Below are 128,220 nucleotides of genomic sequence, written 5' to 3' on the forward strand. Positions count from 1 at the left end.
GATAAATGAATAAAGAGATGAATGAGTAAATAATAGGTCAGCGTCCATGGGAAGAAGGAATGTTAATGTTTTCCCCTAGACCTATGCTCCAGACTCCAGAATATGTGCCCATTTGTCCTAGGCTTTTCTGAGCACAAAAACGTAGCATATCTGCTTCCCATCCCTCTGTTCGCTTGGTCTTCTTCCTAATCTCACTCCACAGCCTTTGCCTCCTTGGGGTCTACTTTCTCCACCTTCTCCCTGCCTCCCCACATCCTTTCCAGTTTCCCACTTCAGTCCTTTCAGCTTCCGCATCCCCTCTCGCTCCCTCTCAGCCAGGGTCACTCCACCTCCCACTGTCATGTTTGTAAACTGGGGATCCTTTCAGCAGCCCAAGACACTTGTGTGAGAAGAGTCTTTGAACACAACAGTTACACAAAACAGATTTATTTGATGAACCGCAGTGACCAACGGTCAGAAAATAGCACAGACATTGCAACAAAGGGGTGGGGTAGGGGTTGAGGGAGGGGAGCGGCAGGCAGACTCCTCCACCCTCTGCCCAGAGCTGCTGCTGCTGAGTTCCAGGCAGGAGGTTGCTGCAGGTCCCCAGGAGGGCCTCAGAGGGGTACCCTCCTCCCTTGTAGAAGCTCCCTTCCCCCTTGACTGAATGCTTTGAGGACAGCCCCGGGCCAAGAGAGTGAGTCTGTGGAAGATTCTGGGTTGTGATGGGGAGACTACTAAGTTGAGTCTCTCCATTCTCCGTCTCCTCCTTCCTCTGCTCCCAGAGCTGGCTCCATCCCAACAATGGCCAAGATGTCCATTTACACCAAGCTGGGCTCTTCCTGCCTCCGTGGTTTATATCTTGTCCTCCACATCCAGAATCTTCTAAACAAAACCCGGAACATACACACCCTTCTCCCAGCTCACAAAGGCCCCACCATCTATTCCACCCCCAAGGTCTCTCTGGGCGTGTGGACATCTGCTGTCAGCCCTGTGTGGCTGTTCCAGTCATTGTTCCCAGCCCCCTGGCAGAGCGGGAGAAGCCAAGGGGTCCCATCATCAAGGTGAGGTGAGAAAAAACCCACAGAGCTCTTCATTCCATGATAAGTTGGTCCCGCCCCCCTCTTAGGAAGAGGTCACGGACCCTGGAAACAGGGAAGGTGCTGAAGGAAACCATGAACTCAAAGCAAGGGGAGAAGGCCTGGGAAAGGTGCCAAGGGCAGCTCTTCACCAGCCTCCTGTTTGCCTCATGGAACTAGGGAGAGCATGAGGGCCCAGCACATAAGACTACAGTTTATCCCCAGGCCTCAGTTGCCAGCTACTTTGGGGAAAGATGTCCCTACAGGGAGCCAGGAGCGAACACAAACACAGACTTCTCTCTGAAAGCACGGACCAGCCGTCGCAGCCCCCCAAATCCAGTGGGGGTGGGCTCATGCTTATTCAATATTGCCTCAATAAGTCCCTTCTTCCCTCAAAGGAAAATGGAGATGCATGTGTTGTGGGGAAGAGAGGTTCATCCAAGTGACAAGTGACATAAGCACGCTGCTATCATCCTATGCTCATCCAGGCTTACATATATATACATATATACATACAAGAGTCTCTGCCACAGCCAAAGTGACTCTTGACACTAAAGTAGCACCAGTGCCCAAGAAAAATGTCCTGGGGGAGAGACGGGTGGGGTGAGGTCAGCTCAGCTCTGGAGGAGGTTGGAGGGACCAGGATTTGGGGATCAAGGCCAAGCAGCACATAGACCAAATGCTGACTCCCCTTTTCCTCCACTTTCCCTTCCCAATGCCCTACTCACAGAAGGAATCCAGGGAGCCCGTTGCTTGTCAACCCCAGTGACTTCCAGTTCCTGCAGAGAATAGGGGTGGATGACAGGGTCCCAGAAAAACTAGAGGAAACACAACTAGTTGGGCACCATGGGTGGGCTGCGGGAAAGGGGCTCCCTACCCCTGCCCCAGGTGCCCGACATCACAGCACTCTGATCCAATTTGGAGGAAAGTTCTGGAGCTCCCGTCTGCAGACTGGAGCACTAACTCCGCTGACACCCAGCCCACCCCCGCCCCAGCTTGCTTCCTTGGCTTCCTCAGAGAACAGGATAAAAAGCTTGAACAGGGGCAGTGTTTACAAGCTGCAGGATTCTTAACCCTTGGGAGTCCCTCACAACAAGGAGGTTAAAAAATGAAGAAGAAGGGATGGCAGGGGGTGGGGGGTGATGAGCAATGGGAGAGGGGGTGGGAGCCAGAGGCAAGGATTCAGAGGAAAAAAATACAAAGATAGAGGGAAAAACAGCAGGAGGACAAGGGTAGAGAAAACTCAACAGAAAGGAGGGAGGAAAAAAGAGCTGGAGATGCAAGAAAGAAGGAAGGAAGCTGGGAAACCAAATTTTATTGAGACATACGCACACGTCATTTTAGTGCCGGTATGACTTCCCCCATTTCACACGAATGGAGAAAGTGAGGCTCAGAGAAGTTAAGAGACCGGCGCAAAGTCAGTCTCACAGACGCCGAGTGGCTGAGCGTGGGTCTGCAGGGCTCTGTGTCCTCCCACTGCACCAGAAACATCTGCCCGAAACTGAAGGAGAAAGGAGTACAGGAGGGAGGCAGGAGGCAGGGAGCCAGGAAAGGAGTCAAGTGCAAGAGAGAAAGTGCCCTCATGCTACCTGACTTTCGGAGAGCAAGGGCAAGGGCTGGGGCAGGACAGAGGGCACCAGGCTTCTCTGGGATCCCAGCCCTAGTCAACCACGAGGGTCTCTTGGCTGTAGGGGATGGATTTTTCCTGTGTCTGCTCTCCGCCCTTCCCAGTGTTGGAGCCCGGCCCCTGGCTGTGCCCCGAAGAGTAGCTGGCCGACTTCTCCCCACTGCTGCTGTGGGAGGCGCTCCCACACCTGCTGTGGCCCCAGCAGAGCATGGAGGTGCAGGCCTGGCGGAAGCGGGGGTCAAAGAAGGCGTAGAGGAAGGGGTTGAGGCAGCTGTTGACGTAGCTGATGCAGGTGCAGTAGGGGAAGACGTTCATGAGAAAGAGGTCGAAGCCACAGGGCCAGTGCAGGAGGCTGCCCAGCATGTAGAGCGTCTTCACCAGGTGGTAGGGCATCCAGCACAGGGCGAAGGTCACCACCAGCACCACAATGATGCTGAGCAGCCGGCGCCGCTTCCTTAGGCCCTCGATGCGCTCCTTGCGGAAGTGGCCTGCGATGGTTTGCGCGATGAAGAAGTAGCAGGTCAGCATGATGGTGAAGGGCACCACAAAGCCCAGGGCCGTGGACGAGACTCCTAGGCCCACCTCCCAGGCCCACTCGGAGCTGGAGGTGGCCACCATGGAGTAGTCCATGTAACACTGCATCTTGGTGATGTTGTCCGGGTTGGGAAGCATGGTGGGGCCTGTGGCACGGAACACCATGACCGGCATGGCCAAGAGGGCGGCCAGCACCCACAGGACCGCCGTGGCCACGGACCCACTGACCCGCAGCCTCAGGCGAGCATTGGCCACGGGTCTCACGATGGCCAGGTAGCGGTCGAAGCTGAGGCCAGTGAGGCAGAAGACGCTGGCGTACATGTTGACGAAGATGAGATAGCTGCTGAGCTTACAGGCGAAGGTACCGAAGGGCCAGTCATAGTCCCGGTAGGTGTAGGTGGCCCACAGCGGCAGGGTCACCACGAAAGTCAGATCAGCTACGGCCAGGCTGGAGATGAAGATGTCAGCAGAGCGCCTCTTCTCCCGGCTGCTTCGAAATACGGTCCAGAGCACCAGGCCGTTGCCCGTGGTGCCCAGGAGAAAGACCAGCATGTAGATGGCAGGGATGAGGGCCCCTGAGGACTTCCAGTCTGTGTACTCACACTCGGACTGGTTGTCTGCCCCGTAGTCGTCAAATTCGACACCTTCCTCCATGCTGGGGGACAAAGAGAAGACGAACAGGAGGTCCCCGGGGGAACCAGCTCCGAGGCTGTGTCACCAATTCAGCAAGCAAGCACCCAGCGCTTCTGGCTTGACTGAGCCTTGGAGAGCAGGCAAGAAGAGCTGAAGGTGTCCAGAGCCCTTCCCAGCGGCGGGAGGAGCTGCCTGCAGATTCTTGGGACCCTGGAGGATGCCTGCTCCTGCAGACTTCCCTCCACCCTCTCCTGCCTCACCCCAGCCTCAGCAGAGACACTTCCTGCGCCCTCCTGAGTCTCTGTCTCCTCCTTGGCTCGTCACTCCCTCCTCCCACCTCCAAACCAACCCCTCACTTGTGAGTCTTAAGATCTTTAAGTTACAGCCCACTTTTTTTTTTTCCTTCTTGTCACTGGGCAAGTAGACCAAATTGACCCCTGCTGTGCTGGGCAGAATGTTATCTGTGGCTTGCAGCCAGCTCTGCTCCTGGTCCCGCCTCTATCCTTCTGGTTTCCTCTGGCCCTTGGAGCAGCCCCCTTCTCGGTCTTCACCTCCCTCCTGTTCTCACCCCCTCCCATCTTCTCAAAATGGGGCAGATTATGCACATTGCAATTTAGCCTGAGCTGGAGCCAGGGCAGGCTGGGGACTAGGAGGGTGAGATTTCTAAGGATGGTCTGAGCATCTGGCAAGCCCTCCTGGCAGGCAGTCTTGCCCTTTGAGTCTGCCCCACCCTCCCTCCACGCCTGTCCTCCTAGCCCCCACCCAGCCAAGACTTCATTCTCTTTTGCTCTTCAGCTCCAACCCTCTTTCTGGGAACTTTTATATTTTACAGATACAGTAATAGGGGGGTTTCTCTAGAGTTCGTAGGCTGATGGCAGATAGCAGTTTGCATATGGTATAATGAGTTTCAGAGAGTCAGGACAGAGTCACAGGATGAAAACAAACCCAGAGAAAAGAATCTCTAATCACGTCACTAAATCTGTGGAGAAATTGAGACCTAACGAGGTAAATGTCCTGCCCAACGTCACAGGATGAATTTTGGTCCGGTGTTACTGTTTGCTTGTCTTCTTCTGTAAGCACTTAACAGTGCCCGGCATGCAGTTGGTGATCACTAAGTGGTTGTTGAGTGACTAAGTGGATGGATGAATTAGGCAGAGAATAAAAGGAGGATGAAGTACTGTGCAATGAGAATAAAGATGCATTTCAGCCTCAGGTTTGTATGCCCTGCACGGAGCAGGGGGTTCCTATAAGGCCATGTGAGGACAGGAAGTTACAATTAGAGGAGGAAGCAGAGAATCGGGTAGCCGCTGAGTAGATGCCGTGCAGTAGTCCTCTGGAAACTCATTCTGCCCTGTCTGCCCACTTCTCTGGGACCTCTGGCAGGCAGGAGGGAGGGACGCAAAAGGTAAAGTAAAAAATACCCACCCCACCCCAAGAGCAGAGGAGGCCAGTTAAATGTGGGCAAAGAGGAGATGACACAAAATCAGGAGGTGAGTCTTGCCCACAACCGAAGCGAAAGTCTTAGAAAACTAGAATCTTGTCTCCAGGAACATTTGGTCAGCAGCGCTTCTGCAGGTGCCTTAAAGCTGGAACACCCAAACTTAAATACCCGCAAGGCCAAGACTGAGACTGTATACAGGTAAAACGGCCAGTTGGAGACAATAGGGAGTGGTGGAGCCTGCAGCAAACCAGAGCAAGCACACTCCACCCAAAAGGAGGCCTCCTCAGCTCAGTCTCTGGTTGCCAGCATCTTCCTGCCTTCCGGTTTTTCACCATAACTTCAAATTCTGGATTTTTATGAGAAATTTCCTGATTTTTAAATTTGAGAGATTAAATTCCTTTTTAAAAAGATAGGACGGGACCAGGAAAACATGTCCTCGGGCCCCCAGTTGGTGCTGTTTGGACAGGAGCTTGCCAAGAATAGAAGGTGGGAGAAAACCAGGGAGCACAGACCAGGAGGAAGAAACATAAAATGCAAAGACAGTAAAATGAAAATAAACATGGCCAAAGCCTTCGGGTGCAATGGGAGATGCAGGAAGAGGCTGCAGAGAAAGATAAGGAAGATCCTGAGGGTCTTGGGTGACATTTACCTAAAGGCAATGTGCAAAACAGACCACCTTGATGTTTGTCCTGAGGATTACCTATTGAGCCCCTACTATGTGCCAGGCATTCTTCTAGCATGTTTTCTGTTTTATATGTCCTTATCTCCTTTAATTGGCAAGGCAACTTTAGGAAGTAGGCACTCTCATTTTCCAAACGAGGAAATTCAGATACAGGAAGGAAGAATAACCTGGTCAAGGTCACCCAACTAGTAATTGCCAGAATCAGAACTTGAACCAAGGCTGTCTTGAGTTCACGGACTAAACCACTATGTTCCCAAAGGAAACACTCCAACCCTTTTTAAATGGAAGTATTTGTCATCTGTTGAGCATTATAGACATGTACAACGGCGCTAGGATGCATGGAATTTACTTTGAAATAAGTTCTCTTGGGGAAAATTAAAAATAGATTGACTAAAGTATTTTAGAGAGACTCCCCACTCTTGATTGAGCAGGGCATACGAACCCTGCCAGGGAACAGTCTGTACTAAACCCTCAGGGTTAGTTAGCAACGTAGCTTGATCCAGAAACAGCCCCGGTGCCCAGCCATTCCCAAAGAGGGCTCCTGGCTGCCCGCTGCCAGCTGTGCAGTTAACAGGACCCTAGAACTTTAGCAGTCTGAAAAATGATGGTTGGGACACCCAGTAGGACCCAAGCCAGGGCTTCCTGACTTTCACAGTACCAAGGGTCCAAACGGCCTGGGACCGGCTTGCTTCTGCATGTTTGTCTCATAGCAGCCTGTGTGCACAGCAGAATGATTGATGGTCATAATCTGACAGCAAACTTGGGTGGCAATAGTTAACCTTTAACCACGTCAGACGTCTTCAAACTTGACCTATCAAAAGGGAAACTAGCGTAGTACAGGAATGTGTCTGGCTCAAGTCAGCTCACAGATGATGCTCTTGTTATAAATAAAATGACTTCTCAGGACATTCCAGAATAAAAGCCAAGTTCAAGACCTCCGGTGAATCCAAACGTCTCTGCTCTCCCAGAAAGCTGCAGGTACCCCTGTCCTTGGCAGCTGGGAACATAGAGGGAGGGGTGCAAGCGAGCTGGGAGTGCCCTGAAATCAGGTCCCTCTCCCTAGTCGTTCCCACTTAGATCCTGAGCCAGATAGAGATCCTGTGGGAGAAGAAGTGCATCCATCACTTTAATCCTCTGGCCTCAGGCTTTCTGCCTCACAGGGGGTTAGAGGCAGTTAATCTCACCAGAGGAATCAGACTGGTGGAAATGAGGGCCCGAGGCTGGGAGGATGCCACTGGCTGGGGCCAGGGGAGGTGGAATGCTGATAAGACCTGGCCTCCAGCAAAGAGCCAGCTGGAACCAGATGGGCTGAGGGCCACCAGCAATGGCCAAAAGGACCAGAATCAGCCCTCCTCAGGGCTTACCCAGCCTGACACCCAACACAGAAGATGAAGGCTTAAGGACCACTGGCTGGAGGCAGACCTCACATGCCGCCAAGGCTCAGAAGGCAGCCCTCACCAGAGAGAGCGTACCTAGGCAGAACCTGCTTTCCATTCCTGTCCTGCATCCACTTGGTGCCTGGTAAACTATAGCCATGAAAATGCTATCAGCAAAAAGATTGAAAGGGCTGGTCTGCACCCCAGGGCTTCTCTCCTTCATTAACGAGGGCAACTTTTTGCCACATTGATCCAGAATAATCTACCCTGAGCCATCTGGCAAACCAGCAGCTAAGGCAGGGCTATTGGCCAGTGTTCCCCAGGCTGGCTCTGGCCCTGGAGAGGCCAAGCGGGTTTCCTGGGGGACTGCTTAGGGTATTGTGGTGAGCCAGAGATGCACAGCTCCAGGGGAACAGGGCCTCACACTGGGGGACCCCTGGAATTAATAGCTCTCACCACCCCATCCCCAGGTTGGTTCCTGGCATAGAGAGTAGAAGCTAGCCTGGCCCTCTGTGCCCATGGTTGTGTGGCTGTGATACATGTGTGCAGGGCTGGCGTGTGCCATGGGGTCACCTGTGAGCATACAGGACATGCATGTGCATGGGGCTTTGGGTGCAGTATTTACGCAGCGAGTGTGTGGTGGGGTCAGGGATCTGGATAAACACCCCCCTGGGAAGACAGGAAAGCGTGGCTAATTGGATCTCTCTAAGGGCTCGGGATGAGGGGGAAACACAGGAACCTTGCCAGGCCTTGCTGCTAGCTCTGGGTGGAGGACATCAAAGTGGAAGCTGCCTTTCTCTGCCCCTTGCTGACTTCTCACCTCCTCCCTCCCGGCTCCCGGCTCCAGCCCCCTCACTTCACAGGTCTACTTTGAACTCTGCAACTTCAGAACTCACCCAGGACAACAGGGCCCTTTTCTCCCTTCCCAAGAGGCAGCAGCAGCTGCATCCCTAACAGCTGGTGGTGTTATCACAGGGAAAGGGGAGGGGAGGGCCCAGGAGCAGGGGGAACAGGAGGGCTGCCCAGCCCACTCTGGGATTCCGCTCCCCTCTCCAGCACCCTAACCCTGCCCCATCCCAGACTCACACACTCACAAGTACTGCTTTTGCAGCTTATCTGACCAAAAACAAATGGCCAGCTGCTTTCTGGCAATTAAAGCAGGCCCCCCCTTCCCCAGGCCATTTGGTGCTGCTCTGAACTCCCAGCCATCCTCCCACCGCCTGGACCTCCCCCGGCTCTGGAGACGGCAAACGCAGGAGAACGCGCTGGCCTGGGAGTCAGGAAACACATACACACATCCCAGTTCCATCTTGGCTACTAACTCATTCACTGAGCAAATGTTTATTCAGCAGCTACTACGGGGCAGACCCCACTGGAGGCAGTGGGTGCACATGGAACTGAGGGAAAGTGTAGACCCTGTCCCTGATCTGCACCTCTGACCTAGGGCGGGGAAGAGACAAAAGGGTAAAGGCAGGGAAGTCAGTGACAGAGAGTTAAACTGGATAAGGACGCAGACCATCGATGGAGAGGGGGCGCTTGCAGAGAGAATGAGTCGCTGGCGTTCTAAGCGCTGCCGCGTCACCCTAGACAGGCCCATCTCCGAGCCTCAGCGTCCCTGTCTGTGCGTGTGGACATGGGCAGCAGCGAGGCTAGCTTTGTGTGACTGGGGGAATCGCGGCAGTGGCTCCGCGGGGGAGTTGGAGAAGTGGATTTCTTACTGAAAAGGTCAAAAGAGGGAGGTAAACTGACTCGCTCAGGGGAGCAGGTCAGTGATGGGCAGGATCGGGTCGGGTCTGCTCTCCCTGCACAACTTCAAGCTGCATCTAATGGGCTGTTGGTTAGACTGTGAACAAGAGTCTGGAATCCACCCCTCCCACCCCCTCACCCACCATACCTCCCCCCACCTTACTTAGCACAGCATCTTATGCATAACAGATCTTTAGTAAGTCTGTTATGCAGATTTACTATCTACTATCTACATGGGGACCATTTGGCCACAGGCAGCCGGACCAGCATTTCTGAAATCTCGGAAGCCGTCAGCGCTTTCTTTAGAACCTCCTGAACGGGGGCTAGTTTCCTATAACCTAAAATAGGCAGGGTTCCTAAAATTCACTGAGGCCACTGACTCCCAAGCTGAGGTCAGTATTAAGGGGGGACAGGAGATAGCCTGGGCCAGCACCGCACCTCCTAAAACCTTTCGGAAAAGGCACGTCCCCCCTGCCCTTTAATGAGCTCTCTAAATGTCAAGCGCCCGCCTGGATTTGCAGCTTTATCTTCCAGCTTGGATTTTCACACCTGGATATGGTGACTGGTTGGTTGGTCCATGCTGCTCAGGATGCCTTTGATAAATCAAAACTGAGATGAGTTCATTATTATTTAATAAATGGAGTGGGCCAGATAAAGAGAGTCATTGCAAAGTGACAACTCATTGGTGAGGGGAGGACAGGAAAGCAAGCAAGTTTATTCCATAAACTTGACTTTACTGGAAAGTGAGGCCCAAGGAGGAAAAGGAAATTCACCCAGGTGTCCCCATCCCGTCAAGCGCCCTGTCCCCTGCACCATTCTGTCTCCCTGTCCCATCCCTAGAGATCGGTCCAGTGGAAGCCTTTCTCCTTGGAGCTCGCTGGCCTTTGTTAGGATGGGAGGAGCAGCCTGGGCAGGAGACAGCCAGGACAGGAAACCCAGCAGAGGCCGGAAGGAGGTCAGGAAGAAGAGGACGGGACCCTGGCCCCGCTCACACCCAGCCCTACCCGGCATCAAGAGAGCAACGTGGTGTTTCCAAAAATATTTACAGTGAGTCTTTGCAGTGAGTCTAAATTAATGAGGTACTCCATCAGTGCTGACAATGGGAGGATGTGGGGCCGGGCCCTCCAGGGGAGAGGACCAACGCAACTGGCCCTGAGGCCGCGCCAGGGCCGCAGGAGCTGGGGAAGGCCAGTGTGCACCACTAAGGAAGGAAGCCAAGCCCCTCACCTGGGGCCAAAGCAGGCAGTGGAGGCACACTGCCCCGTCCAGGCTGCCCGGAGCACACCCTCTCCTGGAATGGGAACGCATCCTAGACCCTCATAACTGTAAAGAGCATTGTCAAGCTGCCTCCCTACCTCAACCCAGCACAGTAATCTCCTCTATTATTCCCCAGTCTGAGGGCTACCCAGGGGCCTCTGTGGACCAGACACTCACTTCTGAGCCTGGCAGCCCACTTCCCTTCCAACTGGGGGCATCACTGCTCATTCAACAGTGTGACTGTCAACAGAGCAGCATGTTCAGCGCACACAGCTGCCACTCACAAGCCATGCTACCTTGGTGAGGAGCCTGATCATTTCAAGTCTCAGTTCTCTCATCTGTAAAATGGGAGCTACTATAGTATCTATCATATGGGACTGGTAGGAGGATTCAACAAGAGAGTAGAGGTGAAGCTCCCAACATGGAAGGGATGTCACACAGGCAGAAAGACAGGGGCAAAGGTGAAGAGATGTGAGAGAAAGAGCTTGAACTATCTGGGGGCTGATGGGGGATGAGGCTGGAAAAGCCAACCACTATTTTGTTGCCATTGGAGTGACCCTGGACTCAGCCGTAAGAAAAGATGAAACACTGCCATTTGAGGCAGCATGGATGGATCTTGAGAATCTGATGCTGAGTGAAGTCAGACAGAAAAGTCAAGAACCATATGATTTCACTCCTCTGCAGGCTATAAAACTAAAAGCAGCAAATGAACAAAAAGACAAACAAAAACTCATAGACAACAGTATGGTGGTTACCAGAGGGAAGGAAGGTGAGGGGATGGTAAAGGGTAAAGGGAGTCAAACATATGGCGATGGAAGCAGATTTGACTTTGGGTGGTGGGCACGCAATGCAGTATACAGATGGCGTTTCATAGAATTGTACATCTGAAACCTACGTGATCTTATTAACCAATGTCACCCCAATAAATTTAATAAAATAAATAAATACATTTTATTTATATTTTTTATTGTATTTTTTCTCATTATCAGATAATCTGCACAAGAGAAAATTGTTATTAATGAGTGTGGTGTGGGCTTCAGGTGGAAAAAAAATCTCACATTTAGAAGAATCTACACAGAAAAGAAATCCTATAGAACCCATGTGATAATAAGGACATCAAAGCTGTAAGTTGCAGACATGCAAAAAAGATACCTACGATAAATGTGACGAATGTGGGGTGGGGGGAGACCTCCAGTCAAGATGGCAGCATAGGAAAACATGGCTTACCTCCTTGCACAACCACATCAAGATTACAACCAAATTATAGAACAACCACACACAAAACCATCAGAAATCGAGTTGATGGAAGTCTAACAACTACAGAATTAAAGAATTCACATCCATTCAGACTGGTAGGAGGGGTGGGGACATGGAACAGGTTGGTCCCACATGGACAGGTTGGTGCATAAAAATTTGGGAAGGATATCTCTGGACCAAGGAGTCCCAGCCCTGCTCCACATCCCCCAGCCTAGAGTATAAGTGCCAGGAAGGTAAGTACCCATAACTTCTGGCTGCAAAAACCAGTGGGAATTAAGTCAGTGGAAGAAAGTTCTGGAGTCCCAAGCAGTTCCTCCTAAAGAACCTACACACAGGCTTACACATACTCACTCCCTCTGAGCTCCAGCACCCAGGTAGCAGCTTGAAAGGCACCAGTGGCACACGGAGAGTTGTAGCAGTGGCTGGCATCAAGGCGAGAGCTGGGGGACAGCTTTCTTCCAGACAGAAAGGCAAGAAGAGCCACAGAACCCAGAGGCAGGTGCCATATCTGAGACTCCTGAGCCTGGCTAACACTGTTGGATCCACCCTGGAGGTCCCCTGAGGCTCCATCCCACCCAACTTACAGCTGTTAACAGTAGCTTTTCCATATGAATGACTAGTCTTGGCTCAAGCTTCACAACTTCTTAAATCCTTTCAAACAAGCAACTGCTGGCCTCATTGAGCCACCAGAACCTCACCACTGCCTCTTGCTAAGTGTCTCCAGGCATGGCACTAGCAGCAACCAGCCTAGATTCACAGCTTGGCTTCACCTGGGAATCTCCAAGCCCAGCACAAGCAGCAATCTCAGATTGCTTTATAGCTTAGACAAGGTAGCCCAGATAAAACACAGGTGGGGGTTGATCTTGGCCTGCACCCCCAGGAAACCCCCGGGCCAAAGTACCCAGTGAACAGCTGCAGACCACACTGGAGCACCACCACCCTGCCCCTTGCACAGCTGATCCTCCACAGAGGGCAGAGGTGGGTAGTCAGTGGTCATAGCCAAATGATACAGCTGACTGGCCTGGGTAAATCCTATCCATTGACCTGCCAACAGAATCAAGACTCATCTACAAGAGGAGGGTGTACTCAGCCCACATGAAGGGTGCACTGCAAGTACCCAACTTGGGTAATAGCAGAAGCTGTGCCACAGGACACCTACTACATTGGGCTATAATACCAAGACCCAGAGTCATAGCAGTTCTACCTAATACATAGACACAAACACAGGGAGGCTGCCAAAATGAGAAGACAAAGAAATGTGCCCTAAATGAAAGAACAGACCAAAACTCCAGGAAAAAAAAAACTAAACAAAACAATGATAAGCAATCTATCAGATGCAGAGTTCAAAACAGTGGTTATAAGGATGCTCAAGGAACTTAGTGAGGACCTCAGCAGCAAAAAAAGATCCAGCCAGAAACAAAGGATACGCTAATTGAAATAAAGAACAATTTATAGTGAAACAACAGTAGAGTGGATGAAGCCAAGAATCAAATCAATGATTTGAAATATAAGGAAGCAAAGAACAACCAATAAGAACAAGAAGAAGAAAAAAGAATTTTAAAAAATGAGAGTAGTATAAGCAGCCTCTGGGGCAACTTTAAGAGGTCCAACATTTGCATCATAGGTGTGCCAGAAGGAGAAAAGAAAGAACAAGAAATTGGAAATCTATTTGAAAAAATAATGAAAGAGAATTTCCCTAATTTGGTGAAAGAAATAGACGTGCAAGTCCAGGAAGCACAGGGAGTCCCAAACAAAATGGATGTACAGAGGTCCACTCCAAGACACATCATAATTAAAATTCTAGACTTTAAAGATAAAGAGAGAACTTTAAAAACAGCAAGAGAAAAGAAGTTAGTTTCTTACAGGGGAGTTCTCATAAGACTGTCAGCTGATTTCTCAAAAGAAACTTTGCAGGCTAGAAGGGACTGGCAAGAAACATTGAAAGTTATGTAAAGCAAGAACCTATAGCCAAGATTACTCTACCAAGTAAAGCTAGCATTTAGAATCAAAGAGAAGATAAAGAGCTTCCCAGACAAGAAAAAACTAAAGGAGTTCATCATCACCAAACCATTACTATATGAAATGTTAAAGGCATTTATTTAACAAAAAGAAGATGAAAACTATCAACAATAAAATGGCAAAAATGCATACCTATCAATAACTGAATCTAAAAAACAAACTCAGCAAACAAGAACAGAGACAGAATCATGGACACAGAGAGTGTTTTGATGGTTGCCAGATGGGAGGGGGGTATAGGGGAATGGGTGAAGAGGTGAGGGGATTAAGAAGTACAAATAGGTAGTTACAGAACAGCCATGGGGACGTAAAGTGCAGTACAGGAAATGGAGTAGCCGAAGAACTTACATGCATGACCCATGGACATGAACAATGGTGTGGGGATGGCCTGAGGGATTGAGGGGTGCTGGGTGAAGGGGGGACAAAAAGGAGGAAATCAGGACAATTGTAATAGCATAATCAATAAAGTGTAAAAAATTAATAAAATAAGTGTGGGGGGAAGAGTTTACCCAGAACCTGAAAACCCATAACAAAAGTTTACATACTAAATAAACATACCAACAGAGTTAGTAAAATTTGAATGATTGCTGTTTTAAAAAGCGACCCTGGAGAGCTGGACCCGCCTCACCCAGTGTGCTACCCTTGGCACCCATGGTTGCCACGCACCGGAAACGTGGCCGGGGTGTAAGGAGTGAGCTGCACGTGCAACGCACGCTGGGTTTCAGGGCCTGAGCATGAGGAGAAGGACGAAGACATCTTTGTGCGCAGATGCCACATGGGAATATATTTCGGGTATATTGATTATATTAACATTTATTCCTTTTGGATTTACTAATTACATTCACAGTGATGACACATCAAAATATATTTTGGATCTATGGAGTAAATATAATGTAGTGTTAAAATTACTTTTGCCTCTTGTCTTCGCTTTTTCAGTGCGGCTACTGGAAGAAAGTACGTGTGTAGTTCCGGTTGTACTCCTACTGGGCGGTGCGGAGCGGAAGGTGCAGATCTAAGTGGTGAGACCCTGCTCCTGGAGGCGCCTTTGAGGGAGGGCTGGAATGGCAAGGCTCACTAGGAAACAGACTCCCTTGTCTAGAGCTGGATGAAGGCGAGGACTCAGATTCTTTTGTCACAAGGTAGAATCCGGGAGGCCTATGATTTCTCATCTCCCTCAGCGAGACCACCAGATAAACACAACGCCTGGTCATCGGTAACACTGAGTCGCATCCTGATCCTCCCCACACAGGTAAAGCTTACCAGGCACTGCATAGCACACCTCAGTGTTTTTCCCCAATGTATTCTCATTTAAAAAAAAATTTTAACTCTCATAAAAATTTCATCAGATAATTTGTTGCAATTCCCATCATACAGATGAATAAACTGAGGTTTAGATAGAGTTCCATCACTGGCTCAGGAGCATGTGACTTACAAGTAACACGTTTGAACCCCTATCTTGGATTTTAGAAGCCGGAGAGCCAGGATATGCTCTCTCTGGCCCCTGCTTCTGCAGCCAATTAGGGCCTGTTAGCCCTTCACAGAACGGGGAGTCAGAGGGACTTCCCACAGGGAGCCTGCTGTCTCCTGCACTACAGCATCAGCCCAGCCCAACAGCCTGCCTGCACCAGGAGCTTGAATGAAGAACAGTTCACCCTAGGGCTGCCCTCGGGGCTCACAGGAATCACAGGGCTGCATAGCTCAAGGGTCTTTTGCAAGACCAACATGCTTTGCAACGATTGAAAGAGGCACCTCTGAGGACAAAACGTCTTGTTTCAAACCCCGGTTCTGCTACTGTGCCTCCTCTCCAGGCCTCGGGTTCATTCACTAGGGCGTGGGGGCGATAGCAACCAGCAGCTGACAGAACTCTGAAGCACTAGACGAAAAGGCAGGGCTGTGCCTGGCGCGGAGCAGTTGCTCAGAAAGCACTGCCTGTTATTCTATCTCGCTTAGCCCTCACAATACCTCTATGGCCCGGGGATGGAGGACGTCGAGTACGATAAATGGGAATGATAATATTCCCAGTTTTCAGATGCAGAAACTGAGGCACATGCAGATACTGAGAACATCCCCTTGATTTCGAAACGTTCCAAGTGGGGTGTGGCTGGCTAGTTGCAGGGTCTGCGGTCTTCTGCCCCATGGCACATATGATCCTGAACAATCTGCAAAGCAGTATTTTTTTCCTTGTTTTTTAATGGCACATTTTGCCTTAGTTTCTTGAGGGATGAAAGGGGTCTGTTCTACCTGCCCAAGGCCTCCATAGCAGCCCTGGGATCCTCAGCACCTGGGTGTGAGCACAGAGGTAGCTGCCTCAGGAGGAGCACCTGCCCTTGCGCAGGAAGTGCAAGGCAGGTGAGTGCTGTGACTGCCCAGGGCCCAGGGGTGGTTGGGGAGATGAAAATAAGCCCTGAGTACCCACATCCCTGGCAGACAGGAGCCCAGAGCTGCTTCCTGGGCACTCTGCTATGCTTCGGACCGCTGGGCAATGCTGACCTCTGCTGGAGACAAACTGGTACTCAGCCTTGACCTTCAGAAGCCAGATTCCCGGGCGCCCACCTGGCTTTGCCTTAAGGACAGACACCTCACAAGCAGACTCTCCAAGAGGGCTCAGGGAAGCCAAACCTCTCTGACCTCTAGGCTCCCACGACATCTGGAATTGCCCACCCAGAAGCTTGCAGCTGTGGGGCTGCGCTAAGAATCCTCAGGGAAGGCAGCTCACCCTCAGTCCCATCAGCTGATGATTCCAGGTAGAAGGACCCAGCTCAGGTCCCCAGTCTCCTAGACAATCCAGCACCAGGCCCCTGCACCCGGCTCAGCATTTCGAGCTGCGTATTCTTTCCTGAAACGTGGTTGCATTGCACTGCAATTATCCAATATCATATTCTGACACTGAGATAGGAAATATCATTCCTGTCATATTCTCAAGGTGGTGCAGGAGAAAAACCAAGAGACTTTGAATCATCCTCAATATTATTCATGACTCTTCCTCAAGCATGTCACTCTGCGAAGACACACATAAAGGGGGAAAGTGGAACTCTGTTTTAGTAAAGGAAATTGTGGACTAGAAAGAGACTAAAGAATCTTTTTTAAATGAACTGACAATTGGTAGGGAAAAAGTTGACAAGTCAGTCCCTGGAGGCAAGACTCTCACTACTGAGCACCCAGCGCCACCTTGTGGTTACTCTCATAACAGCAACCCCAGCCTCCACTCTACTCACTTCCATTTAAGACTGAGGATGTATCTGAACCTTTTATCTCAATGACCTTTGTACTAAAATCTCTCCCACTACACCCATTAATTTTAGCATGAAAAAGAGGTGGGCACACAGTTGACTGTGTCCAAGCAAGAAATGTGAATACAGAAATATTCTTCATACATAAGCCCTCCGAGATCTTCCAATCTCAGCCCTGAAGATGTGCATGCTTTTTTTCTCTTTTCCTCCTTGTTTCTCTGGTCATAGTCGTTCTATTTCTCAGGCACCAGCTGCTCTGATTAGACGGGTAAACTTCAGCACAGAGAGGTAGGGGCGGGGAACAAAGCTACTTAGAGGCCCCGCCAGGGCTGGAGCTCCAGGCTCCTTCCACTCACTCACTTAACGAATGTTTACTGCGTTTCTCCTCTGGGGGAGCCCCTGAGCTAAGTTCAAGGGTGACTCAAAACACTCCCTAGACCTCGGCCTTTGAAAGACGTAAGCCTGGTGGGGCCATCACTAATGACGTAGCAATGACGTGTCCTAACCAGTGACATCAAAAGTAAAGCTGCCACTGTGGGGAGTGTTACCAGGAGAGTGGCAGCCACAGCCAGAGTTTTGGAGTCTGACTTTTAGAGGCCTGAAGTGCTGAAAAGATGATGATCCCCTCCATAATCCATTTATAAGAAAAACAGAACAAAAAAATAAGTAATAAAATTCCCCCAAAGTCTTCTCTTTCTCAGAGTGACTTCTTTGAAATTATTTTATACCTCCCAAAAAATCAAATAACATATTATGAGAAATTAGGAGTGGCTGTTTTAATAACGCTTCACACACAAAATGCATACTCCATCTGCCCGTTGTTGAACCCAGCTCCAGATACATACGCGATAAGGGTTTGACATCGTCAGGAAAATCAAGAAACACTCCTGAGGAAAGGGTAACTGCTCTGAAGGAAGGTGGGGGAAAGGATGACCACTAAGTACAGGGAGCACTGGGCAGAGCACGTGCAAAGATCCTGAGGCAGCCTGAGGTTTGGGAGAGCCAAGGTGGAAAGGAGGGGAGAAGGCTGGAACTGAGGACAATAGGAATGTGTTACAAGCGGAGGGTGGGGGGGAGGGCCAGGCCACACAGCACTTTGTGGGCCACCTTGAGGAGTTTCGCCTTTGTCCTCCAAGCGATGGAAAGCTGTCCAAGGGTTTTAATTAACAGGGCCTGGGGACAAGATCCCGCTGGTGCTACAGAAAAGCCACGCTGGCTGGATGTGTGTGGAGGGCGGCGACGAAGGAGGACAGGAGTTCAATTAGGAGACATTAGTCCCCATGAGAAATGATAGGAGCTTTGATTGAGAGCGGGGTGGTCAAAACAGAGCAAAGTGAGTCGATTTCAGAGATATTTCAGGTTGGGGAAAGGCGCCAGGGAAAAGGAGGTGTCGGGGTGTCTCTTAGTGTCTCGCCTGCTGGAACTGAATAAATAGGGACGGCATTCATGGGGACAGGGCGTGGCAGAACGTGCTAAGTGAGCCCCAGGATCTATTTTCGCCTTCTGCCTGGTGTGATTGCATCAGAGCCCGCCCCTGGGCCACTCGAGATCCTTGCAGGCTCGTTCGCCTCCCGTTGCAGCCCTGCCCCGGCTCTGACGGACCTGAGCAGGCAAGGTCTGAGCTCTGGTCCAGGCCATGCCTACTGGCCTCCCACTCGGGGCTTCCCGTTGATGCCATTGGGTGCCCTAGTCCTTGCATAAAAAGGGAGAAAAAAACAAAAGAGTTAGCACCCCAGGGGACAAACATTTGACCAAAGCCAGGGAAGAAATTCTTTCTGCATTCTCTCCCACAGGGCTGGTCCGCAGGGGAAGTTCACACAACTGGAAGTCGAAATTCTACAGATTGGGCGATTCACATCCTCGGTTATCTCCCCCTCCTCCTTGCATCGCTCCTCTCATTGGTTACTCCTGTCCCTGGGATTTTGATCCCCTAATAAAGTCAGACTTTTCTCAGAGGGGAACCCAGTCTATCAGTACCCTAACCCCCCACATTTTATCAGTACCGTAACCCCCACATTTTAACTGGGGCCATGGATACATGACAAGAGGTGGGGATGTCCTCACCCTGGCTTTTTCCTTCACTGCAGCCTTCTTATCGGTCCACAGGATGGAAGTAGAAGTGATATGTGCTTTTTTTCTAGGTCACACCCCTTAAAAAGGAAATAGCTTCCTCTTTACTTTCTTTCTTTCTCTCTTCCTTTGGGCTGGAGCATGAACACGGGCCAGCGTTAACCACGCAGTGGAAGACAACCTCTGGCGAAGGAGATGCTGCCACCCATCTGTCCCTCATCTTAGCCTGTGCCATCACTAACACGCAGGGAACAGTGGGACAAGACCAGGTTCGGAAAACCCATGAGTTCCATTTTAGACATTTCCTATTTGAGCAGCCTTTGGGAAATCCAAGTGAAATGGCCGTTGACTAGTTAGATGTGAGCCTGCACATCCGAGGAGAGCTCTGGACTGAAATGTAAGTTTGTGAATCTTCTCCCTCTCGTGTGTGGCTCATAATTAAAGTCTAAATGTGCCGACAGTGGTCCAAGAAGAGGGAGGATAGCGAGAGGAGAGGGGTCCTGTGGTCAGCAGTTTCTAAGATGGTCCTGTGATCCACCCCCTCCTGTATTTGTGTCCTGGCACAACTTCCCTTGAATGTGGGTTGGACCTAGTGACTCGCTTCTAAAAAAATAGGCCATGGTTCTTTGATTGGTGTGGCTCAGCGAGCTGAGCATCATCCTGAAAACAGGGGTCAGTGGTTCAATTCCAGGTTAGGGCACATGCCTGGGCTGTGGGGTCAGCTCCTCCACTGAGGGTGTGCAGGTGGGAGCCGATCAATGCTTCTCTTGCAAATTGATGTTTCTCTCCCTCTTTCTTCCTCCTTTCACCTGTCTCCAAAAGTAAATAAATAAATAATTAAATAGACCTTTAACTGAAAAATAGACTAAGGTAAAGCGATGGCATGTCCCTTGCAAGATTAGGTTGCAAAAAGACCAATTTCCACCTTGGGTGCCCTCTCTCTCAATCACTTGCCCTCACGGAAGTCAGCCACCGGGTTTTAAGCTGCCCTGTGGATAGGCTAGTGCGGCAAAGAGCTGAAGAAGACATCTGGCCAGTAGCCAGTGAGAGACTAGGGCCTTTTGTCCCACATGCAGTGAAAAAATCAATCCTGCTGTAATCCACATGAGGGTGGTGGAAAGCACCTTCTACGGCCCTGGTCGAGCTTTCAGATGACGACTCGGCCCCAGCCAACGTCTAAACTGCAGTCTATGAGGCACTAATCCAGAGATGCCTCGCTGAGCTGCAGCCTAGTGCCTGACCCAGAGAAACTGGGATAATAAATGCTTGTTTTTCCAAGTTGCTGAGTTTAGGGATAATTTGTTTGTCAGCCATCCATAACTAAGACACAGCCCATGCCAGATCCTTGCCATTTAATAGCTGGTTGAAACCAAACCTACAACGGAAGCAAAGGAAGAGCAGCCGTAGGTACGGGAGGCGAGCCAGTAGGTGCCAAGTCACAGAACCCGGGAGACGAGGACAGTGCAGTAAGGAGGGGAGAGTCACCAAGGCTGGGATGCTGCTGACAGGTCCCCACATAACAAGGGAAAAATACTACATGGGCTTTGAGATGTGGGTGTCACTGCTGAGCTGAGGGAACCAGCTGCTCTTTCAGAACTGATGGACCCAGAAACCCTGTTTGGAGTGATTGAAGAGAGAGTCGGAGAAAATATAGAACTTTTGCTAGAACTTGGACAACGAAAGCAAAAGGAAATACAGCGGTAAATGAAGCAAGATAGGAGACGCTATCGTGGCAAAGGCCAGAGAAGTGAGTGGGGACTTCTGGGACAGCAGGATGAATTCCACAGACCTGCACCCCAAGAAACAACCGGGACTGCTGAAAAGTGTAAAATCCACCATTTCAAGTCTCTGGAAATTTCCTAAGGGAGGACAGCAAATGGAGAAACACTTGTTCAAGAAGAACTAAGTCTCAAAAAGGACAGCAAGTGTTGGGGAAACGTGAGCCCCGGTGTGTCCCCTTCCACCCTCCCCATCTCGACAAGACTGTGGAGGCCCCAGTCCCACGGAGCAAGTGCGGTTAAGGAAATGGGCTTCCCTCTCCCCTAGGCTCCCAGTCAAGGGACAGAGTGTTTGACTGGGAGCAGCAGATCGCTAGCATTTCTCGTTTCCCCAAACTTCAACTTGCAGAGGCTAGACTCCTGGCAAAGGGGGCCAGGATACCAGGCACTCACTTCCTCCACGTGGTGCTCACTCACAGATCAGAGGCTCACCTGGGTGGAGCCCCACCTGCGCTGCAGCCTGCCAGTCTCTCCCAGGGAGCCCGGGCAGCCCCTCGCCAGCCCCTCCTAGCGCCCCAAGGCACAGCAGGCCGAGAACATGGGGGCTGAGCCTGTAGGGTGCAGGTTTCATGCCAGGAGAGGCGAGCTGAGGAGACTCGAGGCTGCCATCTTCACTCAGTGGCCTGCTCACCCGCCGGGGGTGTCTGGCTCTGAGAGAAGTGGGCCGCTGTCCCCGCCCCCAGCTCTGGAGAAAGGGTTCAGAGGTTAGACCCAGGGGGACAGGCAGTAAATGAGAATGGGAAGCTCTGAGAAGACAGACGGGACTGACATGCACACCAGCGGACTGGAATAGAGACTCCAAAAATAATCCCTCACATGTGTCACTGCTTTTCAACAAGAGCTCCAAGACAATTCAATGGGGGAAGAAAAAATGTTTTTGATACATGGTGTCAGGACAAGTGGATATCCACATTTTTTCAAATAAATTACTTTATTGTTGTTCAACCACAGTGGTCTGCATTTTCTCCCCACCTCTCCCCCTCCCCCCATTTTTTTTTAAAGATGTTGAATCCCTATCTCGTACCATATGGAAAACTTAACTCTCAATGGACCAAAACCCTAATGTACAAACTAAAACTGTCACGCTTTCTAGAGAAAACATAAGCATAAATCTTCACGACCTTGGGTTCGCCAACAGCTTCTCAACACGACACCGAAGGCACAGACAGCCACGGCAGCAAAACCGGACAAACCAGATTTTGCCAAAGTTACATCCTCCCGTGCCACAGAGAACACCGCCGTGAAAGCCAAAGAGAACCCCCAGAACAGGAGAGAATGTTCGCAATCATACACCTGATAAGGGGCCTGGATCTAGAATATATGCAGGACTGTTACAACTCAACAATAAAATGATAAGCAACCCAATTAACAATTGGTAAAGGACATTTTTCCAAAGGAGATATAGGAATGGGCGATACACATATGAAAAGATGATCAGCACCATCCATTAGCCAACGAGGACATGCCAAGCAAAACCAGAGTGAGATACCACTTCCCACTCTGTGGAGGCTCTGAGAAAAAGACAGACAAAGCGAGTGTTGGCAAGAATGTGGAGAAAATGGAACCTCGTACACTGCTGGCAGGGATAGAAAATAGTGCAACCAGTTTGGAAGACAATCTGGCAGTTTCTCAAAAGGTGAAGCAGAATCACCACATCGCCCAGCAATTCCACTCCTAAGTACATACTCAACGGAAAGGAAAATGCACGCCCACACTAAAACATGTACACAAATGTCCATATAAGCACTATTCACAATAGCCATAAAGTGTGAACAGCCCAAATGCCCATCATGAAAAGATGGTGTATCCATACAGCAGAATATTACTTGGCACTAAAAAATAATGAAGTGCTGATAGTGGTACAGGATAGATGATTCCTGAAAGCATTATGGTAAGTGAAATGACTCATTAACAAAGAACCACGCACTGTATGATTCTATTTATTTTAAATGTCCTGAAAGGCAGGTCTGTAGACAGAAAGTACATTAGTGATCACCCAGGGCTGGGGGAGGGGAATGACTGCTCATGGGTTTCCAGAGTGGCGGAAAAGTTCTGAAATGGATTGTAGGGATGGTTGCATAACTCTGAATATACAAAAGGGGACCCAAAGAAACAATTTATTTATAAAAAATTGTATATTTATTTTCACATGCTTAAACTTTAGTCACCTTCAAAATACTCTCCATTTCATGTAATACACTAATTGAGACATTTTTTCCACTGCTCAACATGGGTTTTGATGCCATTTAGTGCTTCTGCTGTTTTTTGTTGCACCTCTCCCACATGGGCAAAATGTTTCTTTTTTTATTGTTGTGCAATTATAGTTGTCCCATTTTCTACCCACTACTGTCTCCTATCCTACCACCCCCCACCTAAAATGTTTCTCTTTGAGAACTTTTTTCATCTGGGGAAACAAAAAAAAGTCACTGGAGGTGAAATCAGGTGAATAGAGAGGGTGGGGCACGGGGTCATGCTGTTCTTGGTCAAAAACTGGTGAACATTCAGTGCAGTGTGGGCAAGTATACTCTTAAGTCACCCATTGTGAAGTGAATGGGCAAACTCGCTGAAAGAGTATTCCAAAAATTTCACTGAAACCAAACACAGCCTCTCACAACAACACCAGCTGGTACGCTGATAGAGATGGGTTCCTAGAACACTCACCTAGTACAAGAAGCCTGTGCTACAAGGGGCCCACCCTCCAGAAGATAGTTCCTGGGGTTTTTTGGGCCTCCCTTCCACTAAGAACTGTTAAATTGTACAGCTTATTTGTTTTATTTACTTATTTACTTACTTACTTGCTTACTTATTTATTTTTATTGTTGTTCAAGTACAGTTGTCTCCATTTTCCTGCCACTGCTTTCCCCTGCCCCACCCACCCCCTAAACTGTACACTTTATTAGGTAAATTACGTAGTACAAGCATTACATCTCAATAAAGTTGTTATTTTAAAAATAAAAGCCAACAGAAAGGATCCCGTTAAAAGACAGAGTCAAACAGATAAGGCATAAGCAGGAAGGGGGTAACTGATCATCCCAGCAAGGGAGGGATCCCCAGCAGAGGTGGAAGGAGTCACCTGGGGCAGAAGGGCAGAAACTGTGCCCTTGGAGGGTGGGGGATCCGAAGATTCGGGCTGGAGAAAACGGCCGCTCACATCCGCCGGATGAGCGGGAAGACAGGGCAGCCACCCGAGGTCTGAAAAGAATGCAGAGGGTAGGAGGAAGTTGTGGGGAGGGAGCTGTCTGCTGGCATGAAAGCTGCAGCCCAGACGTGCCTCCACGTGCCCTCTGGAGTCCCATTTCCTGCCTCTCCCTTGGGTCCATGCCACTCACGAAGGGCGAAGGAGGGCGAAGGGGAGCAAAAGATGTGGAGGAAGTCAGAGGGGAAGGGTGGAGGAGAGGGACGCTGTCGCCAGGCTGCACTTCTGGAACCAGAGGTTACCTATGAGCAGGGCCTGCCTCATGCACCTGCAACCTGGACTCTCACACAGCGCCCCACCCTTTCAATGGCTCCACGCTTGGGTTAATGCTTTGCTGTCACTGTCTGGAAATTCTTAGTAGCTTTTGAAGAGGGGGCTCCTGCTTTCACTTGGCACTGGACCCACAAATTATGTAGCCTGTCCCATCCTCTAAGGAGCGCTCACCTGTCCAGAACATGGCCGAGAGTGACTGCTCAAGCAGAAATGGCTTTTATACAGCTGGAGGAAGAGTACCCCCAAAATCAGTCTTAGATGAACCCAAGAGTGCATCCCCCGATCACCTCTCTCCCTATGATCTACCTGTTTCCGTAACCTAGTTACTCTTCCTTTGCAGAAAATTGCCCTGAGGAGCAGTGGTAGTTTTGTTCAAAAATATTTACTGCCACTCCCTGGGGAGGCAGGTGGGGGGACTATGCTTCCCCACCCCGCTGACCTCTGCCTTGGCCACGTGATGTGCTTTAGCCAAGGAAATGGGTCCCTTCTCAGCGGAAGCTGTAGGCCCGGCACCATGTGGACCACATTTAGCTTTACCTGTTACAGGAGCAGAAATGTCCCGGATATCAGCTGCTCCATCAGTTTATCTGGAGTGCAGATACCGTGAGGTAACCGCTACCACGGATCTGGGTGGAGCAGTGGAGTCAGCAAGAGAGATAACTCTTTGTTGCTGGAAGCCACAGGAATTCTGGGGAGATCTGTGCTTGCAACACACTCTAACTTCATCCTGACTGACCCAGAACGGCCTCGGTGTTCTAGGACCACACTAACTCAAAATCAGCCAGTTAGGAGATCTTGAGTTTCTTTCTCTAGCCTCTAGAACCTGGCTCAACATGGGATGTACTCGTGTGTTTGTCTAATTCATCATAGGAAACTCCCGTTCCCTCTGAGTAATATCCAAACTCCTTCATCTGTATCCAGAACTCTCCAGTCAACCCTTATAGCTTTATCTCCCACTGCCCACCCCAATAACTGGTGTTCACACATGTTACACGAGTTCATTCATTCATTCGTTCATTCATTCATTTATCCAATATACACTGGTGCCTACTCTGATATGGGGATCGTGTGAGCTGCAGACGTGTGTAGCAGACATGGTCTCCCTGCCCTGGTGACCTTCAGAGTCCCCAGCCCTTGATCACGCCACTTCTCTCTGCCAGGAGCAGCATTCTGACCCCTCTCTGCCTATGTACCATATTTTGCCATGTATGAGGGGCACCCATGTTCTTGTGCACATTATACACGGGATTATTATACCCACATACTATGTGCATCCTTATTTGTCCCTCAAAAATTTGAGCAAAAGATGCACATTATACACAGCAAAATACGTAAGCTGCTGACCATCCTCACAGACACTACTTAACCCACCTCCTTCCGCTGACCTGCCCTGCACCCTGCGCTCCCTGGAATGCCCACCCCTCCTCCCAGCACCTACGCCAATCACGCCTTACAGATCACTTGGCAATTGGTTATAACCTGCCTGACAGTCTCTCTCTTGTGTTTTGAAAGGCTATTTACATCTCATTATGAAAACATTTTTAGTTTCTATTCTCGTGTCCTTAGATTCATAGAAGCAGTGCATAGCTTACCTCAGACTTAATTAATTAAAATCAAGTGAAGTGGCCTTTTTTTATCTTATAAGGCCTGTGCACATTCACCCAACTTTTGACTTAAAAAATGGCAGTTTCCACCCCAGCTGGTGTGGCTCAGTGGGTTGGGAACCAGCCTGTGAACCTCAGGGTCCCCAGTTCAGTTCTGTCGGGGCACATGCCTGGGTTGCTGGCCAGGCATGTGCCCCCCAGTTGGGGGCACACAAGAGAGCCAATTGATGTTTCTCTCCCTCTCTTTCTCCCCCTCTTCTCCTCTCTCTGAAAATAAATAAATAAAATCTTTTTTTTTAAATGGCAAGTTTCCTATGGTTCACCTATGAAAGGTGACCGCTTGGCTTTGGAGACCTCTCCCTTGCTTGGGATTTTAGAGGAGAACACAAAAGACCTGTCCTTGCAAGGGTGCCACTCACTGCCTTTTCTGTTGTCCTGCTAAACCTCACAAGTCCCACATCCCTTCATTCCACATCCCCCAGAGAAAGGCTTGGTAGGTATTAAGGTAGAGAAGTGTTTCTTAGAACATCTACCCATTCCAACCTCCTAACCAGTTCAACCCTCTCATCCTTCACTGGGAACACTTTCACAGATCCGGCAGAAAAACAAGAGAAAGCCAAGAGACAGGAAGTAGTGTTTGCTGAGCATCCGCGAGGAGCCGGTCTTGGGCCAAGAGAGGCGCATGCGCGTGTGCTCGTTTTGTCCTCCCAGACAACCTATGAAGGTGCGTGCTCTCGTTTTCCCCAGGAGGAAACAGGATTAGACGCATGAAGTTTCATGCTCAAGATCAAGTGGTAGCCATCGCCAGTGTCCCCCAGTTTGTGACAGCCACACAGCCTGTCTTCAAAGAACAGGGGTTCTTTGAGAGCCTTTGACGGTTTGCAAAGCCTCTGGGTTGGCTCCTCAGAACCCCCTTGCTCCTTGGGTCTGGTCACCATCCCGCGGATGCAAAGCAGGGCCACAAAGATGCTGAGCCTCGCCCCTCCTGTCACCCGAGAGGGAGAAAGGCAGCAGGGGGCTTCCACGGGGCACACTCCAGTCCTCCCGCGCAGGCTGGCCGGCTTGGCAGAGCCGGCGAAGGCATGCTCATGCCAACCGTCTGCATAATCAGAAACGGCGCAGCCTGAGCTTTAACCACTATCATTTTAAATATTATTATTCACAGTTATTTCAGCTAATTAAGCCTTGAGCACTGGCCAGCTCTGGCTTCCAGCTCGGAGACGGAATGCAGAAGCTTCGCCTTACCAGGGAAGCGGGAAGCGGAGCTCAGAGCTGACAGCTTGTAAAGACTGGAGGTGGGGGCTGGGTTGAAACGTGGGCGGGGGGGGGGGGGGGGGGGGGGCAGGAGAACCAGGGAGGTGCGTTCATGGCCGCAACCACCTCCCACGGGCCATGGGAGATCTGGTCCCTTCCTGGGGAGAATCCCTGACCTTCGTCACCTCTCAGGGTTAGACTGCCTTCCTGCATAGGGCCCGCGGGGAACAGTCAGGACTGGCCTGAAGCCTGGGGTTCCAGCCGGGGGCAGTGAGTGGGAGTCCCAGCGGCCTGGGGAGTTAGTGGCTGTGAGGCTTGGAGAAAGCCCCGCTTTCTTGTCTGTGCTGTCTGGAGGGGAGGCTCAGCGCTAGCCCAGGAGGCTGTAGCCGAACGCTCTGCCATCCCATATGGTAGCCGTGAGCCAAACGAAGCTACTTAAATTCACATTTTAATTAACTAAAATTAAACTAGATTAAAAATTCAGTGCCTCTGTCACGCCAGCCACACTTCGAGGGCTCCACCACTGGACAGGGCAGCTCTAGAACATTACCAGCATCACGGAACGGTCTACTGAACAGCGCTGACCTGTGATGAAGAGCGGGAGCGCCCTCGACTGATGCGCAGGTGCAAGTCCCAGCACCGCAGTTTACTGGGAATCTCGGGCAGGTTGCTTAACGCCCTTGTCCTTGGTTTTCTCATCTATAACGTGGAGAGGTGTAGGGCCCAACTCCTAAAGCTGTCCTAACGACTGAATGAGAAATACATGTAAGACGCTTCGAAGAATGCCACACAGTGGTAAGCACTCACGCATCAGCTCGGATGATGTCTGTGGGGGTGTACATTCACAAGGACGCGAGGCTTGCGTGGTACTCAGCGTTGTCACCATCGCTATCTCATTAGCATTTCACGATGACTCCATGAGGCAGGGAGTCACTGGAAAGGTCAGCTGAGCCATTTCACAGGAAGTCCAGTTGAAACCCAGAGGTCATGTGATTTCTCAAACAAGTGGCAAAACTAGGATTTGAACTAAGTAAATAATTCAGCCAACATTTCTGGATGTTTTCATGTCCGATGTCTTACAACACCCATGAAATATCCCACATCAGCCTTAGCCTAACCTCAGGAGGCCAGGAACCTTCCTTTCACGTTAAGAGTGAGGTTCTAAGAGGAAAGGAGCCCTAACTCTCGCTAGCACTTGCACAGCATTTATACTCTACGCCAGGCACTGTTCTGAACGTTCACTTGATCTCCATGACAACCCAGCAGAGTAGGTACGCTTATAATTTCCATGTTAGTGGTGAAGGAGGTGAAGCACAGAGAGGGTAAGTAACTTTCCCAAAGTCACACAGTTGGGAAGTGGTCGAGTCAGAACACGAGAACTCAGGATGTCTGACTCTGACCTCGTTTGCAAGATCTCAGACTTCACTCACCCACATCCCAGCACAAGGGAAGGAAGCAGGAGGAAGACAGAGACTCTTTGCTCCCAACACCTCTGTTCCCCCTCCTTTTCTCACCTGTGTGCAAGGAGAGAAGAGTGTAGGCTCCTCTCCCAGCCTCCCAGGTCTGCAGGAGGGAGGTGGGAGGTGACGCATCTAGGAGCCTTTCTGCTTCTCCCTTGCCCTGTATTATTTTGCTGGGGCAGCCATAACAAATGCCACAGACTGGGCACCTTAAACAACAGAACTTTATTTCCTAACAGTTCTGGAGGCTGGAAGTCCAAGATCAAGGTGTCCACAGGGCTGGTTCCTTTGGAGGCCTCTCTCCTTGGCTTGTGGAAAGCCACCTTCACCCTGTGTCATCGCATGGTCTTCCCTCTGACATGTCTGTATGCAAATCTCCTCTTCTTATTAGGACGCCGGTCATATGGATTAAGGCCCTAATAACCTCACTGAAATTCATTACCTCTTTAGAGAACCTACCTCCAAAGGCCACATGTTAAGACCCAGCATGTGCATTTGGTGGTAAGGGGACACCATTCAGCCTGTAACATGCGCTGCCTCTCTCCTTGCTGCCTGACTCATTTCTTGGCCACCTGGAGGAGCCAATGGGAACAGGGTTCTGGGGGGCAGGGCTTTGGGGGAGCTGGCGAATGGGGAGGAGGGTTCACAGAAAGAAAGTGAACACTCTGGGAACCAAGTGACAGCCTAAATCACTCTCCACCAGGGACAATTGGGCCCTGAGGTAGAGGAAAATGTTATTAATTTTTGCTGTTTTTGCTGTTTACTAACTACCTTTTCTCTCTGTCAGGCCCTTTAAAACATCTCATTTAACTCAACAAGCCTGCAAAGTGGATACTGTTGCCCCATTCTGTAAGTAAGAAAAATGACACCTGGGGTGATTTAAAAACCACCTGCGGTGCGGAAGCCACGGAGTTAAGGATCATGGGTCCTAACTTCACAGTTAAGCAGCCAAATAATTCGTTCTGTTTGTTTGGTTGCCTTGCTCCTTCCCAGCACAGAGCCTTTGCAGGTGCTGTTCCCTTCCGCCGAGGGTGCTTCCCCCTCTCCACACTCCGTTTGTCCCAGTAAATTTCTGCCCTGCCTGCAACTGTCAGCTCAAGCACTTCAACTTCAGAGAGAGCTCCCCTAGATCCCAAAGCCAAGTCTAGTTCTTTGGTTATTTGTTTTCATAGCAGCATGGTCCTGTCCAGCCCCTGCACGTGGTTCTGAGAAATTTGGTGGCCCCACACCCAGTAGACTATCAGCTCCTTGAAGTCAGGCATCATATCTATTTGTAGGCACCACTACCTCCCCAGTGCCTAGCACAGGATATGGCACATAGTAGATGCTCAATAAATACCTACTGGAAAGAATCTTTCTTCCTCTCAGCAGCCTTACTTAACACTCTCGCTCCTCTGAGATTCTGACTTCCTTTCTCCAGTTAGTTCCCAGGGCAGCTTTTATTCTATCTCAGTACATCTTACACTGAGCTGTTCTAGTATGTTTGTCAGCCTCTCTAGACCATGACTCTGAAGATAAGGCCCAAGTCCTACTCATTTTTCCAACTCAGGAGCCCAGCTCATGAGCTGGCACAGAGTAAGCTGTCCATTGTGGACTGGGAGCAATGGTAGAGCATGGAAATGCATCCTGGTGATAGTGGTTCCCCATCGGATGGTGTTCTCAGTGCCAAAGATGCATTTTGGAGAACCAGAACTCCCATATTAACTAGAAAGTTTAGACAGCCTTCAGGTGTGGCTGTATCCAGGGGCTCACACACAATGGCATCAGGATGTGGCCTCTGTCCTTCACTATGTTTTTCTGTGTTCGCTTCACTCTTAGGAAGACTTTCTCTCTGTCCTTACTAACTTCCAAAAGCTCCAGGCCCATATCCTCCCAGCTGGTGGCCCAGTGAAAAGAGGAATTCTATTCCCCAATAGTTCAAACAAAAGTTTACAGGTCAGATCCCACTGGACCAATTTAATCACAAACTCTCTCTTAAACCAGTCACAGAGCTTTAACTTCAGTGACGCAGAGCATGGCTTTCCACCACCCCGCTCCAGCCCAGACTTGGGAGGCTGCAAGCGGACTGCAAGCCACAGAGCACTGAGCCATGGTGCTCTGGGATGGAGGTCCCCCTACCCTTCCCAGCAAGCTGCTCACACCGGAGGACCAGCCCCAAGGAGAGGCACTTAACTTTGATGCTGGTTTCCTGTCGCTGCCTTTCCTACCAAGACGTCATTGGCCTTGACTCCCTTCCGGACTTTTCTGGTTTTTTTCTAGCTCCTATTTAAGGAGGCTACAGGTCCATAAAAGGACATCTCCAATAACCCCAGTGTTTCAGGTTCTATCTCCCTATTGGTTAGAGACTCTCTCACAGCTTTAGGGAATATTCATTTTTTAAAGTGTGTTAGTCTTTTGGATGCATGGATGGATGGATGGATGGAAGGAAGGAAGGAAGGAAGGAAGGAAGGAAGGAAGGAAGGAAAGAAGGAAAGAAGGAAGGAATGCAGGGTGAATGAATTAGTTCCAGGTTCCCTCAGAACACCTCATCTCCCTGTCTTCTCCTGTTGACCATCTGAGACTCCAGATTTACTGCAAGAATAGAAAGCACTTTTCTGTGTCCGGAAATCAGCTCCCTAGTCCTCTCTTATCATAACAATGACTGATGTTTAACATGGCTAATTTTTATCTGGCACTTGCCCTGCTTTTAGGCACTGAGCTAAGTCAGCCTTTGCTCACTTCACAGCCACTCCAAGGTCTGGGTGCTGTTGTTGTCCGCAGTTTACAGTCAAGGAAACCAAGGCTCAGAGAGAGTAATTTGTCCGAGGCACACCGCCAACGGCAGAGCCAAGACTCCGCGCCTGTGACCTTTGCCGCTATGTTCCAGCGCCCTGTGAGCAAGGATCCTCAGATCCATCCACACCGAGTTTCTCATTCTGCCTTTCTTTGCTCATGCTGCTCTGCCTAGAGCCGGGTCCTTCTTCTTCTCCTCTACGTAGACTGAGAGCAGGAAATACATTTGTCTGGGCTACACTGCTTACCAAATGAACTCCCGAATCTCAGCGGCTTACCACAACAGAGACTTCTTTCTTGTTCATGGTCACGCACAGACTGAATCAGGTGGCCCTTTATGTAAGCGGGGAAAGGAGAGGTGCAGTGGGGAAAGTTGGCTCTTGACCTGCCTCGGCTTAGAACAAACACATGCCATGGCTGCTTACATTTCATCGACCCAACCAATGAGTTGCTGTGTGGACATTCGGTGAACACATTCTGTCTCAGCCACAAGGAACCACACAACTGCGAAGGCGGCAGCAACAGGCCAATGCACAGCCAGCTTAGCCAGCCAGTGCAGAAGGGAGGGGTGGGGGTGGGGGGGTGAAGACAAAAAGACCAAGATTCAGGCTGGTGGTTGGGCAGTGGGAGGGCTGGCTAGGACGCTGCGATGAACCAAGCACCAGAAGCTCCAAAATCCAGCGCTGGAGGCAGTGCCCCATTTCTATTGTCTTAAATACTGCTCAGAAGAAGTGAGCCAACACTGAACTTCTTGGCTAAGGCTCAGGACTCTCGTTATCTAAGTCGGGGGCTGCTAATTACAGGATTTGACCTGAATTAAGAGAACAATGTAATAAGAATAACAGTCCTGACTTTTCAAACTTGAGACTTTATAAATCATTCCCACTGCCATAATCTCATGTGACCCTCACAATAACCTTGTGACGTGGGTATTTTATCTCCATTGTATGGTAAGGAAATGTAGAGAAAGATGATGTAATGGACCAAAGCCACACAAAACCTGTGCGTGCTGGAGTGCTTCCCGGTGCCGGTTTTCTGAATCCCTGCTCGGAGCTCTTGCCTCCACCGCTCAGCCGCCTCCCATGCAAATTTCTATGGAAACTGATGGTATGAAAATGAACATCAACCCGATTTGGATTCAAAGGCTCTGTGCCCTGGGCATCGAGACGGACGGATTTAAAAGTGCAGGTGTTGAAGGCAGACAGCCTGGGTTTGGATCCCAGCTCTGCCACCTGCTAGCTGGGCGATAGTTGGCAAGTTAAACGATCTGGGCTCGCTTTCCGCCTTTGTAACACGAGGACGAAGGGTGTCTAACCCCTCGGGTTGTGGTGAGGATTTAATGAGATAAGGAATATAAAATGCCTAACACAGTGCTTGGCTCAACATTACAGCTTAATAAACACTCAGCGACGCTGCTGAGATCCTTCTTGGAGAGAAAGCGATGCCACTGTCCCCTCTTTCCTCCCCAGGGCATGATCGTGTGGCACGACATGACACCCTTGGCTTCCGCCGGAGAACAATCTGACCCCCTAACCCAGCTTCACGCACAGCTGCCTGCAAGAAGGGAACGCTCTTTCTCTCGTTCTCTTTTAAAACTACTTTGTTAAGGTGTTTAAAAGTGCTGTACATATTTAATGTCTACAACTCGAAGGGTTTGGAGATAAGTATATAGCCATGAGAGACTATCACCATGACCTATGCCCTCCTTATTTTTGTGTGATAAGAACACTTACTATAAGATCTACCCTCTTAGCAACTTTTCTGGTATGCACTAACTATAGGCACTATGTCGGTATCTATAGGCACTATGCCATACAGGAGTTTTCCAGTACTTATTAGTCTCGTAGAACCTAACTCTGTGCCCCTTGATGGCTACCTCTCCGTTTCTCCCTCCCTCCAGACCCTGGTGACCACCATTCTCCTCTCTGCTCCTGTGTGGTTGACTATGTTAGATGCTGCATGTAAGTGAGACCATCATTATGTGTCTTTCTGTGTCTGGCTTATTTCACGTAGCATAACGTCCTCCAGGTTCACCCATGTTGTTGCAAATAGCAGAGTATCCTTCTTTTTCAGGCTGAGTAATATTCCCGTATATGTATAACCACATTTTCTTTATCCAATCGAGCATCAAAGGACATTTAAGTTGCTTCCACCTCTTGGCCACTTTTGAATAAGGCTGCAATGAACATGAGGGGGCAGATAGCTCTTCAAGATCCAGATTCCAAATCCTTTGGCTATAGCCCAGAAGTGGGGTTGCTGGACCATATAGGAACCCTATTTTTATCCTCTGTTTTCTTTGCCCGGGGATCCACACCGGCCATTGCCAGCAATCTCTGGGCCTTTGTCTCAGTGTTGCTGCCCTCCAGGGGCCATTTCACATCATGCCAGGGTTACTCTCAGAGTGTCCCTTTGAGGACAGTGGTTCTCAGAATGAAGCGGGAGGTGGAAAGCACAGCCATTCTTGGGGTAGGTAAGGCTCTGAGGATTGCAAGCGTCCCAGGAATGACTCTGATATGTGACTCCATGCTATGCCACTTGAGACACAGTGATTACACAAAGCTCAAGAAAAGAAAAATGAGGGGAACTGGGAACCAGGAGGATCCTGTCCATTTTCGCCAGCACCAGGAATGCATGTGAGCTATTGCTTCCGGGGGTTGGGGAGGGGGTCAGGTGGTCAGTTCTGCCTCCCGGATGAGCCAAAGTTTAGTTTGTGATGCAATTCTCCAACCAGTAAACACGGAACAGGGAAGTTATGAAATGGCCTTTCCTAAAGATTCTTAGAAATAAACCAGGGTAAGGGACTGTATCAGGAACACCTAAAGACCTCTTACAACGCAATAGTGAAAAGACAAATCAGAAAAGGGTGAGAAGAAGCATTTCTGCAAAGAAGAAAGAAACACAAAGACCAACACACAAATGGAAGGATGACTGACATCATTGGTCACCGGGGGAATGCAGAGCAGTACTGGAGACACACCACAGCACACCCACCAGGATGGCCAGCAGGTGTGGTGAGGCTGTGGAAAAATCGGGACCCTCACACACTGTTGGTGTGCATGAAAAGTGATACAACTGCTTGGAAAACAGCCCAGCAGTTTCTCAAAGCGTTGAACATAAAGTTGACCTGTGACCCAGCAACTCTACTCTTCATTATACACCCAACAGAAGTGAAAAACCTATGACCACACAAAAGCATGTACCCAGATGTTCAAAATAGTATTCATAACAACCAAAAAGTGCAAAGAGCCCTGGTGCCTATCAAACAAAATGTAGTACAGCCATACAAGGAATAGTATTTGGCAATAAAAATATATGCTATGACATAGATGAATGTTTCAAACATGTTAAGTGAAAGAGGCCAGACACAAAGGACCACATATTGAATGATTCCATTCACGTGAAATGTCCAGAGCAGGCAAAGCTATGGAGACAGAAAGGAGATTAGGGGTTGCTTGATGCTGAGAGTGGAAGATCATGCTCAAGGGGCACAAGGTGTCTAGAGGTTGATGAAAATGTGCAAAAATTGATTGTGGTAATAGATGCACAACTCTGTGACTATTATTAAATGCCATTGAATTGCACACTAAATGGGGGGCTTGTACAGTATGTGAATCATATCTCAGTAAAGCTGTTGAAATGATCAAATAAATCAGTGTCTTCCTTGAACACCTGCTTGAGACAAGGGCAGTTTCCAAGTCCCTAATTCCAGTCTACATGACAGAGAAACAGGAAGGGAGGGAGGGGGGAGGGAGGGAGGGAGGGAGGGAGGGAGGAAGGAAGGAAGGAAGGAAGAAGAAAAGAAAAAGAAAAGAAAAGAGAAAGGAAAAGAAAAAAGAAAAGAAAAGAAAAGAAAAAAGAAAAGAAAAGAAAACAGGGCCTCCTGGATGGCAGAGCAGTGGTATTTATTGCAACCCCCGGACCCAGAGGGTCCTTCAGCGGCTGCCTTAGCTCACTGGCAGTGGCCAGCATGGCCAGGGTGGCTGAGGCAAGAGGATGCTCTAGGGAGGACTGCTACCATGCCCGAAGGAAACTGAGGTGACTCTACCAGCCTTGGACATGGCTGTGAGCCTGAGTGGAGCACGGAGCTCTGCAAGGTCATGCATGGGCTCCAGACCCCCAGGCACCTGCTCTAGAGACAAACAGAGCATGAGGAGCATGAGCTTTGCCAACAGACAGACCCACATCAGCACCATGACCTTTCTGCCTATTAGCTCCACGACCTCAGCTCTTCCCCTTATCTGTAAAAAACTCAACAACAATACCTCTCATAGAAGCTCCCCTCCCAGTTTGTTTTGTTTTGCTTGGCTAGCATGTCTTGAAGGCTTCCTATGTACTACGCAAGTGCTGTCTATGTATTATTATAATATTTTTTTAGTCTTCACTGCAGTGCTGGACAGAGCCAGGACCTGCAGGTGTCTGGGCTGCTAGACTCAAAGTCAGACTAAGGACAGAGCACCCTGTGCGGCCTCCCCCTGTGGTGTGGCTTCCTCACAACACGGCGGCCTCAGGGCAGTGAGACTTCTCAGCTGGCGCCCAGTGCTCCAAGCACCAGTGTTCCAGCCAATAAGGCAGAAGCTGCACCACCTTTTATGCCTCAGCCTTTTATGAAGTCTCACAGTGTCATTCCTCACCTGCTCTACTGGGCAAAGCAGTCACAAGCCCACCCAGATTCCAGGACAGGGACATCTTGATGGGACGAATGTCAAGGAATGTTTCCAGGGGGAGGCAAGCTCAGGGGTACACGTGGAAGAGACTGTCGGAGGAGGGACTTCCCTGTTTCCTGTGGAATCCCGTGGGAGGATCTCTCGGGCATAACAACCAGCGAAAGAACAAAGGAGTGCTGTTGTGTGATTCCATTCATGTGACAGTCGAGGACAGACAAAACTCATCAATGGTCAGAACGGTGGCTACCTGGGGGCGGGGTGCAAAGGTGTAGGAAGGAGAGAGCCTCCTGAGCTCTACTGTGTTCTATATGCAGGTCACAGCGGTGGGTACACAAGTGTATTCATACTTAGAAGTCCATCAAGCTCTGCACTGAAAACTCACACACTGGACACACCAGGTCAACAATGTGTGAAACAATTATCAACACTTGAGGTCTCCACCCCTGTCCCTGCCCCAGCCAGCTTTCTGTGCCTGGGAAAAGCAAACTCCCAGGCCTCCCCATCCTGGCTGGTGGGTGGAAGTGGATGTGTGGTTCCGCCCCCTCCTGTGGCCCTCCCGCCCCCACTTCCTTCCCAGCCTCAGGATCCCGAAGTCCGTGCCAGAGGCCAGGTCCTCAGAGATTTTGCTCTGACCCCTCACTTTATGGAGGAGGAAAGCAGGAAACAGAGAGGTGGAGAGACCTCCTGACTCCCAGCACAAGACGCCGGCAACACTTTGTGGACACCGGGTGCCTCTGTCACTCAGGGTGGGCGAAAGCCATGAGGGCAGAACTCTGCCCCTTTTCCCCTCGGGTGGCGGAACGGTCCGTGGCCTGCCAGGACCTCTGCTTGGTGAGGTCTTTGTACAGCCAGGCCCATCCGGACGGGAGTTTCTGGAAAGCAGGAAGGTTTCCTACTCGATAAGTGTCTGGGACCCACCCAGCTGGGCAGGGTTCCCACGGAGCCAGGGCAGAAGTCCAAAGCTGGCCCCTCTCTGGGGCTCGCCCCATAACCAGCCCTGAGGACTGTAGGCCTGCCTGAGCAATCAGACCATTCCCAGAAGCTCCAGAGCGCCGGGGACAGGGAGAAGTGCTTTCACTTTCGAATTGGCCTCCCGAGGCCGAGGCCGGAGCAGGTGCCTGGAAGTCTTGCTATGTGAAGCCCAACCCTACAGAAGGCGTCTCCTGATTGGTCCACCCCACCCCAGCGTCCCACCCAGGCACTTCTTTCCTCTTGCACAGTCAACCCCTGTCATGGCTGGACTGTCCCCCTACCCACCCCCCCCCATTCACATGTTGAAGTCCTAACCCCAAAACATCTGATCATGACTGTAGTTGGAGACAGGGTCTTCAAAGAGGTAATTACGTTAAAATGAGGTCATCTGGGTGGGCTGTCATCCAATGTGACCAGTGTCTTTATTTTAAAAAAGAGAGAGATTAGAGCTTAGGCACAGACACTGGCAGAGGGAGACACAGGGTGAGACGACCATCTACAAACCAAGGACAGAAGCCTCAGAGGAAACACGCGTGCTGACATCTTGATCTTGGACTTGCAGCTCCCACAATGGTGAGGAGATAAAACCTGCTGTTTCAGGCCCTCGCTGGGGGGTCTGTGTTGTGGCAGCTGGAGCAGACCAGACCACTCCCATCGTCAGGATGTCACCCATTTCCGCACCTGGCCTTTGCCCAGGCTGACCCCTCACCACACCTGGAGGGGCCGTTCCTTCCCCTTTCCTCCTACCCTTCCACAAGATCCACCTTCCAGGCCTGGCTAACTAACTGGTTGGTGACATTTCCCTTCAAGCTCCCCTGCGTCGGCAAATTCTCTCGAACCGTCTTGCACTCTACCTGTGCCGACAGTCAGCTCTGTGACACCAGTTTGGCTCGTGTCCTGCAGCTGCCTCCTACACCAGATTTTGACCCAGAGGCTGTACCTGACTCATTGCCACATCCCCAGTATGCACGACAGACGGCTTGATAGAATGTCTGTTGATTGAACTGAATTGAGGGGTGTGCTGAGTGCCCCACCTTAGTCCTGTAGGGGTCCCCGGCTGTCAGACCCCGGGCTTCTCTTTCGGTGCCTCTGCCCTGCTCGCTCCAAAATAAGGTAAGAAAGGCTTTAAGGTCAGAATTAGCACTGCCTAAGAGACTGTGTATTCCAAAATGAAAAACCACAAGATATCCAAGATAGGGGTGGTTAGTGATAGCAATGAGGTTGCCAGGGGCTGAAAGGGCTCCTTCTCAGGTGGGTGAAACCAGCCCTGATCTGTCCGTGAATCTGAGGATGTGTGTGTGTGTGTGTATGTGTGTGAACAGGGGGTATACGTGTGCACCCAGGGATGGAAAAGACCCCACACTCACCTGCATGGGGAGGCAGGCATCGACACGGGTGGTAACCTGAAGATAGCACAGCATTCGAAGGTCACATGGACCTGGGACCTGAAGTTCAGCTCCTTTGCTGTCAGACCATTAAACGAGCTGAACATTTAGGCAAGAAGGCCCCGCACCACTCCTGACCTTTGGTGGGTGCCCTTCATCCACAGATGCCATCCTTCTCCTGAAGTCTGTCTGGGCCCAGCACTGAGCCTGGGGCACAGAAGCCACCCTACTTGGGGCCAGGCTGGCAGGGGTTAACAAAAGAAAGGCTGGTTGTTTCTGGAAAACAAAAGGCTGGATCAATAGATCTACAGAGGCAGCCATTGATCCGCCAGGGCAAAGGCTCTGTGGGGAGCTGCCAGGCAGTTTCTCCGAAACATCCAGACCAGAGCAATCCGGGAAAGCCAGGCTGAGGCTGGAAAGGCCCCGCGGCCCGTCCGTCCTGGGATCATCGTCCTCAGAGCACAGGGCTTCCTCTCTCCAAGGGCCCGGGGGGTCCGACTCCAATCACGGGTGTGAGAGTGGGAAAGGACCTGAGCTTCCTCCAGCTCGGTTCTTAATCTGGGGTCCATGTTAAGAATTCAGCCATCTGGGAACTTTGAAGGGGGGAGAAGTTCGCTAATCTGTAACTGGAATTTAGCATTTCTGTATGAACACAAGCAGCAAACCACAGTAGAATTAGGATTACCTGGGACTTTGTCCCTAAGAATAATGACCAGTATTGCCTACCACAAAATTGGGGGGGTGGTCGGACCTGCCACTACATCTAGTTTAATGTGTTAATAAATGAACACGTGTATGACTGTGTCACAGATTTGTTCTTTTTTATATTTTGATAACTGTATTTCTGTATAGTTTCCTTTGTTATCCTATGCATTTTATTTTGCCAGCCTGCCCAAAAGGTCCATGACCCAAAAAAAGGGTTAAAAGTTCCTATTCCCCACTGCAGGTGGGGAAACTGAGGCCCAGAGTGGGCAATGCTGTTCCTGGATGGGTGGATGGGTGGGAAAGTGAGAAACAGCACAGACAGAACAATAAGGATGACCTTCAATGACAGCCTACCCTGGGCCGAGCCTCGTTTTAAGTAATTGAATCTTCCCAACAGCCCTATGAGGAAGGTAATGTTTCTGCCCCCATTTCACAGGTGAGAAAACTAAGGCCCAGAGCTGAGACTTACCCGAGGCCACACAGCTCATACATGGAAGAGCTGACTCAAACCCCTGAACTTCCACGCTAAACCTCCCTTCTCTGGGACCGCTCTTAACTAGTCCACTTAAGCGTGGTTTCCGACCAAGCTCTGGGGTCACAGACCAGAGCTGGTTTGGGTTCCAGCTCTGCCACTCGCAAGCTGTGTGCCTCTGGGCAACTCTTCGCTTGCACAAATCACAGTTTTCCCTTCCACGTCATGAGGAGAGCAGCAGCGCCTCCATCCTTGGTCATGTGCGGATTAGTAAGGTGTGGGAAGCACTTAGCACACTGTGGGGGCGGAGTAGCTGCTCGCTAACCCTGTTCTGACCGATGAAACCAAGGCACAGACTCGGTTACAATGGCACTATGCGCCTATGTGCTGAAGTCTTTAGAAATTAAGACACTAAAAATTTCAACAAGGCTAAAACCCAGATCCCAGTTCCCGGCAAGATCAACAGGTGCCAAGAGCTAAGAAGTGCTCATGGAATTCTGGTTCGTTTGGGGAAAGGCTGAAACTGGAAGCAAATATGGGAAAATGCCAGAGTCAGGGACTTCCTTCCCAAGAGTCCAGTATGGAAAGGGGCAAATGTAACCTGACAGACACACACTCCTTCGGCCAAGGTCAAACCTAACAGTGAGAAGTCATACTGATAGTACGTACCTTTGGTAAAAGAACGACACTTTGCTTCTACTTCCTGAAAGCCGAGAGCCCCTGCCTAATCACAAGGAAAATATCCAACTCAAACTGAAGGGCATCCTACAAAGTATCTGATCAGTCCCTCTTCGAAACTGTCCAAGTCCCCAGAAGTAAGGAAGGCCTGAGACGCCATCCCGGTCTGGAGGAGCCTAAGGAGGCATGACAACGACATAATGTGGGATCCTGGATGGGATCCTAGCAGAGAAGAGGAATGTTAGGTAAAAGAAAAAACAGTAAGGAATGTGACTAAAGAATGGACTGCAATTAATATCAACATGTCCACATTGCTCATGAGTTGTGACAATGACCCGTACTAGTATTTGATGGTCACATTCACAGGTGTGGGCCCAGGGGAACTGTCATACTGTTTTTGCAACTTTTCTCTACATCTAAATCTCTTCTAAAATATAAAGTTTTTTTTTTTAATTTTACAGTATATCTGAATGGTGGTGTTCCAGGCAATTTCTTTTCTTAATTTTACTTCCCTGTGTTTTTTAAGTGGCCTATCATGAATATGCTTTGCTTTTGTTATCAGAAAGAAATTCAACAAACTTTGTTTTAAAAAAAAAAATAAATGAATGAATGAGCGTCTGGCCCTTTGGAGACAGAGTGCTGCATAAATAAAAGTATAATTAGAGTCGGTCCTTGGGCAGCGATTACAACCCACTTTATCATTCTGCTCCCAGGAGGCTCCCGCCACCAGGGCCTGGCACTCGCCCAGGGGCGGGTGGTGAGCCCGAAACCTGCCAAGCACTTTTCCCGGCTGTGCTGGGCTCTTGCTGGCAGGGCAGGGCAGGGCAGCGGCTGCAGGGCCAGAGCACCGGGCCCAGGTGAGGAGACACTGCTGACTCAGGGAGGCCCTCCGGCAAAGCAGCCCCTAGAAAATCCTGTTCAACAGCTTCCAGGCCATGGCCGGCCTGCTCCAGGAGTCAAGAAAACCAAACATGGTCCTTGGTTCCCACCATACAAAGAAAGACAGGACCAGACAGCCATAACCCATCGCTTGCTCGGTCCCAGGTAAGGTCACCCACCACCACTGAGCCCTCCGACGGTTCTGTGAAGCAGACACAGCAGTCCCCCCTCACCCGCAGTTCCGCTTCCCACAGTTCCAGATACCCGTGGTCCACCACAGTCTGAGAGCAATAAATGGAAAATTCCAAAAATAAACAATGTATAAGCTTTAAATAGCACGCTGTTCTGAGGAGCATGATGAAGTCCCGCACCATCTTGCCCCGCCCCACTTGAAACGTGAATCAGCCCCTCGCCCGGTGTCTCCACGCCCCGGACACTGCCAACACATTACTCACCCAGCCTCCATCTCGGTTATCACGTGGACGGCCCCGGTATTGCAGCGCCTGTGTGCCAGTCACCCTGATTTTACCTAACAACAGGCCCAAAGTGCAAGAGTCGTGGTGCTGGCCACTTGGATTTGCCAGAGAAAAGCCATAAAGTGCTTCCTTGAAGTGAAAAGGTGAGTACAGTACAGTCAGATTTTTCAAGACCAACTGCGTGCACATAACTTGTAGTGTATTGTTATAATTGTTTTATTCTGTTGCTGTTATTAATCTCTTACTGTGCCTAATTTATAAATTAAACTTTTTCACAGGTATGTATGTATAGGAAAAAGTACACACACAGTTGTGTACTACCCGAGGTTTCAGGCATTCACTGAGCACCTTGCAACGACAGTATCCCCTGTGGATAAGTGGGCACTACTGTATCCTCTTACTGCACCTCTTTTAAAGGGGAGGCTCAGACAGGGTCCCTGAGATCAAAAGCAGAATATACACTGCTATGCTCACTCCTACACCAGAACTGCCAGTCTCTGAGCCTTTCGGGGATGTCCTGTGACCTTGGCAGATGGCTGGACCACCTTTGGGGCCAGGACGCTGGAGGAAGAAAGTGCTCACGGTGGGCAGCAAACCATCAGACTTCCCATACGACCTGCCACCACCTCCCGTATCCCAAGGGCCATGGGCCAAGGCCAGCTTGTTGTCAGCCTCAACCCATCCCGAACACCAATTCCAGCTCGGGATCACAGGGGATGAGGGCCTGCCCTGTGGGCTCCCGTCCTGTTCAGTTTCCAGGGCTTCCTCCACCGTCTGGCACCCAGTTCATACAGGAACGAGCTCCTGGTGAGGGCATCAGAAGCAAGGAACAGGGCAGAGGCCGTGTTGAGTCGTGTCTAACTGCAGTGGGATTGGGACCAACTTCCCTGGGAATTTTCAACAAAAAGCCTGGGAAGGGACTGCTCAGCTCTCCAACACGTACAGAGAGGGTTTGGCTCCTTCATGATCACGTTGAGTGGGCGCCTTCCCAGCGGTCTGGGCACTTACTCTAATCACTCTTCCCGAGCTCATGCAACTCTTCAGAAAAGGCTTTCGGAGCCACCTTTGACCCCAATTGATCAGCCTGCTTGACTGCCCCACGTATTGCCCGATGCAGGCATCCGGGGGTCTTTCCACTGTCTCCAAAACCCAAATCCAGTTTCAAAAGACCGAAACCTGCCCCTCTGAGGCCACTCCCAAGAGCCCCAGGCACAGTCTGAGGAATGGCTGCCTGGTAAGAATCATGTGACTTTCCCAACTGCGGTTGCTCTCAGACACCTGCCTTCCTGGCCAACACTCCTGTGAGCGGCTCTCTCCCTGCCTCCCGTCCAAGGCCCTGAACCATTCCTCAGACAGAGGGCGTGTGGGGCACACCCACCCACTCACCTGGTCTGGCTCTGCCTTCCCTGGAAGCGGGCCCCTGTCCCTTCTCCCTCCCAGCAGAGCCCAGGCACTGGGACCAGCCCAGGCTCCATTTGCCCCACTAATGAGCCTTAAGTGTTTGGCTTGGGTTCCTGCCAGTCCTACCCCCAAGGGGGAGGGGGAATGGGAGAACAGAACAAAGCTCACACCAGCTGGGCTGTGCTGGGCCCCGGAAGAGCTGGCACAGGGGCTGTGCGGCACAGAACCACCCAGGGGCGAGCCCAGGCACCCATCTGAGGCCCCCGACTTTCTGTCCTCTCCACTTCCATGTCATTCCCAGAATGCTGATTCCTGGCACCACCTACTACACTGAAATCCCAGGAGACCGTGAAACCCCAGGAAACGGACACTCAGAGAAGGCAGCGAACCACCGCTCTAGCAAATGATGGGAATTCCGGGCTAGTTTGTGAAACTCTGTACACATGTGTCTTTCTAGTGGGTCCACAGCTTTGGTCAAATTCTCAAATTAAGTTGATAGCTCCCCTACCCCATAAAAAAACCCAAAAGGCTAAGCAGTTCTGGTCACTGAGGTGACTTCCTTTTTTTTTTTTAATAATTTTTTAAAGATTTTATCTATTTATTTTTTTTTAGAGGGAAGGGAGAAACAGAGAGAGAAACATCAATGTGCGGTTGCTGGGGACCATGGCCTGCAACCCAGGCATGTGCCCCGACTGGGAATTGAGCCTGCAATGCCTGGTTCACAGCCCACACTCAATCCACTGAGCCACGCCAGCCAGGGCTGAGGTGACTTCTAAATGCAGCTGTAGCCTAAATTCAGTGACTCGGTTAAGGTCCATCAAGGCAAGACCACAGGAGCCTCTCCTTTTACCAAACCCCGGGGCAAGTCTGCGGAACCCAGGATGATAGAGAGCTGGACTCAGGGACAGGGGCTTGGGTGGAGAAGGCCAGAACCCAGGGGACATCCCAGGGGACATCCCAGGGGACATGCACGGGCTGAAAGGCCAGAAGGACCCTTCACAGAAACCAACCCGCTGGTGAGAAGGGGGCGTTTTCACCAATACCCAGTTTTCTCTCTCTGCAGCCACACAACAAAACCACGTTTTCTAGTCTCCCCTGCAGTGAGCAGGGGCCGTGAACTAAATCCGGGCCAGTGGGGCGTGGGTCTCCTGCATCATGCTCCCCTCTCCCCAAGATGCTGTGGAGGACTCAAAGGCCTCTGCAGGTGGCCGAGCCACAACACAGAAGGAGCCTGGGCTCTGAATGACTTCAAGGTGCAGAGTGTCCCCAGCACCAACCCACGTGGACCAAGAGCTTTATTTATAGAAAATAAACCTTTGTGTTAAGCTACTGAGGTTTGGCGGTTGTTTCCATCAGCAATCTGCCTTTTACAACCAATACACCCTCCTCAGGGACCCGGAGCCCAGGAGCACGAGGGTATGACGTGTCCAACAGCAGACTGAGTTCCCGGCGGGTTAGGGCTAGAACCGGAGTTTCCCAGCACGGCCCTGGACAGGTGGGACAGGGCTCGATGACCACACACCACAACTGGGCAACACCAATTCCCAAAAAACTTTATTGTTTCAAGTGGCAAAATGTTATTGGTCTCTGTGGGGCACCTGGCAGGGTGGAGGAGACCTGGGGTGGGGCTGGGCTCCACCCATTACAAAAATCAAAGGCTTTTATAAAAAATGCTATAAATTGGTATCAAAAGAAAACCCAAGGTAGGCTGGAGGAGGAAGCAGGAGGGAGGCGGGCAGAGAGTGCACAGAGGAAGGACCAGAACCTCGGACCACTATCGACAGAATCCAGGCCGGAATCCAGGCAGGGAGGGAAGGTGTAGGGGAAGTCGGGAAGGTGATACAAAGTGCATAAATGTGCCTCCCCAGACGCTCCTCGGAGGTGTAGGGGAGCAGAGGCTGCAGCCTGGGACATGGGGGACTCCAGCCATCTCCTTGCCGGGGACCCCACAGGAGCGGGCACTGCCTGAGACTGCCAGATGGGAAGGACCTGCACCAGGAAGGAGAGAAGAGCGCAGGGGCGCTGACCACGGGGGGCAGAGGAGGTGCCCCAGCTTCCCTCCCCTATGCCCGTCCCGGCTCCCCAAATTGAGCCCCGTTGTAAGGAAGGTTCCTGGAGAGTTCTCCCAGAGGTCCCAGGCCAGGAGGGCTGCTGGAGCACACTCGGGCCAGCCACAGGGCCTGGGGACCATCGTTGAGCGCAGGGAAGAAGGCTGCGATAGAAGCCCTCCCAGGCCATCAAAGGCCAGACAACCCCACCCTGTTCTGTGGGCAAAACTGAGGGAAAGTCAAGGGACACACCAAGTCTCTGGGGCTTGGCTCCACCTGCCTGCTCCCAGCCTGACAAACAGAGAAAGGGGGACGGAGAGGGGAGGGAGGGGCCCCCTGCGTCCTCCAGGGCACACCTTGCTCATCCCTGGACCCTTCTCCCCGAGCCCAGGGACCTGCCCTCACCTCAGTGACTTCTTAGACCTTCTTCTTCTTCAGCTTCAGGGCTTGTAGCCAATTGGGTGACGATCCTTCTGACCTAGAAGGCAGAGGGCAAGGTGACAAAGCAAACCTGAGGAAGGCGGAACAACATGAGGAGCGGCAGCATAGAACCCCCACCCCCAGCCCCACCCCTGGCTCCACCCAGAAGACGCGGCCCAGGGCCTGGCTTCCAAGACAGAAACCCTGCCACCCAACTTAACACAGTTGCTTTGGGGCCTGTCGACCTCGTCCCCAAGCTTTGGTTTTCCTCTACATAAAGTGAGGTTTCCCCTTTTAGGCCAAGACATTGAGGTCAGTCGACGCCCTGAGTTCACATCACGCACCCTGAGGATTTCTCTGGCTTGGGAGGTAACGCGAGGGGCTTCCCCAGCCCCGGGACCTTGCAGGACTTGGAGCGCTGGACGGAGGACTCCTTCTGGCTCGCCTTGCCGTCCGTCGGCTCCCCCTCCTCAGCTGAGCGGTTCCGGGGGCGCAGCTTGGCCTGAAGGACAAGTCCAGGTGCACTGAGATGTCAGAGGGACGGGCAGGAGGATTCACAGAAAGGGCAAGCAGTCCCCAGTCGGGGCCCAAACGCCTCTGCAGTCCTTTCAGCCAGACGGACAGGAAGGCACTTAACGACAAACGTCCCCGAGAGCTGAGCGCTGCCTTGCACACAGTAGCCCCTCAAAGGGGTACTGCACTGTTGAACTGAATTCAGGCCTGAGGCGACTTTCAGCCCTGAGCCTTTGCTTATTCTTTTTCCTCTGCCTGGAAGGCCTCCCACCACCTCACCCTCTGTAGCCAACCCCTGTGCATGCCTCAAAGCACGGGCACACGCTGCATGAGGCTTCCCACGGTCATAAAGCAACTTCTCTCTCTCCGAACAGGCCCAGCCCTTCCCGTGACCCCTAAACTTCTCCCTTCGCCACATCTAACTACGGACATGGCTTTGTCCCTCACCACCCCACGAGGTTCTGGAACACAGAACAGCCTCGATCGTCCTTCTATCACAATTAGCACACAGCACGGGGTGCGGCAGGCCCTCCCTGGAGAGCAGAATGAGAAGTAACATGGGAAGGAGGAGGCAGGGGAATGAATAGGTGGTGGGGAGAAGGCTGCATGCCAGGTGTCCAGCTGGCCAGGTGGTTGGATGTGCTTGCTGACTAATCGGACGGTACCTTCAGAGCTGATGGGCTCAGGCCAGGGAAGAGGTTGACTTTCAGTCCCTTGGTGCCCAAGGACATCCGCGTCCGGCGGTTCTGAGGTTCCTCCACCACCTCCTCATCCGAAGACGGCACCCGAGAAGCTCGTGGCTCTGCAAGGGCCCAGAGAGGGCTGAGCACAGGCAGCCACCCCACACCCCCACCTCCCAGCACAGCCCCAGACACCACACTGGCTCTACCTGTGGAGTCCTGGAATAGGCGTGCATCCGAGTCCGCCGCCTCCGACAGGCCCAGGGTACCGCCTGGCCGGATGGCCGGGGCCCGGTGCCCGCGCTTGCGCCCCAGGTTGGCACGGCTCCGATACATGGCACTGTCGAGGACCTCAGTGTCCTGCTCAAGACAACGGCAACACCACTGCCATCACCGTCCCACGGTGCTGCCCCACCCCACAGGAGCCTCTCAGAAGCAGCTGGCTGTGAGTGGATCCCTCCTGCAGCCAGGAGCCCCTGCTCACCCAACTCGCCCCTGGCCCACTTCCTGCCTACTGGATGGAGACCACTCAGAGCTCGGAGCAGCTGGGGAGCCCCAGGGGCCAGGCTCTGGCTCCACCCCCTCACCCCTCACAACAGCCCACCTGGGCTCACCCTCCACTGACCTCGATGAAGGAGAAGTCTTGGCTGGGGGAGGTGGCGGGAGGGCCTTGGGGGGGCCGCCGAGGAGGGCGCGTCGGGCCCTGGTCACCCCGCCCGGCCCCCAGAGGGGCCCAGGTGCCATCCACCTCTTCTGTCCGGCTAGCTTCACCATCAGGCTGGGGCCTCCAGGAGGACACGGGGTCCCTGCTGGGCCCTGGGGGCTCCCCTCGGTCATCCCCTGCCACGGTTCCTTCCTCTTCCGACAGGCTCCTCAGGCCCAAAGCTGCGGACTCCCTCCGGGCCACTGCCTTGGAGCTGCTGGCAGCCAGCACCTCCTCCAGCAGGGCCTGGGAGCCAGAGGGCGGCGAGCGGGCCGGGCACCCACTGGGGCTGCAAGGAGACGGGCCCGTGGACAAGGTTACCATGAGATCACATCTCCCTCTCCCGAAGGGCCCCTGTCATGAAATCTGTCTCTCCCTCCTCCCAACCTCTCCCTCCTTTCCATGCTTTCCCCAGGCTCCTTCAGGAAGGACACGGTCAAGGCCTCACACAACACAGCACAGAGGGGATGAGCTGCGCCAGCCTGTCAGGTTCAAATCCTGTCTTCTACTTAGACTTTGGGCGAGTTCCTTCACCTACAAAAGCTCCTAACTTTATCAGGTTGTTGGGGGCATGAAATGAGAATGTGAAGCTCAAGTCACAGTGCCTGGCACTCAGAGCGACCCTATGAATAACAGCTACGGTCACTACTGCCGTCAACGTTGTGGACGCTGTCCGTGCATCCCCCCCCCCAGGAGCCCCTGCCTGGGGGCACACTCGCCCTGGGATGAGCCAGACACTGGCCATCCGCCCGTGCCATGCCTCCCTGTGCCCCCGTCTCACGGAACCTGCCGGGCCCTGCAGACGGCTGTCTATCTGGGCACGCTGGCTCCCTGCCAAGGAAGCTGCACCAGCGCCCCTCTGCTCACTCTCACTCTGCAGCTTAATTCCTTGGTGGAACTGGCCTGCTCCCCTTCCCCAGCCACCGCTCCTCCTCCACCCGCCCCCACAGGTTCTTTGTCGCCACTGCCAGTCTGTGAGCGACTCAAGGGCAAAGACACAGCCGCTTCTGCCCTTGCGCCCCCAGCACCTGGCCCAGGGTCTGGCCAGGAGCGGGACTAGGCAAACACTTGCCCAGTGAATGAGAAGCCGGGTCCCCTTGCATCTCAGCGCAGCTTATGCATCCCTGCCTGCTGCTCCCTCCAAACACAGCACACACACACATGCAGGGCACACAGGCACGCTCACCAAACTCACACCTGCGTCCCGAAGGCCACCGCACCTGAGCGTTTAAGATAAGGTCAGTTAAGATAAGGTCTGAAAGACGCACTACTGACTCTGTGGCCTCAGGCAGGCCGCACCCTCTCTCCTGCAAAGGGGAGATGCTAATCACCGCTCCCTGTTCACCCGCAGCTGTGAAGACCAAGGAGGTCAGGTGTGCGGTCAAGCGCCGGGGCCCGCAGAGTTCCCTGAGTCCTGGGAAGAGGAGTCAGGGCGACCACTGGGCGCCCGTCTCCTGCCACCAGGAATGCTAACGCTTCCCATGTCTATCATTACAGCATGAGGCTCAGAGAGGCCCAGGGACCCAGGAGCCTCTGGATGCCCAGTCCTGTGAACTCTGTCCCTGCAGTCCTCACCCCCTACCCAGGCTCCCCCCTTCTCCCACTCCACAGCCGGGGTTCCCCAGAACACTCCCTCCTCAGCTCCCCTGGGCAGCACCAGGGCCCCATCACCCTTTCTTCTCCTTCTCCTCCTCAACCCTAAATGCCTTCCCGACCCCTACACCACCACCCTAACTTCCTCTTACACCAAGGGTGCCCAACCCACAGCCCCCGGGCCACGTGCAGCCCAGGATGCCTGTGAATGCAGCCCAACACAAAATCCTAAATTTACTTAAAACGTTAGAGATTTTTTGTGTGTGTGATTATGTGTCACAGCATATTTAATGTGTGGCCCAAGACAACTCTTCTTCTTCCAGCGTGACCCAGAGATGCCAAAAGGTTGGACACCCCTGCTCTAGACTCTTCCTGGTCCCTCCTGCCCCCTCCCACTACCATCAGCCCCTCTACTTATGACACAGCCCCCCTCCCCTCCTCCCTGGCAGGTGAGAAGCTCCAGGGTTGGGAAAGAGCAAACTTCCTACCCAGTCAAGACAATGAATCCAAAGCTCAGTGGATGGAAATGTTAACGGAGGACATACAATGCCTTTTTGCACCCTTTCCAGATGAGAAATCACCTCAGTGAGTTTTAGAACATAAAAACCCCTGAGACAGACCGTGGTTGGCTGGTAAAATTACCAGTGTGTTCCTTTGGAAAGCTCTTTTCAGCAATTGTGTGGGGGATGGGGGGCCAGGGTGATGGGGCCAGGGGCCAGGTCCCATGTCCTTCAGGTTTCTTAAACTGTTGCTTCTTCTAGGCATTCATACCGGGCAGGCAAGAAGCACCGTGTTCCTAACCCTGAGAGACAGTGAGGGCCACTGTGCACTCCACTCCGGCCCTGGAATGGCCAAGGCCAAGAACAGAGTGCTCCTCTCTGCACTCAGGACAGCCTCCGTGGTCCCTGGCCCAGGAGCACCTGTGGCTTCAGAGCTGAGAGGCCTGTAGAACAGCCACTGTGCTCAAGAGGAGCCCACCAGGAGATGTGACATGTGCCACTCCAGTGCCTCCAGCCCCATCACAGTGCAACGTCACCGAGGCAGCCTGAAGCGTGGGCTGCGAAGAGTCACACCCCACACATCACACTCATTCAAAGCAGGAGCTCAACCTGGGTGCATGTCAAGAGTTCGGTTTTTAAAAAAAGTAAAAGTCAAAATAAAAATTCACAGCCCAAACTGTCATAATTTCCCAAAGAGTAAAAATCCATGGGGCAAGCTGGTTCTTCCCTCCCCAGAAGGGCTTAAAAGTCTTCAGGCAGCCGGCACCACCTTCCCTCCCACACGGGGATGGTGTTCCCCTTACCTGGCTCCAAAGCCTGGAACTTCTCCCGTCTCCATTCCAGGGCCTTCAGGGCAGGTCTCCAAGGAAGGTGAGGAGTCATCTTCGCCCTGGGTCTCTGGCCCACTTGTCTCGCCAACCCCCAGTTCCCTGGCCTCCATGGGGTCTCTGGTCTCCAGGCCAGGGCTCGACATGCCAGTGTCACCGAGACCTAGCTCTGGGCACTGGCTGACTTCTCCCACCCCATGTTCCCTGGATGCACTCGGGGCCCCGGAGAGCTCCACGCTCCGGAGCCCCAAGTCCTGGCTCCAGTCCGTCTGCCCCACTCCGCATCCCCGCGGCTCCCGAGACGCTCCGGTCTCCAGGTCACAGGCCACCTCCAGATTCCTCAGGCCCAGGTTGTTGTCCCAGTCCACCTGGCCCACCCCGAGTTCCCTGGAGCTGCTACCTGCCGCCACGGCCATGTTCCTCAGACCCAGGTCTGGCGTCCAGTCTGCCTGGCCCACTCCAAGCTCCCTTGATTTAAGGAACTCTCCAGCCTCCGCACCTGACCAGTCGGTCTGCCCCACGCCACTCTCTCTGGCCTGGCTGTGACCTCCTGCCTCCCCGACCCCAGCCAAATCTCGGCCCCTCGCCCCAACCTCAGAAGTCCAGTCTTTCTCCCCAACTCCCATCCCCCTGGGCTCCTCAGGCCCCCCGGTCTTCACACGGCTGGCCAGGTCCACGTCTCTCAAGCCCAGATTGTCCGACCAGCCCATCTGTCCCATGGCATCCTCCCTGGCCTCACTTGAGCCCACGGAGCCCACGCAGCTGGACACTTCCAAGTTCCTGAGGCCCAGCTGGTCAGTCCAGTCCACGGGCCCAGCTGAGGTCTTCTCGGGAGACACGAAGTGGCCACCTCCCATCGTGCTGGAAGGGCTCAGGCCAGCACCGCTCACCCGGTCGTTGCCGATGATGCCAAACTGATAGCTCCTCTCGGCAGCCTCCGTGCAGAAGTCACCGCTCCAGTCTCGCTGCCCTGGGCTGAAGGCCACCGCCGGCTGGGGCGCGACACTGAGGCTGATGTCGCCAGGCCAGCCTTGCTGCCCCAGCTCCCTGTCTTCCAGGTCAGCATCACCCGGGCTCTGGCCCCCAGCCTGCCGTCCCTCCTGCAGCCCTCTGACTTCCTGGCTGGCACCACTGTCCTGCCAGCTGCTCTGGCCCCTCTGCCCCAGTGCCCCATCCTGCAACTGGGGGGTGCTGGGGCTGAACAGGCCCCTCGCCTCTATCTCCTCCGGGCGGCCTGCATCCCTGCTGACCTCGCCCAGGCTGTCTCCCCCACTCGAAATCTTCTTCCCAAACTCCTCATCCTGCTGTTGGGCTTCCTCGGGGCTGAACCCGGCGCTCAGGGCTCTCGTCCCGAAGCCTCTGTCCTGGGGGCCGAGGGCCACGGGGCTGCCACAGCTGCCGTAGTCCCTCATCCAGGCGCTCTTTCCGAAATCCTGGTCTGGCTGCTCAGAACCCCCACTGCCATAGGTGCCAAGTGACGAGTCTCTCTTCCCAAACTCCTGGTCCTGCCCGTCGGCATCCTGGCTGCTGAACCTGCCCAGGTGGTCCTTCTTCCCCACCTCCTGACTCTGTTCATCTGCCTCCTCTCTGGCATAAGCCCCCAGAGAATCTCTCTTCCCAAACTCCCAGTCCTGAAGGCTTGCATCCCGACTGCTGTAGGAACTCAGCGAGTCTCTTTTCCCAAATTCCTGGTCCTGGAGTTCCGCGTCACGGCTGGAGAAAGCGGCCTGGGAATCCCTCTTTCTGAACTCCCAGTCCGGAACGTCCGCCTCCTGGCTCTGTGGAGTGCTGAGTGGGGCTGGCTTTCCAATCACCCGGTCCTGGGCCGCGAGCCCCCCTGGGGCGGACCCTGCGCTCCCATCCGGGCTGCTGACCTCCAGCTCCTCATGGCTGATGCCACACCTGCTGGCCCACTCCCTGGTGCTCCCGTCTCCCACTCCTTGCCCACACTTGCTGGACCAGTCCCTCTCTCCAAGGCCTGGGTCCCCTCTAGGGCTGGCACTCCCGAGGCCGTAGTCCTGAGAGGTGTCTTGGCACCAGCTGGAAGGGCTAAAACTGCTGGGCTGTGGATCTGCTGCAATCCCAAATTCACTCTGCAGATCTCGCTGGGCCCAGCCAAGGAGTCCCTGAGAACCAGAGAGAAAGAGAGAGAGAGAGAAACAATTGCTTAGAGTCGATCGAGAATGAGAGTCAGCACCGTCTGCTGCCCAACAGCCGAACTCCGGCACCAGAAAGCCTGGGTTTGTATCCCAGCTGTGTGACCTTCAGCAAATCACTTAACCACTCGGGGCCTCAGGGTCCTCATCCTTAAACAGGGGCAATTCCTACTGCATGGGCGGTTAGGGAGGACTGAACAAGAACACCGAAGCCAAGTTCTCAGCATAGTGCCAGGCACAGAAGGAGCACCCAGCAACAACAACCGGTACTCGATCCATGACCCTGAGGTCATGTTTACAGCCCTTGGGCAACACTTGGCTACCTGCCTGTGGTCTTCAAGGGGCGTGGGGCACTTTCCTTAGGACAGGACAAGACTCGAAGCCCCTCCACGACCTCCTTCCCACGGTGAGATCCCACCACCACCCTGGCCGGTCCAGACCCCACGAGTTCCCAGCCCCTCCCTCCCTAAGGAAAGCACCCTCTGCCCAGCCCTCCCCAGGAAGCCAGTGCAGCCACCCGTCAGCGCTAGGGGATGAGGGGGGCAAGTGCAGTGCTGAGACAGGACAACCAGCTCTGGCACAGGGGAAAGACCCAGCCAGGGCTCCCTGCAACCCACACCCCATGCTCCTTGACTCACTGATGAGGGCAGGCGAGCCCTGGCCTCAGGGCTGCGGAGCCGGCCAGCCTCATCCCGAAGCGCCGCGTTGGCCAGCAGCCTCTTCAAAATAGACATGCTGTGCTCCCCATCCCCAAGCCGGGCCATGGTCCCTGCCCCCCACACCAGCCCCAGGCAGCTGGGTACGGCAGGCACCCGAACAGGGCTGGGCCGCTCCCCTCGCCGGGACCTGTCTGACCGCTCTGGCTCAGGGCTCACCCTGGCCCCGCTGGCTCGCTCGCTCAAGAGCAGCTGCAGCTCCAGGGGCCCCGCCCAGAAGCCAGTTGAGTCACCCACATCCTGGGATGGACACACCTACCGCAGGAGCCAGCCGGTCTTAACTCCTTCCTGCTCCTCCTCTTACACTCCCTCCCCTCAGAGGCTCCTGGCTCCTCCTTCCCTCCAGCCCCACCCCTACCAGCCCAGGCTGGGCTTGAAAAACACATTTCAAAAGACACCTGGACCCCAGCCCTTAAAATCAGAGTCATCGTGGTAGGAGAAAGGAGACTGGGCCCAAGCCCAGCTGCCAACTTGCCGGGTAACCTTGCACAGGCTCTGCCAGCTCTGGGCCTTGGCTGCCTGTCCACAAGGCAGGTCTGGAGCTCAACAGCAACAACGCTCATAAAAGCCAACACTTACCGAGCACTCACAAGGAGCCAGGTGCTATTGTCACTACTTTACAAGTACCATAGCTCATTAAGTCTTCGCCATCACCCTATGAGGTAGTTAATTCCCATTTCACAGATGCAGAAACTGAGGCACAGGCAGGAAAGTAACTTGCTCCAAGGCACACCTGGGCACGTAGCAGAGCCAAGACGAACCCAGGCCAACTGCTTCCAGCGCCCACCTCTAAGTGGCTACGCTCTGTTGCCCTTCACAACACTCACCCTAATTACGGCCTGAACACTCAGTGGATGCCAAGCACTGAGCACAGCCCACATCTCACTTTACCTGCAGTAAGTACAACACTAAGAGGAGACTGTTACTATCAGAGGACTCTGAAGCTCAGAGGTTAGAGCACATTCCCAAAACCACTCAACCAGGAGATGCTGGAATCAGCTAGAAGCTCTGGCCAAACCCTAAGCACCATCCAGTAGCCCCTGCCAACAGTGTTGCTAGACCGCACAGCTATGAGGGGCATGTCCACAGGTGCCTTGCTCACAGCTGTACCCCAAGTTCTTGACACAAAGTCCGCGCTGAAAGAACGAAGACCACTGAAGCCCCCAACCCCCCTGTGCTCCGGTCCTCACCTCAGAGCAGGCACTTGGAGTCTGTGTGTCCTTCAGCTCAGATCCAGCTCCCCGACGTGCACTGCCGGCATTGGGCGGTGGTGAAGCCAGGAGGTCGTCCAGCCAGCGGGAGCTGCTACAGGGGTCGTGAGCCTCTGTCCTGGGTTGGGTAGTCTCAGCCCGGGCCAGGGTCAGAGTCTCCTCCTCAGCAGGTGATGCCTGCCCCGGGTCAGCGGTGTCAGCAAAGAGGACACAAGGCTGATCAGGGGGTGCTGGCTGCTGCTGCCCCAGCACTGGTTCCAGGAGGGGCAGGGCAGCCTCCTCCGTGGCCGGGGTGAGCAGGGACTGCTGTCCGGCCGTGGGCTCCTGCTCCTCATACCTCTCCTCTGCCTGTAGCAAGGCCGGTTCAGGTGCGCCCCCTGTTGTTGGCAGAGGCTTGGGGGAAGCAGCTGAGAATGGAGACTGACTCTCCCCATCACCTTTCTGGGTTAGGGAAGCGCCTGAATCCTCCGTCTGCACCCCAGAACCAGGTCTTCCTGGTCCCTCTGAAGTGGACCGGGCCTCTCGCCCCTGCTGGGACACTCCCTCTCTACTGGATGCAGCCCAGTCCGGTGCCTCTGCGGCCCCAGCTTCGGCAGCCTCCGCCTCTGCGGCCTCGGTGGCTTCGGTGATGGGGGATGGGGGTGGGGAGTCCAGCCGCCACACCCCTAGACCCGAAGGCCGAGTGGGGAAAGTCCATTCAAAGGACTGTGACAAGCTCCAGTTGGACTCTGTCCCGCTTTCAAAGGGACGATCCAGGGCTGACTGGCTCCCCTGGGTTTGGGGCAGGTGAGCGAGCGAGCCCCCCAGCTTCTCCTGGTCTTGGCTGGGCGGATGGAGCACACCTTCGGAAAAGCGGCGCTGGGCCAGGCTGGTGGGGCGGAGGGCTGCGTCAGCCGCGGCCGCCGCCTCCTCCTCGCCAGACTGAAACGTCCGATAGGGATCAAGCAACTCCCCCCTTTCCTTCAGGGGCCGGGGCGAGGTGACGAGAGGCTGCTCTGGGCTGTGGCGCCCGGAGACCTTCTCCACAGGAGGGCTGCCAGGGCTGGGGGCCTCTGGAGCTCCCGAGGCAGGGAGCCCTGGGCTAGGGGCAGGGCAGGGGCCCTCGTCGGACAGGGCCACAGCAGGGGCTGAGGGAGTCACGGGGAGGCAGGGAGAAGGCCCGGAGGCTGAAGGACTCTGGACTTCTGGAAGATGAGCGCGGCGGGGAGAGCTCCCGTTGGGGGAGTGAAGTGTGGGAGAGCCAGGGGCTCGGCCGGAGACTTCGGCAGGGAGGCCTGGGCTGGTGGACCCTCCATTCTCTGAGATGGGGCCTGGACTTGAAGGGACCCAGGGCTTGGAAACCTGCAAGAGAAAGGTCGAGAGCCATCACTCACCTTCAGGTGGGCGGGGGAGGCCCCTGCCAACCTGACACAGACCATCAGTCAGCTGCTTCTTCACACTCTCCCTCCACAGGCAGGGGGAGAAAACTGGGCTGTCTCTCAGGGCAGCTGGGAAAGTTCAGTTAGGGCCTCTAGGGCTTCTTAAGCTCCTCAGAGTTCGCAGAAGCCCCCTTCAGACCCTCTCCCCAGAAAAACACATGTAGTCCTATTCACATAGGACCCACACCACCTCACAGGGCTCCAACCCTCCCACCTACCCAACCCAAAGCTCGTCAAGGGATCTCCTGAGTCTATGGTTCATGGACAAGAATAGTGGGTTTATAAAGGGAAAAGGAAATGTGGGAATCTGACCACCCGGGCAGGCAGGGGTTCCACCTCAGAGCAGGACACTCCAAGCCCCACACAGTGGAGGTTGGGGGCGTGGGGAGGTGGACCTGCCCATCCTGCTCTGTGCACCCACAGGCCCCAGTGCTGCCCAAGGAAGCAGGCAGGCCTCAGGCTCCAGGCAAAGGCACTGGGAGGCGTGAAATGCCCTGGCATGGAGTCACCCGGCACTGCCTCTCGTAGGCTGTAAGCTCTCCCGGGTGGCGGCCACTCGGCTTCTCTGAGCCTCGGCCTCTCTCCCCTTCTGTCCATCGGGGCTGGTGGCAGCGACTTCCCTCTCACAGAGTTAGGGGAGGGGAAAGTAAGGTTTGCACACACAGCCCCTCTCGGGACGGGACTTGCAAAGAATGGATGCTCTAGGGGGATGAGGCAAGGGGAGGACTAGGGTGCAGGCGAATGGTGAGGGGTGGGGGAGGTGGGGGCAGGGGCGTGGGAAAGGATGGGAGTGGAGGGGCAGCAGGCAGCCGGCACTCCTTCCCTGCTCCACTCGGCCTGGCCCCAGACGAGAAGGGAGTCTCGTTCTGTCTGACCTTTGCCCTCCCCAGAGGCCACACTTCCCTTGCTGTCCCCTCTGCGGGACTGTGGGCCTGGACAGAGGAAGGCATGTCCTGCTTGCTTCTCAAGGCCCCTCCCACTCCCTCTATGTTCCCTCCAGTCTACAAAGCTCTAGCTTATAGCTCCCGCCCTCCTGTCAGAGCCCCTGCAGACCCCTCGAGCCCCGATGAGTGTAGACCCCAGGTCACTGCGGCGCCCCCTGGACCGCCCCTGCCGTACGTAATCTGCAGTGATTTCGGTCAAGCCTCCCAGCATCCTGGCTCAATCCCTCGGACCCCTCCTTCTCTGAGGACTTTGTGCCCCCCTCCCCCGTGACTCCGTCCTTGCTCACAACTGCAGCCCTGCAGGATCTCAACTGAAGTCTCCCCATCACTCACCCCCACCTCCTGTCTCTCCGGGTCCACCGTTCCACCCCCCTCACCCCCCTCAATCCTTCACGGCCACTCACCCTCCCCGCTTCTCACCATCTCCCAGTCACCTCCTATCCTTACGTCTCTCCCTTTACCACCATTAAAGTCACTTTTTTCACACAACCCTCAACTCCCTCCCGCATCCTCCTGTCTAGCCCGTTGATACACTGCTCCCAAAGGCTCCCAGGCAACACTTGTCTCCTCAAACCTCAGACACCTCCTCCCACCCTCTCTCTCAGCTGCCGACCTAGCTGCCCTGGGAACACAGAGGCCAGGGGAGGAGCCGGCCACAGCCCACTACCTGATGTGAGACCAGACCGTGAGCTGTCCTTGCTCAGGACTAAGGCCAAACCCTCCTCTCCCTCCTGCATCATTGATTTTTTCCCCCTCTCCTGGATCATTTCCATCAGCACACAAACTGCTTTCATTTCTGCCTCCTTAAAAAAAGAAAAACACTATTGCCCTTACCTCTCTCTCTACCTACCACTCATTTTCCTAGACACACTGTCCACAGTCACCATCTGTCCCCACACTTCGTCCCATTCTCTCGTGAACCCACCCCACACAGGCTGCTTTCTTCACCTCGCCACCTAACCGCGAAGTCACGATGTTCCCCTGTGGCCAAGTCCCTTTCTCGGTACTCACCTCCCTTGACCCATGAGCAGCGCCTGACGGCTGACCTGCCCTCCTCCAGTTCTGGGAGCTGGCTTCCTCTGGCCTCCAGGACTCCACCCTCACCAGCTTCCCTCCCACCTGGCCGCTGTTGCGTCCTGGCTCCTGGGCTGTGCTTGGGTCCTCTTTCCTCCAGTGCCTCACCCACTCGCGCCCCTGGTGATCTCGGCCAGTCTTCACTGCCATCTGTATGCAGACGAGTCCCTGGAACTCCAGACTCACACAGTCAAGTGCCCACTGACATCGCTATGAGGCTGTCTAAAAGGCCACCTCAAACTCAGTGACTCCCGAAGCCAACTCCTCACACGTCCTCCCATCCTGCTTCAGCCTTAGAAGTCCCCGTCTCACTAAGTGGTAACCTCATCCTTCCGGTTGCTCCGGCCAAAAGCCCTGGCAGCATCCTTGATTCTGCAGGCACACTCGCTCATGCGCTCTCTCTCTCTCTCTCTGCTATCAATCCGTCTGCAAATCCTGTCCTCAACGTCACCTTCAATTTCTACCCAGAGCGACCATTTCTCACCACCTCAGCACCGGCTACCTCCGGGGCCCATCACCTCACCCCTGGATTATTCCAACAGCCCCCCAGCTGGCCCCTGCTGCCGCTCACAGCTCCCTGCAACCAAAAAGGCAAGGTGACTCCGTACACCTGTCCTCCAAACTGCTCAACAGCTCCTGCCCCTCTCTCAAGCTCAGGACCTGCCACTGGCCAGCAAGGCTCCATTCCTCACTCGTCGCTTCTCAATCCTCACTACCACCCAGCTCCCTCCTTGCCACTTAGACTCAGACAGCCTGGCTTCCTTGCCAGGGACGTACCAAGTCCTTTGTGACTATAGCTGCCTCTGCCAAGAATGCTCTCCTCCAAACGTCCGCACAGCTCCCTCCCTCACCTTGTCCGCAGAGAGGCCTTCCCCAGCGACCCTCACTCCAGACCTCTCTCCCTGCTCGAGTCTCCCAGCACTCGTCCAACTACACATCTGCTGGGTTCACAGGGATGTCCTGGTTCATGCTGGCCTCTCGTCCTGGGAGAGGAGCTCCCGGAGAACAGGGATGGCGTGCGGTCTGCTCTCTGGTGTTTCCCCAGCACCCGGCTCAGAGGAGGTGCTCAGTAAATACTGGCCGGGTGGACAAGCAGAGTCAGGTCTCCACCAGTGGGCAGACGGGGCTCAGTGACTCAGGAGAGCAGGCTGACTACCCTGCCAGCACCCCGTGGTGGGGAGCGGTGGGGCTGTAACAAGAAACCCCCGGAGAGGGACTATTCCTCAGCACCCTGAGAAGGCAGCCCAGGCAGGAGAGCACAAGAGTCAGACAATTCGGACCCTGCCTCAGCCCCTAGGTAAATCGCTTAATCTCTGTGAGCTCCGGCAGCTTCAGCTCTCCTGTGGGACCAACAGGCTCTACTAGGTGTAAGTGATCACTAGGATCAAGTTAGTCAATGATCCAGGAACAGGTCCCGCACACAGTAGGTACTAGATCAATGGCAACTGCAATGGGCAATTACTCTCGGTAGCGAGCAGCCTCATGGCCTGAACCACCCTTGATCAAGAGCACCGGCCTGGGAGTCCCTTGGGCAAGTCACCTCCTCCAGGACCCTCAGTGCCCTCCTCTGAACTACAGAGAGAGAGAACAGGCAATCTCAGATGACCCTTCCAGCTCTACAACACCACGACTCCGATTTATAACAGCCGGACAACTCACGTCAGTACGTAGCTCAGAACTGGTGGGCTGAGCGAGGTCCCCGTTGAAGGGCCGGTCCACAGCAGGGCTCCTGGGACGGGGAAAGACAGGAAACCGAAGCACAGAATTAAGAAGCCAGTAACAGATGAACAAGGGGACAGAGCTATCTGGTAAGAGTCTGCCCGCCTGACTTAACAGCACCCAAAGGTAACCGCTCCGCTTCCGAGGCATTTTCCACTGAGCCCTGCCTAGAACCCCTGGCACACGGAAGCTGCACGGTGTCCAGAGAAAGCGTCCCGGGACAGAGTGCCCATTCCCCGCATGCACATCAAGGGTTAAATTCCCCTAGTCCCTTTGGAACAACCATCCTGAAAGTCCAGACCGCTAAAAGATCACCCCTCCCTCCCCTAGCCCCTAAGGGGTTAACCAGCCAGGGAGAGCACAGCTGGTCTGGCCGCCCTGCCAATACTTCTAGAAGGAGAAGGATCGCAGCGGGAGGGAGAGGGGGAGAGTGATTTTCCAAGGCTGAAGTTGTTCCTCTTTCGCTCTCCACTAGCAGCCAGGGAGGGGAGGCTAGAGGGCTGGACCCAGCCTGGAGCCCTGGGACAAAGACGGGTTAACCAGGAGCCCTGCCCTCAGGTACTTTCAGGTGGGAAAGGGTCAAGGCTGCAGGGCAGAGTAGGGCAGAGGCCTTAGGCTCGCTCCATGGCAGCTCTGTCTTTCCCAGCAGCAGGAGGGGGAGGGGAGCCTCTGAGCCCAGCACAGCCACCAAGGGCCCAGGGGTCCAAAGTGCCTCATGTGGGCTCTCCCTGCCCTGGGGACGGCCTCTGTGCAGCTGATAGAACCTGAGACCCCTCAGCCTCTTCCTCCAAGTCCCAGGCCCTGTGCCCACCACCCCAGGAGGTCCTGGCCAGCCTTCCTTTACACTGGCACCGGCTCTGGAGAAGGGTTCACATGCAACAGTCTCCAACCTGGCCGTAATCTCTGCTCTGTGACACTAGCTGGCCTGGTATCAAGGTGTGTTCACATCTTATCTCTCCCATCAGACTCCTACCGGGCAGACTGTGCCCTTCTCATCCTGACACACACACCTGCACCTGGCACGCTGCTCCACACACAGAAGGAACGAGCAGTTAAGAGCATATGCTTTGGAATCAAACAGACCTGAAATCAAACCCCTGTCCTTGTTGCTGAGGACCCATGGGAAGTCACTTTTGAACCTGTTTGCTCACCTCTTTTTTTAATAATTAATTATTACTTTTTTTTAGAAAGAGGAGAGGGAGGGAGAACGAGAGGGAGAGAAACATCAGTCAGTTGTCTCTCGTGTGTGCTGCCAATCAGGGATGCAACCCAGGCACGTGCTCTGACCGGGACTCAAACCAGCGACCTTTCAGTTGGAAGGCTGACGCTCAACCCACTGAGCCACACCAGCCAGGGCTTCCTCATCTCTAAAACAGATCTAATATTCTCTTCACTACACAGAATGGCTGTGGATTAAAAGAGGCAAAATTCAGCTCTTGGTATGAAAAAAACTAAACTTCCATACTGGGCATTTGAACTCTACCATAATAAACACACATCAACTCCGTAAAGAAAATTATAATCCTAAAGAGAATACAGGCATAACACTGTCTGCTGGCAGGAAGCTTTGTGACTTAGAGCAGGGTCTGCTGGCACTCACAGCACACGACTAACCTAAAAGTGAAGGTCATGGTCCCAGATGGGGCCAACCACTTTGTCCTCCAAAAGGCAACAAAACGTACAGCCCCCCACCCCTCACCTCTCCTCGGGGGTCTGGCTGCGCTCTTCTGGGCACTCTGTGGGAGACTTTGAAGGCCCCTCCTGGGACCATCCCCTGGAGAGGGTCCCACCATCCTCATCCACGGGACCAGCAGCCACGCCATAGGTCCTGGGACCGTATCTTGAGCTGCCATCATGGTTAAAGGTGAGGCGGGAGCCCCAGAGGCGGTCGGGGCTGGCGGGGACCTCCTTCCTTGGCTGCTCCATCTTGGCCAGGATCTCTTCCACTGTGGTGGCTGCAAAGCGCTCTGAGGCTGGACGGAAGGGAGCCGGGGCCTTCCGCACACCCCCCGGGGCAGCACATCGAGCTGGGGGTGTCAAGGGAGGCGTCTCTTCTTTCCCAGCCTCTCGGGTGGCTTCTCCTCCAGCAGAGGTCTCAGCCATTGGTCTTGGAGCAAAGGGAAGAGGACGCTTGCTGCCACCGTAGGGCTGGGGTCCCGCCAGCATGTTCATCTTCCGGGCAGAAGGCAGCTCGGCCAGGGGACCCCGGGGCGGCCGAGGCCCGACAGACACCAGCAGGCCGGGCTTGGCAGGCAGGGCTGGCTTGGCAGGCAGGGCCCGAGGTTTGGGCTTGACCGGAGGTTTGGCCCGAGGGTCACCTACCGAAAGGAAAGAGTGGGTTGGGGAGGCTGTCAGAAGAACCAGGAAGCAGAACTTTATTTCCCACCCTATTAACTCAAAATGTTGACAACCTTCTAGGCACAAGCCAAACATCGCCTCTTCCATGAAGCCTTCCTTAATTTTCCATACACAGCCCATCTTCTCCTATCTCCAAATTCCCAAAATGTTTAGTCAATTCCTCCGATAAGCTAAAGCTATTTACGGGCCCAGCTGGTACCTTATTTTTCTTGTACCCTCCTTTGCATCTAACGCATGTTCTTGTCAAGCAAATGAATGAATGAGCAAATAAGCCAATAAATAAATGCCCACCTGCCCATTTCGAGCCCTCAGCCCAACGTTTCCCCAGCCGGGTCCTGTCCTCTTACAGAATGCTCTTCCATCCAACCACCCACAGTAACCCTTTTATCCCAGCTGAGCCTCCCCACTCTGCCTCCCGGCTGCCCCACCCGCAGTTACACACCCAGGCCACCTGCGCACCGCCATCCGGTGTGTGATGAGGAATGCAAACTTGCTATTGACCTAACCCACACAAAAGTATATAAATCTGCTACAGGGAAAAAAAACAAGACCAGGAACCTACCCTCTATATAATGCATTCCAAAGCCAAATAAAAGACCTTGGAATTACTCATGGACTCAGCCCTTCTAATAGAAACCTCCATCACCCACTCATTTGGCTCAGCCTAGGCAAGGAGTCTAGACAGCAACCAGGAGGCCTGGATTCAAACCCCCACAGGTACACATCATTTCTCGTGTAGGCCCCACTCTCCTCCTCTTAGAACACTCGGCTTTACCCACATCATTTTGAAGGTGAGACTGTTCTTATCTGCGGGAGATTTATGACCTCGAACAGTTCTGAAGGGTCTCGCCAGGAACCGAGAAACTTTCAAACTTTCAAACTCATCCTGCACGTCCTCTGCACTCCTCCCTCACACCCACCTCAGCAGAACCGTCATTCACCACCCCTCTCCGAGACAGAATGGGGGTTCAGCCCCTTCCCCCGTCCTCTCAGCCACCCCGCTCCACCCTGCACCCATAGGCACCTACCTGGCTCAGAGCCAGCAGATGCCAGCTCCTCCTCCATCTCCCGGGGTGGTGGGGAAGCCATGGCCGTGCCTTCCCTGAGAGCAGACACTTTCATCACATGCGGCGGGACCTGCGTGAGAATTGGGAAGCAGAGGGGTGTGAGCTGGGGTGGCCGAAGGCTCAGGAAAAGAGAGAGAAGGCAAGAGCGCTGGGCGCTGGCAGCAGGCTTGGCCAGGGGAAGTCTGGTACTTCTAGCAGAGGCAGAGTGTGGACAGAAGAGGGAACTTCGGAGGGGGTGGGGAGGTCAGGGGTGGGAAGGTCAAGGGTGGTCCCCAAAAGCCTATCCTTAACTCTTCCCAGATCACTCTCCAGCTCTTGTCTCCTAACCCCAAAGTCCTGGAGGAGCTGCAGGGAGCTGGCCACTCCTCCCTCCCCTGGCGAGCTCTCCAAGGCACCCTAGCGACCGTTCCCAGGGCACCCCCTGGATGCCGAAGCCCCGCTAGAGGTATCTACTCAAGGGCAGAGCAAGAGGGCCCCAAAGTCCTGCCTCTTCATGAATCACCTCAAGGGAGACGGGAAAAACCCGCTCCTCCCCAACCTGGGGCTCCGCCTCACTGCTTGCCTCCCCTTTCCTGCTCACCCTCCTTCCCTCCCTCCCTCCCTCCTGCAGCTGGGAGTGGCTCCCTCTCCCCACTTTCCCCCTCCTCCTTCCACATCCCTGCCCTACTCCCACCTCCCTCAGAGCTGTCTCATCCAAACACGGAAAAATAAGGAATAAGAAGTAAACATCTGGAATACATTTTTTTCTTTAATTTCTCAATTGCTTTGGCTTCAGCTCGGAATTTGATGAGGTAAAGCCAGGGCCTAGTCCTGTTGCCATAGCAATGGCCTCCCACTGGATTTCCAGAGCCGCGCCAAGAGGAAGGAGGAGCCCCAGGCCTGGACTGGGAGAATGGGACAGGGCTTGAGAACATCCGGGGGGTGGGGTGGCCTGGAGGGAAAAACTCCCTGGGGTTCCCTCTCCTAGGACAGTCAGGGTAGGACAGCCACAGCCTCCGAACTGGGGCTCTGTGGGCAGCCCTCAACACCCTAGGGTTGGCCTCAGGGGCTTTGAGTGGCAGAAGAAATTTTAAACCAAGTGTCAGAGCCCTGTGGTAGACGCCAATGGGTGTCCCTCCTCTAAGCCTGAACCAGGAGCAGGCTTGGGGTCTGATTCAATGCTGGGTGGGTCTACCACTTTCTGCTGTGTGCCCTTAGGCGCAGTGCTTACTTCTCCAAGCCTCAGTTTCTCTGTGTGAAAAGTGGAGTATTACCAAGACGGTTGGGAGGTTCATAGCACAAAATGCAAGTAAACCACTCAGCATAATGCCTACTGCAGAAATGCCCAACAAATGTTGGCCATTATTAGTACAATTCCATTCAGTGTCACCAACGAGCTAACATCCTTGGTAACCACCTCCTCCTCTCCCCAGACCATTCTTTCACTCCCACAAGGCCCAGTCCTGTCACCTGTTCTTCAGACACTCCACCACCTCCTCAGTTCTCATCCCGGCTCCTGAAGCACCATTCCACCCACAACACCCCTCCCCCAGACTCTCCAACCTAAGGGACAGAGTCCTGGTCCCTCTTGTTCCAGAGGAAGGGGGATTTTCCTATCACCTGGTATGCAGAGTCTCTGAGAATGATCTAACACCCTCCAACCTACAGTGGGTGCTCCCTTCCTCAGAGCAACCCACCCCAGCAGGTCCAGGAAGGCAACACCAAATCGAAAAAGGGCCCTCTTGATGCCCGACCTTTGCCAAGCCCACCCACCCCTCACCTTTGACCTTGCCCCAGTTTGTTTCAAAGATGGAAGAGAGTAAAGAGAAACCCAAGACCATCAGTTCCCTTGGTCAGCCAGCTTCCACGGAGCACTGCTCACTGTGGGTGGGTGAGTAATTGTGCAGAGCCAGTCCAAGTGTGCGTGGGGGAGGGGTACATGATAGAAAATATAAAATTAAAACACAGGATTGTTTCCTTGTCCTTGAACATTATTACAAGGAACATGGTGTGGGTGGTTAGAAACGGGGATGAACTGGCCCAGAATCTAAACACTCTTCCATCTGGGGGTCTGACAGACACCTCTGCAGTATGAGGGGGCTAAGCCATGAAGCAGGGGCTCCACTTCCCCACATGAAGAGGTGCCACAGCAAGGCTCAAAGCCCGTGCCAGGAAACCCAGGTGCCCAAGTCCGTAGCCCAAAGCTGCAGAATCACAGCGGCTCTGAGCGTTCCCCACCTCAGGAGCCGGCGTGGACTGGCCAAGACCCCGGAGGAAAGGCTACAAGGGCTGGGGAGAGGTGGGCAGCTCCAGTCCGGGGCAAGGGGCCTAGAGAGAGACATCGGGGCAGGAGGGGTCGTCTCCATGGACCTCAGGATTTCTGGTCAGATCCGGATCCAGAGAGGTCGGCAGGGACAGCTCAGAAACTGCTGGAGGAGGGAGGGCCAACAGGAGGACAGAACAGCCTGGGACAAGGGGCCGTCTGGAGGGGCCCAGTGGGAAGCTCTGGACACAGAGGGGAACGCATTAGCCAAAGAAGAGGAGGAGGAGGAGTAGAAAAGGGTGGGGGTGGAGGTGGTGGGGGGGGGGGCGGTACGGAATAGGGGTGAAGTGGAAGAGGAGGAGGAAGAAGAGGAGGACGAGGAAGAAGAGGGGGCAGCAGAAGCGCAAGACTCGTGTGCGGGATGTGAAGCAGCCGGGGAAAAGACGAGGGACTGGAGACGCAGACAGGGTGGAGGCGGACTGAGGTGGTTCGGGGCGTGCAGAGAGATCCGGGGGAGGGGGCTAGCACGGACCCAGGGGAAGGGGATGGCAGGGGTCCCTCTGGCAGCTCGGCCCGCCCCCCGGCCCCGCCCCAAGTCCGCGCCCCTTCCCCCCTTTCTTCTGGCTCAGCCAGCACGAGCTCCAGGCCGTGCACCCTCCGCCCCCGCGCACACGCGCCAGCTCCGGCGTGCCCCTCGTTCCCTGCATGGTCCCTGCTCCCTTAGCACCCCCGGCCCCTGCAAACTTTCCCGGTCACCCCCCGCCCCCTCCCCAAGCCAAGGTCTGGGTTGGAAAGCGCCCACTCCTTCCATGCCTCTCCCCCGCCCCCAATGCTGGACCCCGCCCCCTCCTTCACCCTCCCGTTCCCCACCCCACCCCGCGCACTCACAGGCTCCCCCAGGATCTGGCTTCGCTGGGCTCGGGCTCCGGCAGTCACCGCCACCGCCGCCACCGCTGCAGCCGCCGTCACCGAGGACCTAGCCACTGCGAGCACCGGCGGGGCCCCGCCCCCGGCCCCGCCCAGGCCACACCCCCGGAGTGCCTCATGAATATCCATGAGTCAGTGAAAACCCGGAGCGGGAAGCCCGTGCTTAACTCACCGCGCTTAGGCAAATAGACTCAGCCCAGGTACTCAATTATTCATGAGCTTCCCAAAGAAGGGGCCCGCCCCAGGATCAGACGCGGGTGAAACTGACGCAATTCAGCCGTTAATAGCGACCCGGCAAAATGGCCACCGAGACGACCGGCTAGAGAGGAGATTTAAGGCGCACCGCCCAATCCTCAGGCCTAGCGGCCTGAACTGATTGAAGCACCATAGAGTCAGGCGAGAAAGAAGGTAACCACTGGCTGCCTGGAAAGACTTCCTGGGGCAAACACCTGAGAGCGTATGCAACGTGGCCACTACACGTGTATAAATTCAGATTTGCAGCCACTAGGAGGAAGACTGGAAGCTGTATTTTAGTCACCTCCTCACTTATCTTCTGTTATGCCCGCTTCCCAGATACAAATTCTTCTAACTTGGTGCACCCCTTTGCTCCCTGAAAAACAAGCCTCAGCGTACTCCACGTCTTTCCTGCACCCCCATCAGACTGTGCCCCCACTCCCACACCGCACTCACCCTCCCAACTCCCGGGGCTCAGGTTTCCATTCTGGTTGCAGAGAGGCCAGTCAATCCTGATTCCATTATCTAAAACCTTGGAAGACCCTTGATTCGTAGGTAATGATTGGAGATGGAGACAGTAGCTGCCTCCCCTTAGCTAGGCTAATGGAGTGAACTGGGAGAGAGACTGCCTAATCAGATCAGCTCTCATTTCTAGACTCTCAGGTGGCCCATCCCGGCAGACGAGGGTGAAAACCAATGCTTGTCCAGCCGGGAACAGAACAGGATGTACCTGAAAACTCGCTTCCCGGCTGCCCAGCAGGGCCCTGCCCAGTCCACGGTGCGGTCAACACCGAGAACAGTGAGAGCCACACAACAGGGACAGAGAGAAGGCACATGGACATGGTTTCCAAAGTCAGTTCCCTTTATTAAATGTTCATTTTTCACAGACCAGAAATACAAAATAAAAGTAGAAATATGCCCCAGTTAGGAGCTACAGGCCTGACCTCACCCGAGCCCTGCTGCAGCAACTTGAACAGGACAAGCAGCAGCCATGTCCCGAAGGTCAGGAGAGGAGGATGAGGACCTGAGTCCCTGCACTGCCCTGCCTCCCACCCGGTCTCGCCCCAAACTACAAAGAGCCGTCGTCCCTGTGAAGCAGCAGTCAAGGAAGATGCCTCCCCTGCTGTCCCAGCACAGTGCACACCCCGGGACGGCTTGTTCAGATGGCACAGAATCCAAACGCTACATTTTATATGAGAAAGTGGTACAAAAACATGGGGGGGGGGGGGGGGGCAGGAGACTGGGCGTGTGACCGGAGAAGCCCAGGAGAGAGAATGTTCCTCCTGTCTACTCATCAGACCCCGATGCTGAGTCTTCTGAGCTGGGGGGAGTACTGGCCAGTTCCTCTTCTTCAGAGTCCTGAAAAACCAAATGTCTCTTAAGGGAAATGGTAGGTTCCTGGTTGCCTTCGCAGCCACTGTTCAGTGGTGAGGGCCCCCAGGTCCCCTCCTCGGTCCCTACATTCCAGCACCAGCCTTCCGAGCCCCAGAACTCCACCAATCCACTCCATCCCACTACTCTTATGGGCCAGCCACAAACCCCGGTGCAGAAACATCTGCCATCTCCCAACTCGGATGCCCCTCACCCGTCCAGGCCCCACAGCCCCCAAACTCCTGCCGCACCTCGCTCCGCCTTCTCTTCTTTTTGCTCTTGTTCTCTCCTGAAGAGCTCTCATCACTGGACACAAACTCTTTGCTCTTGAAGCTCTCACTGAGCTGCCTTGACGCTGACTTGGATGACGAGCTCCTAGAGGGCGTTGACTTCTTTTCCATTTTTACCTTTGCTTTCTTCTTCTTCTTCGACTTGTCCCTACATTAGCGAGAAGGCAAAGGGGCTAGGCCTTTGGGTTACCCCATCGCCAAGGCCAAACCTCCCCAGCTTTCACAAGGCCTCTCTAGGTCCCAGCCACAGTGCCCATCACACTGGAGTCATTAGCCCGCCGTGTCAGCCCCATGGGCCCCAAGGAAAAGCATTGCGAGTGAGTAACCAGAAGACTGAGAGGCCATGTCCTGGTCATACGCAAATGTCATACTTGACATCTCTTTTTCTTTAAAAACTCGTATGAATTATGATCTGTAATAGTATATATATTTTTACCTTATACCTTCAAATAAAACTGACCCTCTAGGAACATGGGCCATATTTATTCAGTGACCAGGAACCCCCTGGCACACGCCTCACACGTAGGCACCTGCCTGCCCTGCCTCGAGAAGCACTGTCCTGCTGCCGTCGGAGGCTACTCTGTTCTCCTCGACACCCCAGTTCTCAACCTGGACCCGCAAAACTGTCTGCTAAAAAGGCGGCTACTGGGCCATTCTGTTCCCAACACTCACCTCTTAGAAGACTCACCCCTGCCCCCTTCATATTCTTTCATGGCTTTTTCGTATTCCCGCCGGGCGTCCTCAGCCTTGCGGTCCCACTCCTGCCACACACACACATACACACACACACCACCACACAGAGAGAACAGAGAATGAGGTCTCCCCCCAGGTGCAGGCAAAACCTATACAGAAAAGCTCCAATGGGCCCCCGCCCCTCTGTTGGTTACAAGATTCGCCACCCTCATCTCTGCTGCTGCTCACCTCTTTCTTCTCTTTGGACATTCCCTTCCAGATCTCGCCTGCCTTCTTGGAAAGATCCGTGATACTGATGCCGGGATGGTCTGACTTGATCTTCTCTCGGCTGGCATTGAGCCACAGCATGTAGGCAGACATGGGCCTCTTCGGGGCATTGGGGTCTTTGCCCTTCTTCACCTGCATGACAACCCAAATGCCTTCAGCTGTCTATACACCACAGACCCCTACATTCTCCCCACAAAATTATCTGTGTCACCTCCCTGGGCACAAAGTGGAAAAAGGACTAAACAGCATCAAGCTGGACTGAGAGCTCCCTAAGGGCAGCTCTTCCTCCCCTCCGCACCCCTGTGCCCAGCTCATTAGGGGCCCCTGTCTCTGGTCTCCTGATTCAGATCTCCCCCAGAAGCTGATTACGTGAAGGACCAGAGAGAAACGCTTCCAAGAAGATAACTAGTCAAGGCCGTACTCACTAACTACAAAAATCAGCCCCAGGAGGACCAGTCAACAGGCCCCGCTGGTGGTGGACCAGAGAGAGACAATGGCCACCCAGCACCCTCCTCTTCAGAGGAGAGGCCGTACCTCCATGGGCTTCTTGCGGCTCTTGCGCTCCTTGGCCATCTTGGCCTTTTTAAGCTGTTTCCGTTTCTTCTCATCCCGGTCACTGTCACCCTCATTACTGGAGGAGCTGGCAGAGGCGTTGCTGTCAAACCTGCCAAGGAGAGTGGGGCTTAGACTCCGGAAGGGAGGACGGCACCCCATGGCCTCAGGACAGGAAGAAAATAAGTCCAAAGACATCATCTGAAAAAAGAGAGTGGGAGGAGGGCCACAAAGCCTCCACCTCCATCCCCAACCCCGCTTCCTTCCCTGTGCTAGGGTGGCTTCCACCACCCAGCCATAGCGATGGGCTACTGAGTGAATCAATCAAAGAAAAAGCAAATGGGCTGCAGCTGCTCTCCTTGGGCTCAGCCTCACCCAGGTCCTACTCCCTCCCCAAGCTCCTGAGGACAGAAACTCTGTCTCATCGGCATGCCTACATCCATTTCACCACTTCCTTTGAGTTAATCATCTTAATCTACCCTGTAGTCTTTCTGGTAAAGAGACAGTTACTAAAAAGAAGTGGGGGGAACCAGCTCCAGGCTAAACCAGTACACACCCATGTAATTAAAGTCCTAACTGAAACACAGAGAAATCTCACAGAAGGCAGGACTGCCCACACCTGCATGGCACTGAACCGTTTTCAAGACGTTTCCTAAGTCTTGACTCACTGACTCACTACGAAGAAGCACGTGGCAAAGCACAGAGAGTGGACTGCTATCAGTTTTATTTTTCATTCCTGTCCAACATTTACTCCAAATACTTCAGGATCAAGAGAGTCCCAGTTTTCTGCTGGGAACCACCATGCCGCCACTCAGGACAGGCTCAGCCAACCGCAGGCACCGAGGATGGACACGTGGCCTAGTTCTCCGCACAAGTTCGTAACTCAGCCTCGGAAGGGCCACGTAAGCACACGGCTTTCTGCTGCTCCGAGAGCAGGCGCTCCTGGGTGTTAAACCTGCCCAGAGCTTCTGAAGGTCATTTGGCACCACATGGGGCAAACCTACCCAATAAGGAAATCAGAACAAACGCAAACAGATTCCCCACAGCTTCTGAGCACCTTGATCCAGGTGCCTACCGTCAACCTCATCCCTGGACTCTCCACTTACACGAACACACCAAGTTCCCCACCACACTTTCCTGGCTTCACAAAGTGCCTTGCACTTCCAAAGCCCTTGCCCATTTTCAAAGCATTTCCATCTACCACCTCACTGGAGGTCACATTTCTTCTCTGGGTCAGTAGCTTATGCTGGGACACAATAAATGTCCAGAAATCTCTGGTCCCCTTAAGCCACCATCTCACCCCCGTGAGGTGGAACCAAAACTCACTCCTCTGCCACATCTTCCTCCTCTTCACCTGGGTTGAATGACTCATCTGAAAAAGAACACAGGACGCATCAGCTTCATCCCATGGAAATCCCACCCCCTTCCCCAGACACCCAGCTCTGGCCACCGGGAAGCCGGACTGCCCCCACACCCCAGCACCGCCGAGGCTAGCCCACCGGTTTCTTCTCCTGAGTCGTCGCTGCTGTCGTTGGCGTTCTCTTCCCGGATCTTGCCCTCCTCCTTCATGCGCTCCAAGTAGGCATCGTGTTGATCTTCATCGGAGTCAGCATAGTCGTCGTAGCTTGGGTTCATGCCCTGGGCAGGGATAAGCTGGGAGTAAGGGCCAACTCGCCCTGGTGCCAGAACCCCTGCACACTCAAAAGCACTCCCCCATGCCTGTAAGGTCAGAGCGGCAGCCCCCAGAAGACCCTGGGGCTGAATTGTCCACACACAGCCAGCGTGCAGGGCTCGCGCCCTGAAGACCTCCTGCCAGCAAGGTTAGTCCAAGCCCCGCCCTCTCCCAGTCCCACTAAGGGATCCTGAGGGGCTGCAGAGACTGAGCTAAGGTCATGCTGAAAAAACCTGCACCAGGAGGGGGGGAAGGGTCACACGCACCTCTTTTTTCTATAAGGGTAAGAAAAGAAGAAAGAGTGAAAAAGAAGCCGGAAGAATCCCTGCCCCTTTCCCCACCACAGAAGGAAGGGGAGAGGCTCACCCTTCCCACACACAGAGGTACCTCTTTCAATCCTCGGTTTTTGATGTTGAGTTTTTTTGCATTGACAAAATCAAACAGCTTCCCATACTCCTCCCTGTGAGGGGAGATGCAGAGTTACCAGATGGGCAAGGTCACCGAGGGGAGAACAGCACACTGTTCAGACACCCATGGGCCAGGACAGATGCTGGGGCCCAGAGTTCTTGACCATGTTCTCCACCCCAACATCTCAGGGCCCCTCGGAGGGCAGCAGTGAGGGGTCCTACACTAGTCCTGAAGGAGGAACCTGTGCAGCTCTCAGTTCTGAGAAAGAAAAGGTGGGGAGGGGTGTGCACCTCGTTACCAAATATGCACCAAACAGGGGGAGGATGTCAGGGGAGGGGATTTTTCATCTTTTTACCGGTCTGTACTTCACACTTCACAGCTGTCACCAGGATTAAGCACAAAGAGGTTTCTAATTTGCTTAGCCCACGGTGAGCACTCAATAAACATTAGCTGCTGTGTTGTCAGGCACCAAGCTCATTCCAGGAAAGAGATAGCATTCCCACCACAGGGGCAGTGGAGGAGGAGAAGGGCTAGTACTGAGCTCAGAGTTTTCGTAATATGGAAGACATATTTTTTTTCAGTACAGAAAGGAAGCAATATAAAGGCTTCTAAAGGCTGAGCACTCCAAGGAAAAGAACCAAAACCCAGGGAAGCAAAAGAAAAATTCTGCTCACAGCTCAAAGTCGGCAACGAGTCACAGGCCTAGAGGGGGCCCCGGCCTCCAGGTCAAGGCTGGGTCACAACCAGGATGCCCAAGCAGTGACTGGCAAAGGCTCTCACCTCTCGATGCTACTGAAGGTGTACTGAGTGCCCTGCTTGGTCTCGATTTCAAAGTCAAAGGAACGAGTGGTGGTGGTGCCACGGGCAAAGTTGACGAAGGAGATCTCGTCGAAGCGGATGTGCACGGGTGGCTTGTGGACGTAGATGAAGCCCCGCTCCAGCGGGTACAGCAGTCCTGAGCTCGCCTTGTAGGAGCAGGTGATGCACTGGGCCCCGGAGTGCCTGGCGGAGGGCGTGGGGAGCCCAGTCAGTGCCTACCGCAGCAGCAAGGTCCACCTCTTGGGAGCAACGCGTGTGCGCAGACCCAAGAGCCTCACCAAGTGGCTGTGAGGGAGCTGATGGACACCATCGAGATACCACCCAACCAGGCCTCTAGAGGCGGCACGGCCCGCCCCTGCAGCCCAGGAGCCCGGGCCTGCACGCTCACCCTTGGAAGTTGCCCGGGACTGTGATCTTGCGATTCACCAGCGCCTTCATGACCCGGCTAACCATCTCGTAGAGGGACCCCGACATGTTCTTGGTGAGCCGCCCCTCAAAGCGCTTCTCCACCTCCTCCCTACAAACAGAGGAAGATGAGGTCACGAGCACAGCTGGCTTCCAGAGCACACCTGCGGGGCCGTGGCAGGGCCTGGGTCCAGGGGGCACTCACTCATTCATGTTAAGCGTCAAGGAGATGTCCTCATCCTTGGAGAAGAGGAGGATCAGGAAGTGGTAACGGGTCTGGCCCTGCTTGATGGGGGGATCGAGGCTGATCTGGTAAGGAAGAGCCAACAAGACTTAGCACCAGTTGATGCCTCATGACAATCTGCTAATTAACGAAGCCCCAGGGGACTCCATCTACTAAAGACTGGAGCAGACCCGCAGTCGTTTCTGCTCACCACGAAGAACATCTGGCGCTGGTCCTTGTGGGGCAGCAGAAAGAGGCGCAGCACCGTGGTGTAGGGGATCTTGTAGTCGAAGGTTTTGCCGTGCAGGTGCAGAAAGGTGGGGTAGATCCGAATGTCGTACCGACCTCGGGGTGTCAGACACTGCAGCTCCCGGAAGATACAGATGGCGTCTCCCGTGGCCTGGATCACGTCTGCCTTAGACAGCACGTTCTGGGCAAAGGCCTGCAAAAACACACACTGGTACCAGAGCAGCAGGGATCCCGCTCCCAGGCCAGCCAGCACCTGTTCAGCACCACCTGCCCCCAAGGTGACTAGGGGCAGCCTCACCTCCACAGGGTCCACGCCATCCTCCTGGGTGGGAGGCACGTAGAAGCGCACCTCCATGAGAGAGACCTCTGCATCGTCGTTCTGGTGGAACTCCAGTGTCACCTCATTCTTGCCTGTGGTGCACTGGGACACGTTGCTGAGGGGTATCTCAAAGACCGGCTGGTCGCCAATGTCGAAGGAAAGCAGCTGCCCTGTGGGGAAAAGGCTGTCAAGCCACAGCATCTCCCCTTGAGTGTGCAGAAACCCCCTTCCGCCAGAGACTATGGCTGCTGCATCTACCCTGCACCCCCAAGACCAGACACAGTGCCCAAAACACTGTTGGTCTTCAACAAGTATGTGACGAATTACAAACTGAGAGGAAATCAGAGACAGTGGTGGAAACAGCACAAAACAAGCTGAAGGCTGACAACCTTCACCCTACCTTCTCCCCAGACCTCAGCCTGGCCCAGGACTCACCACCAAACTTCACCGTTCCCCAGTTCCAGCCCTTCACACACAGGTCCTTCTCCATTAGCTCAAGGCGATAGTGAGTTTTGAAGAAATCAGAGAGCTTCTCAAACTCCTGCGGGTGCAGTGAAGAGAGAAATCCCAGTAAACCCTGATGTTTTTAACACAAACTTAAACATTCTGGGATTATTTACTTCTGAGAAACTGCCTCAATATACCTTTTATCAGAAATCCATACTGACTTAAGAATCTCAGCTATAACATTGTTTAAAAGGATGTTGAGCCCTGGCTGGTGTAGCTCAGTGGATTGAGCGTGGGCCTGCAAACCAAAAGGTTGCCAGTTCAATTCCCAGTCAGGGCACATGCCTGGGTTGCAGGCCAGGTCCCCAGAGGAGGCCACCTGAGAGGCAACCACACACTGATGTTTCTCTCTCTCTGTTTCTCCCTCCCCTCTCTCTATAAATAAAAAAATGTAAATAAGTAAAATCTTAAAAAAAAAATAAAATGTTGCCCTGGCTGGCGTAGCTCAGTAGATTGAGTGCGGGCTGGGAACCAAAGTGTCCCAGGTTCGATTCCCAGCCAGGGTACATTCCTGGGTTGCAGGCCATAACCCCCAGCAACCGCACATTGATGTGTGTGTGTCTCTCTCTCCACCCCCGCCCCGCTCCCTTCCCTCTCTAAAAATAAATAAAAAATAAATAAATAAATAAATAAAATAAAATGTTAAAAAAGGATGTTGAAAGAGATAGTTTCTGGGTACTGGATCTTTGGGAGGCAAGAGTAGAATAAGAAACTGACAATCCGTAGCTACCAGCCTCTCACTGCAACCTTTGCGTGGGTACTGCGTTAATGAAAGTGGACATTAAAATGAAGTCCTTAACTCCAGCAGTTCAAAATGGAAAAACAAAACCCAAATCAAAGCATCAAGCTAAGATTCCGAACCCGGATAAAGGCAAAAGCAGAAACCACAAAAAAATCACAATGGCAGGAAACCTTCTGGAGTCAAGACACAAAAACACTCCCGAGATTCTGACACCCAAAGGGGAATGCCGAGGGCTTTGTGGCCTGAATGGCCCCACTCTCTGCAGCCCAAACTAGCTGCTGCATGGTCAGTTATCAAAGGAAAGAGCCCCAAACTCCCTAGAAAATTAAAATCAAATAAGATGGCACCACAGGAGAGGGCTTACGGCAACAAGACACCTCACCGATTCTCGGAAGCCGTCATACTTGTAGACGTGGCCGTTCTTCGTGAGTAATTTAAGCCCATGGCCCAGAGCCACACGGCGCCAGATGCCTTCCGTCAACTCCCCGGCCTGGATGTTGTCCACTTTGCCCGTCTTACTGTTCTTGAAGATGATGCCCTGGCGGCTCAACCTCAGCCGACCATCATTCTGTTGGAAAAATAGGCCCAAATGCACGGGGGACAGTACACAGTGCCTGTGGGGTAGAGTCCCAACCAATACCCACCCATTCTCGGATGGCCAGATAATCAATCCAGAAGCCACAGCTGAAGTGGTGGGGGCCAGTAAAAAGGGACAAGTAGCCAGGAAGTCCAGATTCCAACCTGGGCTCTGGCATCCAGAACCCTTGCAGGTCCTCAGTTTCGGGATTCCGGACTAAGCAGCAGGGATGGCCTCTTCAAACTCTGAGACCCTGTAACTTTTGTACTCCGCCACAGTTGCCTTTTGTTGGGGAAACACCAGGTACACGTGATACTCTGAACTCCTTTTCCAAAGTAATATCATCATTGACACAAGCTCTTGTTAATGGACTAAAAGTTTATTCCTCTCCCAGCTTCCCACCTGTATCAAAAGCCTGAGCCCCTCTTACCATGGAACCTTTCACCTCCTGATAGATGTCGTTGAACTCCAGTGTTTCTGCCATGATGACCTGCCCCTTTTCTTTTGGCCTCAACTGGGGAGCTGGGCCCCAATTCCTGGATGGGTGTGCAGATACTCAGCAGGTTGAGAACCTGAATTCAAATGTGAGACACGTGAGCACGAAAAACAACACCTCACTCTGCCCACCGACGGGGCCAGGTGGCAGGCAACCGTGGCTCTGCCTAGGAGCCTACAGGCGGGCTTCGCAGGACTCGAGGGGCCAGGCCCCCGCTCGAGAACCGAGCCTGGAGCAGCGCTTACACCCCAGCCAGATACAGGCTCTGGGCACTCCGCCGGGCGCCATGGCAACGCGCAGCGGTACCCCAGGGACTGCCGGAGCCCGCACTTCGCCCGCGCCCCAACCCAGCTCAGAGTGCAGGGTCTCCCTCCCAATGCTCCCACCGCGTCGCGGCCCCAGACCAGGGTTCTCCCCGCCCCCTAAAATGGATTCGCCCGCTGCCCGCGGATTCGAACACGGAACAGTCCATTTCGAGAGGCCCGCGGGGGAGCGGGACTCGCACCCTCCTGGGGCACGGGGACGGCGACCACCCACCTCCTAGAGCAAGCTGCCTCGCGACGGCCCGGGTGGGGGCGGTGGGCGCACTGAGGGAGGCGGGGGAGGGGGCGGGGACACGGGATGGGGGTGGGGGACACTGGGGAAGGTTTTCCCGCGTGCGCACCCAGCGTCCCGCCACCGGAAACTGCACCTGAACCATAGAGCGGACGAGCTGGCTAGAGAGACGCGAGCGCGGCCCGCCTGCTAGGCGGTCTCCTAGAGCGTCGGCGGCTCCGGAGGACCTGAGGGCGGCCGGCGGCGAGAAAGTCCCGCCCGGGTAGCGTCAGACCAGAAAATGGGAATGCGTAGGGCTCTTAAAAAAAAAAAAAAGTACAGACACTTCAGTGAAGGGCTGAGTTCTGAAGAGAAACTGTAGTTTTCTTGAGACGAACTTTCCACAGATGTGTGTGAATGGGTATTGATATGGGTCCTTCTGCAACAGGGGTTTGCGTGGAAAGGAAAGTAGACTGTGGGACAAGAAGAAAAATACCTAAAAGAGCCGTGAAGAGAAACGACCCTTCCCACTGGTTGCGAAGAGAATGCGGGTGTTGGTGTCATCGTGACTGCCCTGCTCTACCCTGTCACATGGGACTGGATCCTGTTGGAAACGAGTTCACTGTCTGCACCCAACAGCCTCACGTCTCTAACCACAATGTATGGATCGCCTGGAAGAGGCTGGCAAATGGTGGTGTCAAGTTCAAGTGCTGGTGTCAGATTCACCTTGGAGCCAGAACTGATTTGAAAGCACAAGTCAGCATTGAATTGCCAAACCCATGCCCCACCCCCCACCCCACCCCGTATAGTCCCAGGATGCATCTTGCAAAATCCAAGGAGGCAAGACCTGGAAGACATGTTGGAGTTTGTCTCCTGCAACCTCCTTGTGCAGGTGGGAAAACTGAGACCCGGAGACGAGTTGCCCAGGGTCTCAGTGAGTTGGCAGTAAAGCCAGAAGCTAGAACCCAAACCTCCTTGCCCAAGTCCAGTTCTCTTTTGTCTGAAGCATAGTGACTCTACATCCAGAATGGTTGACAGTGGATCCATATGAAGACCTGGGGACAGAATATTTAAACTCCAGATTTCTCTGACAATCTGATTTACACCAGTTACACCAGCCTGCTGACCGGGTCACGGGGTGAGAGACAGTGGGCACCCACGGTTGCTCCGAACTGCTGGCCTTGACCTCCTGATGGCCTTTGCAGCACTAGCGAGATCTGGTCAGCTGGATTCAGTAAATACATATGGCGCTCGAACAGAGTTCTAGGATTTGAGGAAACTAGTGAGCAAGCTAGAAATAGCATCAGCCTTTCAGGAGCATACAGTATCTTACAAACGATTCAGATAAGCAAACTGACATGAAAACAAAAACAACCAAAAAAAAAAGACCCCAACAACACAAAACAATGTAATAATGCTATGCTACAGGTAGAGCTTCAGTTAGAACCTCTGCCAACTTGAGTTAGAAATATGAACTGTGACTCCTTACTCGCCCCCTCCCAGGAGACCAAGAGGACTGTTCGAGGTCCCTCCCCTCTCCCATTCTATTGGAAGCAACTTGGGAAGGGCGGGGGATGGCTGCAGAATTGAGTGGCTTTAGAAAGACAAAAGTGAAGGTGGTACTCCGAGCAGACCGGCTATTAGGAGGCTGAGGGGTGGGGCATTGCGAGGGGCTTTTAGGAGTGCTTAAAGCAGCTGGTGAGCTGGATGAAGATGCAGCATAAGGGAACAGAACAGAAACGGTAGACAGAGTGCAGATAAAACATGAGTCCCAGAGGGCCCTCACCAGCTGGATCCCAAGCAATCAGGAGCCTGGGATTGGAGACCCCACCCCTGCCGTGACATCACAGGGGAGTGGGGTGGAGACGAACAAAAAGGGGTCCCCCGCCCTGGCCCTGGACTCTTGGCAGCCCAGAGTGTCAAGAACAGGGAGAGCCTGGGCACTGGGCTAGGGTTGCCTGACTTAAAGAAACAGGCTCCCCGTTCCATAAGCCCCTCTAAGCGGCTCCCTCCAGGACTCCTTGATCCCCCGTCTCCCTCCCTGAGGGCCTCTCCCCTCCTGAGGCCACCCTTGGGTCCCTGTGAGCAGCCCCTGAGCACTCTTTCGGCATGAACTGCATGTCAGATTTCTTCACCTATGAGACCACCAAGTCTGTGGTTGTGAAGAGCTGGACCATTGGGATCATCAACCGGGCAGTTCAGCTGCTGATCATCTCCTACTTTGTGGGGTGAGTCTGTGGCCCTTCAGGTCTGGGGGGGTGCTGCCCAGCATCCTGCTTCCCTTCTCCCCCCACCCCATTTTGCTGTCCAGCTTCCTAGGCTTCCCCTCTCTTGGGGAAACAGTCCCAAGGACCGGCCTGCGCCGCTCCCATCAGCGATCCGGCCCCAGGAGGAGTTCTCTCGCCCAGGAAATCCTCCACAGTTGGAGAGTGGTCTCTAGGCACACACCCCGAGGGTAGTCCTTGCCCCCGCAGCACCCTCCACCAGGACAGGTCCCAAGGGAGCATCTCCCCTCTCCTTCTCTCATCCTCACCCCAACCAGAGTAGACAGACCCCCAAACACACATCTTTTCATTGCCCTCAGCCGAGTCTTTGGGGTCTCAAAAAGACAAGGGGACAGAAGGCACTGAAACAACAGAGGTGGTGACAGGTTGATTATAGAGTTGGAATGAGCGCAGCTGGGGGAGGGATGGAGGGAGAGAACTGGAGCCGACTGGGAACAGGGGATCCCCTCCTGGCATGGGGGTGGGAGAGAATGGGAAGGGGGAGAAGCCCTTGCTCTGGGAGGGTTGACAAGACAGAGGGATGATTTCCTTGGGAGGGAGGGAGAAACACAGGTACCAGAAACACTCAAGGGAAGGGCTGTTGAGGAGAAAAGTGGCTTTTTTGAGTATGGGGTAGGGTCCCTCCTCACAAAGCCAGAAATACTCCCCATTGTCAGAAAGCCTAAATTCCCTACTTCTGCCTGACTTTGCACCACACAACCCATCCTGGGAGATGCGTAAGAGCCAGCGAGGTCCCAACTCCCCTCTTGGCCCCCAGCTCTTTAAGGCACCCCCAGCTCACACGCACAGATGCACACACAGAGGCATACACAGACACACAGACATGCATACTCATGCACACGGATGTATATTCACACAGACACACCCACATGCATATGCACACACGTAGACACACACATGCACAAAGGGCCACCGAACACACGTCAGGCTGGGGAAGAAACACAGGTTCTGTCCTCCTCCTGGCCCCTCGCACACACTGGTGGGCACCAGGAGACACGGGCCAAGCAGGGTTCTGCTTCCTGGTGTGCGGGTCCCTGGTTCACGCTGTTCTCTAAGACAATGGGTCTGTGTGTATCAGCACACCACTGACAGCCGTCGTGAGTTAATCCAAGCGAATCGCAGGAGGCATCCTGTGCAGGCTAGAGCTGGGAAGGGCGGGGGGCTCCTTGCCTGAAGGTCACAGCAGGGCATGAAGGTGTGCGTGGAAAGGAGGGCCGACAAGGACGACGGGATTGGGGCTGGCATGCTTGGTGCAGGCCAGCAGGCTTTGGTCGTGTGGATGTTGCAGACACTCTGTACGTCCAGGGCTGCTCGTGGGGACGTTACAGGAGGGACTCAAGCTCTGGGATAGGATTGAATGGCCTTGAAGTTCCCTTCCAAGTTTGAGGTTTTGTGAGATGTTTGCAAATGTCTCATGTCTGCGTCTCTGGAGCCTGGCTCAAAGTTGGTTTCTGAAAGTTCAAGTTCACGTGCATGTGTGATGCTGACTGTTTATACATAGCCCCAAGATGGTACGTCGGTCCAGGCGAATGCCAAAAGCTGCCTCAGCACATTCGCGGCCTGGCCCAGCTCTGCTGGCTCCAGGCAGGAGATGGATGGAGGGTGGGCAGAGACAGCTGGCTCCCCCCTGGACCAACCTGCTCACCACTGAAGTGCCCTTGTCTGCCCCTCATCACCATCCTGTCTGATGCCTCGACCCTGACCCTCGGTGCTGCTGGGGCCTGGCTCTTCGGAGCCAGCACGAGATGGCGTCTGGGCATCCAGCGCCATCCATCTTCCAGCCTGACAGCTCCCCCTGGAGCAGCTCCTTCCGTCTGCATCAGTGCGCTCCGCAGCGCAGCCCCCCGGCCTGAGCCCCATCTCTGTGCGCATGGGCCCATGCGCCATGAGGACTTCCTGGATCCATTGTCCTCAATTTAGCAAAAAGTGAGCGAGCGGCTCTTCACGCCGGGCACTGAGCCCCGAGGGTAGAACGGTGGGCAGGAGCAGACAGGGCCCTCACCTTGACGGAGCACACAGGGCCAGAGAGGACATCAGTCAAACAATCTCTGCAAACGAACGCAAAATTTCAACTGGGGCTCGGGGTTCGAAGAGGCACACAGCGCTCTTTAAGAGCCGCAGTGTGGAGGTATTTGACCTGGGCAGGAACTAGGGAGGGTCTTCTGCAGATAGGGCATTTGAGATGAGAGCTGAAGGACAGTTAGGAGCAACCCAGGGAAGGGAGAGAGTTCAAGGCAGAGAAACGCAGCTCTGTCTGCGAAGGCAAAGGGCCTGGCCAAGGGGGAGAAGAAAAGAAGGCGCCTGTGGCTGGAGCAGCGGGAGCAAGGGGAGGGCGGCGTAAGATGGGGACAGGACCCCAGCTGGACGCCAGACCTCGGAAAAGGAATGGAGGGGAAGCCACTGAAATGTTTTAGTGTGTGTGTGTGTGTGTGTGAGAGAGAGAGAGAGAGAGAGAGAGAGAGAGAGAGAGGGAGAGAGGCAGACATGATGAGGCCTGAGTTGGGGAGACCCCTTTGGCTGATACGCCAGGGGATCGGAACAGGGAGGGATGCACGCAGGAAAATGTGTTAACAGGTGGGCAGTCCTGTGGAGAGAGGGTGCCGTGGCTTGTGCTCAATAGAATCTGGGAGGACTTTTAATGCTGTGATGTTAACACTTAGCTAGTACTCGGGTCTCTTCCACAGCGTGCCTCTCGGGTAGACCAGATGCCTTACCTGGGACGTGTGTTATAGGAGCCAGCCATTTCTCCCACGCCCTCATGGCCGTACAGCACACCCGCTCCTCTAGCCTCACCTGCCCGCCTGTGGTGGACACCACTTCATCACTGGCCCCTCTGTGCACCTGAGCAGACTCAGGGAGAAACACAGGTTCTGTCCTGCCTTCCCAGGTGCACAGAGAGACCAGGACTCACCTGGTGTTTCTCCCATTGTCTTTCCTGGGCCCAGGTGGTAACGCAGTCTCCTCTGTGGGGTGGGACTTCCTAACTGAGGAGCCAGGCTCCTCTCTGGATCCTGTAAGGACCCGAGGAGGAAACAGAAGATCCTTGGGGCTGGAGTCCCCGGGACACTGGCAGGTGCATGGCCTTAGCCTGTTTTCTTCAAACTAGTGGGGAGGGCGATCCTGGCCCTTTGATGCTCTGTCCCCTGGCAGGACCTGTGGTGGTGTGGTGGTGGGTGGTGCCTCTGACCCCATCACAGCCCTGCTCTCCCTGCCCTGTCCCCCTCCGCCCCTGCAAGGCCCGATCCACACACTCACCGTGAGCACAAACCGTTAGAATGAGGAGCAGCTCTGCTTTAAAGAAAAGGGCTGGAATTCAACCCTCTTGGCCCCTTGGCCCCTCCTCTCAGCCCAGGGTAGTGCCCTGAGGCACCTTGTGGGCACAGTGGGCGGCAGTGTGGTGGGAAGACCTGCCGGAACCCCATCATACAGATTTAGAGAGAGGAGTGGCTTTCATCCTTGTCTCCCCGCTGCCCCCGCTGCAGCCCCATGACGGGGAGACCGTGGGTCACGGAGCACCTGGCTGCAAGCCTCACTGTGATACCAGCCAGCTGGTGGCAGGGCCTGCACGTCTCTAGGTCTCAGTCGCTGTATCTGGAAAGTGGGTTTAGGAACGCCACTCCCAGGGGGTTGTGCTGAGGTGGGGTCGCATGCCAGTGCCTTTCCTGAGTCAGGTGACTCAGTAATAGATGGTAACGATCATCATTGCATCGGTTCCCCCTCAGGCCTCCCCCTGTCCCTCTGCCCAGCTCACGCCTTCCTAAGCGACCCCCGTCCCCCCGGCACACACAACACACCACCTCACACCCACTCCCCAGCCTCCTCCCTGACTCCCGGGTGGGGGGGGGTGGACAGGCGGGTGCTGGGACACTGCTCTGGCCTCCTTCCTGCACACCCCACCTGCCAAGGAGCTGCCACCCGCCTTCCGCTCTATAAATAATAAACCAGGAACATGAGAAAAAATAAGTCAGAGCAGCAGAGTCAATGCCAAGAACTGAAGGCGCAGTCCTGCCCCTTCGCCTCAGCCCTGGCCTCTGGAGACGGCCGCGGCCCCTGCGCTCTGGAAACGAAGCATCCCCTTACATCCAGCTGCCCTGATGGCGTCCTCCAGCCCCACGGGGCCACTAGATTCTCTCTCTGGTTACTTAACTCAGAGAGAGAATCCTGACGTGGCCCCTCCTCCCCACCGGGCATGAGAAGGAGCCCCGAAGAAGGGGGGAAAGGAGGTGGAGGGGAAAAGTTGGTTCATTGCTCCTCCAAGCCTTCGGCCCTCCCTTTGGAGATGCCCCTAAGCTCGGAGGTGCTTTCCCTGGTGACGGGCAGGGGCCAGCTAGACACAGATCCAGTGCAGGGGGCCAGGCCCTGCCCTGGGGTACAGGGGGAGACCCTGCAGTGAGGAAGCTGTGAGCAGTCCGCCTGGGTGGGCGGCAGGGCGGCACACGGCTCTGTACCCCGGTTTCTCTATCTGCGGCACGGCGGTAATAATGACGCTGTGTCGCTGGGCTGTGGGGAAGACTCCGTGAATCCTTCACGCATACAGCTCCCGGCGTGCTGTGTTGGCTGGATGATAATACTCATCTGAGCTCTGCTTCTCGTCAGCAGAGGCTCCTGGACTTTAAAGACAGGGGGGTTGGCGGGGGTGGGGGGGCAGCTCAGGAAACCATGTCACCAGGTCCGTGCTCAGAGCTGTCTCCATCCTGCGGCCAGGCACACTGCAGCTCTGGAGGGTGGGCTGTGGCGGTGGTCATGACGTCCACTCAGGTGAGCGTTCAGGGGTGACCACACCCCTCTCAGCTGGGAGCAGAGCCGGCGGGAGACCTCCCCGCCTCCACCCCACAAGGCCCCAGGCCATGAGTGAAGAATGCTCGTTTGGGCAGCTTTCTGCATCAGGGATGCTCCCTTCTCTTCGGCTGGGACATGAGACAGTGGGTGAGATTTCTATGTGAGCCACACTTCCTTACAAGACACCCCCCTGCTTCCCTTCCAAAAGGAAAAAAAAAGAAGGAAAGAAAAGCGCTAAAGAAGTACGTACAGCTCACGGCTCCTCGAACTTCTGCAGAGGTGTGGTGTTCGTAAGAGCGTTTTACAAGCCTGTGAATCGCTCTTAATGGGGCATAAATCAGGAGGTGGCCTGCTGCAAGGCTGAGACAATAAAACAGGTGACAGGTTGGGGCTGTCTGCCCGCACGGGCCGGGACTCCACCCGACCTCTCCCGCAGGAGAACACGCAGCAGTCAGGCACGAGGGAGGCCCTGGTGTGGGGTGACTGAGCCCTCTCACCAAAGCCTGAACAAGTAGCCACTGGCAAGTGTCAGCCTGCATCCAAATGAACACGATGGGCAGGTGCCCAGCCCCCCAGTGTCTGACCCCCAGCATAGTCCAGGAGCTGCTCCCCGCAGCACCTTCCAGCATCAGGGGACCCCATAAGGTCGTCCTATCCCACCTGCCCCTGGAAGGTGGGCATCAGGCTTCTTGAGATCTCCCAGGCCTGTGGCACTCACCACCGCCCACAGCCCACACAAGCTCCTGAGCTTGAAGTCCCTACCCGCTCCTTGTAAAGTCCGCCAGCCTCCACGTGTTGCCCTCAGCAGCGTCCCCGCCTCCAGCATTGTCTTCTTTGCCCTACACCCTCTCCAGTTCCTTCCTCCCATCTTCATCTGATGGGGTTCTCCTACCCAGTGCCACCCTGGTCAGCATGCAGAAAATGGCCCCAACCCAGAGTTCCCAAAAGCACACACTCCCAAGTTCCACGAGACATCACCAGTGTTCCTGCAAAACTGAGAGTGTGCAGCATTTCCCAAGCATATTTCATGAGGCTGTCTCATCTGCACAATGGGCACAGTGTGCGCATCCGCCTCCGGGTGTGCTGTCCAGGAAAATGAGACCGCGTTGCCTGCCGGAAGCACGGTAGTGAGGCCACGTGGCCGGAGCCTAGAGGGCTGTAATGGGCAATTTCTAATGGGCAGGCGGGCACCTCACAGAAATGCAGAGGGAAGAGCTGCCTGCAGTCCCTTCTTGCTGCTGGGGAAGGCTGCACGAGTCTGGGGAAGACAGGTGGTGTTGGAAGAAGGGAAGGGTTCCTCGTGGCTGGGAGCGGCAGGAAGAAACTAGTACAGGTAAATGTCCACCAGGTGGCAGCACAACTCAAGAAATAAGATTAGAGGCGCCTCCCTCCCAACCCAACTCCACCTACCTGCCAAGTAAAGGCTCAGCTGCGGCCCCTCCCTTCCTTCATTCTTTTCACCCAATGCTTGCACAGGTGGCGACTCCGCCAGGTGCCCAGTTCCCAAGCATCGTCGTTGACTTGTTTAGTGAACACCAACCATGTGCGGGCATTTAGGATACCGCCAGGAGCAAGGCCTGGGATGCAGAGTGAGGCCTAGGGTCCTCTGCCCCGTTCTTTCTCGGGATTCCCCCCAGGGAGGCGGCCTCAGCAGCAGCAGTGACGATGCCTTCTCAGAGGGGTGACAGCGCCCTCAAAGGGTTAACACTGGCTCCTGAAGAATAAAAATATCTCACTTTTTTGTGTCAATCACGAATACTCATGCAATGCATAAACTGGTGTGTATAGTATTAAAATTTCATGGCAGGGGACAATTAGGGGGAAAAAAGTCTAAAAATGTTCCTTAAGCAAGAAGTGGGGGGGGTGGGATGGAGACCGTAGTCTCAGCCAAAGCAGGACTCACTGTGAAGTCCCACACCCTCAGCATGGGCCTCCCCACAGGAACTCGACCCCTCCCACCCTCTGTCTGAGGGGCCGACGCCCTTCTCTCTTGCTCTTCACCCCCACTCCCCCTGCCCAGGTGGGTTTTCTTGCATGAGAAGGCGTACCAGGTGCGGGACACAGCCATTGAGTCCTCCGTGGTAACCAAGGTGAAGGGCTTTGGACGCTACGCCAACAGAGTCATGGACGTGCCTGATTATGTGACCCCACCCCAGGTATGCCCCCCCCCCACGCCAGGTCGCTGTGTAGATAGATGCCCAGACCCTGGGCAGGCTGGGGGAGTGGGTGCCAATGGGATTCCCACACCAGATTCTGTGGCCTCAGTGATCCAGAGCTCCCCTTCCCTGGCTGTTGGGGGTAGGGGCGTGGCCTGCCCCCCCTACCCCGAGAGCTGCAGGAGGCATCCTTTCTCATTCTGCCACAACTTGTCCTGCACTCAAGGACTCAGAGGGAGCAAGAAGGGCCGGGTGGTAGCTGGAAGGGCTTGGTTTGGACCTCACGTCTGCCCTTGATTAGCCTTGTGACCTTGGCCAAATCTCTTACCCACAGCCTCAGTTTCCTCATTTGTAGAATGGGGGTAAAGTAGTTCTCACCTCACAAATGGGTGCTGTCACTTTTTTCTCTCCATTCGTCTCCCAAGGGCACCTCTGTCTTTGTCATCATCACCAAGATGATTGTTACTGAAAACCAGATGCAAGGATTCTGCCCAGAGGTGAGGGAGGAGAGGGAGGGGAGGGAGGCTGGGATGGAGGCTGGATGAAGCAGGTCATGGGGAAAACGTTGGAGGGGGGGGTGGTGGCAGGGAGGGGCATGGGTGTAAGCAGAGGTTCAAGGTGCTGCCATCTCGGAGCTGTGTCCCGGGACCACCCTCCACCATCCAGAGCCCACTGGCTGTGGGGAGGCAGTGGGTGCCCAGGGGCTCACCCAGGGCCGGCCCAGGGTCCTTCACCCACCTGCAGACCTGTCTCCCCGCAGAGCGAGGACAAGTACCGCTGTGAGTCCGACAGCCAGTGCAGGCCTGAGCGCTTCCCGGGTGGGGGTGAGTGGAGCCCCTTCCCCACCCTCTTACAACCCCAAAGTGGTACTGAGACCCCTATAGGAGTTCCCAGTGCAGGGATGGGGGTGACAGACAGACGTGCTTTTTGGTGGCAAGAGACATCCAGGAGGTAATGTGGGAGGCAGGGGTGGGAGAGGGGTTCCGAATGGCTTCCTAGAGGCAGTGTCGGTCGAGATGGGCCCTGAAAGGTGGGTAGGATTTGGCAGGACAGAGGGGCTCTAAAAGGGACATTCTATGTGAGAGGAACAGAGGCAGCAAAGGCTCTGAGGCGAGAAAGAGCAGGCTGTGACCCGGGGACATGGGGACCCAGTAAGAGGAAGACTGTCACCTCCTTTGGCTTGGCCTGGGGCTGGGGAGGAAGGAGAGAGCTCTGCAGGAATCATACGACACCTGCGGGCCTCCCTTGCCCGATCTGCCCTTTCCCTCCACTTGCACGATCCCTCTACCTGTGTACGCTTGGGGGCATCTCTTACGAGGAGGGGCGGGGTGGGGGAAGGACTCGGCGAAGGGCCAGAGGAGCACACAGCACTGTGTCCCCGCCCCACCCCCTCGCAGGGATCCTCACCGGCCGCTGCGTGAATTACAGCTCCGAGGTCCGGACCTGCGAGATCCAGGGCTGGTGCCCCACCGAGGTGGACACCGTGGAAATGTGAGGGCCTGACCCGCTGGGAACAGAGACCCCGACCCAGCTCTCCCTCACCACGGCATGGGGCTCCACATCCCTGAGCTGCTGGGGATTTGTGGGCACCCTCCCCCCAGCCCACCGTGTCCACCTGGGGCGGGAGCACCCTCAGGAGAGCACCTTCCCCGGCTCATCTCACCCGCCACCGCCCTGGCCCTCTGACCCTCAGACCCTGAGAGGCCATGGCCACGTGCCCTTTGGGACCTGTCCACCAGCAAGGGTGGCCTCTGAGGTGAAAGCTCCCCTGTTGCTTTTCCTCTCCCTTCCGTTCCCACCCACAGGCCCGTCATGATGGAAGCCGAGAACTTCACTATTTTCATCAAGAACAGCATCCGGTTCCCCCTCTTCAACTTTGAGAAGTGAGCTCCCCAGAGCCAAGAGGCAGTGCACCCCACTCACTCTGCCCCTCGTGTTCAGGGGACAGGAGATGCCTGTTCTCAGCGGTCTCCCCACCTTCACTGCGGCTCCCCAGGGCTCCTGTTCCCCATCTCCCTGCCAGCCCTGACCACCAAGTATTGGGTGGACCCTGGGGACAGTTTCTCCACCAGCCCCCACCCCCAGGACCCCCGCCTGAGAGCTGGGGGACACTCCACAGGGACACTCATGCCACAGAGATGGGGGGAGGGTGGCAGGAGTTACAAGAGTGATGCAGGGACGGAGGTGAGGGCGATGGTGGGCGTCCAAGAGCTCAGGTCCTAGACGCCCTGTCCCCGCCCCGAACGTGGGGCCCCTGAGACTCAGGGAGGCTGGAGAAAACCTTGTGGGGGTCTGCCTCCGCCTTAACCCTGGGCCCCGCCTCTCTGCTTCCTTCCTCCCTCCACCCCCTGCCCCCCAGGGGAAACATGCTTCCCAATTTGACCGCGGCCGACATGAAGACCTGCCACTTCCACCCTGAAAAAGCCCCCTTCTGCCCCATCTTGCGTGTGGGGGATGTGGTCAAGTTTGCGGGGCAGGATTTTGCCAAACTGGCCAGCACGGTGAGGACCTAGCCCCTCTTCCAGGAGCTTGGGGGGAGGGGCCCTTCAGCGGGCAGTGGGGGCGCTGGGGGAGCGAGCGGCCGGGAGACAGCGCCACCTGCTGGGGGCATCCCAGGCCGGCCACTGGCTTGGCTCCTGAACCCTTCCCACCCGCCCGCCGGTCCTGAGTGGCCTCTCTTCCCTCGCCGCCGTGTCCCCCAAGCCCCGTCCCCGTCCCCGTCTTCACACTTCACCAGCAGATAGAGAGGCCTTGGCGCTGTGGATCTGTGGCCACTTTCTCCCGTGTGGCAGGGAAGGGACTGAAGTTACCGTAAGCGGGACTTAGAGACTCGAGGGTTCTCGCCCTGAGCTACGGTACTTCTGTACTAAGCGACATCTGAGACAAGTCGCTTGTCTCTCTCCCGACCCGCGTCCTCTACCAAGAAAATGTAAAGAAATCACGCGTCTCCTTGTCACGGCCCCCAACCCACCCCGCCCCACCCCGCCCCGCCCCGGGACAAGGACAGGGATTTGGAGGGCAGGGGGCGCGCTCAGACCCGGCCCCTTTCTCCAGGGCGGAGTCCTGGGCATCAAGATCGGCTGGGAGTGCGACCTGGACAGGGCCTGGGAGCACTGCATCCCCAGGTACTCCTTCACGCGCCTGGACAGCGTTTCCCAGAAGAGCAGCGTCTCCCCGGGCTACAACTTCAGGTAATCCTGGGAGCGGGGGTGGGCAGGAGGCACGGGCCGCTCTAGAGAACCGCTCCCGAAGCCACGATGGGTACTGGGGAGGAAAGGTCCCACGCGCCCCCATCAGGGCTCCTCTCAAACTCAGGAGGGACTCTCCCACGACAGCCTCTGGGAGGACTGGCGGTCCTGTGAGAGGAGGGCTCCCGCCGCCGCAGGAAGGGACCCTGCCAAGGGTCCACGCTCCCAGGGGCAGTGAGGCCAGAGGGCCACGCTGGCCGGAAACGTTGGGCTCTGGGACTCTGAGCCCATGCTTCGCTCCGTCTGCAAGTCTGTGATGTGCCTGAGTCCCTCCCGGGCAGCCCCGTTCCTCCTTCGGTGCCTGCAGTTCCTAAGGGTTCTCATGCCCAAGAGCAAGGGCGATGGCTGGTATCGCGTTGCAAGGCGGAAGTGTATTTCTGTCCAGAACCGGGGACATGTCACTGGAGTCACCAACAATGACAATGGTCATTAGTTCTTCAGTGCCTTTCCAAACCGTTGTAGAACTCAACCAGTCTTTAATAGCGTCTAACTGATATTTCCAATGGCCTTGAGATGCAGGGGAGCCCCCACGACCCCTCCCCCTTTGGAGAAAAGGAAAGAGAAGAACACTGGCTTGAGCTCTTGGGAACCAGCTGAAAGCCCTTGAGCAGGCCCTTGACCTTCTCGCCTCCTCACTTCCCCATCCATGAAAGGGCGGTGAGTGGTGTCATTATTACCTTGAGGGTCCTATCTGCCAATGTCTGAAAAGCTTTAGCGCTCTGTGCTGTTTTTCCCTTAATTTTTGAAGATCCTGACGTTTCTGGCAGAGCCCTAAGGACACCATGTTATATACTAAACAGGCTAATTGGCTAAATAGACAGTGATCAGGAAAAAAAAAATCCCGCATAAGAATATATTTCAGTTACATGTTTAAAGAATTGTTCGTTAAATTTTTTTTGTTGAAGTGGTATTTTCCAACAAAGTGACATGCATAAGCAAAAAAAATTATTTTGCCTTTTTCAAACCTTTCTTTGTAACTTGAAAAAGTAATTATCCACCCCATTAAGCTTTATGTTTAATCATTTAAAAATATGCATGTATAAGCTCAGGAAAAAAGAATTTTTTAAAAATTGAAAGTGCTTTCATAATCAACTCCAAACTTTAAAAAATCATAGGAAACAACACATATTTTAAAGTAGTTTAAAAATACTGTCTGGCTCCCTGGCAGAAATTGGTATATTTATTCAGTCGGGTACATCACACTGAAATCAATACAAAGGATTTTGTATGGTGGCTTAAAATAGTAACATATTAATAAAATTCTCATGATCTAAAAGGCAACTTTTCATCTTCATAACTTCTCTCTGGCCATTGGGAATTCTTCAACCCTCCAAATCACTTACTTGGCAGGAAAGCTGATGAAACTGTAACTATTAGGAAGACCCCGACTAGCAGTGTCATACAGTTTTAGAACAACGACTTTCATTTAAAGAATTAGTTTGGAGTTCTTCATCTCCAATTCCGAGTGCTGCGGCGCACGCATGCGCACCTGGCCTGCGCACCGCCGCACGTGAGGCGGGCCTGGTCCTGAGTACACTTGTGTTCAGGGAGACAGATCCGAGGGCCTCTAAGGGTCCTGTGAGCACCCTTCCCCGGGGGCGGGGCCTAGGGAAACCATCTGAGAAGGGTGGGCCCCACCTAACTGATCCCTCACCTCCGAAAGACCTCCGAAATAGGAGCGGGCAAAGCTGCCCAATCTGATCCTTGTGGTTTCAAAGACTTCCCAGAGGAACAGCACTGGCGAGCAGAGGGCTCTGCCCAGGCTCCCTGAACTCCCTCCCTGGATGCCCGGCCACCCACCCACCTGCATGCTGCCTTCAAGTGACTGACACCACACACACACTCAAGGCTAAGCTAAGGGCCTATGTGAGCCACCTTTCTGAATCCTGGGGTGAGAGGAAAAGGGCCACGGCCAAGGTCAGTGTGGACCACAGGGCGGAGCCGGTGATGGGTGCAACGTTTGCTTCTCCTGGGTGTCCCACTCGGCTCTCTGTTAGAAGGCACGACCCTGCGCGCCCCGTGTGCACGGTGTCTTCCGTGCTTGGGTTCGGTTTTCTCCACCCGCAGCCCCCCACCCCGCGAGGGAGGTGCTACCATCCCCCCACTTCACATGGGAGAACACGGAGGCTCGAAGACTTAAGTAGGTTTGCAAGGTCACAGAGCCCGTGAGCGTGGGAGCCGGGATGCAGACATGTTTGCTGGGACGGCCTCTACCCCGACCAGGAAGGCTGGGGACGTTGGCCCTTGTTAATCCCCAAGTAAACGTGTCTATCTATGTGCTTGGGACCGTGGTCTCCAACGAAGAATCTGAGGTCCAGGGAGGCTAACCAGCTAGCAGCTGTTGGAGGCCCGGTGCAGAGCCTTTGTCTCCCCAAAAAACCTCACTGGCCTCTCCAGCACAGGCCAGGATCCCCCAGCATCCCACTGTTCCGCTGCCTCTTGCTCTGGAGGGGGTGGAATCATTCAGCCCAGATCCAGTCCTGCTTTAATATGCAAACTCAGACATCCAGTGGCGGCTAGAGATTCGCATTTCCATCACTAATTACTTCTGCAGCCCCTTTCCACCGCCCCCCCCCACGCCATTTTTCCAGGCTCTGTGCCTGCAGAATCAGAGATTTAGAGAATCTATAGTCGTCGAAGATCCCTTGGAGACACCCAGACGGAGGGGTCATTCTACAAATGAGGAAGCAGGAACTTCAAAGGGGCAGTGGCGTGCATCCTAGAGCAGCCTTAGAGGTCATTTGCTCCCAACCCCCACATCTGCCTGCCCACAACGCAGCCCTAGACACAGGCCCCTGTGTAAGGTGGCCGGTCACCGGATGGCCTCCAGTGATTGCAAGGATGACCTTGTACGGAGCCCAAGTGTGTCTCCCTCCACCACCCACCCAAAGTACCTGGCGCTGTCCACCTGAACTAGTCTTTGTGTGACCCGCAGGTTTCTGTCTGTCCCTGCCTACCTAAAATTTGGTGGAAAGATCTTATTTTACCTCCAAGTCTATGCTGCATGGATAAAGACTTCAGGGGGCTGCTTTAGCTCGGTTTTTTTTCCCCTCTTCTTCAAACATGGTATTTTTATGAGGCCTCTTTCCAAGTACCTTGAGAGTGTGCAGTCGGTGCGTTTGTCTGCATGAGTGATGGACGGAGTGCAGACTTCCTAAAAATAAGAACTGGCACGAGTCGCCAGGTCAGCGGTGCGCGGGTGAAGGCAGACAGAGTTCCTGCGTCTCGGGTGGACCCTCAGTTCATCAGAGCAGGCTTTTAACCAGAGCACCGTGCTCCCCAGGGCTGGGAGCAGACACTGTCGTGAGTGTGGAGTGTGAGTTTGCGAGTGAGGGTGTGTGTCTGTGGATGAGTGTGAGTTTGCAAGTGAGGGTGTGTGTCTGTGGGTGAGTGCGAGTTTGAAGGTGAATGTGTCAGTGTGGGTATGTGTCTGTGAGTGACTGTGTATGTCCACTGTGGGAGCCGGAGGGTGCGTGTGCCTGTGCACGAGAGGGTCAGTGAATAGACGTGGTGTGTGCGAGCGTATCAGCAGAGAGGGTACAAAGACAGATTAAAAATACTGTATCAGTCAGGGTCCCAACAAGAAACAGATGGCACATGCAAATTGGGTAATTTGAGGAGAGTTTAATAAAGGGACTGTTTCTGAAGCGTGGACAGGGTGTAGGGACACCAAAAGGATCGTGCAGTGCCTGGGGCCAGTAACTGGACACTGGTGGCTGCCGGGGTCTGAAGGAGCAAGGGCAGGTGGCAGTTACTGGAACCCAGAGACGGGGATAGGACAGGTGGGCCCCATCAGTAGCCAGAAGCCAGGCTCCGGCGGAGACCGCCCAGGCCAGGGTGAGGAAGGACGTGGGAGCATTGGTGTCCAGTACCAGCCCTAACAACTTTCGTTCATGAAATCGCAGACTTTCATTAACTTCCGGAAGTTGCTAACTCTGCTACACACTCCAGAAACCCCCCACCCCCAACAAAAGCATGTGCCATTGATTGCTCCAGAAAAATGCACGTAGTCATAGCCAGGAGCAATGCTGCAGGCAATTTCTTTTTTAAAGGATACTTTATTTCTACAAACAAGATATAAATACCTCCTCAGAGTAATAACTCCAAGAAAAATGGACAGATGCAGGGTAACAACAGGCGGAAACTCCCTTCATCCCTGTCTGCTCCCTTGCAGGAAATTAACACCCCGGACACTGTGGTCAGTTTCCTTCTCTGCATTCATATTTATGTGTCATAAAATTTCCAGACTTTGAAGACCTTTTAAAGCCTAGCCCAATCTCAGATTAAGAGCCCCTAGAGCCCTTTCACACCTATTTTGACAGGATTAACGGCTCACTGTCGACCACACCCTCAGGCCCCAGTAGCCTGAGAAAGATTTTGAGACTTGCCCAAAATTGCACAACCTGATTAAGAGGAACATCAGGACTCCCACCTAGGGACCTGAGCTGTAGCCATGGCTTCTAGCAAACCTCCCGCCACGACATTTCTTGCAAAAAAAAAAAATATATATATATATAATATGTATATAATATACATATGTATACATATACATATACATTACATATATAATATAATATACATTATATTATATATAATATACATATGCATAATATACATAGGCATAACATATATATGCAGTTCTAGGAGAGAAACCCAGTAGTAACTCCTGGAAGGATGAGAGAGAAGCAAAATGGTGCACTTAGCAATGTCTGATTCTTGCTACTCCTGAGAGCGCCTGAGACAGCTCCGCTCCTAAAAGGCAATGCGGTTTTGGATTTCCTCCCTCGGTGTCTGGGACAGAAAACACTGTTCAGCTGCTGAATGTTCCTCGTGCTGGAGGTGTTTGTGGTGAGCGCTCCGCGTTGGAAATGTACCCACAGCAGCTTTCACGAGGCTCCGAGATTTGGCAGCCGAGCCGCTTCCATGCGGAAACGTGCAGATCAGCGCGATCTCAGGCCAATTGACAGAGAGGGATTCGGAGTGCGCCCTTGGCTTTAACCGCCCCTTCCGCAATCTGGGTTTCTCTCCCTCCAGGAGCCACATAGGACGGCGTTAAAAGCAGCCGTCTCCATCCTCACCGCAGAAGCACTCGAAGGCCCGCTTTTGTGGGGCCTGTTTGCTTGAATTCTGCATGGTGGGAGAGGCAGTGAGAACCACCCCGGATGTATGCAGCCCCTTACAATTTGTACGACTGCATCCTCCCAACCACCAACAGGCCGGGTAGGAACTATCAGCGAACACTCACTGAGCGCTTACTACCAGCGAGCCAGGGACTTAGCAAGGGCTCTTTGTGGGCTGTCTCATCGAGTGAAGAGAGGATGTTAGAGCTGAAAGTGAAAGCTCAGAGGCTTCCTGTTCGTGCCCAAGGCCACCCAGCAAACACCGCCGGAGCTGCAACCCAAACCCTGGCCCGCTGCTCCGGAGCCCATGCTCACAACCACAGTATCCTGACAGGACAGTGTGGTTCCCCCCATTGTACAGATGAGGACGCTGAGGCCAGAAAGCTTACCTCGTGCAGGAGACAGCTAGTAACCTGGCTCTCAAGTACATCCTCTAACTCTCCTCCCACCTGTCTTCCTCTGCCTCATTAAAGACACGTTAGTAGTAATACGTTTGTTTGTTTGCTTTTAAAGGAGTGAGAACAAACCATTTTTGAAATGCCTGTCTTTGAGGTTGACTAGATTCCTAGAATATAACTAATCAATATGGCTTGGGGCCCTTCTCTAGCAGGAGGAGTCCCAGCTTGTTCAGGGACGCTGCCCACCCCCCCCCCCACCCCCCCACCCCCGTGCAAGGAGCCTGCCAGACGATATTTTCCCATCGGTATAAAGTCAACTGCAAGAGTACATGTCGGCTAGCAGGATGATTTCCCACCAGGCAGAAAGCTTTGCCGAGAACACCACCTCCTTCCCTCGGAAACCCAAATTCCAGGCCCAAGTTTTCCCTCGCAAGTCCAACCCGAACCCCTCGCGCGCGTTGCTGTTTTCCCTGCTGCTGTAACAGTTGCGTGTCTCTGCTTGAGGAAGGAGTTTCCACCACTCTCTGGGATGGTTTCTAAACAGATGTCTGAGAGCTTCCAAGGGATTTGTGCATCGTGATAAAAACCCTTCTCCGTTCAGCAAGCGTTTAGGGCTGCCACCTGCTGCAAATGTCAGCTCAGCGTGGGGAAGCATTTGTAATGGGGGGAGCTACCCAAAGCTGAAAGTGGGCCACTCCTGCAGGTAGTGAGTTCCCTGTCACTGGAGGTAATCAGGCAGTGGCGGGAAACCTCTTGCAGCTAATGTGAGGAGGGCTGGGAGGATCTCTTCCAATACAGAGGTGAACAAGACCGGTTCCTATGACCAAAGATGTTTTAACCTACTACAAATGATAAACCTGAACCCAAATAACATGTTTATACCAATATATATATATATATATATATATATATATATATATATATTGTGTGCCGGGGCAAACCAAGAATAACTCAGGTGATGCAGACATAAAGCAGAGAGGGCCGGGGCTGTGGGTCAGGGGACCCGTGGGCTGCGATTCAGGCCTTGACACAAGTGCTCAGTGTGATTGTGAGCAAGTCCCGTCCCTCCCACGGGCCTCAGTTTCCTCCTCGGTAAAACTGGCTGCTGCAGGGTGATAATCTCTGAGACTCCCCGCAGACTCCAGCCGTCTGAGTCAATGCAAGAAGTTTTCCGCCGAAGGGCTTCAGAAGGGCAGGCTGCTGGGCGGGGACTGGCATTTACGGAGGAGACTACCGCACTGTGCGTGGCTTCAACGCTGCCCCCTGGAGGCACGTCTGACGAGCGATTTATCATGCTAATTGACGTTTGTACTGACTCATGCTTTATCTGTTGCTACTCTGGCAGCACGCACGCACCCCCGCACTCGAACGTGTCTCTGCACGTCAGGCCTGAGATTCGTTGTGTTGGGTCCCGTGTCGGGGCGTCCGGTCGGGTGACAGACAGGCGTCCCAGTGAGGGGCCCAGTGGGAAGCACGCCCGGCTGGGGCGATTGAAGGAATGCTCACGCCTGGAAAGCTGGGTCTCCGGGGCATGACCACGTGGGACGCTCTCACCACCCCTCGTCCCACAGCCAGCGGGAGGAATGGGAGGCTGGCCCAGAGCTGGGTCCCTGACTGGGGAAGCAGCCAGAGTGACACCACCACAGGCACTACGGGGAGGCAGGGAGCGGTGGGCAGAAGAAACACCCCACCATGTCTGTGCTGCTCTGGTCCCCACCCGGGTCTCCCATTGACCAAACCCCCCAGAGGCCAGGGGGCCCAGCCTGCGGCGCAGTGGAGACTTCAAATGTCTGGGCTCAGATGGCCCTCCCAACCCTGGCAGCCCCACCCCCGCCAGGGTCCTCCCTCTCCCACCCCTCCCCCTGCTCGGGGCCTGCCAGTGTTGGGCTCTGCTGCCCCCTCTGGTGGTTCTGGCAGGAGTGCAGTTGCACCTGCTCAGGTGTTTCCACAGGCACCTGCTTCACAAGTTCCCTGCCCACCCTGAGGCCACAAGGACGCACCTTTTTGTCTCCTCTGCTGGGAAGCAGCAGCGGGTGGGCAGAGGCCTGGGATTCGAGGGGCCCAGTTCAGATCCCAGCTGCGCCTCCTCCAGCCCGTGGCGTCTGGCGGTGTTGCCTGAGGACCGCTGGACAGCATACTCAAAGCTCTGTCCCGGCACTGCGCTCAGCCTTCTCGTCCAGCCGCACACCGAGTCCATCCACTCAGCAGTTACGGCCGTCATCCCCCTCTCAGGTTTGAGGAGACCGAGACGCAAAGAGGTGAAGTAATTTGCCCCAGGTTCTGTAAAGGAATTCAGGCGGCAAAACCAGGACTGAAGCCCAGAACTGGCTCATGTCAAAGTCCTAAGCCGCCAGCCAGCTCCCCCACGGAGTTGCTGGGGGGCCCAAGCGACACAGTGCGTGTGGAAGCCTGTAGTGTGGCAGCTTAGCAGGAGTAAGGACTCCACATACGACTGTCCCTGCTTTTCCCCCTTCCCCTCCGCGAGGCTGGGTCCCCATGTGGGAACCAATAGCACCCACTTTCCCGTGCAGCCAGCTGCCAGATCCAGATGTTTTCTGTTTGGGAGAGAAACAGCTGTTGTTGCCACTGTTGACCAGCTCCCCCTGAAGAACAGGGTGCATTTGGAGGAGCCAGAGTCAGGGGGAGGACACCCGGAGGCCAACGCTGCTGAACTCAATCTGGGAGACGTCAGGAGGAATCTCCAAAAACTCAGTTGTTCCTCCGGCAAGCATTCACTGCGCGGGGCCCCGGAGCAAAGAGAGACAGTGGGGTCTGGCTTGCAGTCAGAAGTCCAGATTACCAGCCGTGGTCTGCTGTGGCGGGGGGGGCTGTCGGGGAGACCCAGGCCCTGGCAGCAGTGACAGAAAAGGTAGCCCAGAGGGACCTCACAGCCTCGGTGCTAGGAAAAGGAAAACTGAAATCTGAGTTTGTAGTGTTTGCCAATTTCTGTGGTGTAAATGCTCCACCATGGACAGTTTCAGGCTGCAGGTGTGAAGTCATCGCACGTGGAATTGGGGGGAGACGCACATGAGTGGGCTCTGCCTGCCAGGCCGGGGCCGAGCAGACGCTGCCACTTCCATAAGTTGTCCATCCTCCCAGGACCAGGGTGCAGGGCGCTCTCTCTGCTTCCTCAGAAATGCCCCCCCCACTTCCCTGAGTCGGGCTTGGGGCCCCTCAGCCAGGAAAGCCACCCCCACCCTCCAAGCCTTGGCTTCAGTGCTACTTCACAGGAAGGCTTCTTTGGCCTGCCAGCCTAGGCCAAATGTCTTCCTTGGCTATGCTCTTAGAACGGCGCTCCTCTCCTTCCCAGCCCTGGCGTCCAACTGGAGCTACTTATGGGATGGCGTGATGAGTATTCCTCTCCCTCCCATGAGAGCAGAGCTCGCCGGGGTATTGGCAGGTGCCTAGCCCAGTGCCTGGCAGACAGTAGCTGTGCTCTAAATATTTGTTAAATCTGGAAAGAACGAGAAGTCCCTGAGCAGGGCCCAGACGGATGAATAGGAGTTTGCAAGGTGGAAGCGGGGGGGGGGGGGGGGGGGGAGGGGAACAGCGTGGGCAAAGGCCTCCCAGAGCCTAGGTCTGGGAAGTGTGTGCGGTTACAGGAAAGCAGCCCATGTGGCTGGCGTGTGAAGGGGGCCAGGGCAGTGGGGGTGTTCTGCAAACCAGGCCAGGAGCAGGGGTTGGGCCAGGTTGAGAGGGGCCTCCTAGTGCAAGGCAAGGTGTGGAATGGCGATGCCATTGTTATCAGCCCCATTGCCCAACCGAGAAAACCAAAGCTGGAGAGGTGGGAATCGGAGCATTTGGGAGCAGTCTGGCCGGGCAGGTGTAGCTCACTCAGCCTTTCCCCTCTCCAGATGAGGAGCTCAGGGGTCCTTCTCCTGACACTTCATGACTCTCCCCGCTCCTGTTCTTCGCCCAGCCAATGACTGCAGGTGGCGAGACCCACCCTGCAAATGCTAGAGAACTGGAAGACGTGAGCGGGGACCCGACAGAAATCAGGCAACAGAAAGAACCGTCTGAAATGCTGACTAAGAGTCTGGGCTGTCACACTGCACTGCCTGAGGTTGACTCCCAGCCTTTGCTCACTTGACTGCTGGTTTTGTGACCTTAACGAGTCGCTTAACCTCTCTGACCCTGACGGCTCGTCTGTAATAGGGGTACTGAGCTCCTCGAGAGGTGGCTGTGAGTGTTGAGTGAGACTCCACGCGGGAAGCCCTTAGCCCAGTGCCGGGCACATAGTAAGCACTCAGCATAAGTTGTTGTCACTGCTGATACTCTCACCTCCAGGAGGCAGGGGGTGTGATGGGTAAGGAAAACGTAGGCATCATTAATTCACTTTATCTTGATCTTATGACAAGAAAGAGCAGAGACACGCTTCCAGCACTTACTATATCTTGCTCTAATTACTGCGTCTGGACATTCTCTCCTCTGGTCCTCCTCACGCTCACCTCTTAATTGAGGTGAAAAGCTCAGAGGGGTCTGAGTGATTTGCATGGGGTCAAAAGCTAGTTAAACACAGATGGAGGGCCACACTTAGATCTTCTAGAACTTTCTCAGAGAGCTTATTCCCAGGAGTGCAGCATCATTGGAATTCTCTCTCTCTGTGTCTCATCTTGAATGACTCTCCAGTTTTAATTCATTCTTTAACTCAGGCCTCCTGCCTATAAAATTACAGGAGTTCGTAACGGCCCATATTGCTAACTGCTGTAACGAACAAGCCCCCATCTCCGTGGCTGACACACAGGTTGGTTCCTTGTTCCTGGCGCAGCGCCCTGCAGGTCAGTGGGGGCGGGGCGCTCCACGCAGCCTCCAGGGGTCTGGGCTCCTGCCGCCAGTGGACTCGGTCGCCCCTTTGGCCCTGAGCTCGCCCGTGGCCCTCGAGCAGCTGGCCATGGGGAAAGGGAGGATGAGGAAGGTGCACTGCTCTGACACCCCTCACCCAGAGTTCGCAGACCCCACGTCCCTTCACATTCCACGGGCGAGAACCAGTCCTGGGGCCCCAGCTAGACGCAAGGGGTCTGGGTACCCAGAGGGAAGATAACCCAGACCTGATGGTCACAGAGCGGAGCATCCTGTGACCCCTCCGGCCACCCTGGAGTGCCGAAGTCAGGGCTTCTGGGTCCTGGTGCCTGCAGCTCGTCCCCTCCCTCCCCCACTGCTCAGGGTTCCTTCTCCCTCCCCATCAGACAGACAGCCAGGCCCTGCCAAGCCTCCTCCGAGGGTGGGCGGTGGGTGAGATAATGATCTTATCATGCTTGTTGCCTCTTGGAAGGCAGGTGCTGGAGAACAACCAAGTCCGCTCTGGTTTTTCTCCCTGTTCCCTTCACATTCCTCCTCGAGATAAATTTAGCCAGCCCTCACTCCGAAAGGCAGCGCCCAGGATGCCGACTTTCTGTTCTCCTGGTCAACGTCAGGGCGTTTCTCAGGGCCGCAGCCCGTGGCCAGGAATGGCAGGCTTCAGGAACGCAGTCCAGCCTCTGCCCTGTGACTCGCCCTGCCACCCCTGCCCAGTGCCCACGGGCACCCGTTGCCACATCTCAGGCAAGGGAGACTTCCCTCCAGGCCTGGGTTCTGCAGCGGTGGGAGACAGAGCACAGAACGCAGAAGGACTTCGGGGTCTGGCCCCAGGCTTCCTGTGTGCTGAGTGGCCCTGGACAGGGTTAAGAGCAGGGGCTTTGGAGCCATGGGTGTGGATCAGAATCCCAGCTCGGGCCAGTCACTTCCCATCTGCCTCTTCACCTACAAACCATGTCACCAGTGTCTTCTCCCTGGGACTCACTGAGCCGCCCCTGCGCGTGCAGCGAGAGATTTGCATGTTTTGGGTGCTCTGTCCAAGGTGGCGTGGAGACCGAGGCCCTCCACACTCAGCCTCAGGCCAACCTGAGAGCCACGGTGAGGACTTCCTGGAGGCGTCCGCCAGTTCAAGGTGCTGCTTTTGCAAATTCCTTTACAACCTCCTTGGAGAATCAGGTTCTTGGACCTTCTTGTCTTTCTAGCAATGCTTCCTTTCTCGGGTCCAGCCTCCTCTCCTGCTGAATTTAGGCCATTTTGCCTTGGCCCCTGACACTCTCTGCTGCTGTGCCCGGGTGATAACTGACCATATTCAGGAAGATGGCTTTCAGCACCTCTTCTCCAAGCCTTTGCTTCTTAGCATTAGGTGGTTGCTAAGTGGCAGAGCCGGGCTTTGAACCCAAGGGGGCTGGAAAGCCTGTGGAGAGGGGAGTGCCTGCAGGGAGCCCGGCCCTGGGATGCCCAAACACATAGAACTGAAGAAACATGATCTGGCTCAAACTTCCATGCACATCAGACTTATTGAGGGAAATTATGTCAAAGGCTGAGTCCTGGGCCCCACTCACAGGGATGCTGTTCCATGAGGTCAACGTGGGGCCCAGGAATCTGCCTTTCAACAGGCCCCCAAGGTGATGCCTGTGCAGGGGACTGGCTGACCACACAGGGAGGACTGTGGCAGGTGTCCCACCAAGCCATCTGTGAGGCCTGTGGGGTACATGCCGGTCACAGACTCCAGAGGACCCTGCAGGTGCAGGCGGGAGCCCACCATGGGAGCCAGCTTTGCCTCTGACCTCCAGGTTTGCCAAGTACTACAAGATGGAGAACGGCAGCGAATACCGCACGCTCCTGAAGGCTTTCGGCATCCGCTTCGATGTGCTGGTGTACGGGAATGTGAGTCCTGGCGCCGGGCAGCGGGGTGGGAGGGAGGAAACCCGGACCAACTTTGGACCCAGAGGAGGCTGCTCCAGGGGACAGGGTCCTGCCACCAACTGGCCATGAGACCATCAGCTGGTCACACCTCCAGTCTCCGTACCATGAAAGGGTGGGGCCTGCTGCTCCTCGTTCTTTCTGGCTGGGAGTCCAAGCTCAGCCTCTGGCCTCACCCCTGCCCTGCTGCTGGATTCTCTGTCCACTCGCCTTGGTTTTTGTACACACAGGCTGGCAAGTTCAACATCATCCCCACCATCATCAGCTCCGTGGCAGCCTTCACCTCTGTGGGAGTGGTGAGTCCAGCCCCTCCAGGCTGTGGCAGGAAGCCAGTCAGGGTGGGGCCCTGGCTGGCAGGGGGGGGCGGGGAATGGACCCAGGCGAGCCTGGGTGGTGACCCAGGTAAACTGAAGTGGTGATCCACCTAAGCCCTGCTTCAGCCTAGAATGAAAAGCCCAGCCTCTTGCCAGGTCCTTAGTCTTCTCCACCGCCTGGCTCCCAGGTGGGCCCTTACCAGAACATCTCCAGTCACAGAGAGCTCACTGCCCCCGCAGCAGCCTGCCCCCTGCAGGAGGCTTCTCGTACTACAAGGTTCCTGATCCTGCCATGAGGGTGGGGAGGAGATGTGAGGAGCTCCCAGGGACTTCTACCCCCTCAAGCCCTCTGCTTCTTCCCCCAAGTCCCCTCCCTGCATTTTGCTCTGGGGTGACCCCAGGCACTGAGGAGGTGGGTCATGAAGACACTCCACAAAGCCCCTGGACATCTTTCTACGAGGAAACCTCAGGCAGGCATCCATGGAGGACTGTCCCCTCCCCTGACCTGCCCTGGGCCCCAGGCCAGTCCTGCCCACTGTCCCGGCAGCTCAGGGCCTGCCCTGCCTCTTCTCCTTCTCCAGGGGACTGTCCTCTGTGACATCATCCTGCTCAACTTCCTCAAGGGCGCAGACCAGTACAAAGCCAAGAAGTTTGAGGAGGTGAGCGGGGACCCGAGAGAGAGGCAGTGGGACAGGGCAGGGGGGTGCTGGACCCCAGGACGCTCAGTGGCTCACCTTCCGGGGCTTCTGAAGGGAAACTCATTGGGTCTCGGTGCACATTGGGGGTCCAGACAAGAGGGAGTTCAGCCCAGAGTGGGCTCTGTAAGGACCGTGGGGGCTCTGTGGGTCATTGCCATCACTGTCCCCATCCACACATCCTCACTCCTTTTCTAGGCAGGACAAAATCCTGCTATGGCATGGCTCTGGTTTCTGTTTGCCCTTGAGGTGTAGGGATGGCGTCTTGGGGACAGACAGGCTTGTGTCGCTCCCCTAAAGGCCAGGCTGTGAGCCCCATGCCGAGTCTGCCCAGGGGAGTTCCCACCCACAGGCGGAGCAGAACCATGCCAGCCTTCCTCCTGCAGGTGAACGAGACGACGCTGAAGGTCACTGCCTCCGCCAACCCCGTGTACCCCAGCGATCAGACCACGGAGGAGAAGCAGTCCACAGACTCGGGGGCCTACTCCATCGGCCACTAGGGCCTCAGCCCAGGGCCCCCCACTCACCACTGGGCTCCAGGCCCCCCAACAGGAGGCCCCACTGGGCAAGGGGGGATGGGAGAGAGGGGGTCTCATTTCTGCAGCTCAGCTCAGGAGGCCACATCCCAGACGGGGGGTCTGGACCTCCCAGTGCTCCTGCTGAGACCTGAGTCTCACGTTTACCCCTTGCCTCGCCCTTCCCTGCTTCCCAGGACCCCACTGGACAGCAGCACCTGAGTCTCCCCCCTTCTGAAGAGTAGACACAGTAATAGTAATACCAAGTGGCCGCAAGGGCCTACCAAGTGCCAGGCACTTCACACACGTTATCTCATTTAATCCTTAGAATACTCCTATGAGGTAGATGTTAGGTTCCCTGTTTTGAACAGAAACTGAAACTCAGAGAGACTGAGTCAGTTGCCCAAAACCACACGGCCAAGCCGCAAGAGAGCTGGGATTTGAACCCAGGTCTGTCTAACTCCATTGCTCACACCCCACAAGAGAAGGGTGAACTCCCAGGGGTGTCTGCCCTGCTGCTTCAGCCTCCTCCACCCTGACCATGATTCGGTTCCGTGTGATAAACAGTAAGCCCCACGCTGGCCCCAGGGACTCGGGCCCCATTTCAGGGGAGACCAGTGGGACAGTAGGGTGGGATCTCTTTCTCTGACTTGGTGGCGGGGGTGGGGGGGCACACCAGAAGGAAGCAGGAGACGGGACTGCCAGTGGGCATCCCTAACCTCACCCCACAGCTGCCTCCCCAGACCAGGGCAGGGCATCCTTGCCCTCTCTCTGCGGCCCACCCACACCCACACATGGCTGGGCCCTGTCCCTGAAGGAAATGGACTCCACCATCCAGGGTAGGATGTGATTCCCGGACCAGAGGCCCTGGGCTTGGAGGCCAGTTGTCCTCCTTATAATACTGGTGGCAAGGCCCCAGTGTGCCCCAGTGCCTGTGAGCTGGGCAGCTGGCCAGCCGGGCTGTCCCCATGGGGTCCTATTAAGGCAGTCAGTCTTCTAATATCAGAAACTAAAGAGCGTTAGAAACCACCTTGTGTGGCTGTCCTGATTACAGATGAGGGAGCCGAGGCCAGAGAGGGACGATGACCATCTCACAGTCAGTGTCCTGGCGCTCAGGGGAGGGGACAGGACAGGGGGCTGGAAGGGCCATGAGGACACATCATGTCCTCCCCTGCCTCCATTTCCCGCTTCCTAGGGGAGAGCTAGGTTCCCTGAAGCCTGAAGCATAGAAAACTCGGGGCAATTTTTGTATAGAATTAGGTGTTAGAAGGGGCCCGTGCAAGCGAGGAGCCCTGAATATGTTCCACTAGCCTCCTGGGGAATCCGCCTCTGGAAAGGCCGGAGGGTGGGCATGACCATGAGGTCTTCGCAGAAACACTCTGATTGGTGGGCGGGGGTGCTGCTTTGGGAGTGGTTTGGGAGGGCCAAGCTGGGGGCACTTGCAAGGGCCCCACCCTGCCTGGGGGGGGGGGGTAAGATTCCACAACGTGAGCCCATCCCACAGCCCCCCCAACCTCAGCCCCAGCCCCAGCCTCAGGATGGTGGGATAACACCTCCCCAGGGGCAGCCACGTCTGGAGATGTGGTCAGCAGAGACATCAGTACGGGCGGCACCGTGTTCCCCACCCCAGACCCACAGGCATCCCCAGTGCGCCCAGCTCTCAGGAGGTGCACAGAGCACACACAGGGATGTGCTCTGAGGGGGAGGCCAGGTGGCAGTGTCCTGGAGGAACCCTCTCCCCCAACCCCTCCCGTTCCTCCAGGCCGGCCTGGTCCACCTGCAGGCACATCAGCGGCTGGTGAGCTGCCAGCAGGAGTGTGAGCCCATGAGTGTGAGCCTGATGCAGTCCCCCCCACAGCTGAACCGAGTTACCACTTCTGCGTGCTGGGCTGAGGGTTATATCTGCAGGAACAACTGCAACTAACTCACCTCTGCTGCCTCATGGTGTCCGCAGCACAATCACCAACGTAATCACGCACTGACCCTGCTGAGGCTGCTGTGGCCTGTTACTAATGCTATTTAGTAGAAAAAGAAACTTAACAAAAGAAGGAACCTGTGCTCATTCCTAACACTGCGTGGCTTCCTTAAATACCCAGCATAGAAAACTAACATTGAGTGAGAACTTGCCACGGCCAAGCCATGGGCCAGATACGTTACAGGGTTTGTCTAATCCAATCCTCATGTTACAGAAGAGACAGTCAGGCGAAGAAACTGAACTGCTGGAACTGGGACTCGAACCCAGAGCTTCATGACTCCCCAGCCTGGGATCTTGACCTCTGTGCTACGTGTGCCTGGGAAAAACTATGAAATTGGTCGGCACCTTCTTTTCCCTCAGTTAGGCTAAACCAGGTTTTGCTGCAGTGACAAGTAAACTGCAAAATCTCAAGGTTTAATATGACAAAGCACGTCAGGCCACCCCCTCCATCTGGTAGCTGTGCCACCAAGCCACATGGACGCCCAGGTCACTGTGGCAAGGAGAGTGAGAGAGCTGCATCATAGGGGAATGTTTAAAGGCCAGGCCTGGAAGGGCTTGCATCACTTCCAGCCAATGTCACTGGCCACACTCAGTAGTGTGGTGCAGAGCCCAGCTTTACTACAAGGAGTCCCAGGAAGTAGGGTCTCCCAGGGTGGCCATGCAGAGAGTAGGATGCACATAGCACTCCCTGCCTTGTCATCTCCTTTTAATGGTCTTTCTTCCCCACAGCCCACCCCCATGCACACTGACAGTTCCATGTACCCTGCCCTTCTGAGTTCCTTCTCACAAAACCTTGTTCTCGGCAAGTAACCAAGCAGTCTCCCAGAGGTATTAATAAACAACACACTCAAGCTCTGGCTGGTGTGGGTCAGTGGATTAAGTGCTAGCGTGTGAACCAAATGGCCGCCAGTTCGATTCCCAGTCAGGGCACATGCCTGGGTTGTGGGCCAGGTCCCCAGTAGGGGGTGCACAAGAGGCAACCACACATTGATGTTTCTCTCCCTCTCTTTCTCCCTCACCCTTTCCAAAAAGAAATAAATAAAATCTTTAGAAAAAATAAATAACACATTCAAGAGTTTCTTCTCCTAAGACTATTTGCTTTTTAATCCAGGGTCATTCAACACTGGAAGGCCTTAAACATCCAAAGGAATCAATACATAATGGTGGAAGTTGAGGCCCATAACAACAGCACTAGATATTTGAGAGACATCTACCCTGTTCCCTCAGACATGCTTCAGACTGAAGGGGTCTGAGCCACCTCCTGCTCTCCCCTTTCTCCCTCTACCTTAGTCTTGCTGGCAGGATACTGGACTCCTGGGATTGGCTAAAGCCCATTTTCCATCAAGGATGTGAATGGAGGCTGATAAAAGGGAGCTTACCCTTCAGATGAATTACCAGTCCCAGAGCTCCCTATGCAGAGCTTCCTGGACAGTGTACCCTTCCCACCCTCCAGAGCCAGGCTCTGCTGTCCTTTTGGAGGCAGAGCATCAAGAATTAGCTGTGACAGTACTCAATGCAGGGACCTGGGGATGGGACCTGACCCCCCAGGCAGCTCCCCTTCCATGCCATTGGGGAGACTGACGTGCTCTGATTAGGAGCTTCTGGACCCAATCTCCATCCAAGGCAAAAGGACAGACCCCTCTACACAGGACAGGTGCCTCCACCCAGAGGCAGCCCCTGGGGCCCAGCATTGGGGAGGCTCATGGTGATGCCAAGGCCCATTGCCCTGTTGCCAGAGGCCTGCTCCTGTTCCAGGGGCTCATCCCTGCTGCTCCTTCAACAGCCTCTTTCCATGGGCTGCCCCACTCATGTCCTGTTGCATCAACTCCAGCGTCTTTACAAACAAAGCACACCTGTCTTTTCTTCCTTTTTGCTCTTTTTATTCCTGCAACTCCATGGACCATCACATGCCCATATGGATACACACACATGCACACTCAAACACAGGCCTGTACACAGGTGTGCTGAGGCACACACTGCCATGAATGCACACTCCCAAATATACTGGCCTAAGACACCAGGTACACGCAGATGCAGAACACAGAGGTTCAGGTACAAAGCCACACAGACATGCACATTCACAGATGTACATGGACACACTGGCCTATCCACAGATAACCAGGAATGTAGACAATATACACACACTCAAGCAACACACAGATACACACCCACACACAGGTTGTGCACATTCACCCTTAGATTCCCATATACACAGATATACACAGGTATACAAAGACAACATGTGGACACACCAAGATACATATACACGCATGTGCACATGAGCACCCACAGAAATACTCGTACACTCTCCCTGGTCCCCATGCAGAACCACAACCCAGGGCTCTCTGCCCTCTGAAAACCCAGGGTCAGGTCAAGCTTCCTGCTTCACCAACTCCAGATCCTTCCTGGACCCCAGCACCGCACCTGGCACAAGCAGCAGCCACAGTGTTCTGTCTCAGTGTCCCCAGGGTCTGAGAAAGTGTGAGGAGGGGCAGAAGTGGGGGCATGGGGCTACAGAAGTGGGGTGGAACGCACACTGCTACCAGATGCCCTGACTTTTACCCCAGGGCTCTCCTGGGGGGAGGTAGCTCCCTCCTGAGAAAGTGGCCTATTCAGGGAGGCAGATTGGAGATTGAGGAGAGGGAAAAGGATTGGGGGTAGGAGCCACCCTCTTGGGATTGGGAACATATATCAGAAGAAGATGGGGCCTTTGAACTCACCCAAAGGTGACTGTGAATTGGGAAATAAGGGCCACTGTTAGGCCAAAAAGGCACAGGGCCACACAAGGCTATTCTCTCTTCCCTCCCATGTGGTTACCACAGGTGGGATCTCACTGCTGAGAGAGAGAGAGACAGAGAGTGACAGAGAGAGAGAGAAAAGGAAAAAAAGAAAAAGAGAAAGAAAAGGAAAGAAAAAATATACCAGGCCTTGGCAAGTGTGGCTCAGTTGGTTGGCATGTTGTCCCACAGACAAAAGGTTGTCAGCTAGATTTCCCGTGAGGGCACACGACTAGGCTGTGGGTCTGGTCCCCACACCTGGGTGCATATGAGGGCAATCTGATCAATGCTTCTCTCTCTGTCTCTCTCTCACCAAAGTTTGTCTCTCTTTCCCTCCCTTCCTCTCTCTACAATCAACAAGCATGTTCTTGAGTGAGGATGAGAAAGGAAAAAAGGAAGGAAGGGCGGGAGGGAGGGAGGAAGTCGCAGGCCACAAACAAAGTCACCTGTGCTAAGCCCACCCAAACCAAGACTCACTACCTAACGTAACTGCAGTCCCAGCCTCTCCCAGGAATGTTACCTTTAACCAGCCAGTGTGCAACTATCTGGTCAGAACTAGTGAGATAATCCTCTTGATAGACCACTGCCAAAGGGAGGTGGCCTCACCTCAACCATCTGTTCTTTGCTAGAACATTCCATGTGATCCCTTCTACCTATAGAAGCCTTCTGTTTGTGCAGCTCCTCAGGGCTCCTTTCTCTTTGCTGCATGGGACGCTGCCTGATTCATGGATCCTTGAATAAAGCCAATTTCCTCTTAAAATGCACTCAGCTGAATTTTGGTTTTTTTTAACACTCCTCCAATTCTCAAAGCAGTGACATCAGCCTCCTTTTGGATAGCTGCCCCACTCCCACCCCACCCCAAAGCCCATAGAGAAGCAAACAAAGCAGGGGCCACTTCAGCAACGCCCACCCCATGAGAACCTTCCCCCAGTGGGGAGGGGGTGGGGTGAAAGCCCCAGCCAGGGCTGACAGGGGAACCAGGAGAGCCACCTAATCCGGGCTCCGCCCCCAGGTGGCGCTGCAGTGAAACACCTCAGCACCCTACCCCTTGCAGCCACCCACCTCACTCACCACTGGGGAGCATTCTGCCATCTTTTACTTCCCTCCAAGTCCCACCCTGCAGGAGCGAGCTTTTCCAACCCCGGGAGTCCTCCAAAGGAACAATGAAGAGACAAGAGTCAGGTAATGCGGTGGGCAGTTTGGCTTTATGAGCAGGGGAGGCTGGAGACCTAGGCAGGGCTCAGGGTGGGTAGGGGCAGCCAGGAGGGGTGCAGGCAGCAGGTCCAGGGCAGGATCTCCAGACCACTGGCTTAGACAGAGCAGATGTAGGGCAGAGGTCTGTTGCAAGACGCCATTTGCCACTGACCCCCTGGGGTTGGAGAGCACAGAGATGTCAGCTGCCCATCCCAGTGTGGCCAGTGACCCCATCCCTCCTCCTATGTCTTTCTTGTCTGTCACCACGCAATGTGTCTGGGCCCCTGGTGAATCCTTACAACGATTCAAGGGGGTGGGTCAGTCACCAACCCCTTTCACAGGAGAGGGGCCTGGGGCTCTGAGGCAAGTGCAGAGCTGGGATGGGAATGGACTGTGGCCACCATACTCCCCCACACATGGCCTCAGCACTGGACTGAGCTCCACATGTCCAACAACCAGGAAGGGGAAGCTGGCATATTGGCTGTCAGCCATCCCCAGTTCCCACACCTCTCCTTCATTCCTCATCCACACCTTTCATTTGCACCTGTCACTCCCATGTGTTAATGGGTGGCTTCCTCTTAATAGAGGAGAGAATGGAGCCCCCAGGCTCTGAACCAAGTTTTGTGAGAATGGAGAGCCCCCACCCAACCCACACACAGGGCCACCCCTCACCCTCCAACTCAGCCCTCCCCACAGACTAGACATTGGTTCTCTAGTTGTGGGGAAGGTGTGGGTTTGGGAAGGTGTGTTCAGGCAGCTCAAAGGGACAGTATGTAAGAATCCATCTTGCCATCACTTCCGTTTACCCTGGTGCCCAGTTCTCCTCACCTCTGGTGCATAGAGTTACGCAGCTGCCAGCCTGACTGTTAGGCTGTCCTGCAGCCCAGTTTGTATAATTCCAGCAGCTTCCATCACTCCAAAAAAAACACCTGTAGTGATTCTAGAGAAGAAATAGCTGGGTCAGAGGCAGAAGTCCAGGAAGACAGATTCAGGGGTTTCAGAAAATGCCTACTAAGATCCCTTTCTGGATACTGCTCACCCAGCTAGGAGCCAGAAATCCTAGAGACCCGCCCCTGGGGCTGTGCAGACAAGGACAACAGAGCCATCACACAGAGCAGGCTTCTCGGGCTTTTCGGTGAATACGAATCTCTTGTGGGTCTTTTTAACAGGCAGATCCTGATTCAGGATTCACAGATGGGACCCAACATAGTGCCTTTCTAACAGGCTTCCAGAAGATGCTAATAACTGCTTGGTCCATGGACCACACTTGAGAAGCAAATACAATGGCACTTATTTACCCACTAGTCCAAAGCCACTGGGAGAGAAGAAGGACCCCATTTAGACATGAAGAAGCCATTCAGCCTGAAAGTGACCAAGCTGGGCATGGAACCTATCTCCTGATTCCAGGGGTATGCTGGCAAGTATTTAACAATCAGCTCTGGGGGAAGATGAGAGGGCAGAGAGTGGGACGAATGCTGATTTGTAACAATTGCCAATTTCCTTGGTGTGAACACACCCACCGTGGCACATTTCATACTGCATGCATGAAGCCACTGAACAGAGGAGTTGAGAGGAGATGTGTACAATCACTGGTTCTCCTGATCCAGCCAAGCCAGCACCCACATCAAGGTAACCTCAGCTGCTGAAATGAGTCCTGGTGCCAGGCAGGTGCTCCCTTGAGGCAATGGGAGAGACCTTCCTGTATTTGTGAGTTGGACACTCACTTACCCATCCCGAGATATAGCCTCCAATCCAGACCTGGCCTTGGTTGAGTGTACTGGTCATGCACTGCAGATTATAATTGGTGGCGAAGTTGTGGACGGAGACGAGGTTGCCTCTGTAGCAATTCCTGCAAGTATGCTGAAGCAGAAAGAAGGTGGGGTAGAGAATTCACAGATTTTTCTCCAGTCCTGGAGCCTCCATGAGACAGACAGCTTTGCATCCCCTCTCTGGTCAGAAATCAGGGATCTACTAGCCCCCTCATTCCCATCCCTTAGTCCTTTATCTGTCATCAGGATCTTTTTGCAGGAAAGAATAATAATACTCAGAATAATCATAGCTACCATTTATTGACAGTTTCCATCTACCCAGGGACTTTTACAAATGCTTTCCATGTATTATCTTATTTAATTGTCACCACAACTCTAAGAGTTTGATACTGTATATCTCCATTGTACAAGTGAAAAAAACTGAGGCTCTGAGCACCACCACCCTGCCCCTGCACCACTGATGCTCCATGGAGGGCAGAGGTTGATGGTCAGGGGTTACAGCCAGTCCTTGCAGCTGGCTAGCCTGGTTAAATCCCTCCCATTGGCCTATCAACAGTAATCAAGGCTCAAGTACAAGAGGAGAGTGTACTGAGCCCACAGGAAGGGCACGCCTCAAGTACCCAGCTTGGGTGAAATGGGAGGCTGTGCCCTGGACCCTACAGGACACCTACTACATTAGCGCATACTACCAAGACATAGATTCAAAGCAGCTCTATCTAAAACATAGAAGCAAACATGGGGAGGCTGCCAAAACAAGCAGACAAAGAAAGATGGCCCAAATGAAAGAACAGATCAAAACTCCAGAGAAAGAGCTAAATGAAATGAAGATAAGCAACCTATCACATGCAGAGTTCAAAACACTGGTTATAAGGAGGCTAAAGCAACTTAAGTGAGGACCTCAACAGCATAAAGATCCAGGCAGAAATAAATGATACCCTAATTGAAATGGAGAACAATTTACAGGGAAACAATGGTAGAGTGGATAAAGTCAAGAAGCAAATCAATGATTTGAAACATACAGAAGCAAAAAACAACCAATCAGACAACACAAGAAAAAAGAATCCCCCCAAAAATGAGAATAGTATAAGCAGCCTTTGGGACAACTTCAAGAGGTTGAACATTTGCATCATAGGGGTGTCAGAAGAAAAGAAAGAGCAAGAAATTGGAAATCTATCTGAAAAAAATAATGAAACAAAATTTCCTTATTGGGTGAAGGAAATAAACATGAAAATCCAGGAAGCACAAAGAGTCCCAAATGAAATAGATACAAAGAGGCCTATTTTGAGACATATCATAACTGAAATGCCAAAGTTTAACAATAAAGCAAGAATGTTAAAAGCAGCAAGAGAACAGAAGTTAGTTACCTAAGAAGAGGTCCCATAAGACTCTCAGCTGATTTCTCAAAAGAAACTTTGCAGGCTAGAAGGAATTGGCAAGATTTTTTTTTTTAATTTTATTTATTTATCTTTAGAGGGGAAGGGGAGGAGAGAGGGAGAGAAATATCAGTGTATAGTTGCCTCTCATGCATTCCCTGCTGGGAACTAGCCTGCAACCCAGGCATATGCCCTGATTGGGAATCAAACTGCAGTCCTTTGGTTCTCAGGCCATGCTCAATCCACTGAGCTACACCAGCCAGGGTGCAAGAAATATTCAGTCATGAAATGCAGGGACCCACAGCCAAGATTGCCCTACGCAGCAAAGTTATCATTTAGAATCAAAGGGCAGAGAAAGAGCTTCACAGGCAAGAAAAAACTGAAGAAGTTCATCATCACCAGAGTATTATTTTATAAAATGTTAAAGGGACTTATTTAAGGAAAAGGAGATAGAAACTATCAACAATAAAATGGCAAAGATACATACATATCAACAATGGCATCTAAAAAAACTAAGGAAACAAGAACAGACATAAATCATGGATATAGAGAGTGTTTTGATGGTTGCCTGATGGGAGGGGTTTGTGGGGGAATGGATGAAGAGGTGAGGGGATTAAGAAGTACAAACAAGTATTTAAAGCATAGCTGTGGTAATGTAAAGTACAGCATAGGAAATGGAGTAGCCAAAGAACTGATATGCCTGACCCATGGATATGAACAAGGTGTGGGGATTGCCTGAAGGAGTAGCAGGTGCTGGCTGGAAGTGGGGGAAAGGGGAAAAATCAGGACAACTGTGATAGCATAATGAGTAAAATACACTTTTTTAAAAAAGAAAATACTGAATTTCCAAAAGGTTGAAGTGACTTGCCTAGGTAACACAGCCTATGGCAGGCATAGCCAAGATTTAACACAGGTACATCTAATACCAAACCTTCTATGCAAATCAGTGATTTTCAAGTGCTATCTCCTACCAAAAATACCACCATCGCCTGGGACTTTATTGTTAATGCAAACTTTAGGAAAGCGTGATGTACTTAGGCTTTGAGAACCACTAGTCTCAACGAAATAGGGAAGTTTGAATCCACTCTCTTACCTTCCCACTGGTTCTCCTTCCACAGTAGCCATGCTGACACTTACCTGAGCAACTGTAAAGATGTGGGGAATCGTCACCAAGATGTAGCGGCAGGTCTTGCACCCAGGACTGCCCACTATTTCAACTGTGTCCTCTGTCCTGGGGCACTGAAAGTTGGTGTCTAGGGCACTTGGGTTCAACTGCAAAGCCTTCTCATCGTCAAAGTCGTTTTGGTAGCCAGACGCCTCCACCTGCTCTTCTTCTGACTGAATCTTCTCTTCATTCAGGGCCAACTCTCCCTCCGGAACCCCTGAACCTTCCAGATCCTGGCTCAGGTCTGCCTGTGTGTCTCGGCTGTCCAGGTGGGGAGCATGATTCTCTGGGAAGAAGAGATAACTTACCATCACGTGGAGTTTTGCCTTCTTCCAGGACCATGGACAGCTCTGGACAGCCCCCCTAGAGCCTTCCTAGTGCTGCTGTCTGGAGCCAAGACTGGAAGGATCTCCTCCATGTGGGGTGAGGTGAGAACTCACACAAGGGCATGAGACCCTGACACTGGCTGACATACGTGTGTATTTTGGGGGGTCGGATATGAAGCCCTTCATCTTCACAGGTGAGTGGTTGTTACCTTCTGAAGGAGCCTGACAAGAATTAGGGTCACAGTTCTGAGTCCAGGAGAAATCTTACCAGAGAAGAGCTGGGCCAGCTGAAGAAGAAGAAAAGCTGTGACCTGGCCCCAAGATAGCCACAAAGGTGCAGGAAAGAGGAGGAAAGATAATCTGGATGAGAAGGGAAGGGGAGGACTTACCCAGGCGAAAAGCAGCAACAGTCCCCAGCAGGAGAAGGGGCAGGAGCAGGGGGTGTTTCATATCCACTCAGTCTTGTGACAGGGACACAGCACCACTTTCCCTCCTTGAGGATGTCCTGTGTGTCTGTGCAGGCCTGTCACTTAACAGAGATGCAACTATTTGTTTAATTAGTTGATTAAAGGACAATCTGGAGAGCTTCCTTCTCACCCAATAAACAGAACCTAACCTGGAGAATCAGGAAAAGCATGTGGGGGAGTCAGCTCAAGGACAGAAGTCCCTTGTACATGAGAGCTCCATCACTGTCCCTGGGACAGCACTTAGCCCAGACCATTGTCCCTGCAGGGGCAGGTCTGCTAGGGATCAGAGCCACCTTCACTCACACTGGGGGAGGATGGGAAGGACAGTAGCCACCACAGTCCTAAGGACAAGCCATATAGGCTTCTGCCCTCTCCCAAGCTGTGGACCCACCCTGCCTGGGAAACAGGAGGACCACTCACCTTGCAAGAGTCTGTGCCTCCACTCTCAGTGCCTCTGGCTCCTGAGCATCCAAGGCAGCCCTTATACTAGGCTTTTGGGGAAGTGGGAAGACACTAGAATGATTGCCTCAGGCTGGGGTGCTGGCCAGTGGAGCTGATAAGAAGATATTTGCTCAATTCACATGCTCTCTGCTGGGACTGCAGGGACCTGCCTCCCAGAGCTTACTGGCACACATTGGTGTCCAAACACAAAGGTGCTAGAGAAGACCCCACGTGTCTACTTCCATACTTACTTACTATTGGCACCCCAAATGGGCCCCAGCCTTTACCCCCCAGCACCCTACCTCTGGTCAATATCCAAGCAAATAAAGTAGAGGACTCCAGGATGCTGAAGGACCCTGAGTCAGAAAGGGAGGGGACCAAGGGGGCCTCATTCTCCTGAGTGGTTGTCTACACCAGGGATATTATATGCATCCCATCCCAGAATCCTGCCTTCACCCTCACTCCCATGAGCATGCATGAGATCCTCACTTCACAGGTGTGAAAAATGAAATTCTGAGAGGGAAAGCTACTTGCCAAGGTTGCACAGCAAGTGAGGGGCCTGAGATTTCTAAGTCGTTTTTTTTGGCTCCCAAACCTCCCTCCAACTATCTCCCCCTTCTCCCGTTCTTCCCACACCCTCCTTCCTGTCCTTCCTCTCTTTCTCTTTCTCACTCTTCTCCTCCCTCCTTTTTCATCCTGAGTGTGTGAAAACTTATGCTCTTTCTTCCATGCTATGGGTCAGGATCAAGGTTCCTGGCCTTTGCATTATTACCATTTGCAGTCAAATAGGTCTTTGATGTGGGAGCTGTCCTCTGCACTGTAGAAAGTATGGCAGGATCCATAGTCTTTACCCAATAGACGCCAGGGGCACCTCCACCCAGTCAAACCCACTGTCCTCTGCAGACTGGTACAACTACTATGGAAAACAGTAGGGAACTTCCTCAGAAAACTAAAAATGGATCTGCCTTTTGACCCAGCAATTCCACTGCTGGGACTCTATCCTAAGAACCCTAAAACACCAAGACAAAAGAACCTTTGCACCCCAATGTTCATAGCAGCACAATTCACAATAGCTAAGTGCTGGAAGCATCCTAGATGCCCATCAGTAAATGAATGGATCAAAAAACTATGGTACATTTACACAATGGAATTCTATGCAGCAGAAAGAAAGAAAGAGCTCCTACCCTTTGCAACAGCTTGGATGGAACTGGAAAGCATTATGCTGAGTGAAATAAGCCAGGCAGTGAAAGACAAATACCATATAATCTCACCTTTAGCAGAAACCTAAACAACAAAACAAAGAAACAAGCAAAATATAGTCAAAGACACTGAAATAGAGGACAGGCTGACAGTGACCTGAGGAGAGAGAAGAGGGAATTTCAGGGGAGAATGGGAAGGGTTTACAGGAACAAATTTAAAGGACACATGGACAAGAACTGGGGGTGTGGGATGGTAATGGGAGGGAAGAGGGGAGGGTTGGGTGGGTGGGCTGGAATGGGAGTAAAAGGGAGAAAACTGTACTTGAACAATGATTAGAATAAAATTTTTAAAAATGTGTAAACCCATTGTTCCCCAAAGACAATTGAAAACATCTCCACACATTTCCAGATACCCTCTGGGGAGCAAAGTTGCCACACTGAGGATCACTGATGTACAATATGCCATTTTGTTCAACCACAAGGCAAATCTCTGGGCCAAAAGGCCACAGCTGCACTGGAAATCTTTGTACAGAATCACTCACACACCCTGTGGGCCACTTGCCCCCCCTCACCACCACTCCCCAGCTCCCACCAGCCCTCCATCACCACCAGGATCAGGACTGCGGGAAGAGACTGAGGCACTCCTTTTAGGTGCAAATTCTAAGAGGGCACTAAAGAATTCAGTAGTCAAGATAAGTAGTTTAATGCAATCTTTCTGAAAAATCAAAATAAATGCAAAAAATCTGTGATGAACAAAATATCAAAACTTGAATCAACCAAGTTCCACACCAGTGCACTGTAGCCCCAAAACACCCCTGCAACTGTGGAGCCCTGACTTTACTGGATGTCCCTGCTAGGAGCTAGTGGCCTTGCCATGGTGGGTGACTCAACTCTGTGACATTCTCACTGGCCAGTGCCTACTTCTTCTTAAAACCCAGCCCAGCCCTCCAGGATCAGGGCACCAGGGACAGGTATCCCATGGGTGGAAGAGGCTTGAGCTTCTTTCTATCCTTGCTCTCTAAGGACACCTGCAAATGGAGAAGTATCTGAGAGGTCACTGCTGGGCCTCATTGCAGAGTAAGTAACGGTCTGAGCTGCTATCTCTCTGGCCCAACTGACAAGACCCTCAGCTTATCAACCTGACATGGGTGGTGTGGGGTGGGGATTGACTAATTCTGGGGCCCAAATTCTTGATCTGAAATTTAAAACTTGAGGCCACCCTGGTGGAAGAAAGGGAAGGGCCAGACCCCCTCCCTATCCTTCTCCTCCCTCCTGGGGCCCAGACCAGGGGCACCCCATCACTCATGGTTTTGATGACCAACAGGGTCAGTGGCTCTCAAGAGCAAGCCCCACAATGAGCTTTACAGACACTGTTTCATTTGAACAACCTGTGTTACATGTGAGGAAATGGGCATCTGAGAGCCTGAACAAGTTGCCCACATCACACAGCAAGTCAGAGACAGGCCTCAGTGCAGGTCTTCCAGCTCCTCAGCACCCATCCCCATACCTACCCTTCTTCTGTCCCCTCTCACTCATCTCCCTTTCTCTACAAGCCTTTCCCTTCCCCCCTGTTTTCTTTACACTCAAACCCCAGGCCAAGATATTTCAATGGCTTTGATGACCACAGTGATGTCTGAGTTAAAACTGGAAATAACATTTATGAAGGTCCTCCATAGACCTAACACTCCATTCCATGGAGGCTTTGACATCCATTAACATTCTTCGTCTTTTTTTTTAAGTTTTATTTATTTCTTTCTAGAGAGGGAAGGGAGGGAAAAACATGGAGAGAAATACCAATGTGTGGTTGCTTCTCACACACCCCCTACTGGGGACCTGGCCTGCAACCCAGGCATGTGCCCTGACTGGGAATCGAACCAGCCACCCTTTGGTTCAAAGGCTGCACTCAGTCCACTGAGCCACACCAGTCAGGCCCATTAAACTTCTTAATCTTTATAATCACCCTACGAATTAGGTATTGCCTTCACTAGTCTGCATACCTATCAGAGAAGTTCAGAGAGGTTAAATGACTTGCCCAATTCATACAATTAGAAAGGAATAGCAGTTACTACTGTAGTCTGACTCCTATGAACCTGCTTCTTTGATTGGTCCCACAGTCCACATGACCCACAGGCAGTCTATGCAAGCATGCCAATGTTTCAGCATCCATGAACCTCCAACTGTCTGGCTTACTCTTTGTGTTTATGTTCATAGGGTTGCACACTTTGCCTCTTGTCTCAGGATTCAGTCCAGTCCCACATGAAGGAGGGGATGCTTCCCACTCACTGTCTTGAGAGGCAGTGCACTGTGATGCAAATGAAGGACAAGTCCCAGAGTCAGCCCCTCCATGTCTCAGTTTTCCATCTGTGAACTGAGGCTAAGGACAGATACCACCTCTAAGGAGATTGTTTCCAGGAATGTGTTTAAGACAAAGCCTGGCCAGGTGGCTGGGGTGGAAAGCAAGACTGGAAATGTGACCCTTCTCCACAAATGAGCACTGAGTCTTGAGTGCCCTCCTGCAGTGTGCTTGCATGGTGCCAGAAGCCCCAGGGATTCCATTGTAAAGACATGAGCTAGTTTCACAAAGCTTAGTTATCATCTTGTTGAAGAAGGGGAAAGTCAATTTCTTGAAATGTGAGGCCAGTCCTCTTATTTCATTAATTTTACATTTTAAATCTTTTTCTGTGGATGTATAATAGGTATCCAGTAAAGTTCATGAGCTGCTTGGGGAAGTTTTACAGAATGAATGCACCCCAGTAACCATGCCCAGGTTGGGATACAGAATATTTCCTGCAGATCCCTCCTTCATGCCTCCTTCTTGGCACTAATGCCCCAAAGAGATTCTTACCGATTGGAAGTCACCCTTCTGTCACAACAAAGACACCCAACAGAGGATTTATGAGTGATAAGTCTACCTACCACTTAGTATACAGCCTGGCACCTGATAATGCTTAATAAATACAATGTTTTCTTGTCCATGATTATCAATAATCAAATAAAGGGAAACCATGCCTTCCTCCTTCAGGACGTGAAGTCCACTAGGGCTGGAGCGGCGGGTGGACATATCTACTTTGGCTGCACCCTGCACAGCAGCCAGCACGAGGCTGACCCCAGCCCAGTGTTTCAGGGATGACTCCGCCATCTCTGCTGTCGTCAGCCTGCTGTGGCACAGCTACAGTTGGCCTCAGCTTGATTGCAATCTCTTCCCCAACTGAACGTGCAGCCTTGAGCAAGTAGCTTCTCTGAGCTGGGCCACACTCAAAACATGAAAATTCGTTACTTGCCTCCCTCTATGACCCTGGTCCCATCTTTAATTCTCAGAATCTGAGGAGTCCAGGCAATGGACCCCAGACTTTCTACTCACCTCCCTGGTGGAGAAAGGGTCCAAAATGCCCTTTTCCATTCCTGTGGGAAAGAAAGTTGGAGATTGGGAATCCCTCATGTCCAACTGGGTTGCAGTCCTATGCCTCACAATGAACCCAAGAATATGCCTGCCTCCCCATGATGCCCCTTCCCCACAGGATCATGGACCAGAGGCAGCCAGCATTTTTTCGTCTGTGGGATCCCAGTGGTGAAAAGAACATGCTCTGAAATCTCATAGATAATGAATGATGGAAGAAAGTGATTCTTAGTTAAGATTGCTACAGACTGAGCTGGGCAAATACACCCTGAAATCAGATCACAGGCTGCAATTTTCATACAATAACAGAAGCAGCTGATACTGAAGAAGAACTTTCTACATGCTCAGTATTTGTGGTGCTCCTCAACAACTCCAGGTGGCAAGTACCATTGTCATCTGTAAACTGGAGACAAAAACACTGAGGCTCAGACTGGTTATGTTACTGCCAGGTAAGCATCAAACCAGGATTTGAGGGGAGAGCCTGCATTCTAACCCTCCACACCTCACTTCCAATGTGCAGAATCAGTGCACAGAGTACTCATGGGAACCCTAGAAGCTACTGAGGCAGGTGACAATTGGGAGGCATGAAGAGTGTCCTTCTTGGAATTAAAAGGACCCTGGTTCCATTCCTGGCTCTATTACTCAGGAGTGGGCTCACTAGGCAGACACCTCGTCTCCCAGACTATACTGACCAGTCTGTGGGTTTGGTTAAGGATAATGCCTCACAGTGTTTGGCCAGGGTGAACTGAGAAGCTGGTGTGCAACAATCTACTAAATGCCTGGCACATGGTAGATCCTTGGTAAACAAACACTTCTCAATGTTCTCCCCATTCTAGGACCAGAAAGAGGGAGGCTCAGAAGAGTTAAGTGATGCTCAAAATTTCACATCCTAGGAATTGGTGACTCTCGAAATTCATCTTTTACCCAAGAGAAGAGATTTTCTGATCATTCTCTACATACCCATCCCTGCATGGGACAACTCTCAGCCCCCACCAAGGGGAGCCAAGTCATGAGCACTTGGAGTTATAGCCCTGCTCCCCTCAGCTGGAAACTCAGAGACGAGATTGGAGGTTCCATCAGTGGGAAGAACCAGGCATGGGGCACACACAGACACAGCAGGGAGGTTTGTGCCCATGCCCTTCAGCTGACTCACCCAGTTGGCAGAGGCTGGTGGAATGAATGGGAAAGGCAGGCTGGCCATGGTTAGTGGTGATGGGCTTTCTGCTATGCAGCTCTCAGCACCAGGCTGGCCACAATAATCACCCCTGACACAGCTTCTGCCAGACACAGGAAGACTCCTCCAGAGGGCGCTGGGTAGCTCGGGCTCTCCCACCTACATAGTCCATTCTCTGTTGGCCAGGTGTGAGGGGACAGCATTCTGACTCAAACTGTCCATCCTTCCATCCCTTCCCCAACACCACACCCCAGAAATACCAACCTTCTGCAAGGCCTCCTGGCTCAGGTCAGCCTGCAATTTCTGCAATCAAGCCCCTGTGAGTGGGCGACCAGGAATCTCAGGGTGGGGGCAGGTTATAGAGGCTCCTTCCTCCCTCTTTTCTTCCTTTCTTCCTTCTTTCCTTCATTTCTCTATCTTCCCTTTCCTTCCTTCCTTCCTTCCTTCCTTCCTTCCTTCCTTCTTTCTTTCTTTCTTTCTTTCTTTCTTTCTTTCTTTCTTTCTTTCTTTCTTTCTTTCTTTCTTTCTTCCAATTTCTTTCATGTTCCTGCTTTCCTTTTTCCTTTTCTTCCTTCTCTCTCTCTGTATCCCTGCCTGTCCCCCTACCCTCCCTTTTCTATACCCAGTACTTCTTCAGCCTCCATTCTGAGCCATTCAGGTGAAAAGCCCTGAGATACAGTGGGTGATAAAGGATACAGTCACTGCCCACAAGGAGTCCCCAGCCTAATGGAAGACACTGTCTTGTGGAAATCATATGTAAACTGCCACTGTGAGAAGCTTTCTCAGGGAGCGGTACCTGGTGCTTTGAAACCCTGTTACCAGGTTAACAGGCCAGAAGGAAGAAAGATCTGAGCTGGGAGCAGAAGGAACTCTAGGAGTTGCCTAGAGGTTGGGGAGGAAAAATTCCAAGCAAGGAAAATAAAACCAGTTCACTTTAAATAGCACTCTAATGTTTAATGTGATTTTTTATAATAAATAATTAATAGCTGCTGTTAATCAAGGACCTACTGTGTGCCAGGACCAAGCACTCTTCACGTGGGGACTCATTTTTCCTCACCACTCTCAGAGGTGGGCACCCTGACCCCCATTCAGGTGAGGGAATATGGCACTGAGAAGCTAGACTCATTCAAGGGCGTGCAGCCTGAGAAGGTGGGAACCAAGGTGCCCCAGACCTCTGTGCACCCAAGTCCCTGGCTCCACCAGGAACACACAGCCCTGGCCCAGGTGATTGGCGTGTCTGTGCTCATGGACTGTCTGCATGGACTGCTGGGGAAGCAAAGAGTGGCACTAAAACTGAACAGGGAGATTGATGTCTATCACTGACTTTGGCTTAAGACTGGGTAATTTTACCTTTGAACATTTCTCATTCTAAACAGCACAAGACAACTTCTGCCACTTTTTCAGGCAGAGGCAAGCTTGGACAAATGCTTACAGAGTGGTTTCTGTCTTGAACCAAGGCCGCAGCATGGCACCGGGAGCAAAAGGTGGGCACACCTCTCTCTGCTCTCCCCCCAGGCCATCACAGCTGTTCCCGACAACATGTGCAGCCACATCCACCCACACACATTCCTGCTGCCTGCCCCGGGAATGGTGTGTCAGGTTTGTGGTGCCTGAGGTTCATTAACTCACCCAGTCCTCACAGCTCCATGATGTATCCTGTTATTCCCATTTTGCAGATGAGGAAACTGAGGCACCTGAGTGCCACAGCCTGCATAGGGAACAGTTGGGAGATGGTGTTAGACAGCCTAACGTCAGAGCCCAAGCTGCCTCTACCTTTTACTCCTAAGCTACTCTCTGGTCCTCCCCACAGCCCTGTGGTACTTCTTACCTCTGTTTCATGAAAGGAAACTGAAGCTGCCCAGAGCTGGTGACTGCCTGCAAAGCCCAGAGCCTTTTCAGCACCTGCTACTGGAGTCCATGTTCATGCCTGAGAGGTAACACAAGGGGCCAAGGAGCCGCTGTTTGTGGTTAGAAAATAAATAGTCCAACCTCCTGGCATCAGGTCAGAGCCACCTGGAAGACCTGGGGAGGTGGTCCTGGGATTAATCACCCTGTGTGCTGGTGAGTACCTGCACTATGGGCAGCAACCTGCCAGATGCCCAGTAGCCACCAGACATGTCCCACATGGGGCCTCCCCATGGCTGAACAAAGGACCAGAGCCTGTGCTTTGGATCTTCTTCGAAGTGTCCTTCCCTAAGAATACTAGAGCATGTGCTCCCTGCTGTGCCTGAGACACACCTGATGCACCTGGAATCCTCTGGCCTCTGAGGGGCTAACAGAAAATGGGGCTCCAGGGATAACCACTGGAGTCCTTGCCCAAGCTTCCAACTTGGGGACAAGAGTCCAGGGACCCTGGGAAGCCAGCAGCCAACACCTTCAGCTAAAGACTAGATTAACCAACACTGATTAATGGATGATTCGTCAGCCCCTAGAAACTCCTAAAGTGGCTCTTTGGCAGCAGCTGGCCCCTGGACTCTATTATCTCTGATGTTCTCCCATCTGCTGTCCTCGCTGGCTCTCCTGGCTACTGTCATCTGGGAGCCCTGCTCAGGCAGCAGAGGGGGTCAGCAGAAGAGGGGGGCACAGTGTCCCAACTCCTATGTGAAGGGGACCTCCCGCCAGGACGGGTGGGTGGGGGACAAACTGGCTGTGATGTGGCTGTGGGATGGGTTGTGAGCAGCTGTTTACAATCACGTTCTTAGCAACTCTTGGATGCCACCCAGAAAAGCTTACAGGATTATTTCCAGTGTCACCTGCACACCTTCACATGATTATGGGGGACAGGTGCCAACGTGTGAACCATGGTTGTTTCTCCGTAGTGGGACTTCTTCTTCACCTAGTTCTGTATTTTCCGATCTTTCTTACGACCCCCGGGTGTTTCTTATGTAAGGGTGAATGTGAAGAGAAGGGACACCTGCAGCGCACCTGACCTTAGGAGTCAGACAAACCTGAGTTCCAACAACAGCCGCACAACCTGCTAGTAGGATGATCTTGGACACCATGGGCCGCTCACAGCCTGACTTGCCTCATCTGCAAACGGGGCATGAGGACCGAGACTGTCACACAAAGTCCCTAACTCATGCTGTCAGCTGTCCTTGAAAGGACAGGGGCCCTCCAGCTCATGAAGTGTCCTCTGTCCCCCGGGGATGTCCCTGCCTGGCAGGCAGCCTCCTGCAGAGGGGACAGCTTTGCTCCAGCCAGTCTCTGCTGAGGCTGGTAGGGGAGAGGAGGGTTGTGCTGGGAGCCTGTTGCAGAGGGAGGTCAAGACTTGTGAAACTCCTGGTTGCCTCCTTCCTCCTTTGAAAGAGCAGTTGGTCCCAGTCATGGAAGGGGTTAGAGCAGGCAGGCTCTCCAGACTGTGCACGTGGGCGGCTGCTCTCCTCCCCTAGTCATCTTGGCCAGAAGTCATCTCTGGCTCTGGATGTGTGCTCCCTGCCCTTCCTGAGGAATCCAGGCACCTTCTTTGTCTTAAGGAACATCTCTACTGAGATATAATGCACATCCACACAACTCACCCATTTAAAGTGTTAATTCAGTAGATTTTAATATATGACCACTATCAATTTTAGAAAATTTTCATCTTGCTGAAAAAGAAGCCCCTGCCCCATTGGCAATCATTAGCTGCCCCCTCAGCCCCAGGAAATCCCTACTCTACATTCTGCCACTAGAGGTGTGCCTACTCTGGGCACTTCACAAGCAAAGGCAACCATACCATGTGCAGACTCTTGTGACTGGCCTCTGTCATTCAGCCTCAAGTGTTCAAGGCTGATGCATGTCATAGCTCGTGTCAGTGCTCCATTACGTTTGTACTGCTGCCTAATGCTGCCCTGTGTTCATCGACCACACTCTGACCCTTCATCCGCCACTAGGTGGACATTCAGCATGCTTTCTGAATTTAATATACTAACTGTAAGGACAGCTGTGACCTGCTGAGTACCTACCACGTGCAGGTACTTGACCTAATTTCTAATTCTAACAACAGTCCTGACAAAGAAACTGCTGTGTAGAGGTGAAGTGGCCCTTGCAAGGTCACACTGGTGATGGGGGAAGATGACAAAAAAGTTGATCAGGTCCCTCCCTGTCCTTCCCCCCATAGCACCTCACTACCCTGCCACCCCATGTGCTCTGCTCCCTCCTTCCACATGGCTCTGAGGCCAGAATAGGAACCCAGTCACTTGCCCAGTGACTGTTCCTGAACAGGCCCCAGCTGGAGCCAATGTGGTGGCAAATATACATTAGTCACCGAGCCAGACCCTAATGCCTCCTCCTGGACCTGGCACCTTCTTTTACTTAAGTTAGGCTAAACCAGGTTTTGTTCCAGTGACAAGTAAACTGCAAAATCTCAAGGTTTAATATGACAGAGCAGGTCAGGCCACCCCCTCCTTCTGGTGGCTGTGCCACCAAGCCACATGGACGCCTAGGTCACTGTGACAAGGAGAATGAGAGCGCTGCATCATAGGGGAATGTTTAAAGGCCAGGCCTGGAAGGGCTTGCATCACTTCCAACCGAATGTCACTGGCCACACTCAGTAGTGTGGTGCAGAGCCCGGATTTACTACAAGGAGTCCCAGAAAGCAGGGTCTCCCAGGGTGGCCATGCAGAGAGTAGGATGCACATAGCACCCCTTGCCTTGTCATCTCCTTTTAATGGTCTTTCTTCTCCACAACCCACCCCCATGCCCACTGACAGCTCCATGTACCCCTCCCTCTGTGTTCCTTCTCACAAAACCTTGTTCTCGGCAGGTAACCAATCAGTCTCCCAGAATAATTAACAAATAATACAGTGAAGAGTTTCTTCTACTAAGAGTGTTTGCTTTTTAATCAAGGGTTATTCAACACTGGAAGGCCTTAAACATCCAAAGCAATGAATATATAATGGTGGAAGTTGGGGCCCATAACAACAGCACTAGATATTTGAGACACATCCACACTGTTCCCTCAGACATGCTTCAGACTGAAGGGGTCTGAGCCACCTCCTGCTCTCCCCTTTCCCCCTCTACCTTGGTCTTGCTGGCAGGATACTGGACTCCTGGGATTGGCTAAAGCCCATTTTCCAGCAAGGATGTGAGTGGAGGCTGTAAAAGGGGGCTTACCCTTCAGTTGAATTACCAGTCCCAGAGCTCCCTAGGCAGAGCTTCCTGAACAGTGTACCCTTCCCACCCCCCACAGCCAGGTTCTGCTGTCCTTTTGGAGGCAGAGCATCAAGAATTAGCTGTGACAGTACTCAATGCAGGGACCTGGGGATGGGACCTGACCCCCCAGGCAGCTCCCCTTCCATGCCATTGGGGAGACTGACATGCTCTGATTAGGAGCTTCTGGACCCAATCTCCATCCAAGGCAAAAGGACAGACCCCTCTACACAGGACAGGTGCCTCCACCCAGAGGCAGCCCCTGGGGCCCAGCATTGGGGAGGTTCATGGTAATGTCAAGGCCCATTGCCCTGTTGCTAGAGGCCTGCTCCTCTTCCAGGGGCTCATCCCTGCTGCTCCTTCACCAGCCTCTTTCCCTGGGCTGCCCCACTCTTGTCCTGTTGCATCAACTCCAGCGTCTTTACAAACAAAGCACACCTGTCTTTTCTTCCTTTTTGCTCTTTTTATTCCTGCAACTCCATGGCCCATCACATGCCCATATGGATACACACACATGCACACGCAAACACAGGCCTGTACACAGGTGTGCTGAGGCACACACTGCCATGAATGCACACTCCCAAATATACTGGCCAAAGACACACAGGTACACGCAGATGCAGAACACAGAGGTTCAGGTACAAAGCCACACAGACATGCACATTCACAGATGTACATGGACACACTGGCCTATCCACAGATAACCAGGAATGTAGATAATATACACACACTCAAGCAACACACAGATACACACCCACACACAGGTTGTGCACATTCACCCATAGATTCCCATATACACAGATATACACAGGTATACAAAGACAACTTGTGGACACACCAAGATACATATACATGCATGTGCACATGAGCACCCACAGAAATACTCGTACACTCTCCCTGGTCCCCATGCAGAACCACAACCCAGGGCTCTCTGCCCTCTGAAAACCCAGGGTCAGGTCAAGCTTCCTGCTTCACCAACTCCAGATCCTTCCTGGACCCCAGCACCCCACCTGGCACAAGCAGCAGCCACAGTGTTCTGTCTCAGTGTCCTCAGGGTCTGAGAAAGTGCGAGGAGGGGCAGAAGAGGGTGCATGGAGCTACAGAACTGAGGTGGGACCCACACTGCTACCAGATGCCCTGACTTTTACCCCAGGGCTCTCCTGGGGGGAGGTAGCTTCCTCCTGAGAAAGTGGTCCCTTCAGGGACCTAGACTGGAGACTGGGGAGAGGGAAAAGGATTGGGGGCAGGAGCCACCCTCCTGGGAATAGGGAACATATATCAGAAGAAGATGGGGCCTTCGAACTCACCCAAAGGTGACTGGGAATTGGGAAATAAGGGCCACTGATAGGCCAAAAAGACACAGGGCCACACAAGGCTATTCTCTCTTCCCTCCCACGTGGTTACCACAGGTGGGATCTCACTACTGACAGAGAGAGAGAGACAGAGAGACAGAGAGACAGAGAGACAGAGAGAGACAGAGAGTGACAGAGAGAGAGAGAAAAGGGAAAAACGAAAAAGAAAAAGAAAAGGAAAGAAAAATATACCAGGCCCAGGCAAGTGTGGCTCATTTGGTTGGCATGTTGTCCCACAGACAAAAGTTTGTCAGCTAGATTTCCCGTGAGGGCACACGACTAGGCTGTGGGTCTGGTCCCCACACCTGGGTGCATATGAGGGCAATCTGATCAATGCTTCTCTCTCTGTCTCTCTCATCGAAGTTTGTCTCTCTTTCCCTCCCTTCCTCTCTCTACAATCAATAAGCTTGTCCTTGAGTGAGGATGAGAAAGGAAAAAAGGAAGGAAGGAAGGAGGGAAGCAAGGAAGCAAGGAAGGAAGGGAGGGAGGGAGGGATGAAGGGAGAAAGGAAGGAAGGAAGTCACAGGCCACAAACAGAGTCACCTGTGCTAAGCCCACCCAAACCAAGACTCACTACCTAACCTAACTGCAGTCTCAGCCTCTCCCAGGAATGTTACCTTTAACCAGCCAATGTGCAACTATCTGGTCAGAGCTAGTGATGTAATCCTCTTGATAGACCACTTCCAAAGGGAGGCGGCCTCACCTCAACCATCCGTTCTTTGCTAGAATATTCCATCTGATCCCTTCTACCTATACAAGCCTTCTGTTTGTACAGCTCCTCAGAGCTTTCTGTTTGCTGGATGGGACGCTGCCTGATTCATGAATCCTTGATTAAAGCCAATTTCCTCTTAAAATGCACTCAGCTGAATTTTGTTTTTTTTTAACACTCCTCCAATTCTCAAAGCAGTGACATCAGCCTCCTTTTGGATAGCTGCCCCACTCCCACCCCACCCCAAAGCCCATAGAGAAGCAAACAAAGCAGGGGCCACTTCAGCAACGCCCACCCCATGAGAACCTTCCCCCAGTGGGAGGGGGTGGGGTGAAAGCCCCAGCCAGGGCTGACAGGGGAACCAGGAGAGCCACCTAATCCGGGCTCCACCCCCAGGTGGCGCTGCAGTCAAACACCTCAGCACCTTACCCCTTGCAGCCACCCACCTCACTCACCACTGGTGGGGGATGGGCATTCTGCCCTCTTTTACTTCCCTCAAAGTCCCACTCTGCAGGAGCGAGCTTTTCCAACCCCGGGAGTCCTCCAAAGGAGCAATGAAGAGACAAGAGTCAGGAAATGGGGTGAGCAGTGTGGCTTTATTAGCAGGGAGGCTGGAGGCTGAGCCAGGGCCCAGGGTAGGTAGGGGTAGCCAGGAAGGGTGCAGGCAGCAGGTCCACAGCAGGATCTCCAGACCACTGGCTTAGGCAGAGCAGATGAAGGGCAGACGCCTGCAGCAAAATGCTCGTTGCCACTGACCCCCTGGGGTTGGAGAGCACAGAGATGTCAGCTGCCCATCCCAGTGTGGCCAGTGACCCCATCCCTCCTCCTATGTCTTTCTTGTCTGTCACCACGCATCAGGACACATTGGCGAAACATCCCCATGAGTTGCAGGCACTGGAACTTCATCTCAGAAGGCAGTGTGCTAAGTGCATGTCTGGGCCCCTGGTGAATCCTCACAACCATTCAAGGGGGTGGGTCAGTCACCAAACACCTTTCACAGGGGAGGGGCCTGAGGCTCTGAGGCAAGTGCACAGCTGGGATGGGAATGGACTGTGGCCACCATACTCCCCCACACATGGCCTCAGCACTGGACTGAGTTCCACATGTCCCACAACCAGGCAGGGGAAGCTGGCACACTGACTGTCAGCCATCCCCAGTTCCCACACCTCTCCTTCATT

The 128,220-nt window shown here is 53.6% G+C and overlaps 6 protein-coding genes and 1 long non-coding RNA gene across 8 annotated transcripts in view; 1 reads left to right on the forward strand and 6 right to left on the reverse strand.

The window, feature by feature from the left end:
• Window positions 1-12,803, reverse strand: part of LOC118501359 — a 17,346-nt gene extending 4,543 nt beyond the window's left edge. The window contains exons 1-2 of the long non-coding RNA XR_004903999.1: window positions 12,760-12,803; window positions 10,846-10,848 (exon numbers count right to left, since the gene is read on the reverse strand). This is a non-coding gene — a long non-coding RNA (uncharacterized LOC118501359). The remainder of the gene's footprint in view (window positions 1-10,845; window positions 10,849-12,759) is intronic.
• APLNR (apelin receptor) lies at window positions 411-4,401 on the reverse strand. Its single transcript, XM_028517440.2, has one exon. It carries the CDS (start codon window positions 3,871-3,873, stop codon window positions 2,719-2,721), a length of 1,155 nt encoding a protein of 384 aa, XP_028373241.1. The 5' UTR covers window positions 3,874-4,401; the 3' UTR covers window positions 411-2,718.
• A 31,629-nt stretch (window positions 12,804-44,432) lies between the features above and the next one.
• Window positions 44,433-66,119, reverse strand: TNKS1BP1 (tankyrase 1 binding protein 1). 2 transcript variants are annotated; one of them, XM_028515540.2, is made up of 12 exons: window positions 65,974-66,119; window positions 62,805-62,913; window positions 61,118-61,736; window positions 59,359-59,428; window positions 54,243-55,604; window positions 50,157-52,306; window positions 47,183-47,549; window positions 46,767-46,917; window positions 46,543-46,679; window positions 45,709-45,866; window positions 45,350-45,422; window positions 44,433-44,885 (listed from the first exon to the last, which is right to left on the reverse strand). In XM_028515540.2, exons 2-11 carry the CDS (start codon window positions 62,896-62,898, stop codon window positions 45,362-45,364), a joined length of 5,169 nt encoding a protein of 1,722 aa, XP_028371341.1. In that variant the 5' UTR covers window positions 62,899-62,913; window positions 65,974-66,119; the 3' UTR covers window positions 44,433-44,885; window positions 45,350-45,361. The 2 variants fall into 2 exon arrangements, with proteins under 2 accessions (XP_028371341.1, XP_035885340.1); XM_036029447.1 differs by lacking the exon at window positions 65,974-66,119 and adding an exon at window positions 63,248-63,351.
• Window positions 66,120-67,085: 966 nt separating this feature from the next.
• On the reverse strand, window positions 67,086-76,520 carry SSRP1 (structure specific recognition protein 1). The gene is made up of 17 exons (XM_028515305.2): window positions 76,374-76,520; window positions 75,771-75,912; window positions 75,146-75,331; window positions 73,950-74,055; window positions 73,494-73,684; window positions 73,158-73,388; window positions 72,929-73,032; window positions 72,707-72,835; window positions 72,280-72,501; window positions 71,479-71,551; window positions 70,919-71,057; window positions 70,746-70,791; window positions 69,402-69,531; window positions 68,829-68,999; window positions 68,580-68,668; window positions 67,869-68,055; window positions 67,086-67,605 (listed from the first exon to the last, which is right to left on the reverse strand). Exons 2-17 carry the CDS (start codon window positions 75,822-75,824, stop codon window positions 67,534-67,536), a joined length of 2,130 nt encoding a protein of 709 aa, XP_028371106.1. The 5' UTR covers window positions 75,825-75,912; window positions 76,374-76,520; the 3' UTR covers window positions 67,086-67,533.
• A 1,257-nt stretch (window positions 76,521-77,777) lies between these two features.
• P2RX3 (purinergic receptor P2X 3) lies at window positions 77,778-102,981 on the forward strand. The gene is made up of 12 exons (XM_028516738.2): window positions 77,778-78,598; window positions 85,455-85,590; window positions 86,016-86,087; window positions 86,351-86,414; window positions 86,988-87,081; window positions 87,396-87,473; window positions 87,950-88,091; window positions 88,645-88,781; window positions 100,944-101,037; window positions 101,304-101,369; window positions 101,969-102,046; window positions 102,469-102,981. Exons 1-12 carry the CDS (start codon window positions 78,480-78,482, stop codon window positions 102,580-102,582), a joined length of 1,194 nt encoding a protein of 397 aa, XP_028372539.1. The 5' UTR covers window positions 77,778-78,479; the 3' UTR covers window positions 102,583-102,981.
• A 5,554-nt stretch (window positions 102,982-108,535) lies between these two features.
• On the reverse strand, window positions 108,536-114,157 carry LOC114499089 (proteoglycan 3-like). The gene is made up of 6 exons (XM_028515043.2): window positions 114,064-114,157; window positions 113,566-113,705; window positions 112,823-113,136; window positions 110,272-110,403; window positions 109,372-109,483; window positions 108,536-108,718 (listed from the first exon to the last, which is right to left on the reverse strand). The coding sequence occupies exons 2-6, from the start codon at window positions 113,624-113,626 to the stop codon at window positions 108,660-108,662; spliced, it is 678 nt and encodes a 225-aa protein (XP_028370844.1). The 5' UTR covers window positions 113,627-113,705; window positions 114,064-114,157; the 3' UTR covers window positions 108,536-108,659.
• A 13,507-nt stretch (window positions 114,158-127,664) lies between these two features.
• LOC114499091 (proteoglycan 3-like) overlaps window positions 127,665-128,220 on the reverse strand; it is a 6,129-nt gene continuing 5,573 nt past the window's right edge. The window contains exon 6 of the mRNA XM_028515044.2: window positions 127,665-127,801. Coding sequence (XP_028370845.1) covers window positions 127,743-127,801 — 59 coding nt within the window. The 3' untranslated portion in view covers window positions 127,665-127,742. The remainder of the gene's footprint in view (window positions 127,802-128,220) is intronic.

Source organism: Phyllostomus discolor, chromosome 6, assembly GCF_004126475.2.
Source record: "Phyllostomus discolor isolate MPI-MPIP mPhyDis1 chromosome 6, mPhyDis1.pri.v3, whole genome shotgun sequence".
Classification (NCBI taxonomy): domain Eukaryota; kingdom Metazoa; phylum Chordata; class Mammalia; order Chiroptera; family Phyllostomidae; genus Phyllostomus; species Phyllostomus discolor.

Coding starts and splice junctions, on each gene's coding strand:
- APLNR (XM_028517440.2), bottom strand. CDS start 3,873: ATGGAGGAAGGTGTCGAATTTGACGACTACGGGGCAGACAACCAGTCC.
- TNKS1BP1 (XM_028515540.2), bottom strand. CDS start 62,898: ATGAAAGTGTCTGCTCTCAGGGAAGGCACGGCCATGGCTTCCCCACCA. Junction 47,550..50,156: donor GTTCCAGGCTTTGGAGCCAG/GTAAGGGGAACA, acceptor GTCTCCTTGCAG/CCCCAGTGGGTGCCCGGCCC. Junction 45,867..46,542: donor TGAGCCCATCAGCTCTGAAG/GTACCGTCCGAT, acceptor CTTGTCCTTCAG/GCCAAGCTGCGCCCCCGGAA.
- SSRP1 (XM_028515305.2), bottom strand. CDS start 75,824: ATGGCAGAAACACTGGAGTTCAACGACATCTATCAGGAGGTGAAAGGT. Junction 72,836..72,928: donor TTGACGCTTAACATGAATGA/GTGAGTGCCCCC, acceptor CTCTGTTTGTAG/GGAGGAGGTGGAGAAGCGCT. Junction 68,056..68,579: donor AGGGGTGAGTCTTCTAAGAG/GTGAGTGTTGGG, acceptor TCGCTAATGTAG/GGACAAGTCGAAGAAGAAGA.
- P2RX3 (XM_028516738.2), top strand. CDS start 78,480: ATGAACTGCATGTCAGATTTCTTCACCTATGAGACCACCAAGTCTGTG. Junction 78,599..85,454: donor ATCATCTCCTACTTTGTGGG/GTGAGTCTGTGG, acceptor CCCCCTGCCCAG/GTGGGTTTTCTTGCATGAGA. Junction 85,591..86,015: donor ATTATGTGACCCCACCCCAG/GTATGCCCCCCC, acceptor TCGTCTCCCAAG/GGCACCTCTGTCTTTGTCAT.
- LOC114499089 (XM_028515043.2), bottom strand. CDS start 113,626: ATGAAACACCCCCTGCTCCTGCCCCTTCTCCTGCTGGGGACTGTTGCT. Junction 113,137..113,565: donor TGTTGCTGCTTTTCGCCTGG/GTAAGTCCTCCC, acceptor TCTTCTTCCCAG/AGAATCATGCTCCCCACCTG. Junction 110,404..112,822: donor ACATCTTTACAGTTGCTCAG/GTAAGTGTCAGC, acceptor TTTCTGCTTCAG/CATACTTGCAGGAATTGCTA.